A 144,179-nucleotide genomic window follows, 5' to 3' on the forward strand; every position below is an offset into this window, starting at 1 on the left:
TTCATGCTATTATAGTTGATATTTATTTTCTTTGTGCTTATATGTTTATTTCAGTTTTTCCATAATGGGCAAATATCATTTCAATAATTATAAGGGAAAAAGTATGTATTTTTAAAATCCATAATAGAAGAAAATCACACATCATTGGTTTATCCATCTTTTTTTATCATGATATCTTTTACCTGCACTCAATCTCCTTTATTATTGTTATTATTATTAATTATTACTATTTTTTGAGACAGAGTCCCACTCTGTTGCCCAGGCTGGAGTGCAGTGGTGTGACCTTGGCTCACTACAACCTCTGTCTCCCGGGTTCAAGTGATTCTCGTGCCTCAGCCACTCGAGTAGCTGGGATTACAGGTGCCCGCCACCACGCCCAGCTAATTTTTGTATTTTTAGTAGAGATGGGGTTTCACCATGTTGGCCAGGCTGGTCTCAAACTCCTGACCTCAGGTGATCCACCCGCCTCAGCCTCCAAAAGTGCTGGGATTACAGGCATAAGCCACTGCGCCTGGCCTTCTTTATTTTTTTTTTTACCCATCTCACCAGGGTATATAGTCCTGGAGGATGAGGACAATTGTTTCTATGTTCTGTACAGTTGCTTACACATTGTGAACATTTAATAAAGTAAAATTGCAATTGTACCTGGCATGTACTCACTTCAATAATTGTGTTGTGATGTTAGGGACAAAGTGGTGAAGTAAAACACTTACATCCAGGTAATTCAACAATGCTCAGACCTTCTGTCTTCCTCACCTCTCCTACCAAACTTCCCTTTCTCAGCAAGGTATTTCTCTCAGCTCAACACTTGATTTCATTTGTGCAGACTCAGCCTGTGGCTGGAGTGGACATGGGGTGGTGCCTGTGATTTTGGGTATAAACATCCTCTACTCTTTTCATTTTATTTATTTTTATTATTATAAAAACCTGAAGCTATACTATCCTGTGGTTTATCAGCAACAACCCTAGTTGTGTCCAGAGGTTGCAGTTATGGGCATCCCGAACCAGTAAGACCTGGGGCATCGCTCTTAGCAAAAGAAAACCACAAACAAGTCTACCTAGAACTGCTCTGTTCAATATGGTAGCCATTAGTCACATGTGGCTATTTAAATTTAAATTAAGTAAAATTTCTTAAAATTAAAAATTCAATTCCTTATTCACACTTGCCACATTTCAAGTGCTACATAGTCACACATGCATGGCAGTGGCTACTCTACTGGACAGCTCAGATATAAAACACATTCAGCATTATGGAAAATTCTACTGGGGCAGCACTGGTTTAGAAAAGCCTTTAAGCAGGCCAGGCATGGTGACTCACTTGAGGTTGGGAGATTCAGACCAGTCTGGGCAACATGGTGAAACTTTGTCTCTACAAAAAATACAAACACTAGCCAGGCGTGGTAGTGCATGCCTGTGATCTCAGCTACTTAGGAGGCTGAGGCATGAGAATTGCTTGAACCCGGGAAGTAGAGCTTGCAGAGAGCTGGGTTCATGTCACTGCACTCCAGCCTGGGCAACAGAGCGAGACTCTGTCTAAAAAAAAAAAAAAAAAAGAAAAAAAGCCCTTATGCTCCTCTTTTAATGGAAATTGAAACAAGGGAAGTCTGTTCTTAGGGGAGCCATGTTAGGCCATGTGCAGAGATTGTAAACATTCCTCTTCCTGGCAGGATGTAGGGAAATTCCTTCACTTTAAACTTTCTGTGTTCAATTGACTTTAGATTCTTAGGGGTCTTTATCAGAATTTGTTTTAGGAAGCAAGACAAGAACTTTTTTTTTTTTTAATCTTGTATCCGACTAAGTCAGGGAGGATTCTCTGCCAAGATCCTTTGCTATTTTCCATTTTTAATCCAGTCTGTTTGGAGATCCCAGGAGTTGATTTGCTGGATACACTTTCTGGGGCAAGAAGAGTCTGAGTATTTTCTCAAAACCCTTCCTACTAGTGACTACTCCAGAATGTCAATAAACTTGTGTCTTGTTTATTACATACCATTTTTTTATGTGTCAGATTGGCAAATATGAAAAAGCTGAATAGCCAATCCACTGAAGATGAAGTGGAAAGAATTTGAGTACTTGATGACCAAATTTTTCTGGGAAATGAACCAACAATGTAACTGCTTGACCCCCAGAATTCTTCTTATGTGAAAGGATACTTTTCATTATTGCTTAAGCCATTTTGAGTTGAGCGTTCAGTGGCTGGCATCGGGAAGCTTCAGGGCTGACGTACCATGCTCCTGCACTGTAACACGTACCTGGGGCAGCAGGTCCAGCCCAGTCAAGGGCTGCAGGGATGAAATGTCCAAACCACTGGCAGCTTTCCTGGAGCTTCTAGGAAAGGCATGATTATCCTCCTTCCAGCTTCCAGAGGACCAGGGTCCAGAGGCAATGGGATGGGTTTTGGCACTTAGGAACTGAAGAAGAGTGCTTGTTTTACATCAAGGGCTCAGCTTTTGACATCATTCATTTAGTTACTCATTATAAGTCTGTAGACAGTGGACAAGATATGGCAACAAACAAAGGTGTAGAATAAACAGAGCGCACCTTCTGGATCCCCTCCCTCCTACTCTCACCAATCCCCTTTTCAGGGCCAAACCCACTCTTCTTCCCAGGGCCTGATCGCTCTTTCTGTCTCTTTCACAGGAAGTAGAATTATACACCATCTGAGAGCCTGTATAGGGGCTGGATCAGGCCCAGTGTGGATCTTGAGAACGGAATATCTTCACCCAGTTTCCCCCAGTAGTCACATCTCACGTTATCAGAGTATCATGTCAAAATCAGCATTTTGTATGTGTATCACATATACAGATGTTTGTAACCACCACTATAATAAAGATTCAGAACTAATGAAAAATACAAAATGTGAATAAAAGAAATTAAAGAGGACATAAAAAATGGAAAGATATCCCATGCTCATGGATTTGAAAAATTACTATTATTAAAATGTCCTTATTACCAAAAGCAGTTTACAGATTCAATGTAATAATGTCGTATCATTTTGCACCTTTTTTTTTTTGAGATGAAGTCTCGCTGTGTCACCCAGGCTGGAGTGCAGTAGTGTGATCTCGGCTCACTGCATCCTCCGCTTCCTGGGTTCAAACAATTCTCCTGCCTCAGCCTGCTGAGTAGCTGGGATTACAGGCACACATCACCATGCCTGGCTAATTTTTGTACTATTATTATTTTTTAATTATACTTTAAATTCTAGGGTACATGTGTACAATGTGCAGGTTTGTTACATATGTATCCATGTGCCATGTTGATTTCCTGCACCCATTAACTCGTCATTTAGCATTAGGTATATCTCCTAATGCTGTCCCTCCCCCCTCCCCCAACCCCACAACAGTCCCCGGAGTGTGATGTTCCCCTTCCTGTGTCCATGAGTTCTCACTGTTCAATTCCCACCTATGAGTGAGAACATGCGGTGTTTGGTTTTTTGTCCTTGCGATAGTTTACTGAGAATGATGTTTTCCAGTTTCATCCATGTCCCTACAAAGGACATGAACTCATCATTTTTTTATGGCTGCATAGTATTCCATGGTGTATATGTGCCACATTTTCTTAATCCAGTCTATCGTTGTTGGACATTTGGGTTGGTTCTAAGTCTTTGCTATTGTGAATAGTGCTGCAATAAACATACGTGTGCATGTGTCTTTATAGCAGCATGATTTATAGTCCTTTGGGTATATACCCAGTAATGGGATGGTTGGGTCAAATGGTATTTCTAGTTCTAGATCCCTGAGGAATCGCCACACTGACTTCCACAATGGTTGAACTAGTTTACAGTCCCACCAACAGTGTAAAAGTGTTCCTATTTCTCCACATCCTCTCCAGCACCTGTTGTTTCCTGACTTTTTAATGATCGCCATTCTAACTGGTATGAGATGATATCTCATTGTGGTTTTGATTTGCATTTCTCTGATGACCAGTGATGATGACCACTTTTTCATGTGTTGGCTGCATAAATGTCTTCTTTTGAGAAGCATCTGTTCATATCCTTTGCCCACTTTCTGATGGGGCTGTTTGATTTTTTCTTGTAAATTTGTCTAAGTTCTTTTTAGATTCTAGATATTAGCCCTTTGTCAGATGGGTAGATTGCAAAAATTTTCTCCCATTCTGTAGGTTGCCTGTTCACTATGATGGTACTTTCTTTTGCCATGCAGAAGCTCTTTAGTTTAATTAGATCCCATTTGTCAATTTTGGCTTTTGTTGCCATTGCTTTTGGTGTTTTAGACATGAAGTCCTTGCGCATGCCCATGTCCCAAATGGTATTCCTAGGTTTTCTTCTAGGATTTTTATGGTTTTAGGTCTAACATTTAAGTCTTTAATCCATCTCGAATTAATTTTTGTATAAGGTGTAAGGAAGAGATCCAGTTTCAGCTTTCTATATATGGCTAGCCAGTTTTCCCAGCACCATTTATTAAATAGGGAATCCTTTCCCCATTTCTTGTTTTTGTCAGGTTTGTCAAAGATCAGATGGTTGTACATGTGTGGTATCATTTCTGAGGGCTCTGTTCTGTTCCATTGGTCCATATCTCTGTTTTGGTACCAGTACCATGCTGTTTTGATTACTGTAGCCTTGTAGTATAGTTTGAAGTCAGGTAATGTGATGCCTCCAGGTTTGTTCTTTTGGCTTAGGGTTGTCTTGGCAATGCGGGCTCTTTTTTTAGTTCCATATAAACTTTAAAGTAGTTTTTTCCAATTCTGTGAAGAAAGTCATTGATAGCTTGATGGGGATGGCATTGAATCTATAAATTAACTTGGGCAGTATCGCCATTTTCATGATATTGATTCTTCCTATCCATAAGCATGGAATGTTCTTCCATTTGTTTGTGTCCTCTTTTATTTCATTGAGCAGTGGTTTGTAGTTCTCCTTGAAGAGGTCCTTCACGTCCCTTGTAAGTTGGATTCCTAGGTATTTTATTCTCTTTGTAGCAATTGTGAATGGGAGTTCACTCATGATTTGGCTCTCTGTTTGTCTGTTACTGATGCATAGGAATGCTTGAGATTTTTGCACGTTGATTTTGTATCCTGAGTGCTGAATTTGCTTATCAGCTTAAGGGGACTTTGGACTGAGATGATGGGGTTTTCTAAATATATAATCGTGTCATCTGCAAGCAGGGACAATTTGACTTCCTCTTTTCCTAATCGAATATCCTTTATTTCTTTTTCTTGCCTGATTGCCCTGGCCAGAACTTCCAACACTATGTCAAATAGGAGTGGTGAGAGAGGGCATCCCTATCTTGTGCCAGTTTTCAAAGGGAATGCTTCCAGTTTTTGCCCATTCAGTATGATATTCTCTGTGGGTTTGTCATAAATAGCTCTGATTATTTTGAGATACGTTCCTTCAATACCTAGTTTATTGAGAGTTTTTAGCATGAAGGTTGTTGAATTTTGTGAAAGGCCTTTTCTGCATCTATTGAGATAATCATGTGGTTTTTGTCTTTGGTTCTGTTTATGTGATGGATTATGTTTATTGATTTGCATATATTGAACCAGCCTTGCATCTCAGGGATGAAGCCAACTTGATCTTGGTAGATAAGCTTTTTGATGTGCTGCTGGATTTGGTTTGCCTGTATTTTATTGAGGATTTTTCGCATTGATGTTCATCAGAGATATTTGTCTAACATTCTCTTTTTTTGTTGTGTCTCTGCCAGGCTTTGGTATCAGGATGATGCTGGCCTCATAAAATGAGTTAGGGAGGATTCCCTCTTTTTCTATTGATTGGAATAGTTTCAGAAGGAATGGTTCCAGCTCCTCTTCGTACCTGTGGTAGAATTCGGCTGTGACTCCATCTGGTCCTGGACTTTTTTTCGTTTGTAGGCTATTAATTATTGCCTCAATTTCAGAGCCTGTTACTGGTCCATTCAGGGATTCAACTTCTTCCTGGTTTAGTCTTGGGAGGGTGTATGTGTCCAGGAATTTATTCATTTCTTCTAGATTTTCTAGTTTATTTGTGTAGAGGTGTTTATAGTATTCTCTGATGGTAGTTTGTATTTCTGTGGGCTCGGTGGTGATATCCCCTTTATCATTTTTTACTGCGTCTATTTGATTCTTCTCTCTTTTCTTCATTAGTCTTGTTAGCGGTTTATCCATTTTGTTGATCTTTTAAAAAAACCAGCTCCTGGATTCATCGATTTTTTAAAGGGTTTTTTGTGTCTCTATCTCCTTCAGTTCTGCTCTGATCTTAGTTATTTCTTGCCTTCTGCTAGCTTTTGAATTTGTTTGCTCTTGCTTCTCTAGTTCTTTTAATTGTGATGTTAGGGTGTTGGTTTTGGATCTTTTCTGCTTTCTCTTGTGGGCATTTAGTGCTATAAATTTCCCTCTACACACTGCTTTAAATGTGTCCCAGAGACTCTAGTACATTGTGTCTTTGTTCTCATTGGTTTAAAAAAATCTTTATTTCTGCCTTCATTTCGTTATGTACCCAGTAGTCATTCAGGAGCAGGTTGTTCAGTTTCCATGTAGTTGTGCAGTTTTGAGTGAGTTTCTTATTCCTGAGTTCTAATTTGATTGCACTGTGGTCTGAGAGACAGTTTGTTGTGATTTCTGTTATTTTACATTTGCTGAGGAGTGCTTTTCTTCCAACTATGTGGTCAATTTTGGAATAAGTGCTATGTGGTGCTGAGAAGAATGAATATTCTGTTGATTTGAGGTGGAGAGTTCTGTAGATGTGTATTAGGTCAGCTTGGTGCAGAGCTGAGTTCAAGTCCTGGATAGCCTTGTTAACCTTCTGTCTTGTTGGTCTGTCTAATATTGAGAGTGGGGTGTTAAACTCTCCCATTATTATTGTGTGGGAGTCTAAGTCTCTTTTAAGTCTCTAAGGACTTGCTTTATGAATCTGGGTGCTCCTGTATTGGGTGCATATATATTTAGGATAGTTAGCTCTTCTTGTTGAATTGATCCCTTTACCATTATGTAAAGGCCTTCTTTATCTTTTTTGATCTTTGTTGGTTTAAAGTCAGTTTTATCAGAGACTAGGGTTGCAACCCCTGCTTTTTTTTGCTTTCCATTTGCTTGGTAGATCTTCCTCCATCCCTTTATTTTGAGCCTATGTGTGTCTCTGCATGTGAGATGGGTTTCCTGAATACAGCACACTGATGGGTCTTGACTCTTTATCCAATTTGCCAGTCTGTGTCTTTTAATTGGGGCATTTAGCCCATTTACATTTAATGCTAATATTGCTATGTGTGAATTTGATCCTGTCATTATGATGTTAGCTGGTTATTTTGCCCATTTGTTGATGCTGTTTCTTCATAGCATTGATGGTCTTTACAATTTGGCATGTTCTTGCATTGGCTGGTACCGGTTGTTCCTTTCCATATTTAGAGCTTCCTTCAGGAGCTCTTGTAAGGCAGGCTTGGTGGTAAAAAAATCTCTCAGCATTTGCTTGTCTGTAAAGGATTTTATTTCTCCTTCACTTATGAAGCTTAGTTTGGCTGGATATCAAATTCTGGGTTGAAAATTCCTTTCTTTAAGAATGTTGAATATTGGCCCCCACTCTCTTCTGGCTTGTAGAGTTTCTGATGAGAGATCTGTTGTTAGTCTGATGGGCTTCCCTTTCTGGGTAACCTGACCTTTCTCTGTGGCTGCCTTAACATTTTTTCCTTCATTTCAACCTTGGTGAATGTGACAATTATGTGTCTTGGGGTTGCTCTTCTTGAGGGGTATCTTTGTGGTGTTCTCTGTATTTCCTAAATTTGAATGTTGGCCTGCCTTGCTAGGTTGGGGAAGTTCTCCTGGATAATACCCTGAAGAGTGTTTTCCAGCTTGGTTCCATTCTCCCTGTCACTTTCAGGTACAGCAGTCAAATGTAGATTTGGTCTTTCCCATAGTCCCATATTTCTTGGAGGCTTTGTTCATTTCTTTTTACTCTTTTTTCTCTAAACTTCTCTTCTTGCTTCATTTCGTGAATTTGATCTTCAATCACTGATACACTTTCTTCCACTTGATTGAATCAGCTGCTGAAGCTCGTGCATGCGTCACATAGTTCTCCTGCCATGGTTTTCAGCTCCATCAGGTCATTTAAGGTCTTCTTTACTCTGTTTATTCTAGTTAGCCATTCATATAATCTTTTTTCAAGGGTTTTAGCTTCCTTGTGATGGGTTCAAACATCCTCCTTTAGCTTGGAGAAGTTTGTTATTATTGACCTTCTGAAGCCTACTTCTGTCAACTCATCAAAGTCATTCTCCATCCAGCTTTGTTCCGTTGCTGGTGAGGAGCTGCCATCCTTTGGAGAAGAGGCACTCTGGTTTTTAGAGTTTTCAGCTCTGGTTCCTCCCCATCTTTGTGGTTTTATCTACCTTTGGTCTTTGATAATGTTGACCTACAGATGGGGTTTTGGTGTGGATGTCCTTTTTGTTGACGTTGATGCTATTCCTTTCTGTTTGTTAGTTTTCCTTCTAACAGTCAGGTACCTCAGCTGCCAGTCTGTTGGAGTTTGCTAGAGGTCCACTCCAGGCCCTGTTTCCTGGGTTTCACCAGTGGAGGCTGCAGAGCAGCAAATATTGCAGAGCAGCAAATATTGCTGCCTGATCCTTCCTCTGGAAGCTTCATCCCAGAGAGGCACCCACCTATTTGAGGTGTCAGTCAGCCCCTACTGGGAGGTATCTCCCAGTTAGGCTACATAGAGGTCTGGGACCCACTTGAGGAGGCATTCTGTCCATTCTCAGAGCTCAAACACCGTGCTGGGAGAACCACTGCTTTCTTCAGAGCTGAGACAAGGACGTTTAAGTCTGCAGAAGTTTCTGCTGCCTTTTGTTCAGCTATGCACTGCCCCCAGAGGTGGAGTCTACAAAGGCAGGCAGTCCTCACTGAGCTGTGGTGGGCTGCACCCAGTTCGAGCTTACTAGCTGCTTTTTTTTTTTTTTTTTACCTACTCAAGCCTCAGCAGTGGCAGACGCCCTTCCCTTAGCCAGGCTGCTGCCTGTAGCTCAATCTCGGACTGCTGTGCCAGCAGTGAGCAAATCTCCATGGGTGTGGGACCCACTGAGCCAGGCATGAGATATAATCTCCTGGTGTGGCATTTGCTAAGACCATTGGAAAAGTGCAGTATTTGGGTGGCGGTGTCTCAATTTTCCATCTGTAGTGTGTCATGGCTTCCCTTATCTAGGAAAGGGAATCCCCCCAACCCCTTGTGCTTCCCATTGAGGTGATGCCCCACCCTGCTTCGGCTTGCCCTCCATGGGCTGCACCCACTGTCCAACCAGTCCCAATGAGATGAACCAGGTACCTCAGTTGGAAATGCAGAAATCACCCGTCTTCTGCATCGATCATGCTGGGAGCTGCAGACCAGAGCTCTTCCTATTCGGCCATCTTGGAACCGAGAGATTCTCTAAAGTGCTGATTTTTGTATTTTTAATAGAGACAGGGTTTCACCATGTTGGTTAGGCTGGTCTCAAACTCCTGACCTCACGATCCACCTGCCTTGGCCTCCCGAAGTGTTGGGATTACAGCAGTGAGCCACTGTGCCCAGTCATAATTTTTGTACTTTTAGTACAGACAGGGTTTCACCATGTTGGCCAGGCTGGTCTCAAACTCCTGACCTCAAGTGGTCTGCCTACCTTGGCCTCCCAAAGTGCTGAGATTACAGGTGTGAGCCACCCTGCCTTGCCTGTGTGTGTTCTTTGGATTCAAACACACTGCTCCTCTAGAGTGTATGAGTATGACTGAGAAAACATTTATTTCAAAAAGATTAAAATAAGACGCCACACTAGAATATAAAAAGAACTCTTACAATCAATAATAAAAAAGACAAATACCCAATTATAAATGGGCAAAGGACCAAAGGACCAAAATAGACATTTCTCCAAAGAAGATATACAAATTTCCAACAATCACATGAGAAGATGCTAAATATCATTAGTCTTCAGGGAAATGCGAATCAAAATCACAATGAGATACCATTTCGCACCTGCTAGGATGGCTACATCAAATTGACATATAACAAATGTTGATCAGACATAAAGATAGGAGCAATAGACACTGGGGACTCCAAAAAGAGGGAGGTGGGGCAAGGGCTGAGAAACTTCCTATTGGGTACTATGTTCACTATCTGGGTGATGGGATCAATAGAAACCCTAACCCCAGTATCACACAATATACCCTTGTAACAAACCAACATGTGTACCCCCAATCTAAAATAAAAAAATTTAAAAATGAAATAAAAGGATTAACTGTGGGGGGAGGGGGGAACAACAAGTGTTGGTGAGGATGAGAGAAATTGGGACCTTCCTGCCTTGCTGGTGGGAATATAAAATGGTACAGCCACTTTAGAAAATAGTCTGGCAGTTCCTCCAAAGGTTAAACACAGAGTTACGATATGACCAGCAATTCCACTCCTAGCTACATACCCAAGAGAAATGGAATACATGTCCACAGAAATGTTCATAGCAGCATTATTCGAAATGGCCAAAAATGTGGTACATCCATACAATGGAATATTATTTGGTGATGAAAAGAAGTGAGTACTGGTGTTACAACGTGGATAAACCTTGGAAACATTATGCTTAAGTAAAAAAAGCCAGTCAGAAAAAAACATGTATTATATGATTCAATTTGTATGAAATGTCCAGAACAGGCAAATCTATAGAGTCATAAAGTAGATTAGTGGTTGCCTAGGACTAAAAAGAAGAGGGCGGGCATGGGAGAGAGACTGCCTAAGGGGCATGGCATTTCTTTTCTGGGTGATGAAAATGTTCTAAAATTCCTTGTGATGATGGTTGCACAGCTCTGTGAGTATATAAAAACCACTAGATTGTCCACTTTAAATGGGTGAATTGTATGGTATGAGAATTACATATCAATAAAGCTGTTTTATAGAATAAATAAACAAACTCCCAAACAGAGCCAGCAGCCAGCCTTCTTCCTGTTTCCATGCAGGGATCTCGCTCCTGTTTGCCCTTAATGTATCCTCCTGTTGACACCCAGCCAGCAAACTCATGTTTGCTCTGTGGTGACATCCCCAGGATGCACCAGGCCCTGGGCCTGACATTGTTCTGCAGTCCTTGCCAACTAGGTCAGTGTCCAGGAAGGCAAACAGCATATTTCAGAGGGTGACAACATAAGGGCATGAGAAGCAGCCAGAGAGAGCCCCCCACCAGGCTCCCTTGGCCAAGACACTGGGGACCTGTCCTCTGGTTGAAACCTCCTATTCCTGCCTCCTCGACCCCCACCCCCAGATGAAGGTGGATGCTACTGTGTGGGGCTGGAAATATAAAAGCACTTCCCCAGGGAAGTGATGGGCTCTGGGGAGCCACTATGGTGGGAAGGAATATAAGAAACCCTTAACCTCAGAGAGGTTAAGCAACTTGCCTAAAGTTACTCTGCATTAAAGCTTTGAGTCACTTGCATGGCTAGAAGTTCTTGAGCTGGATTCTATCCTTTAAAAAAGATTAAAAATAGCATATACATCCCATGGTAGGGAACTGGTTAAATTAATTATGCTCCAGTCATACAGTGGAATAGTATGCTGATGCCAAAAATAGTTTGGCATGCTTTAAGTACTGATATGGAATTGTCACCAAGATGTGTTTTTAAGTGAAAAAAAGCAAGATGCAGAACAATGTGTATAGTATCCTACTATTTGTCTAAAAGGAGGCAAAAGATACATATAAAGTCATCATCCCTCCGTATTCACAGGGCATTAGTTCCAGGACCCCTGCAGATACCAGTATCTGAAGATACTCAAGTCCCTTATATAAAATGGCATAGTATTTGCACATCCTACTGTATACTTTAAATCATCTCTAGATTACTTATGATATTTTTATTTGTATTATCTTTTACTATTTTTCTTTTTATTTGTATTATTTATTTATTTGTATTTATATTTATTTTTTACTATTGTACTGCTATTTTTATTGTTTTTTTTCAATATGTTTTGATCTGCAATTGAGTGAATCCATGAACACAGAACCTGCAGATGCAGAGGCTGTGGATACAGAGGGCCAACTGTATTTGTAATTGCTTGTGTCCAAATAAAGTATCTCTGAAAGGACACATAAGAAATTAGTGACATTGGCCAGGCACAGTGGCTGGTCCCAGCACTTTGGGAGGCTGAAGTGGGTGGATCACCTGAGGTCAGGAGTTTGAGACCAGCCCGGCCAACATGGTGAAAGATTGTCTCTAGTAAAAATACAAAAAATTAGCTGGGTACGGTGGTGGGCACCTGTAATCCCAGCTACTCAGGAGGCTGAGGTGGCAGAATACCTTGAACTTGGGAGGTGCAGGTTGCAGTGAGCTGACCTTGCAGCCTGAGCAATAGAGCAAAACTCTGTCTAAAAAAAAAAAAAAAACGAATCACAGCTCCAATCAAGGAAGCAAAATTTTTCCAGAAGCTCCCAGAATTCTTCAGCTTATATTTCACTGGCCAACTATGTTATGTAACACTCTCAGCTGCAAGAATGTCTTGGAGAGAAAGTAATTTTCCCTCAGACTTTATGGTAGAGGGGGTGAGCGTGGTGGCATGTCTGTGGTCCCAGCTACTCAGGAGGCTGAGGTGGGAAGATCACTTTAGCCCAAGAGGTCAACACAGCAGTAAGCTGTCATTGCATTGCTGCACTCCAGACTGGGCAACAGAGCAAGAGCCTGTCTCAAAAAAAAAAAAAAAAAAAGAAAAGAAAAATAATGAATAAATGAATGTCTATCCCCAAACCTCAAGTTAAGAGCCCTGCTTCCTAGGATGATTAAAAATTGAATCCTTTAATATTTGTCAAATGCTGTGCTAATCCTATCAGAAATTACTGGTGAGATTTGAGGAGGGGGATCGGTAAGGAGCATCCCTTTTCCTCAGTGTGAGTTCTAAACTATTGAGACATAAAGGAGTAAAATAGGTATGGATTGCAGTATCACCCTCATTGCTGATAAAGGCCCAGATTGAGGGTGTGGCTTAGATGAACCAGGCAACAACCAACATCCTAATGTCATACCCAGAATTAGACCCACCTGCCTGGTCATAGGCAGGACTCAGACATGCGGACCTCACTGCAGGGCTGGCTGCATGACAGCTGTGCTCGCCAGCTGCCGATGGGAGGCCCCAGCCAAGGGAAAGCAGGAGGCAGGCAGAGCCAGGCTTACACTGCCCTCTGCAGCTCACAATCACCTCCTCCTTCCAGGAGAGGCTTGCGGGAAGGGGAGAGAGGCCAGGAGGCTGTAACACTAACGGGAAGAAACATATGGGAAAGGAGTCTTTTCCCAAATCCCCAAATTATCAAGATTGTACTCTTTCTCTTTCTTCATATTAAAGGAGATCATGCCAGCCACATTTCAGGGCCTGGTGCTCAAAAACAGTAGGTGCTTAATACAAATCAGCCTCCTTTCCTCCTCTTCTCCATTCAAATTCTTTCTTAACCAGGGTAGGAAGAGATTAGGCTTCCCTTCCTCTTTAACGTACTGAGACTTCATTTCTCAATTTCTCTTCATTGCTCAATTTCTCTTCCTGTGTTGCAATTCCCCAAGCATGTGACTTTCATCCGGCAACCCTAGCCTTGTGATATTGTGGAGCTATGCCTCATGCATCACGTTCCTGCACCACGAAGTCAAATTGCACTTCACAGACCCAGCTGCCCCTGCTCTGTGGAGGGTCTCCTCTCCCTCCCACCTGTAGGACTCATCCATCTTCCTTATGTTCCACTTCCAACAGGTGGAGGACATTTATCTTCTTTTTGAAGCCACCAGGCATTTGAACTCCTTTCTCATGTTTGGGGGACTCCCACTTTATGGTTTGATCGGGAGGAGGTCTTCACCTTCTACTAGAGAAACGGGAATGTTCTGTTTCCCCTTTCTCAGCCTCCCTTTTGCAACTACAGCCAGGGCATGTGACCGGGGCTGGCCAACCAGAGGGGCCTGTGCCAGACCTTGGGGGAGCCTGGGTGGGTCTGAGGGAGGCCAGGACTCCCGAGAATGTCCACTGTGGATGGTGGGCAGTGCAGCACATCTGAATTCCTGGCACAGCAGGGGCCGCTGAGCTGGCTGGGGACACATCCAGGCTTCTTGGCACATAGGGTTTGGGTTCCATCGGGGGTGTTGTCCCTGACTGTGCAGCTTTAAACCTAGTTTTAGGGTCTTGTGGTGGTTCTGTGAGCTGCCTCTTTACCTTCTGATACATTTTCTTCTCCATTCAGGCAGTCGCTGTCTATAGTTTGTAGCTAGAAAAAATGACAGTGAGGCAGTAATTGAGTCCCTGACTTGGTCTTCCAAGCCTGACGTTCCCATCGGTTCTCCCTTGAAGTAAGAGAGTACTTCAAGAGTGCACAGGCCGCATCTCAGGAAGGACATGGGCGCACTCACCTTGTCCTGCAGCCTCTCTTCCCGTTGGTGGTGGGGAAGGCGGTGCTGTGGACAGTGACTGACTCAGAATAGGAAACAGGCATATTGGTCTTCATTTTGTCAAAATCAACCCAGTGACCTCAGGCAAGTCACTTCACCTCTCGAGATTTTCTCACATGTCAAATGGCCTGGGTGGAGATGCCAGACCAAAAGATGCCCCAATTTTAATACCGTTTCTGTTCTTGAAGCTGGAGTCTCATTTTACTACTTCAGCTTCATGGAGTGCTTTTGTTTGTTTTTCCTGTAATTACTTATGGTAACCATAGTTCAAGCAACAAAGCTTGATGGACTATTACTTTTACTGCACCTGCCAGTCCTGGTTTCCAGCCCCAGACTCAGCTATGTCCCAGGTTTAAAAGTCCAAGAACCAGGAGTTTGCAAGAGAGGGATCACAATAATGTGCATTTGAACTATACCTGGGGACTGGGGGTTAGGAATTCTGTCTTGATACCACTTATGAAAGGTGTCCCTTTTACTTATGGCAGGTGGGTGGTTTATGGAACAAGCCCATTCAATCTCTTTGGGGCTTGAATCCTGGCTCTGAGTGGCTTTGAGTGGCCTTGAGTGAGTGACCTCATTCAGGTTCCCACATGCCGTTTAATACTCTAACTCATGCGGTAGGGCTGACTTAACCTTCCCAAGAAGTTGTGAGTTTCTCAGGTGCAGGGGCCATGACTTAAGTACATTTCATATCCCCCCCATCTTTACTCCTCTCTCACCTTGACATACGCGTATACCTGTTTAGGGGTAGAAAATCTCTGTAAGACCCACCCAAGAAACTGACAACAGTGAGTGCCTCAGGGAAGACTGAAACCAGGAGGAGGGACTTAGTCTTCACTTTACATTCTTGAATATATTGCCATGAACACAATAGTATTTTAAAAACTGCCCAATAAAGAAATAAGAAAATTCACATCTCTATTTTTATTTCATTTTGTGGAGGTAGAATCCTGGATTTATCCAACCCCTTATTTAGGGGCATCCTGATTTCTCCATCTTGCTAGGGGAAGTTGGCTCACCTCTCATTAACCTGGGAAGGCTTCCCAGAGCAGGTGACTTTTGACAGATGAGTAGGAGTCAGATGAGGCAGGGTAGGACATGAGGAGAAAGTGTTCCAAGCAGGGGCAACATCATGAATGAAGGTGGGAGGTGTGAGAGTGTGGCCCTTGTGAGGAAATGCAAGGAGGGTAGGGGTGGGGTGGGTGGAGATGAGGCTGGAGGAACCCACAGGTCATTTCGGGCTCTTGCAGTGTGCTAGGCACTTGAATCTTGGACTCAATCCCAGGCATAACGTGGAGCCATTGAAATAATCTGGGGCTGGTGAGTGAGAGAAATCAGCTGTACAAATCAGCAGCATTGTTCCGGGGAAAGCGAGACTTGACCAGCACTTCAGCTGTATCAGTTACCAAATACGTGTTTACTCATAAAGAGGCCTGGTTTCTTACTACTACCTCCCATTCCAGCCTGCTGCAGGCTCCAGATGGGAAATACCTATAGAGCTATGGGAGCAGAGGACTCTCCTAACTCTGTGAGAGGCCTCAAGAGTGTAATGGAGAAAGCCTTCCCAGGCTAAAAACTCAGACTCAGAGCTCCCCAGACAGGCAAAGGTAGGAGAGGGCCTTCCAGGCAGAGCGAACTGCAGGAGGAAGCTCGGGGCGCATGTGCAGGAAATAAGGCTTGACAGGTGGGAAGGGGCCAGGCGCTAGTGAAGTTTGTTTGTTTTTTCACATTTTCTATCACTTTCTATGAGGTTGGTATGTATGTATGTATGTATGTATTTATTTATTGAGATGGAATTTTGCTCTTGTTGTCCAGGCTGGAGTGCAATGGCACGGTCTTGGTTCACTGCAAACTCCGCCTCCCAGGTTCAACTGATTCTCCTGCCTCAGCCTCCTGAGTAGCTGGGATTACAGGCATGTGCCACCACGTCTGGCTAATTTTTGTATTTTTAGTAGAGATGGGGTTTCACCATGTTGGTCAGGCTGGTCTCGAACTCCTGGCCTTAAGTGACGCAGCCACCTTGGCCCCTCAAAGTGCTGGGATTACAGGCTTGAGCCACTGTGCCCGGCTGAGGTTGGTTTTTACTGAGCTATTTTATAAATCATCTGGCGCACTTCAGAAGTTGATTTCAGGGCATCCCCAGACCAACCCAATCAGAACTTTGGGAAATGTGGCTTTAGTCTAGACAAAGAGTTCTCTAATGTAGTTGCTGGCAAAAGCATTATGCAGGGGCCCCAACCACACTGCAGAGCCACAGTCCATCCAGCAAGTGAGGGAACTGCCTGACAAAGGGGACGGTCCCTGAGTCAGTCTAACCTGGCGGTTTGGTGGGGCTAGGAATGAAGGCGGACCAGTTCTTCCTGTGAGGGGCAAACAAAAACTGGAAAAACTGCAAGACAGACTTATCCAAGTTCTGGGCGTGGCTAAGGCTGCACCGTCTCAGTCTTTGGCCATTCCTGAAGCCCTCTTAGCAGGGTCCTCTGTCCTTGCCAAGAAGCTAGAAAGAATTAGAAGACAGATGAGTCAGAACGGAAGGTCACGAGGTTTCTGCGCTTCCAGGGGTGCTCACCCATCCATCAGGGCTTCCCCTACTGCTCTTCCCCTTTCTCACCCCCAACCAGGATTTCTTTCCGCTTATAAATGAGAACTGCCCCCACTCCCCAGCCCCCACTCTGCAGTCAGTCGGAGGATGCATGCAAGAAGCTGTTGGAGCTTGAGGGAAGGGAGGAGGGACGGAGATGCCCCTGATGCTGGTGTCTTCATTCTCTGAGCTGGATAGGGACTAACCACGGGGCAGCCTGCTACCAGCAACACTGGTTTTTCTTTTCTTTTTTTTTGAGACGGGGTCTCACTGTTGCCCAGGCTGGGGTGCAGTGGTGCTATCTTGGCTCACTGCAACCTCTGCCTCCCAGGTTCAAGCAATTCTCCTGCCTCAGCCCCCCTTGGTAGCTGGGATTATACGCACACACCACCACTCCCAGCTCATTTTTTTTTTTGTATTTTTAGTAGAGATGGAGTTTCACCACGTTGGCCAGGCTGATTTCCGACTCCTGACCTCAGGTGTTTCACCCATCTCGGCATCCAAAAGTGTTGGATTACAGGAGTGAGCCACCACTCCCAGCTCAGCAGCACTGATTTTGCAGGGCAAAGCATCATTTGTCTTGAGTCAGTCCTATGGCCTACATAAAATGTGGCCCCCTCTGGATTCGCGGCGGACCCTAGCACTGGAGAAGGCATGCAAACACTGATGATGTGCAGTGCTGGCTCTCAGATGGTAACATCGGGCGCCTCCCCATCCCACTTCATTTACTCAGCAAACATTGATTTGAGCCACTGCCATTCTGGGCCTGGGGCGCAGAGGAAGAAAGGCACGACCTCAGACCGTGAGTGTTCTCTGAGAAGCAGACAGAGGCAACGCTGCTGTGAGAAGCAGAGAGACAGCTGAGACCATCCTGAGGACAGCAAAGAGGGCACTAACCTGGAAGATGGGCGGCAAAGATGTCTGAACTGAGTCTTTTTTTTTTTTTTTTTGAGACAGAGTCTCGCTCTGTGGCCCAGGCTGGAGTGCAGTGGTGCAGTCTCGGCTCACTGCAAGCTCCGCCTCCCGGGTTCACGCTATTCTCCTGCCTCAGCCTCTCTGAGCAGCTGGGACTACAGGCGCCCGCCACCACGCCCGGCTAATTTTTTTGTATTTTTAGTAGAGACGGGGTTTCACCGTCGTCTCGATCTCCTGACCTCGTGATCCGCCCGCCTCGGCCTCCCAAAGTGCTGGGATTACAAGCGTGAGCCACCGCGCCCGGCCTGAACTGAGTCTTGAAAAGCCAGCCAAGCTGCTCACCCCAAAAGAAAGTTTATTCTGGCTGAACAAACCAGCCAGAGGGAAGAGACTTCAGGGATTTCAGGGCTAAAATGGAACTGTTTACAGTTTCCCTTCCGCAGAGACCCTCACACTTGCCCCCCACCCAACCCCTGGACTCTCACAGTACCTCCTGAGGGAGAATGAGCAGAAAAGGCCCCAAGGGGAGGTATTGCTGGAAGCTGGGCAGAGGGAAAAAGCTGCTCAGTCTTCTGATGAAAAGGGGAGTGGGGAGGGGAGCTGGGCTCATTCCTGGCTGTTGAACTGTTCTCTGCCAGAGCTAGGCCCTGTGGCACAGTTAACTCTACAGTGAGTCCTGAGGGCTTGGAGGGAGCTTTCCCTCAAATCTCGGCATCCAGACCACTTCTGCTCTGCCCACCAGCCCCGCTAATCCTGGCAGCCACTCATTCATTCACTGGTTTGTTGAATTAATAGTGAGGGAGCACCTTCTCCTAGATGCTAAAGATACAGCCATGGACAAAACAAAGACCCCACAGGTCTTTATTCTAGTGGGGGAAGCAGACAGAGAATGATCAAATGAGGAAGGGAGGAAGACAGACAAGAAAGGAAAAGGGCGAAGAGGTGGACCCGTTCATGTGGGAGGGAGAAGCTCAGTAATAGTGGGCATGGGGCAGAAGTCTGAAGGAAGGGCAGGAGGCGGGAGGCAGGGGAGAGGAATCCCAGGGGGAGAAAGCAGCACCTGCAAAGGTCCTGAGGCAGGCCTGTCCGCAGAGCCCCGAGGGTGGGCCGAGCAGGAACTCGCTGTGCACGGACACTCAGAGGGGTTTAAGAGGGCGAGCTTTGAGCTCATGCATGCCTGGGGCCCACTGTTCCCTAGCAGCCTGCATTTAGGCAGATTGCTTCATTTCCCTAAGGCTCAGCATCCCTGTCTGTAAAATGGGAAGAATGGTGTTACTGTACCATGGCTTTCTATATACTTTTTCTAAATAAATGGCAGCTATTATCAGGATTATTATAAATGCAATGGATACATGTTCAATAGTTAGTATTAGCACTTTCCCAAAGGGGATTTCCAACAAGATAAGACACTAGATTTTTTGTTTTGGTTTTATAAAAATATCTTAAATTACATTGACAGTAACACATGTTGGGAGCAGGGTGTGTGGGCATCAAGTGTCAGCAATCACAAATCACACTCACGCCTTCCCCCACTCCTCACAGTTGGGGCTTGCCCCCATTACTCCAGAGCTGCCTTATAGGCACCAAAAGCAAGGTCTGGAGGAGCCAGGAGCTGGGCTAGGTCTGAGCAAGACGGTGTCAGAGCCAGAATTAGGCTGCAGTCATCTTTAGAAGGAAGCAGAAAGTTTCTCTTTGAATTGACACTTCCTCCCATTTTCTTTCCATTTGAATAAGCAGAAACCTTAAGAGTTGAAGCCTTTTTCAGAAAGTTTGGAGCTATGGTCAGTGTAAGGAGACAGCCATCTCCCTTTTAATCTTTGGTTTTGAACGTGAGTGATTGGGAGGTCCGTTGATGACTGGCCTGGATCTTCAGAAGGGTCTCAAGGATGTGAGCAGGTTGTAGCAATCCTGCTCTGGCCCCCACCCTGCTGGACAGCCCAGGGTGGGCGATGGGTGCCACAGCTGATCTGGAATGTTCTGCTCATTTGCCCCCCTGCCAGCCCTTCTCCAACCTTCAAGGGAGCCATCCCACCTGGCCCATGCCTCCTGCCACCCAGCTCACACCCCTCATCATCAGAGTGCAGCACGACCCAGCTCTCTCTCCTGCAAGACGCACGTAGGCCTCCCTGCCCTGCTTGGCCCACTGTTCCCAGCTCTCTCAGAGCCCAGTCCATCCTACTGTGGGTTAGCGGTGGTGGGAGAGATCAGTGCAGACCTGTCCTAGAGGAGCCTGCCAGAGCAGGGGAAGAAGTAATGACAATGAGTAAACCCTGTGCTAATTTTCTTTTTCTTTTCTTTCTTTCTTTCTTTTTTTTTTTGAGACAGTCTCATTTTTTTGCTCAGGCTGGAGTGCAGTGGTGCAATCTCAGCTCACTGCAACCTCGACCTCCCTGGGCTCCAAAGATCCTCCCATCTGAGCCTCCCAAGTAGCTGGGACTACAGGTGTGTGCCACCACATTGAGCTAATTTTTTTATTGTTTGTAGAGACGGGGTTTTGCCATGTTGTCCAGGCTGGTCTTGAACTCCTGGGCTCAAGTGATTCACCAGCCTCAGCCTCCCAAAGTGCTGAAATTACAGGCATAAGCCACCCTCACCTGGCCTGAGTGCTGAAAAACAGAAAAGCCTCGGAGGCCAAAGGTGAAGCACTGGATGGAAGTTGACCTCCAAGCAGGGAGCAGGCAACCCAGCAGCAGCCTAGGCTCCATATGGGGTTGAGAGAGGGGAAAGGCCACCGACAGTCCCTGCTCCATGGGGAAGGCAGCCTCTGACTGTGGCTGACGGGCTGGCAGTCGGATAAGGATTGGCTGGCAGGAATGGGCATCCAGCTGCCTCTGCTGCTTCTGTGAACTGGGAATGATGGTGCCAGTTAGGTCTGCATGGCCATCAATAGGCCAGGTGGCCGGGCCGGGGTCTGTCAGCTCCAGTGGCTGAAACACACAACAGAATCATCAAACCTAGACTGAGATAGTCATGAAAGAGATTTAGAAAAAGACATAGTGATTTTGTTCCGCGTTTCCTTTTTCTAAAAACACTCTTCTCTAATAAAATGTATGACAGCAATAGCTCTCACTTATTGCTCATTTAATGTGTGGCGAGTATTTTCCTAAACTCTCTATATATGTGTATTAGCTCATTTAATCCCCACACAAATCTTATGGGGTTTTACCACTGTCTTCACTATATAGATAAGGAAACGGGGGAGTTTATCTCCAGGAAAGTTAAGAAACTTTACCAAATAACTTGACCAAGGTTTAAATGGAGATCTTACCCAGAGTCAACTTTAGCCTCCAGACTGTCTCTACTACATTTTCTTTAAACAGCTCTTTGTGACGGGCTTGACCTTGCTACAGGGTCTTCCTGTGATTCCCAATTCTTTGGATTCAATCCACATATAAATCAGTCCTCCTGTTTCTGCCTAAATAAACCAATGCTTATAATATTTAAATATTTTTTAGGAGTCTGTATCTCTGCAATGGTATATTTCCCCAATAATTTTTCCGATGAAACCCAGAAGAGAGAGAAAAAGAGAAATATTGATTGAAACCCATATTGTGATGATAATTTTGCTGGATAAATATGTTTCTTTTTTTTTTAAGACAGAGTCTCGCTCTGTCATGCAGGCTGGTGCAGTGGTGTGATCATGAATATTTTTCAAAATGTTAAATCACTAGCTAGAGTTTAGAAATCCTTTGTCATAAAGAGAAAGTTTTGACAGAATGGAATTTGCCATAGCATCCATACTTGCTTACATTTACCAAAGGTTAAACTGTTCCCACGTATCACCTTCTGCTGGGCAATTTACCTTTGCTCACTGGGCAGTGGCCAGTGGAGAAATGGTTTACATTTGAGAAAGAGGCCTAAAGCACACAGTGCATCCCTACTTTAATTTTTCAAGACAAATGCCTGCCCAACCTTAAAAAATCAGGTAAATAACACAGAGAGTAGGGACTACCATAAAACTATTCACACAGCTAACTGGGATTAAAGTAGCCCTCAGAGCTTTTAGTGACATCTCCTGACCTCTGCTGGACACATTTGGGATTGCATAGCTCCCAGGTCCTTGAAAGTAACCAGCAAAGTAAGAATCTTAAAGTTTACAGAATGCCTCATCTAAATCTCTCATTTCAGAGATGAAGAAAATAAGATTCAATGGGCTTATGTGATCTACCCAAGAGTACACAGCTACTTATGAAGTGGCATTTTCAGGACCAGTACCTAGAAATGATTTATTGCCCAGTAAACCACATATGCAAATGTTGATTAACTTCATTGGAATGAATAAATACTCTTTGGATTATCTTTACAGTACCATCATTTTTAGAAATAAGAACAGCTGACATGGACAAAGTGGTAACCAAGAGTCAAAATTAGAATTACTTGAGCAAGGTCATAGTTACCTTTATATCCCATATCCCATATCCGCTGATCCCATAACTCCGTCATTATCTTCAGTGACTGATGTGTCCGTAGAGTAACAAAGAAGAGAGTCAGATAATTCGTTTTCACAAAAGCTTTTTTTTTAGTTGTAAATATTTATTCCTGATTGTAGTTTGTTAAAATGAGCTTGCCTTCCTAAAGGAAACTTCAACTGGCCATAGGAAACAAGACTCCCCAGGGTTAAAAGGACCATCCCTTTCAAGGACTAACTCTATCAGTGTCCTGCAAAGACACATGGAACCCAAGGGAGGCACCCAGCCGTCTCTGATGCTTCTTCAGCTGGGAGTTTTGGGTCTCCCTATTGAGGCTGTATCTAGAAGAGAAAGCTGAAAGACCACTGAAATATGTAGTCAAATTATTCTACACTTTAATATCTCCAAATGCATAGTCTTAATGAAAGCAGTAGAGTATTATATTTGAAAGAACATAAGCTTTGCAGCCATGCAGTTAGTGTCTGCTTACTATCTGTGTGAGCTTAGGTAAATGACTTAATCTCTCTGAGCTTCAGTGTCCCCAACAATAAAACAGGAATCATAAATGATACTTTTCCAGAAAGTTGTTTGAGAATACATGAGACTGTGTGTGTGAAAATCCTAAGCAAAGTACCTGGTGCTACAGGCCAAAGGGAGGGACAATGTTTGATTTCTTCATGGAATTAAATATACACCAGATTTTTTTTTTTTTGATACTGGGTCTCATTCTGTTGCCCAAGCTGGAGTGCAGTGGTGCAATAACAGCTTACTGCAGCCTCGAAGTGATCCTCCCACCTCAGCCTCCTGAGTAGCTGGAACTATATATAGGCACATGCCACCATGCCTAGCTAATTTTTTTCTTTTAATTTCTTGTAGAGACAGAATATTGCTATGTTGCTTAGCTGATCTTGAACTCCTGATCTCAAGTGATCCTCTTGCTGCCTCCTGCCTCAGCCTCCCAAAGCACTGGGATTATAGGTGTGTGAGCCACCACACCAGGCCTATGGCAGATTTTTTTTTTTAATTTCAGACTGGGTTTTACTCTGTTGCCCAGGCTGGAGTGCAGTGGAGCGATCTTGGCTCACTGCGTCCTCGACCTCCCAGACTCGAGCAGTCCTCCCATCTCAGCCCTCCAAGTAGCTGGGACAACAGGCACCACCACACCTGGCTATTTTTTTGTATTTTTTGTAGAGATGGGTTTCACCATTTTGCCCAGGTTGGTCTCAAAGTCCTGGGCTCAAGTGATCCACCCACCTCAGCTTCTCAAAGTGCTAGGATTACAGATGTGAGCCACTGTGCCTAGTCTAAAGTGTCTCTTTAAGGCACTTGTGAATAGAGTCTTGTCCATTTTAGATTATTTTATTGGGTCTTTGAGATATAGAATTGAGTATTTCTCCATGACAAATGTATAAATCAGCACTTTTTTTGTGAGAAAAAGTGTGTCTGGCCGGGGCACAGTGGCTCATGCCTGTAATCCCAGCACTTTGGGAGGCTGAGGTGGATGGATCGCTTTAGCCCAGGAGTTTGAGACCAGCCTCGGCAACATGGCAAAACCCCACCTCTACTAAAAATACAAAAATTAGCCAGCCTCATACACAGTCTCAAAGTTAATTAATTAATTAAAAAATAAAAAATTTTAAAAAGAGACACTTTAAATGGTTTAAAACATCCCCACTCCAGATTTTGTTGTTGTTGTTTGCTTTTTGTAGTTTTGCTGTGCCTTCCCCATGATAAAAAGTGCTCTTAAAACTTGGCAGCTGGCTGGGTGCAGTGGCTCACGCCTGTAATCCCAGCATTTTGGTAAGCTGGGTGGGGCAGATCACCTGAGGTCAGGACTTTGAGACCAGCCTGGCCAACATGGTGAAACTCTGTCTCTACTAAAAATACAAAAATTAGCCGGGCATGGTGGTGGGTGCCTGTTTTATCACGGGACATTTTGTATATCCCTACAGGCTTTAATGGGCTCTGAAATGTCCCTTCATAGATTCTACAAAACGAGTGCTATCAACCTGCTGAATTAAAATAAATGTTTAACTCTGTGAAGTGAATTCACACATCACAAAGCATTTTCACAGATTGCTTGTTTTATTTTTCTTTCGAGGGATATTCGGTTTTCTACTTTAGGCCTCAATGGGTTCTGAAATGTCAATTCAGTGATTCTACATAAATAGGATTTCCAAGTGCTGAATCAAAATAAAGGTTTAACTGTGTGAGTTGAATCCAAACATCGCAAAGCATATTCACAGATAGCTTGTTTCTAGTTTTTATCGTGGGATATTCGGTTTTTTACTATAGGCCTAAATGGGTTTCATAAGGTCCCTTTGTAGATTCTACAAAAATAGTATTTCCAACCTGTTTAATCACAAGAAGATCAAACTCTGTGAGATGAATCTACACATGGCAAAGCATTTTCAAAGATAGCTTGTTTCTAGTTTTTATCCTCGAATATTTGATTTTTCACTATAGGAAAAATAGCCTCAATTGACTCAGTAATGTCCCTTTATAGATTCAACAAAAAGAGTTTTCTAAAGCAGCTGAATAAAAACTAAGGTTTAAATCTGTGAGATGAATCCACATGTCACAAGGCATTTGCCCAGAAAGCTTGTTACTAGTTTTTATAGTGGGATATTCAGTTTTTCATTGTAGGCTTCAATAGGTGCCAAAATGTCCCTTTGTAAATTCTACAAAAAGAGTGTTTCCAACCTTCTGAATCAAAACAAATGTTTAAGCATGTGAGATGTATCCACACATTGCCAGACATTTTCAAATATAGCACGTTTCTAGTTTTTATCTCAAAATATTTGTTGTTTAACTATAGGCCTCAGTGAGCTTCGAAATGTCTCTTCACAGGTTGTGCAAAAAGAATATTGCCAAACTGCTGAATCAAAACAAAGGTTTAACTCTGTGAGACAAATACACACATTGCAAAACATTTTTACAAATAACCTGCTACTAGTTTTAATCACTGGATAATTGGTTTTTCACTATAGGCCTCAATGGAGTCCAAAATGTCCCTTTGTAGATTCCACAAATAGAGTTGCTCCAACCAACTGATGAAAGAAACAGTTCCACCTACTGCAGAAACAGTGCCACCTACTGTGCCTTTAGGGGAAGGTCGGGAATTGCCACCGCCGCCTCAGCCTTATGAATTTCTTGAACGGGAGCCTGAGACACGGCTTGCCACTCCAGTTGTTGCATGCCCCGCCATTATGGCAAAGGGAAGCTTCAGGCTCGCCCAACAGCCAGTTAGGGTGAGGGAATGATCCAGGCTTGTTCACCTGTTAATTACAGTAGAGGAATGCTGTGAGCCAGGACAAATACAAATTATGGTGCAGGGACAATCCAGGCATCCATTCACCAGGAAGAAGAAATGGGGGATTTGGATGCTTGGCAGTTTCCAGTAATTATTTCTCCATCTGAAAAGCCCAGAGAACATGCTCAAACATGCTGGGAGCCATTTTCTTTTAAATCATTAAAAGACTTAAAGCAAGCAATTGGACAACATGGGCCAAATTCTCCTTATGTTCATTCCTTGTTACATCCCTTTCTCTCTGTGGCTTATAACCAGTGTTTAATACCTAGGGGTTGGGAGTCATTAGCCCAATCCACCCTGCCCTTCTCTCAATTTCTCCAATTTGAAACCTGGTGGATGGATGAAACAACAAATCAGGCACATAGAAATGCTCAAGTCCAACCTCCCATTAATATCACATGTGATCTATGTGATCTTGCTTGGAATCAGACAGGCATGGGGTACACTAAATCAACAGATGGTAATGGGTTATGAGGCTATTGATCAGCTCAGAACTATATGCTTAAGAGCCTGGGAAAGAAATGCACGATCCTGGTACTACTTATCCCTCTTTTAACTCAGTTCGACAGGGTCCAAGGGAGACTTATCCAGGTTTTATCACCCATTTTCAAGACGTGGCTCAAAAGGCTATTTCGGATTCTCATGCCAGAAAAGTGATCATTCAGCTGCTTGCTTATGAAAATGCTAATACACAATGTCAGGCAGCAATTAGACCTATTTGTATAGTCATTATTCCAGGAAACAAATTTGAGGATCTGGTCGACACAGGAGCAGATGTGTTGATCATAGCTCTTTATCGACGGCCAAAAAACTGGGCCAAACAAAAGGCCCCAGTGGGTCTTGTTGGGGTCGAAGGTTTGCTTGTATCTCACCAGGAGAGAATCAGCTTCCTGTCTGGGTACCCGCAAGACATCTTAAGCTGTGCCATGAGCCGGAATCCAAGGAAGAGGAAAAGACCTGGGAACGTCCCTGCATCCCCACTTCGTCAGATGGCTCAGATGAACATCTCTGTTGAGCAGATGGAAACAGTAAAACTCTCCAAGAAACTCCACCGACCTGGGAGCAGATGAAGAGACTAGCTCACATTGCAGAAGAGAATCTGAGGTCTCAGAACAAGCTGCTGACCACCAGTAATCCAATGGTAGCTATGATGGCGGTAATCTCCCTGGTGGTGAGTCTCCCCATAGCTGAGCAGATAAAAATTACACTTATTGGGCCTACATCCCATTCCCACCACTGATTAGGCCTGTTACATAGTTAGACACCCCGGTGGAGGTTTATATTAATGATAGTGTCTGGATGCCTGGACCAACAGGCAACCAAGGTGCTACTCATGCAGAGGAGGAAGGAATGTTAATGAATGTTTCCATTGGTTATTACTTTCCTCCCATCAGCCTGGGGCTGGCAGTACGATGTTTAAATTATGATAAACAAAGGTGGATGTTTTATGTCCCTGCACATAATGGGTCAAAAGGCTCTATTCATACAATCAGTGGAAGAACATTTCAATCTTTGGACACTATTAAATACCTGAGTATGGCTATGTTATGACACATCACCAGATTAATAAATTTAAACCTAATAAGAAGCTGTACCCTAGGCAGGCCACTGAATAGTCTGAAAAGCTAGAGGTGCTAACCTGGGAAGATTGTATTGCAAACAGCACTGCTGTACTGCAAAATAATTCCTATGGAATCGTCATTGATTAGGCCCCTAGGGGACGCTTTGCAGTAAATTGTACCAGACAGTGTGAAGATTGTAGAGAGACTCCTTTTGCAAATGACTACCCAGATAATGTACCAAAATTATATAGAAGAATTGAAACAAATTACCCTATTGAGTGGAAAGAGAATGGTATGGCTCCTCCAAGCCCAAAAATGATTGATCCAATTATAAGTCCAGAACATCCAGAATTGTGGAAAGTAGTGATGGCTCAGACCCCAATTTGGATTTGGAAAGGAGAATATAAGACAGAACCATAGTAAAAAGCTTCAATTTGTTGTAACCATGACCTCTAATCAGACAGTCCCATTGCAGAGTTGTGTTAAGCCTCCTTTTATCTTGGCAGTGGAAAAAATTAATATCCTACCTGACTCTCAAACCATATTATGCCTCAACTGTCATCTTTTTACCTGCATTAATGCTACCTCTAATAAAGATAAGAGTATTTTACTGGTTAGGGCCCGAGAAGAAGTCTGGATACCTGTTTCCCTCAATAGACTTTGGAGGCCTCTCCCTCCATACATATTATCACTGAAGTACTAAAAGGACTACTTAATAGATCAAAGAGATTCATATTACTTTAATAGCTGTGATCATGTGCCTTATAGCTGTCACAACTACTGCTGCTGGTGTTGCTTCGCACTCTTCTATTCAAACTGCGGACTTTGTGGATAGTTGGCAGAAAAATTCCTTCTAAGCTTTGGAATTCCCAAAGCCAAATAGATCAAAAATTGGCAAATCAAATTAATGATCTCTGTCAAACAGTAATTTGGATGGGAGATTGGATTATGAGCTTGGAGCATAGAATTCAAATGCAATGTGATTGGAATACTTCTGATTTTTGTATTACTGCTAGCTCTTATAATGCCACTGAACACCATTGGAGATGATTAGATATCACCTACAAGAAAAAGAAGATAATTTAACATTAGATGTTGCTAAACTGAAAAAGCAAGTTTTTGAGGCATCTCAGGCTCATCTCACCCTGTTGCCTGGAGCTGATATTCTTCCTGGAGCCACTGAAGGCCTTTCTAATACCAATCCTTTAAAGTGGGTTAAAACCATAGGTGGATCAACAATTGCAAATTTTATTTTGGTTTGTGTCTGTTTATGTTGTTTGTTTTTAGTCTACAGATGCAGACAGCGCCTTGGGAGAGGCACCATGAACAAGCCATGATAGCAATGGCGGTTATTAACCAAAAAAAAAAAGACAAAAAAGGGGGACGTGTGGGAAAGAGAGTTTTTGTGGTGCCAGTTGAGTTGGTCTCCCCTGTGTGAGACAGCCATGGGGAGCCATGGGCGACCTCTGAGGAGAAAAGTGTCCTTATTGCCTTCATGTCTTTATGCCCTGAGAGCATAACTGCTCAGTGGCATTCCACAGGTTGCTCAGGGAGATAACACTCCCTTGAAGCAGTGGAGTATAATCAAACATCTTGGCTCCTCCTGAAACCTGCTCCCGCCTATTTCAGTCCCGATAAGTTAAAGATGCTAAGTAATTTAGATACACACATTTGCTCAAAGAAATAAACAGAAACCGTCACTGCTATACATCTTATTGAGTGACTCACGAGTTCTCCTTCACTGATTAATCCTTTTCCTCATCCCTTCCTCCCCCTCCCTTCTGCCCTAAGAACAAAGAGCTTGTAAACCAATAAATTGGGCAGAGCTCTGGGCTGTGAGCTCTGGGCTGTGAGCAAGCCTCTGACATTCTGGTCCCCTGGACCCACCTTTTAAATGCTTATTCTGTCTCTTTCTAACTCCTTTGTCTCTGCCAGACTTGGGCTACCTGGTGGGTGGTGTAGGGCTGGATTCCCCAACACTAGTTTTCATCATGGGATGTGAGGTTTTTCAATCTAGCCCTCAATGGGCTCCAAAATGTCACTTTGTAGATTCTAGAAAAGGGTTATTTCCCACGTGCTAAATCAAAACAGAGGTTTAACTTTGTAAGATGAATCCACACATTGCCAAGATTTTCATAGATAGCTTGTTTCTAATTTTTATCGCAGGGTATTAGGTTTTTCAGTATAGGCTTAAATAGGCTTTGAAATGTTTTTTGTAGATTCTACAAGTATGTTCAAAACCTGCTGAATCAAAGCAAAAGTTTAACTCTGTGAAATGAATAAGCACATTGCAAAGCATTTTCACAGATAGCTTGTTTCTAGTTTTCATTGCCAGGTATTCAGTTTTTCACTACAGACCTCAATAGACTTTGAAATATCACTTTGCAGTTTCTACAAAAAGAGTGTTTTCACCTGGCTGAATCAAAATAAAGGTTTAACTCTGTGAGATGAATGCATACATTGCAAAGCATTTTCACAGGTAGCTTGTCTGTAGTTTTTATTGCAGGATATATGTTTTTTCACTATAGGCCTCAAAGGGTGAAGAAAAATCACTTTGTAGATTCTAAAAAGAGTGTTTTCAACCCATCCTTACAGATTTTACTAAAATATTGTATTCAACCTTCTTAATCAAAACAAATGTTTGAATCTATGAGTCAAATCCACGTATCATAAAGCATTTTCACAGATAGATTGTTTCTAGTTTTTATCGCTGGATATTTGGTTTTTCACTATAGGCCTAAATGGGCACCAAAGTGTCTCTACTTAGATTCTATAAGAACAGTGTTTCCTACCTACTGAATCAAAACAAAAGTTTAACTCTCTGAATGGAATCCAAACATTGCAAAGCACGTTTACAGACAGCTGGTTTCTAGTATTTATTGCGTGATGTTGGGGTTTTTTACCATAGGCCTTTGTGGGCTCTGAAATGTCCCTTCATAGATTCTACAAAAAGATTGTTTCCAACCTGCTGAATCCAAACAAAGGTGTAACTCTGTAAAATAAATCCAAACATCACAAAGCATTTTCACATATACCTTGTTTCTAGTTTTAATCGTGGCATATTCGGTCTTTCTCTATAGGCCTCAGCGGTATCCAAAATGTTCCTTCATAGATTTTACAAAAACAGTGTTTCCAGCCTAGTGAGTCAATACAAAGGTTTACCTCTGTGAGATGAATCCTCACATCTCAAAGCATTTTCACAGATAGCTTGTTTCTAGTTTTTATCACGGGATATTTTATTTCTCAGTATAGGTCTCAATGAGCTTAGAATTGTTGCTTCATAGATTCTACAAAAGAGTGATTTTAACCTACTGAATCAAAACAAAGTTTTAACTATGGACAATGAATGAACACATTGCAAATAATTTTCACAGATAGCTTGTTTCTAGCTTTTATTATGGTATATTCAGTTTTTCACTATTGGCCTCAATGGGCTCTGAAATATTTCTTTGTAGATTCTACAAAGAGAATGTTTCCAACCAGCTGAATCAAAACAATGTTTTAACTCTGTGAGATAAATCTATACATCACAAATCATTTTAAAGATAGATATTTTATTGTTTACATCATGAAATCTTCACTTTTTTGCCATAGGCTTCCATATGTGTGAAATGTCCCTTTCTGTATTCTACAAAAAAGTTTTCCAAACCTGATGAATAAATACAAAGACTAATTTGTGAGATGAATCCATACATTGTAAAGCATTCCACTGATAGCTCTTTTTAAATTTTTATCCGGGGTAGTCAGTTTTTCATTATAGGCCTCAATTTGCTCAGAAATGTACCCCAGTAGATTGTAGAAAAAGAGTGATTCCAAGCTGCTGAATAACAAGAAAGGTTAAACTCTGTGAGATAAATTCACACATCACAAAGCATTTTTAGATTCTTTGTAGTTTTTATTGCAGGACATTTGGTTTTTAACCATAGGCCTTAGTGTGCTCTGAAATGTCCCCTGGTAGATTGTACAAAAAAAGTGTATCCAACCTGCTGAAAGAAAACAAAGGTATAACTCTGTGATGTAAATGTACACATCACAAAGCATTTTCACAGATAGCTTGCTCCTAATTTTTATCACGGGATACTTGGTTTTTCACTATAGGCCTCAATGGGCTCTGAAATGTTGCTTTGTGGATTCTACAAAAAGTGTGTTTCCAACCTGCAGAATCAAAACAATGGTTTAACTCTTTGAGATAAATCCACACATTGCAAAACATTTTTATGATAGTTTGTTTTTAGTTTTTATCATGGGATATTCAGTTTTTTACTATAGGACTGAATGGGCTCAAAAATGTTCCTTCTTAGATTCCACTAAAAAATTGTTTCCAACCTGCTGTATAAAAAAAGGTTTAGTTCTGTGAGATGAATCCACACATCACAAAACATTTTCACAGATAGCTTGTTTCCAGTTTTTATCATGGGATATTTGGCTTTTCACTATAAGCCTTAATGGGCTCCAAAGTGTCCCTTGTAGATCCTTTGAAGAGAGGGTTTCCAACCTGCTGAATCAAAACAAACATTTAACTCATTGAGATGAATTCACAGATTGCAAAGCCTTTGCATAGCTAGATTGTTTGTAGTTTTATCATGGGATATTTGATTTTTCACTATAGGCCTCAATGGGCACCAAATTGTCACCACGTAGATTGTAAACAATAAGCATCTCCAACCTGCTGAATAAAAACCAATATATAACTATGTGATATGCATGCATATATCACAAAGTGTATTTACAGATAGCCTGTTTTTAGTTTTAATCACAGGACATTTTGTTTTTCACTACAGGCCCTAATGGGCTCACAAGAGACCCCTTTTAGATTACACTAAATACATGTTTCTAACCTGCTGTATAGTTACAAATACTTAATTCTGTGAAAGAAATCCACATATCACAAAGCTTTTTCACAAACAGCTTTTTTCTAGTTTGTATCATGGGATATTCGGTTTTTCACTACAGTCCTCAAAGGGCTATGAAATGTTCCTTTGTAGATTCTACAAAAAGAGTCTTCCAACCTGCTGAATAAAAAAAGTTTTAACTCTGTGAAATGGGTCCACCCATTTCAAGGCATTTTTGCAGATAGTTTGTGTCTAGTTTTTATCTTGGGATATTCAGTTTTCACCACAGGCCTCAATGGGCTACAAAATGTTCCCTTGTAGATTCTACCAATTAACTGTCTACAACCAGCTGAATCAAGACAAAGGTTTAACTCTGTGAGATGAACCCACACATTGCAAAGCATTTTAACAGATAGCTTGTTTCTGTTTTTTTCTTTTTTTTTTTCCACAGGTTTTTCAATTTTTCACTAGAGGTTTCAATGGGCTCCAAAATATTCCCTCATAAACTGTATAAAAAGAGTGTTTCCAGCCTGCTGAATGAAAACAAAGATTTACGTCTGTGAGATGAATCCACACATTGCAAAGCATTTTCACCGAGAGCTTGTTTCTAGTTTTTATAGCAGGATATTTGATTTTTTCAATACTGGTCTCAATGGGCTTTGAAATGTCCCTTTATAGATTCTACAAAAGTTTTTTCCAACATACTGAATTAAAACAAATGTTTAACACTGTGAAATAAATTCTCACATCACAAAGCATTTTTACAGATAGTTTGTATCTAGATTTTATCACGAAATTTTGAATTTTTCATTATAATCCTCAAAAGGCTCAGAATTGTCCCATCTTAGATTATACTAAAAGAGTGTTTCTAACCTGCTAAATAGAAACAAAGGTTTAACTCTGTGAAATGTATCCTCACACTGCAAATTTATTTCACAGATAGCTTGCTTCTAATTTTTATCATGGGATATTTAGTTTTTCACTATAGGTCTCCATGGGTTCCAAAATGTCCCTTTGTACATGCTACAAAAAGAGTGTTTTCAACCTACCCGAATCAAAAGAAAGTTTAAACTCTGTGAGATGAAACCACACATTGCAAAGCATTTCAACATATATCTTCTTTATTTTCTATTGTGGGATATTCTGCTTTTCACTATAGGCCTCCATGGGCTATGAAATGTCCCTTCATAGATTCTACCAAAAAAGTGTTTCTAACTTGCTGAATCAAAACAAAGATTTATCTTTGTGAGATAAACCCACACATTGCAAAGCATCTTTACAGATAGAATTTTTCTCATTTTTGTCACCAAATGTTAAATTTCATACTGTAGGCTTCAATTTTCTCCAAAATTTCCCCCTGTGGATCCTATAAAGCGAGGATTTCCAACCTGCTGAATCAAAACAAAGGTTTAACTCTGTGTGAAGAATCCACACATTGTAAAGCATTTTCACAGATAGCTTGCTTCTAGTTTTTATGTCAGGGTATTCTGTTTCTCACTATAGGCATCAATGGGCTCTGAAATTTTCCTTCACAGATTCTACAAAAAGAGTGTTTCCAATATACTGAATCTAGACAAAGGATTAACTTCATGAGATGAATCCACACATAGCAAAGCATTTTCAACCATGTCTTGTTTCTAGTTTTTACTGCGGGATATTTGTTTTTTTACTATAGGCCTCAATGGGCTTTGAATTGTTCCTCTGTAGATACTACAAACAAACAGCTTCCAACCTGCTGAAGCAAAACAAAGGTTTAAGTCTGCGAGATGAATCCACATATCGCAAAACATTTTTACAGATAGTTTTTTTCTAGTTTTTACCACAGGATATTTGTTTTTCACTACAGGCCTCAATGGGCTTTGAATTGTCCCTCTGTAGATACTACAAACAAAGAGCTTCCAACATGCTGAAGTGAAACAAAGGTTTAAGTCTGCGAGATGAATCCACAAATTGCAAAACATTTTTAAAGATAGCTTGTTTCTAGTTTTTTTTTTTTCTTTTTTCATTTTTTATTTTTATTTTTTATTATACTTTAGGTTTTAGGGTACATGTGCACAATGTGCAGGTTTGTTACATATGTATCCATGTGCCACGTTGATTTCCTGCACCCATTAACTCATCATTTAGCATTAGGTATATCTCCTAATGCTGTCCCTACCCCCTCCCCCAACCCCACAACAGTCCCCGGAGTGTGATGTTCCCCTTCCTGTGTCCATGAGTTCTCATTGTTCAATTTCCACCTATGAGTGACAACATGCGGCATTTGGTTTCTTGTCCTTGCGATAGTTTACTGAGAATGATGTTTTCCAGTTTCATCCATGTCCCTACAAAGGATATGAACTCATCCTTTTTTATGGCTGCATAGTATTCCATGGTGTATATGTGCCACATTTTCTTAATCCAGTCTATCGTTGTTGGACATTTGGGTTGTTTCTAGTTTTTATTGTGGGATATTTGGTTATTCACTATAGACTACAATCCTCTATGAAATGTCCCCTTGTAGTTTCTACAAGAGTGTTTTCAACCAGCTGAGTCAAAACAAAGATTTAATTCTGTAACATGAAATGACTCATCATAAAGCATTTTCACAGATAGCTTGTTTCTAATTTTATCACAGGATTTCGGTTTTTTACTGCAGGCATCAATGGGCTTCGAAATGTTCCTTCGTAGACTCTACAAAAAGAGTGATTTTCACCTGCTGAATCAAAACAAAGGTTTAACTCTGTGAGATGAATCTACACATCACCAAGCATATTTACAGATATATATGTTTAGTTTTTATCATAGAATACTTGTTTTTTTATTATAGTTCTCAATTTGCCCTGAAATTTCCCTAAACATATTATAGAATCAGACTGTCGCCAACCTGATGGTGAATCAAAACAAAGGTTTAACTCTGGAAGATAAATACACACAACACAAAGCATTTTCACAGATAGCTTGTTTCTAGTTTTTATCACAGGATATTCAGGGTTTCACTGTACTCATCTATGGCATTTGAAATATCACTTTGTATATCTTACAAAAAAAGCATTTCCAACCTTCTGAAACAAAACAAAGGTTGAACTCTGTGAGATGAATCCATATATCTCAAAGCATTTTTACATATAGATTGTTTTTAGTTTTTATTACAAAATATTCTGTTTTTCACTATACTTCTCAATAGGCTCCAAAATGTCCCTTTGTAGATTCTACAAAAAAAGTGTCTGCAACCTGTTGATTCAAGACAAAGGTTTAACCCTGTGAGATGAATCTACACATTGCAAATCACATTCACAGATAGATTGTTTTTAGTTTTCATCATGAAATATTTGGTTTTTCACTTTAAGCCTCGACGGGATCTGAAATGTCTATTTTGTATATTCTATTTTGTATATTTTGTATATTTCATTCTTCTGAATGAAAATAAAGGTTTAACTTTATTAATTTTATTAACCACACATCACAAAACATTTTCACTAATAGTTGCTAGTTTATATTACGGGATATTTGGTTTTTCACCAGAGGCCTCAATGGGCTCGAAATGTCACTTCATAGATTTTACAAAAAAAGTTTCCAATTTGCGTATAAAAACAGCAGTTTAATTCTGTGAGATGAATCCACACATTGCAAAACATTTTCACAGTTAGAGCATTTCTAGTTTTTATCACAGGATACTCTGTTTTTCATTAGAGGCCTCAATGGGCTTTGAAATATCCCTACATAGATTCTACAAAAAGAGTGTTTCTAGCCTGCTGAACCAAAACAAAACTTTTGTTCTGAGAGATCATTCCACACATTGCAAGACACTTTTACTGGTAAGTTGTTTCCAGTTTTTATCACAGGATATTGTTTTTTAGTATAGTCCTCAATGGGCTCTGAAATGTTCCTTTGGAGATTCTACAAAAGGAGTTTGTCCAATCTACTGAATGAAAAGAAAAGTTTAACTGTGAGATGAATCCACACATTGCAAAGCATTTTCACTGATATCTTATTTCTAGTTTTTATCACAGGATAATCCATTTTTGACTATAAGCCTCAATGGGCTTCAACACGTCTCTTCATAGATTCTACAAAATGAGTGCCTCAAACCTGCTTAATCAAAGCAAAGTTTTAATTCTGTGAGATGAGTCCACACATCCTAAAAATATAGCTTGTTTCTAAGTTTCATCAAAGGATACTTTTTTTTAAAATATAGGCTTCAATTGGCTCTGAAGTGTGCCTTCGTAAATTCTACAAAAAGAGTGTTTCCAACCTGCTGAATCAAAACAAAGGTTCAACTCTGTGAGATGAATCCACACATCACAAAGCTTTTTCACAGATAGCTTGTTTCTAGTGTTCATCATGGGATATTCAGTTTTTCCCTATAGGCCTCAAGGACTCCAAATTGTCAATTAGTAAATTCTACAAAAAGAGTGTTTCCACCTTTCTGAATCAAAACAAGGGTTTAACTCTGAGATGAATCCACACATCACAAAGTGTTTTCACAAATAGCTTGTTTTAGTTTTCATCATGAGTTATTCAGTTTTTCAATATACTCCTCCATGGGCTCTGAAATGACCCTTCATAGTTTCTACAAAAATAGTTTTTCCAACTGAGTGAATCAAAACAAAGGTATAACTCTGTGAGAGAAATCCACATATCACAAAGTATTTTCTCTGACAGCTTGTTTCTAGTTTTTTTCTGAGGGGTATTCTGTTTTTCACAATAGGCTTCAATGGGCTCTGAAATGTCCCTTCATAGATTCTATAAAAAAAAAAAAAAGGTTCCAACCTGCTGAATTAAAACAAAGTTTTAATTTTAAGACAAATCCACACATCACAAAGCATTTTTACATATAGACTGTTTCTAGTTTTTATCGTGAGATATTGGTTTTTTATTAAATGCAACATGGGCTCTGGATTGTCCCTTCATAGATTCTACAGAGTTTCCAACCTTTTGTAAGATGAATCTACACATCGCAATAATTTTTACAGATACCTTGTTTCTAGTTTTTATGGCAGTATATTCGGTTTTTCGCTATAGGCCTCAATTTTTTCTGAAATGTCCTAGCCATCATCTTAAACAAAGAGTGTTTCCAACCTGCTGAATCTAAAGAAATGATTAAGTCTATGAGATGAAATCACGCATTGCATAGCATTTTCAGAGATAGTTTCCTTATAATTTTTATCATGAGATATTCTGTTTTTCACTATAAGCCTCATAGGGCTTTGAAATATCTTTTCATCAATTGTACAAAAAGAGAGTTTTCTAACCTGCTAATTCAAAAGAAAGTTTTGGCATTGTGAGATAAATCCACAAATTGCAAAGCATTTTAATGGATAAATTGTTCTTGCTTTTATCACAGGATATTCGGTTTTTCAGTATAGGCCTCAGTAGACTAAGAAATGTCTTCTCGTATATTGTACAAAAAGAGCATCTCCAACCTGCTGAATCAAAACTAACATTCAACTCTCTGAGATTAATCCACACATCACAAAGCATTTTGACAGATATCTAGTTTCTAGCTTTTATCGCCAGATATTCTGTTTTTCACTATAGGCATCAATGGGCTCTGAAATATCCCCTTGTAGATTTTCAAAAATAGTGTTTCCAGCCTACTGAGTCAAAACAAAGGTTAAAGTTTGTGAGATGAAACCACACATTGCAAAACATTTTTATGGATAGCTTGTTCTAGTTTTTATCACAGCATATTTTATTTTTCACTATAGGCCTCAATGAGCTTTAAAATGTCCCTTCGTAGATTGTACAAAAAGAGAATTTCCAACCTCCTCAATCAAAAGAAAGGTTTAACTCTGTGAGATGAATCCACACATTGCAAAACATTTTTACACACACTTTGTTTTTAGTTTTTATCATAGGCCATTACGTTTTTTAGTATTGGCCTCTAAGAGGGCTCCAAAATTTCCCTTTGTAGATACTACAAAAAGTGTGTTTCCAACCTTCTGAATCAAAACATGATTTTAACTCTGTGAGATGAATCCACACATCTCCACGCATTTTCATGGATATTTTGTTTTCAGTTTTTTCTGAGCTATTCGGTTTTTCACTAGGTTTCTCAAAGGACTCAGAAATTTCTTCTTTTAGATTCTAGTAAAAGAGTGTTCCAACCTGCTGTATATAAACATAGGTTTAACTCTGTGAGATAAATCCACACATCACAAATATTTTCACAGATAACTTGTTTCTAGTTATTATCACAAATATTCTGTTTTTCACTATAGGCCTTAATGGGCTTTGAAATGTCCCCTCATTAATTATTCAATAAGCGTTTTTCCAACCTGTGGTATATAAAAAGAGTTTTAACTCGGTGAGATATATCCAAATATTGCAAAAACTAATTTCCAGATAGCTTGTTTGTAGATTTTATCATGGCATATTGGTTTTTTACTGTAGACATCACTGGGCTCAGAAATGTTCCTTCATTGATTGTATAAAAAATCTGTTTCTAAGCTTTTGAATCAAAACAAAGGTTTAACTCTGTGTGATGAATACACACATCACAGATTATTTTCACGCATAGCTTGTTTTTAGTTTTTGGCAAGGGATATTCATTTTTTTATTGCAGGCCTCAATGAGCTCTGAAATGTCCCCTGGTAGATTCTACACAAAAAGTGATTCCAAGCTGCTGAATCAGAAGAAATTTTAACTTTGTGAGATGAAATCACACAAAGCAACACATTTTCAGAGATAGCTTCTTTATAGATTTTATTGGAAAATATTGAGTTTTTCAGTGTTGGCCTCAATGGGCTCTGAAATGTCCTATCATAGAGTCTGCAAAGTTAGGGATTCCAGCCTACTGAATCAAAACAAAGGTTTAACTCTGTGACAGGAATCCACATATCGCAAAGAATTTTCACAGATTGCTTGTTTCTAGTTTTTATCATGGGATATTCGGCTTTTCAATATAAGCCTCAAATGGTTCCGAAATGGACCTTCTGAGATTCTCCAAAGAGACTGTTTTCAGTCTCCTGAATAAAAATAAAGGTTTAACTCTGTGAGATGAATCCACACATCTCAAAGCACTTTCACAGATAGCTTGATTATAGTTTTTATGAGACAACATTTGTTTTTTCACCATAGGACTCAATGGCCTTCAAAATATCCCTTGTTAGATTCTACAAAAAGTGTTTCCAACCTCCTGAATTAAAACTAAGGTTTAACTCTATGAGATGAATCCACACATCACAACGCATTTTCACAGATAGCTTGTTTCTATTTTTTATCATGAGATACCTTGTTTTTCACTATAGACCTCAATGGGCTTTGTAGTGACCCTTTGTAGATTCTACAAAAAGAGTGTTTCCAATCTGCTGAATTGAAATAAAGGTTTAATTATGTGAGATGAATCCACATAACGCAAAGCATATTAACACGTGGTTTGTTTCTAGTTTTTCTCACGGGATATTCTGTTTTTCACTATTGGTCTCAATGGTCTCTGAAATGTCCCTTTGTTCATTCTACAAAAAGAGTGTTTCCAACCTGCTTGATCAAAACAAAAGTTTAATTCTGTGAGATAAATCCACACATTGCAAAGAATTTTCAGAGATAAATTTTTTATTGTTTTTATAGTGAAATAATCATTTTTTTACTACAGGCTTCCATGGGTGTGAAATGTCCCTTTGTATATTCTACAAAAAAAAAATTTCCCAACCTGCTGAATAAATACAAAGTTTAACTTTGTGAGATGAATCCACACATCTCAAAGCATTTTAACAGGTAATTTGTTTTCAGTTCCTATCAGGGATATTCAATTTTTCACTATAGGCCTCAAAGGACTCAGAAATTTCTTCTTTTAGGTCCTACTAAAAGAGTTTTTCCAACCTGCTGTATATAAACATAGGTTTAACTCTTTGAGATAAATCCACACATCATAAACATTTTCACAGATTGCTTGTTTCTAGTTTTTATTGAGAATTACTTGGTTTTTCACTATAGGCCTCAATGGGCTCTGAAATGTCCCCTCATAGATTATACAATAAGAGTGTTTCCAACCGGCTGAATAAAAAAAAAAGTTTAACTTTGTGAGATAAATCCGAATATTGCAAAGCTAATTCACAGATAGATGTTTCTAGATTTTATCACAGCATGTTGGTTTTTCACTATAGGCCTCAATGGGCTCAAAAATGTTCCTTCACTGATTCTACAAAAAAAGTGTTTCCAACCTGTGAATCAACACAAAGATTTAAATTTGTGTGATGGTCACACATCACAAAGTATTTTCACAGATCGCTTGTTTCTAGTTTTTATCAAGGAAAATTTATTTATTTGTTGCAGGCCTCAGGGCTGCAAAATATCCCCTCATAGATACTACAAGAAAACTGTTTCCAAGATGCTGAACCAGAAGAAAAGTTTAACTCTGTGGGATAAAATTACACATCACAAAGCATTTTCAGAGATAGCTTCTTTATAGTTTTTATCATGGAATATTCATTTTTTCAGTATTGGCCTCAATGGGCTTCAAAATGTCTCCTCATAGATTCTGCAAATAGAGTTTTTCCAACCTGGTAAATCAAAACATGCATTTAACTCTGTGAAATGTGTCCACACATCCCAAAGCATTTCACAGATAGCTTGTTTGTACTTTTCATCAAAGGATATTTGCTTTTTTCATATACTTCTCCATGAGTTCTGAAACGTCCTTCATAGATTCTACAAAAAGAGTGTTTTCAACCGGCTAAGTAAAAACAAATGTTAACCTCTGTGAGTTGAATCCACACACTGCAAAGCATTTTCATAGATAGCTTGTTTCTAGTCTTTATTGTGAGATATTCAGTTTTTCACTGTAGGCCTCATTGGGCTTTGAAATATTCCTTTGTAAGTTCTACAAAAAGAGTGTTTCCAATTTGCTGAATCAAAACAAAGGTTTAACTCTGTGAGATGAATCTGCACATTGAAAGCATTTTCACAGGTAGCTTTTTTCTATTTTACATTACAGGATATTCAGTGTTTCACTTTACTCATCCATGGGCTCCAAAACTTTTCTTCATAGATTCTACAAAAATAGTTTTTTAATCTACTCAATCAAAGTAAATGTTTAATTCTGAGGTGAATCCACCCATCACAAAGCATTTTCACAGATAGTTTGTTTCTAGTTTTTATCAGGGGATATTCAGTTTTTCACTGTAGGCCTCAATGGGATGGGAAATGTTGCTTCTTAGATTCTATGAAGAGTGATTCCAGCCTGCTGAATCAATACAAAGGTTTAACTTTGTGAGATAAATACACACATCGCAAAGCATTTTTACAGATAGCTTCTTTCTAGTTTTTAATCACAGGATATTGAGTTTTTTTACTCTTGGCATCAATGGGCTCTGAAATGTCCCTTCGTAGATTGTACAAAAAGAGTGTTTCCAACCTGCTAAATCAACACAAAGGTTTAACTCAGTGAGATGAATCCACACATTGCAAAGCATTCTCACAGATAGCTTGCTTCTAGTTTTTATCGTGGGATATTTGGTTTTTCACAATAGACCTCAATTGGCTCCTAAATATCTCCTCGTAGATTCTACAAAAAGAGTGTTTCCAACCTGCTGAATCAAGACAAAGGATTAAAACTGTGAGATGAATATACACATTTCAAAGAATTTCTACTGATAGCTTGTTTCTAGTTTTTTTTTGTTGGGATATTCAGTTTTTCACTGTGGGCCTCAATGGCCTCTAAAATGTACTCATGTAGATGGTACAAAAAGACTCTTTACAAGGTGCTGAATCAAAACAAAGGTTTAACGCTATAAGATGAATCCAAACAGCAAAAAGCATTTTAACAGATAGCTTGTGTCTAGTTTTTATCGTGGGATATTCAGTTTTTCACTATAGGCCTTAGTGAGCTTTGACTTTTTTTTGTTGATCTTGCAAAAGGTAGGTTTCCAACCCTATGAATCAGAAGAAAGGTTTAACACTGTGAGATGGATCCACACATAGCAAAGCATTTTTGAAGATAGATTTTTTTATTGTTTCTATTGTGAAATATTCAGTTTTTTACCATAGGCATCAATGGGTGTGAAATGTCCCTTCGTATATTATATAAAACAAGAGTTCATAATCTACTGAATAAATACAAAGGGTAAACTCTGTGAGATGAATTCTCACATTGCAAAGCATTTTCACAGGTAGCTTGTTTCTAGTTTTTATTGCAGGATATTCAGGTTTTCACTATAGGCCTCAAAGGGCTTCGAAATTTCCCTTCATAGATTCTACAACAATAGTGTTTCCAACCTGCTGAATCAAAACAAAGGTTTAATTCTGTAAAATGTATCCACACTTCACAAAGCATTTTCACTGATAGCTTGTTTCCAGATTTTATCATGGGATAAAGTTTTTCACATAGGCTTCAGTTATCGTAAAAATGTCCCCTTGTAGATTCTAGAGAAAGAATATTTCAACCTGCTAAACCACAAGAAAAGTTTAATTCTGTGTGATGAAATCCCACATCACAAAGCATTTTCAGACAGCTTGTTTGTAGTTTTTATTGCTGAACATTCGTTTTTTTTCACTATAGGCCTCAATGGGCTCCGAAATATACCTTTGTAGATTGTACAAAAAAAGTGTATCCAACCTGAAGAATCAAAACAAAGGTTTAACTCTGTGAGATAAATCCAAATATCACAAAGGATTTTCACAGATAGCTTTCTTCTAGTTTTTATTGTGGGATATTTGGTTTTTCACTATAGGCCTCAACGGGCTCCAAAATGCTTTTTTGTAGATCCTACAAAGAAGTCTTTCCAACCTGCTAAATTGGAAGAAAGGTTTAACTCTGTGAGATGAATCCATACATCACAAAGCATTTTCACAGAAAGTTTGCTTGTAGTTTTAATGCAAAACATTCGATGTTTCACTATAGAACTCAAAGGGCTCCAAAATGACCCTTTGTAGGTTCTACAAAAAGAGTGTTTTCAAACTGCTGAAATAAAATGGATGTTTAAGCCTACGACATAAATCCACACATCACAAAGTATTTTCACAGAAAACTTGTTTGTAGTTTTTATTGTGGGATATTCCGTTTTTCAGCATAGGCCTCAATGGGCTTCAAAATGTCTTGTCTTAGATTCTACAAAAAACGTGTTTCAAACCTACTGAATCCAAATAAAGTTTTTACTCTGTGAGATGAATCCACACATTGCAAAGCATTTTCACAAATAGATTGTTTAGTTTTTATCACAGGATAATGGATTTTTCCCTTTAAGCCTCAAAGGGCTTTGAAAAGGCACTTCGTAGATTCTACAGTAAAAGTGTTTTCAACTTGTTCAATGAAAACAAAGGTTTAACTCTATGAGATGAATCCACACATCACAAAGCATTTTCACTGATAGCTTGTTTCTACTCTCTATCAAGGGATATTCAGTTTTTTCACTATAGCCCTCAATGGGCTCTGAAATATCCTTTCATAGATTGTACAAAAAGAGTGTTTTCAACCTGCAAAATAAAAAAAAAGTTTAAATGTGTAAGATGAATCCACACATCTCAAAGCATTTTCACTGGTAGCTTTTTTCTCGTTTATAACGTGGAATATTCGGTTTTTTATAATAGCTCCCAATGTTCTCTGAAATTTTTTTTGCAGATTCTACAAAAAGGGTGTTTGCATTTTATTGAATCAAAAGAAAGGCTTAACTTTGTAAGATGAATCCACACAATGCAAAGCATATTCACAGATAGCATGCTTTTAGTTTTTGTTGCAAGATAGTCAGTTTTTCACTATAGGCCTCAATGGGTTCCGAAATGTTGATTTGTAGATTCGACAAAAGGAGTGTTTCCAACCTGCTTAATCAAAATAAAGGTTTATCTCTCTGAGATGAATCTACACATTGTAAAGCATTTTCACAGATAGCTTGCTTCTAGTTTATATCGTGGGATATTTGGTTTTTTTTTTACTATAGGCTTCCATGGGCTCCGAAATGTCCCCTCTTAGGGTCTACAAAAAGAGTGTTTCCAAATGGCTGAATTAAAACAAAGATTTAACTGTGTGACATTATTTCACACATCACAAAGCATTTTCACTGATAATTTGTTTGTAGTTTTTATCGCAGGATATTCGATTTTTCATTCTAGGCCTCAATGTGCTTTGATATGTCCCTTAGATTCTACTAAAAACGTGTTTCCAACCTGCAGAATCAAAACAAAAGTTTAACTCTGTGAGATAAATCCACACATCACAAAGCCTTTTGACAGCCAGCTTGCATTAAGTTTTTATTGTGTGATATTCCATTTTTCTCTGTAGGCATCAATGGGCTTTGAAATTTCCCTTCATAGATTCTACAAAAAAAATTCTTTTCAAACTGCTGAATCAAAACAAAGATTTAACTTTGTGATATAAATCCAGACATCACAAAGCATTTCTCTGAATCTGTGTTTGTAGTTTTTATCACAGGAGAATTGGTTTTACACTGTAGGCCTCAATTTGCTCTGAAATGTTCCCCCATAGATTCTAGAAAAAGAGTGTTTCCTACCTGCTGAATCACAAGGAAAGTTTAACTCTGTGAGATGAAATCACACATCAGAAAGCATTTTCAGACATAGCTTCTTTGTTGTTTTTATCACCAGATATTCAGTTTTTCAATATAGGCTTCAATGGATTTAGAAATGTCCCCTCATAGATTGCATGAAGAGTGTATCCAACCTTCTGAGCAAAAACAAAGGTTTAGCTCTGTGAAATAAATTCACACGTCACGAAACATTTACATCATATTCACCAACAAGGAAACTCTTGTTCTCCCCCTTCTATCAGAGGTCTGCATGATTCATGTAGGATGGGAAGCAGGCAGCCATGTCTGGCTTTCTCCTGGTAATCTATGCTCTGTTTCATTTCATCTGCGTGTCCTTTTTCATTGTGCAGGGGGTCTTTCATTGTTCTGTCAACGAATGGGACTGCCTCTTGCCATGCCTCATCCCTTTTGGCTACCAGGGATTTCAGGGAGCAAAAGGAACTTCAGGGAGGCTGACTGAACTCCAGGTTGTAAGTAGTGGTCTCATCATGGGGGCTGGGGTTGTTTGCACTTTGCAGGAAAATCTTGGGTCTTCTGGCAGGAATCCTTGAAAGGGGCTTGGACTCCAGCATAGGCCCTCCCCTTCTCCCAGGCAAGCCTTGAGTTTACTTTGCTTTCATGGGGGATCCACATTGCTCCTCCACAGCACTCATGGACACCTTTTTGAGGCTTGCAATCACCCCAGATGTCCTGTAAGACACTCTCTCAACATCATCTGCCCCCGTGGGATGGCAGGTTTATCTGTGAGACCTCTGCTCTACTTAGGACTTGCCTTTATCCTGGTTCCTGCTTTTCCCAGAGAGCCGTGCTGAGAAGCAGGAGCCCCTGGGAGGCCCAGGATAAAGGGAAGCAGTGAGCTCAAGGGCCTAGCCATCCTTTGCTCACACCTGCCTCTGGGGATTCACGTATGATTCCTTCACCCAGAGTTCGGTCAACAACTCACAAGACATCATTTTCATCCCCATGGGACCTGATTCCTGCACATTGCTTCTTTTGGAAATGGAGTCAAAGGAGCAGTTTCCAGTGCCCACGTCACAGTCTCAAAACGCCTCTTGCTCCAGCAGGACCCGACAATGGAGATGGCCCAAGGAGGCCCTATGATCGAGACTTTTAGGGTCCCGTAGTGGTTGTCGCAGGCAGACCTTTTCCCGAGATGAGCATGGCTCTGCCTGTACCATTTTCCCCTGCTTAGGCAGGCTGACAGATCTGAGAGTCCACCACCGGAACCTGCCTCGCGAATGTGCGTGCACCATTTTCAGGGCACCAGGCTAGAGTGGTGAGCCACGGCTCGCGTCACAGTAAATGCGACCGTTGCCTGGTGACAAGTCCCGTTTGATTCTCACCTGTCTTATCTGGCAGAGCCACGGGATAGTCCCATGATCCTAGGAGAGGGCAGGGGTGAGCCAGCCTGAAGAAACGGCAAGCAGAGCCCCAGAAATAAACTGCAAAATCCCTAATGATCCCAAAGTATCTGCAGGATGCATCAGGCCTGCCTAGACAGTGCAGGGGTGAGTATTTATGAAACTTGCCCCCCTGTGATTTCTAGGTACAGCCCTCCTGGGTTCCCCAGGGCTGCTGTCTCCCAGGAGGGACTTCCTGCAGAACCACACAGCATCAGAAGCAGCTGGGCTGTGTGTTTCTGTGGGAGCGTTTCGAGTGTTGGATGTATGTGTGTGTGTGTGTGGCTGTGTGTGTGTATGTGTTTGTGTGAGCGTGTAAGTGGTGTCAGCAGAAAGGAATGTGGCTAACACACTGCAGCATTTATTTTTTCGAGTCACGCCACCTTCCGGTGCGCCCATCTGTGTGGCTCTGCTTGGGCTGTGGGGCCCTGTGTTCTTTGTTTTTCCGTGGTTCCTGAATCCGTGGTAAATTGGGAGGCAGGCTGAGTCCCAACGGGGTCCAAATCACCTCCTCCTGCAAAGGAGACACTCTTCCCTAAAGAAGAGGAGCACACTGCACCCAAGAACCCACACCTCCCAGGGCCTCATTGTCCTGTGGCCAACCGAGGGCCAGATCCTAGCAGTACCGTCCGCAGGTCCCCCTGAATCCACCTCAAATTCGGTTCCTGGTTGAGCTCCACAAGGTGACGTGGGCACTCCTCCATCGACTTGGGATTTTATACTACGATGGAGAGTGTGAGCAGCAATAAGGTCAGATGGGGTGAGGATACAATCTGGTGAGGTGTGGATGGGATCCTGCACCTTAACCTGCAAAAAAGGTGCAGACGACACAGATGACACAGCAGGTGCTTCCAACTCCATCCCTGCATTCCCTTCATTGCGCAAGCAATCCACAGCATGGCCCAGTGCCCGAGTGGGGGGACTCCAACCTGCAGGCAACAGTTGGATTGCAAACTGGGCCCATTCTGGCCAGCTCCCTATTTAGGCTTTCATTCCCGGAGCCACATGGGAATGGGATGAATTGATGCTGGGTGGAATGTGGCCTCCACACTGTCCTCTTGTTTTCCTGACTTCCCTGTTCCTCCAGGGCCTAGGGTTTCCTGGGTCTGGCTCAAAGTCTTCCACAGTAAGTGTTTCCCAGTTCAGAGGACGACACTCATGGGAATCCACTGCAAATATTATCACATATTAATGACTGGGCAGCTGTGATACTTTTGGAAGAGTAAATTCCAGTTTTATTCTCCAGCAAGGAAACTCTTCTTCTCCGACTTCCATCAGAGGGCTGCATAATTCCTGTAGGATGAGAAGCAGGAAGCCACGTCTGACTTTTGCCTGGTAACCTAAGCTCTGTTCCATTTCATTTGCATGTCCTTTCTCATTGTGGAAAGGGTCTTTCATTGAGCTGTTGCCGGGTGAAACTACCTCTTGCCACGGATCCCATGGCTGCGAGGGATTTCAGGGAACAAAAAAGACCTCAGGTAGGCTGTCCTCAATCCAGGTTTTGGTTAGTGGCCTCATTGTCGGGGCTGAGGCTGTTTGCACTTCGCAGGAGGCTTTTGGGTCCTCTGAGAGGAATCCTTGAATGTTACTTGGACTCCAGCACAAGTCCACTTGGATTCAGAGTGCAATTCCAGCATGGGGGATGCGGAGCACAGGAATCAGAGTCCAGTACCAGCTTTGGGGAGAGAGAGCACCGGAATCATAGTCCAGTTCCAGCTTTCGGGAGGGGGAGCAGCGGAATCAGAGTCCAGTTCCAGCTTTGGGGAGGGGGAGCACCGCAATCAGAGTCCAGTTCCAGCTTTTGGGAGGGGGAGAACCGGAATCAGAGTCCAGTTCCAGCTTTGGGAAGGGAGAGCACCGGAATCACAGTTGAGTTCCAGCTTTCGAAAGAAGCACCAGAATCAGTGTCTAGTTCCAGCTTTCAGGAGGGGGAGCACCGGAATCAGAGTCCAGTTCCAGCTTTGAGGAGGGGAAGCACCGGAATCAGAGTCCAGATCCAGATTTGGGGAGGTGGAGCACCGGAATGGGGGTCCAGTTGCAGCTTTGGGGAGGGGGATCACTGGTATCAGAGTCCAGTTCCAGTTTTGTGTAGAGAAAGCTCCGGAATCAGAGTCCAGTTCCAGCTTTGGGGGAGGGGAGCACCGGAATCAGAGACCAGTTGCCCCTTTGGGGTGGGGGAGCACCGGAATGAGAGTTCATTTCCAGCTTTGGGGAGGTGGAGCACCGAAATCAGAGTCCACTTCCAGCTTTGGGAATCAGAGTCCAGTTCCAGCTTTGGGGGTGTAGCAAAGGAATCAGAGTCCAGTTCCAGGTTTGGGAATCAGAGTCCACTTCCAGCTTTGGGGGGAGCACCAGAATCAGAGTCCAGTTCCAGCTTTGGGGAGGGGTAGCACCGTAATCAGAGTCCAGTTTCAGATTTGGGAAACAGAGTCCAGTTCCACCTTTGAGGAGGGGGAGCACCAGAATCGAATTCCAGTTCCTGCTTTGAAGAGTGGGAGCACCGGAATCAGAGTCCAGTTGCAGGTTTGAGGAGGGAGTTCACCGGAATTGGATTCCAGTTCCAGCTTTGGGGAGGGGGAGCACCGTAATCAGTGTCCAGATCCAGCTTTGTGGATGGGGAGCACCGGAATCAGAGTCCAGTTCCAGCTTTGGGATTCAGAGTCTTGTTCCAACTTTGGTGGGGGAGCACCGGAATCAGAGTCCAGTTCAAGCTTTTGGGAGGGGGAGCACCATATTCAGAGTCCAGTTGCGGCTTTGTGGAGGAGGAGCACCGGATCAGTGTCCAGTTCCAGGATTGGGGAAGGGGAGAACAGGAATCTGATTCCAGTTTCAGATTTGGGGAGGGGCAGCACCATAATCAGAGCCTAGTTCCACCTTTTTGGAGGGGGAGCACTGGAATCAGAGTCCAGTTCCAGCTTTGGGGATGCGGAGCACTGTAATTGGAGTCCAGGTCCAGCTTTCAAGAGGGTGAGCACCGATATCAGAGTCCAGTACCAGCTTTGGTGAGGGGAGGCACTAGAATCAGAGTCCTGTTTCAGCGTTGAGAATCAGAGTCAAGTACCAGCTTTGGGGAGGGGGAGCACCGAAATGAGAGTGCAGTTGCAGCTTTGGGGAGGGAGAGCACCAGAATGAGAGTCTAGTTCTAGCTATGGTTAGGGAAAGCACTGGAATCAGACTCCAGTTCCAGCTTTGGAGGGGTAGCACCGGAAACAGAGTCCAATTCTCATTTTGGGGAGGGGGAGCTCAGGAATGAGAGTCCATTTCCAGCTTTGGGAATCAGAGTCTAATTCCAGCTTTGGGGAGGGGGAGCACAAGAATCAGAGTCCAGTTCCAGCTTTGGGGAGGGGGAGCCCCGAAATCAGAGTCCATTTACAGCTTTGAGGAGGGGTAGCACCGGAATCAGTGTCCAGTTGCAGGTTTGAGGAGGGAGTGCACTGGAATCGGATTCCAGTTCCAGCTTTGGGGAGGGGGAGCACCGTAATCAGTGTCCAGATCCAGCTTTGTGGAGGGGGAGCACCGGAATCAGAGTCCAGTTCCAGCTTTTGGGAGGGGGAGCACCGTAATCAGAGTCCAGTTGCGGCTTTGGGGAGGGGGAGCACAGGATCAACGTCCAGTTCCAGGATTGGGGAGGGGTGAACGGGAATCGGATTCCAGATCCAGATTTGGGGAGGGGGAGCACCGTAATCAGAGCCTAGTTCCACCTTTTTGGAGGGGGAGGACTGGAATCAGAGTCCAGTTCCAGGTTTGGGGATGTGGAACAAGGGAATCAGAGTCCAGTTCCAGCTTTTAAGAGGGTGAGCACCGATATCAGAGTCCAGTACCAGCTTTGGTGAGGGGAGCACCAGAATCAGAGTCCAGTTTCAGCGTTGAGAATCAGAGTCCAGTTCCAGCTTTGGGGAGGGGGAGCACAGGAATCAGAGTCCCGTTCCAGCTTTGGGAAACAGACTCCAATTCCAGCTTTGGGGATGGGGAGCACAGGAATCACAGTCTATTTCCAGCTTTGTTGAGGGGGAGCATCGGAATCAGAGTCCTGTTCCAGCTTTGGGGTGGGGTGCACCTGAATCAGAGTCCAGTTCCAGCTTTGAGGACGGTGAGCACCGGAATCAGAGTCCCGTTCCAGTTTTGGGGAGAGAGAACACCGGAATTAGAGTCCAGCTCCAGCTTTGGAGAGGGGGAGCACCAGAATCGGAGTCCAGTTCAAGCTTTGAGAAACAGAGTCCAATTCCAGCTTTGGGGATGGGGAGCACCGGAATCAGAGTCCAGTTCCAGCTTTGAGAAACAGAGTCCAATTCCAGCTTTGGGGACGGGGAGCACCGGAATCACAGCCCAGTTCCAGCTTTGTTGAGGGGAAGCATCGGAATCAGAGTCCAGTTCCAGCTTTGGGGAGCGTGAGCTCCGGAATCAGAGTCCAGTTCCAGCTTAGGGGAGAGGGAGCACCAGAATCACAGTCCAGTTCCAGTTTTGTTGAGGGGAAGCATCGGAATCAGAGTCCAGTTCCAGCTTGGGGAGAAGGAGGACCGGAATCAGAGTCCAGTTCCAGCTTTGGAGAGAGGGACCACCGGAATCTGACTGCAGTTTCAGCTTTGGGGAGGGGGAACAACAGAATCAGAGTCCGTTTCCAGCTTTGGGGAGGGGGAGCACCAGAATCAGAGTCCAGTTCCAGTTTTGGGGAGAGGGAACACCAGAATCAGAGTCCAGTTCCAACTTTCCGGAGGGGGAGCACCGGAATCAGAGTCCAGGTCCAGCTTTGGGTAGGTGGAGCATGGGAATGAAAGTCCAGTTTTAGCTTTGGGGAGGGGGAGCACTGGAATAGGAGTCCAGTTCCAGCTTTGGGGAGGGGGAGCACTGGAATCAGAGTCCAGTTCTAGCTTTGGGGAGGGGGACCACAGGAATCAGAGTCCAATTCCAGCTTTGGGGAGCGGGAGCACGAGAATCAAAGACCAGTTCCAGCTTTGGGGAGGGGGAGCACCAGAATCAGAGTCCGGTTCCAGCTTTGGGAATCAGAGTCCAATTTCAGCTTTCTGAGGTGAGCACCGGAATCATAGTTCAGTTCCAGATTTCGGGAGGGGGAACACCAGAATCACAGTCCAGTTTCAGCTTTGGGAAAGGGGAGCACCAGAATCAGAGTCCAGTTCCAGCTTTGGGGAGGGGCAGCACCGGAATCATAGTCCAGTTCCAGATTTGGGGAGGGGGAGCACCAGAATCACAGTCCAGTTTCAGCTTTGGGAAGGGGGAGCACAGGAATCAGAGTCCAGTTCCAGCTTTTGGAATCAGAGTCTAATTCCAGGTTTCGGGAGGGGGAGCACCGGAATCAGAGTCCAGTTGTAGCTTTTGGGAGGGGGATCACAGGAATCAGTGTTCTGTTCCAGCTTTGAGGATGTGCTGCAGTGGAACCAGACTCCTGTTCCAGCTATGGGGAGGGGGAGGACCACAATCAGAATCCAGTTCCAGCTTTGGGAATCAGAGTCCAGTTCCAGCTTTTGGAGGGGGAGCACCGGAATCAGAGTCCAGTTCCAGTTTTGGGGATGGAGAGCACCTGAATCAGAGTCCATTTCTGGTTTTAGGGAGGGGGAGCACCGGAATCAGAGTCCAGTTGCAGCTTTGAGGAGGGTGAGCACCGGAATCGGATTCCAGTTCCAGCTTTGGGGATGGGGAGCACCGAAATCAGAGTCTAGATCTAGCTTTGGAGAGAGGGAGCACTGGAATCAGAGTCCGGTTCCAGCTTTTTGGACGGGAGCACCGGAATCAGAGTCCAGTTCCAGCTTTGAGATTCAGAGTCCTGTTCCAGCTTTTGGAGCGGGAGCACTGGAATCAGAGTCCAGTTCCAGCTTTGGGAAGCAGGAGCACCGGAATCAGAGTCCACGTCCTGCTTTGAGGAGGGGGATCACCGGAATCAGAGTCCAGTTCCAGCTTTGGGAAGGGTGAGCACCAGAATCAGAATCCATTTCCAGCTTTGAGGACGCGGAGCCCCGGAATCAGAGCCCCATACCAGGTTTGGGGAGGGAGAGCACCCGAATCAGAGTCCAGTTCCAGCTTTGTGGAGAGGGAGAACCAGAATGACATATTTTTACTCATTAAAAAGGAAGATCAGAATCTAATTTTATGCACTGCTCCAACATATTAATAATTAAAATTAGGAGGTAAATGTGGTCAAAGCTATAGAAAGACTTGAGATGTCATTTATATTGATTACTGTATAGCACTCTACAAACAGAAATTGTTAAATAATAGTTTATATAAATATTTTGTAGCATTTCAAATATTTTAGTGCCTGAAGTTTCTCCTCTTACATAGTTCAGGTTATCAATCTGAAGACTTACTCCACTAGTTAATATGTTTTCGGTCTCATTGGAGTATTATATAAAAGAAATTTTCAGTTAAATGTGTTCCTTTTACATAAATCATTACAAATTAGTGAGTATTTAATTACATTTTCATGTTCTTGTAATGTCTTTAGAAGATTTTCATATTATTACCTATCAATGTATGTATGCTTTGTCAAAGAAAAATCAAACATATATATCATTGAAATTGAAAATTTTTAAAAGTACTTATTAATTCTATTGAAAATCCACATCCATTGGAACAACTACAATATCATATTCTGAACATGTAAATATATATCCTATATCTATTTTATATATAAGCATATATGATTAAAAATATACTTAAGAACGTTTAAACCTAGTATTATAAAGTAAAAATTAGTTAACTTCTGATGATTATTTGTTAATTAAGAAATAATTATTTTAATTTGGGTGATTTTAAATAAAAATATTAAATTACACGACTAAATGTTCTTTATAAAATGTTTATGATTTTTACATTGGTTTTATCACTTTATTCCACTATTTTATTTTGAGATGACTTGTCTTTTTGAAAACACTGTATTCATCTTAATTAAATTAAATTCCATTTGTAAAAAAATTAACATACAATTTGCTCTATTATACAGTGTGGTTATAAACCGAGTCAATATCTCAAGATTTGATCCCCATTATCGTCATCGGTGGCCCTATTTGTTTTATAAATGTATTGTCTTTTCCCATGCCTGTCACATCTCTATTGCTCATTCAGTTTTCTCTTTGTCCCTTACAGGGAGCATTGCCTATCTCTAGATGAAGCAAAAGTTGCGTCTTAAAAAACCACAATAACCTGCTCAATCTTTCTCACACAGAGAAATGTTTGTTAAGTAATTAAAGTGTAGATGATGATACAAAGAGCTTGATTAAATTAGATGCCAAAGTACCCTTGTGATTCACAATATGAATGGTATTTAATTTCTTTGAAATCAACAATTGTTGAGTGACATTCATTAATGCCAATATTTCAGAAGTTGTTCTAGTTAGTGAAATGTATACAACATGCAAAAGATTCAGAATTCTGAAGGGCAACATTATTCTATAATTAAGAATTAAGAATTAATTCACATTAATTATTGGCGAGAAATAATTATTAAGAATTAATGACAGAAAATGTTTTTATTTTTTATTTAGAAAATTATTTTGTGCATGAGCATTACTGCAAGTTTTGCAAGAAACATAAATTTAAAGAAACAATTATGTGCACAAGATTAATAACATCTTGATATTTCCACGATTACAGTTTTATTTGGTAAATCTTTAAACGCACATCATCTAAAGATAATAAATGAATCTTGGAAATCTTGTAGGTAAGGGTAAATATTAGGATGCATCCAATTACATTTACACACACATACATGCACACACACTCTCTAATACACGTGTATATATATATATATATATATATATATATATGAATTTACTAATTGATTTTAACTAATATTTATAAGAGCCAGTAGGATTGATACATATTGTTGAACCTGAAAAATACTTATTATGTACCTGTTTAAAATACACAAAGAAATAAATAGTAATTAAACTAGGCATTTGAAACTCTACTAAAATATAAGCTGTGAACATTTTGTGATCATTACAAATTCTTACACTGAATAAATATTTTTATTTTTATAATATTAAACTAATATGTTTGATACATATGTACATTTTTTATAATTTATTATTTTATTTTTGTCATACAGACTCATGTCATGCATAATAACATTTAGTCAAAGATGGATTACATATACAAAAGTGGTCCCATGAGATTATAATACATATTTTTACATACTTTTCTATGTTTAAATATGTTTAGATACATAAACTCTTACCACTGTGTTCTTATTGCCTGCAGTATTCAGTACAGTAATGTAGTACACAGGTTTGTAGCCTAGGAGAGGGAGGCTATACCGTATAACCTAGACGTGGTAGGCTGTACAATCTAGGTGTTTGTAATATTCTCTCTGATGTTTGCAAAATGATGAAATTGCCTATGGATGCATCTCTTAGAACATATCCCTATCATTCAGTGATGTGTGACTGTACTAAAATGCTCAATCTAAGTTTCAATGCCCTCCATAAAATTGTTGTACTGTGAAATACAAATCTCTCACCCATGGCCTGAATATGTTTGCAAACTAAGCATATCATGGGAAGGAGAATGTGCTGGCATCGCTGGGATGATTTTCTCACACTACATGAATAATATCTCCAGACTTCGTGAATATGAGCCACTTGCATAGAGTGAAAGTAGGCATCTCTTTGCTGGGAAATTTATCAAATGGGAGTATGAATTGTTTTTAAAAGATACTTGTTTGTTTGTAGCCGGTAGGCCTACAGTGGCTCATGGCAATGGTTGAGGTTGCTAAGATTTGGTGGAAGGAGGCAAAATGAAATGGCCACTTATATGGTGTATGGATCACTTGTTTCTGTTGAGTTAGAGATTCAGCTGGCTATTTCTCCCAATGTTAGTTATTTGGAGAAAAAATCATGATGGTAACTTCGGGGTAAAAAATACAATATTTGATGAAAGCAAATTTATTGAGGGTTAGATAAACTGCAAGATACTTTAGGCTGCAAAGTCAACACGAGACTTCTGGCCCAAGTTGTGCAGAGTTAGGGTCCAGCTGCAAGGTTCAAAGGAAGAGGCCATATAAGACTATTCTCACTTCTGGCACCAACTGCCAGTTCAGGGTTTCCCCAGAACACCCTCAGTTTCAAGCATTTACTAGAAAGACTCACAGAACTCATTGAATGCTATTGTACTCATGGTTTATAATAGAGAAAGGGTAGAAATGAGGACCAATCAAAGGAAGAGACATATCATATAAGGTGGAATCTAGGAGGATTTTGAATGTTAAGTTTCCATTGTCTTCAGGATATATTACCTGTCATTGTTGTACAGCAATAAACATGGAGTACTACCAACCTGGGGAGCTCACCTGATGCTAAAAAGACACTATTTAGAAAATGAAAAGACACATGAAAGGATGAGATAAGATGACCTTCCACAGTAAGGCACTGGAAAAAATAGCAAACTAAACCTAAAGCAAGCAGAAGGAAGAAAATAAAAATTAGAGAAATTAATAATTTATAATATTAATAATATTTGTTAGTATTGAATAATTGATATTAATTCTTGACTAACTTTTTTTAAAAAGAGAACTATTCACTTCCCAATTTATTCTGTGGAGCCAGTGTTACCTTGAAACTAAAATTAGTCGAAATAGCATAGAAAAATAAAACTACTGTAAGTATAAATGTAAAATTCCTTAAAAAATACTAACAAAACAAATCTAGAAACATACAAAAGAATTATACACTATGACACAGTGAAATTTATACTAGTAATCCCAGGTTGGTTTAACAGCCCCAAATCCATTAAGGTAATACATCTTATCCATAGAATAAGAAACAAGAATTACATGATCATCTCAATAGATTCAGAAAAGACTAAGAAAATCCAAATGCTTTAATGATTAAAAATAAAAATAAAAATAAAAACTCAATGAAACAGGAATAGAAGAGAACTTTGTACAACAGATACATGGCACCTGTGAAAAGCCAACAGCAAACATTCAACTTAATGGTGAAAGAAAGGATACTTTCCCGCTATGGTCAGAGATAAGAATAGGACATATAGTTTTATCTCTTCTAGTCAACATTGTACTAAAGATTTTATGCAGGGCAAATCAGGAAGTAAAGAAATAAGAGTCACCCATATTGAACAGGAAGAAAAAGAACTCTATTTGCAAATAACATATTCTGGTATATAGAATTTTTTTTTTTTTTTTTGAGACGGAGTCTCGCTCTGTCGCCCAGGCTGGAGTGCAGTGGCGCGATCTCGGCTCACTGCAAGCTCCGCCTCCCGGGTTCACGCCACTCACCTGCCTCAGCCTCTCCGAGTAGCTGGGACTACAGGCGCCCGCCACCATGCCCAGCTAATTTTTTTTTTTTTTTGTATTTTTAGTAGAGACGGGGTTTAACCGTGGTCTCGATCTCCTGACCTCGTGGTCTGCCTGCCTCGGCCTCCCAAAGTGCTGGAATTACAAGCGTGAGCCACCGTGCCTGGCCGTATATAGAAAATTTTAAGGAATCTACTGAACGATAGAACTAGTAAATTATTTCAGCAATATTACAACATACAAGATAAATATACAAAAATCAGTTGCACACATCTACAATGAAAACCCCAAAATGAAATTAAGAAAACACTTCAACTTATAATAGCATCAAAAAAAGAGATAAATAATTAATTTGGAAAATGTGATACAATATTTTACTCTGAAAATTAAAAATTATTGTTTAAAGAAGATCTAAATAATTAGCAAACATCTTACAGCCATGAATTGGAAGATTTAATATTGTAGTACTTCATAATTTGAACTACAGATTTGAGGAAATCCCTGCAAGTATCCCAACAGACTTCTGTCTAGAAATTGACAAGCTGATTCTAAAATACACATGGAACTGTAAGGGACTCCTAATAGCCAAAATAATCTTGAAAAAAGAAAACATATTAGGATAATTCACACCCCCGTGCTCCAAACCTTACTGCAAAGCATCAATAATGAAGACAACATGATACTGATGAAGGAAAAATATATAGACTGATGGAAGAGAACTGAGAGTCCATATATAAAACTATGTATCTACAGTCAGTGGATTCTTACAGTGGTGCCATGTGCAATTCAACGAGGAAGAGACAGTCTTTGAATAAACTTTGGGTCAACTACCTGCATGTGGATCACCACTTGCAAAATAATAAATTCAAACACTTACCCCAAAGCATACAAAAATATTAACTCGAATGAATTAAAGACATATATGTAAGAGCTAGGATGAAGCATATGGGAAAATCTTCAGGATTTTGGATCAAGCAAAGAAATAGCTATAACACCAAAAACATGAGCAACAAAATAAAAATTAGATATCTAAAATTTCTTTTTAAAAATTATTATTATTATTATACTTTAAGTTTTAGGGTACATGTGCACAATGTGCAGGTTTGTTACATATGTATCCATGTGCAATGTTGGTGTGCTGCACCCATTAACTCGTCATTTAGCATTAGGTGTATCTCCTAATGCTGTCCCTCCCCCCTCTCCCTACCCCACAACAGTCCCTGGAGTGTGATGTTTCCCTTCCTGTGTCCATGTGTTCTCATCGTTCAATTCCCACCTATGAGTGAGAACATGCGGTGTTTGGTTTTTTGTCCTTGCGATAGTTTACTGAGAATGATGGTTTCCAGTTTCATCCATGTCCCTACAAAGGACATGAACTCATCATTTTTTGTGGCTGCATAGTATTCCATGGTGTATATGTGCCACATTTTCTTAATCCAGTCTGTCGTTGTTGTATATTTGGGTTGGTTCCAAGTCTTTGCTATTGTGAATAGTGCCACAATAAACATACGTGTGCATGTGTCTTTATAACAGCATGATTTATAGTCCTTTGGGTATATACCCAGTAATGGGATGGCTGGGTCAAATGGTATTTCTAGTTCTAGATCCCTGAGGAATCGCCACACTCACTTCCACAATGGTTGAACTGGTTTACAGTCCCACCAACAGTGTAAAAGTGTTCCTATTTCTCCACATCCTCTCCAGCACCTGTTGTTTCCTGACTTTTTATTGATGGCCATTCTAACTGGTGTGAGATAGTATCTCATTGTGGTTTTGATTTGCATTTCTCTGATGGCCAGTGATGATGACCATTTTTTCATGTGATTTTTGGCTGCATAAATGTCTTCTTTTGAGAAGTGTCTGTTCATGTCCTTGGCCCACTTTTTGATGGGGTTGTTTGTTTTTTTCTTGTAAATTTGTTTGAGTTCATCGTAGATTCTGGATATTAGCCCTTTGTCAGATGAGTAGGTTGCAAAAATTTTCTCCCATTCTGTAGGTTGCCTGTTCACTCTGATGGTAGTTGCTTTTGCTGTGCAGAAGCTTTTTAGTTTAATTCGATCCCATTTGTCAATTTTGGCTTTTGTTGCCATTGCTTTTGGTGTTTTAGACATGAAGTCCTTGCCCATGCCTATGTCGTGAATGGTATTGCCTAGGTTTTCTTCTAGGGTTTTTATGGTTTTAGGTCAAACATGTAAGTCTTTAATCCATCTTGAATTAATTTTTGTCTAAGGTGTAAGGAAGGGATCCAGTTTCAGCTTTCTACATATGGCTAGCCAGTTTTCCCAGCACCATTTATTAAATAGGGAATCCTTTTCCCATTGCTTCTTTTTGTCAGGTTTGTCAAAGATCAGATAGTTGTAGATATGCGGCATTATTTCTGAGGGCTCTGTTCTGATCCATTGATGTATGTCTCTGTTGTGGTACCAGTACCATGCTGTTTTGGTTACTGTAGCCTTGTAGTATAGTTTGAAGTCAGGTAGCGTGATGCCTCCAGCTTTGTTCTTTTGGCTTAGGATTGACCTGGTGATGAAGGCTCCTTTTTGGTTCCATATGAACTTTAAAGTAGTTTTTTCCAATTCTGTGAAGAAAGTCATTGGTAGCTTGATGGGGATGGCATTGAATCTATAAACTACCTTGGGCAGTATGGCCATTTTCACAATATTGATTCTTCCAACCCATGAGCATGGAATGTTCTTCCATTTCTTTGTATCCTCTTTTATTTCATTGAGCAGTGGTTTGTAGTTCTCCTTGAAGAGGTCCTTCGCAACTCTTGTGAATTGGATTCCTAGGTATTTGATTCTCTTTGAAGCAATTGTGAATGGGAGTTCACTCATGATTCGGCTCTCTGTTTGTCTGTGATTGGTGTACAAGAATGCTTGTGATTTTTGTACATTGATTTCGTATCCTGAGACTTTGTTGAAGTTGCTTATCAGCTTAAGGAGATTTTGGGCTGAGACAATGGGGTTTTCTAGATATACAATCATATCACCTGCAAACAGAGACAATTTGACTTCCTCTTTTCCTAATTGAATATCCTTTATTTCCTTCTCCTGCCTGATTGCCCTGGCCAGAACTTCCAGGACTATGTTGAATAGGAGTGGTGAGAGAGGGCATCCCTGTCTTGTGCCAATTTTCAAAGGGAATGCTTCCAGTTTTTGCCCATTCAGTATGATATTGGCTGTGGGCTTGTCATAGATAGCTCTTATTATTTTGAGATATGTCCCATCGATACCTAATTTATTGAGAGCTTTTAGCATGAAGGTTGTTGAATTTTGTCAAAGGCCTTTTCTGCATCTATTGAGATAATCATGTGGTTTTTGTCTTTGGTTCTGTTTATATGCTGGATTACATTTATTGATTTGTGTCTGTTGAACCAGCCTTGCATCCCAGCGATGAAGCCCACGTGATCACGGTGGATAAGCTTTTTGATGTGCTGCTGGATTTGGTTTGCCAGTATTTTATTGAGGATTTTTGCATCAATGTTCATCAAGGATATTGGTCTGAAATTCTCTTTTTTGGTTGTGTCTCTGCCAGGCTTTGGTATCAGGATGATGCTGGCCTCATAAAATGTGTTAGGGAGGATTCCATCTTTTTCTATCGATTGGAATAGTTTCAGAAGGAATGGTACCAGTTCTTCCTTGTACCTCTGGTAGAATTCAGCTGTGAATCCATCAGGTCCTGGACTCTTTTTGGTTGGTAAGCTATTGATTATTGCAACAATTTCAGAGCCTGTTATTGGTCTATTCAGAGATTCAACTTCTTCCTGGTTTAGTCTTGGGAGGGTGTATTTGTCGAGGAATTTATCCATTTCTTCTAGATTTTCTAGTTTATTTATGTAGAGGTGTTTGTCGTATTCTCTGATGGTAGATTGTATTTCTGTGGGATCGGTGGTGATATCCCCTTTTTCATTTTGTATTGCATCTATTTGATTCTTCTCTCTTTTCTTCTTTATTAGTCTTGCTAGCAGTCTATCCATTTTGTTGATCTTTTCAAAAAACCAGCTCCTGGATTCATTAATTTTTTGAAGGGTTTTTTGTGTCTCTATTTCCTTCAGTTCTGCTCTGATTTTAGTTATTTCTTGCCTTCTGCTAGCTTTTGAATGTGTTTGCTCTTGCTTTTCTAGTTCTTGTAATTGTGATGTTAGGGTGTCAATTTTGGATCTTTCCTGCTTTCTCTTGTGGGCATTTAGTGCTATAAATTTCCCTCTACACACTGCTTTGAATGTGTCCCAGAGATTCTGGTATGTTGTGTCTTTGTTCTCATTGGTTTCAAAGAACATCTTTATTTCTGCCTTCATTTCGTTATGTACCCAGTAGTCATTCAGGAGCAGATTGTTCAGTTTCCATGTAGTTGAGCGGTTTTGAGTGAGTTTCTTAATCCTGAGTTCTAGTTTGATTGCACTGTGGTCTGAGAGACAGTTTGTTATAATTTCTGTTCCTTTACATTTGCTGAGGAGAGCTTTACTTCCAACTATGTGGTCAATTTTGGAATAGATGTGGTGTGGTGCTGAAGAAAATGTATATTCTGTTGATTTGGGGTGGAGAGTTCTGTAGATGTCTATTAGGTCTGCTTGGTGCAGAGCTGAGTTCAATTCCTGGGTATCCTTGTTAAGTTTCTGTCTCATTGATCTGTCTAATGTTGACAGTGGGGTGTTAAAATCTCCCATTATTATTGTGTGGGAGTTTAAGTCCCTTTGTAGGTCACTCAGGCCTTGCTTTATGAATCTGGGTGCTCCTGTGTTGGGTGCATATATATTTAGGATAGTTAGCTCTTCTTGTTGAATTGATCCCTTTACCATTAGGTAATGACCTTCTTTGTCTCTTTTGATCTTTGTTGGTTTAAAGTCTATTTTATCAGAGACTATGATTGCAATCCCTGTCTTTTTTTGTTTTCCATTTGCTTGGTAGATCTTCCTCCATCCCTTTATTTTGAGTCTATGTGTGTCTCTGCATGTGAAGTGAATACAGCACACTGATGGGTCTTGACTCCTTATCCAATTTGCCAGTCTGTGTCTTTTAATTGGAGCATTTAGCCCATTTACATTTAAAGTTAATATTGTTATGTGTGAATTTGATCCTGTCATTATGATGTTAGTTGGTTATTTTGCGCGTTAGTTGATGCAGTTTCTTCCTAGCCTCGATGGTCTTTACAATTTGGCATGTTTCTGCAGTGGCTGGTACCGGTTGTTCCTTTCCATGTTTAGTGCTTCCTTCAGGAGCTCTTTTAGGGCAGGCCTGGTGGTGACAAAATCACTCAGCATTTGCTTGTCTGTAAAGGATTTTATTTCTTCTTCACTTATGAAGCTTAGTTTGGCTGGATATGAGATCCTGGGTTGAAAATTCTTTTCTTTAAGAATGTTGAATATCGGCCCCCACTCTCTTCTGGCTTGTTGAGTTTCTGCTGAGAGATCAGCTGTTAGTCTGGTGGGCTTCCCTTTGTGGGTAACCTGACCTTTCTCTCTGGCCATCCTTAACATTTTTTCCTTCATTTCAACTTTGGTGAATCTGACAATTATGTGTCTTGGAGTTGCTCTTCTCGAGGAGTATCTTTGTGGCATTCTCTGTATTTCCTGAATCTGAATGTTGGCCTGCCTCTTTGTTCATTTCTTTTTATTCTTTTTTCTCTAAACTTCCCTTCTCACTTCATTTCATTCATTTCACCTTCCATCACTGATACTCTTTCTTCCAGTTGATCGCATCAGCTACCGAGGCTTCTGCAATCTTCACATAGTTCTCGAAACTTGGCTTTCAGCTCCATCAGCTCTTTTAAGCCCTTCTCTGCATTAGTTATCTTAGTTAAACATTTATCTATCTTTTTTCAAAGTTTTTAACTTCTTTGCCATTGGTTTGAATTTCCTCCCATAGCTCGGAGTAGTTTGATTTTCTGAAGCCTTCTTCTCTCAACTCGTCAAAGTCATTCTCCGTCCAGCTTTGTTCTGTTGCTGGTGAGGAACTGCGTTCCTTTGGAGGAGGAGTGGTGCTCTGCTTTTTAGAGTTTCCAGTTTTTCTGCTCTGTTTTCTCCCCATCTTTGTAGGTTTTTCTACTTTTGGTCTTTGATGATGGTGATGTACAGATTGGTTTTTGGTGTGGGTGTCCTTTCTGTTTGTTAGTTTTCCTTCTAACAGAGAGGACCCTCAGCTGCAGGTCCGTTGGAGTTTGCTAGAGGTCCACTTCAGACCCTGTTTGCCTGGGTTTCAACAGCGGTGGCTGCAGAACAGTGGATTTTCGTGAGGCTGCAAATTCAGCTGTCTCATCCTTCCTCTGGAAGTTCTGTCTCAGAGGAGTACCTGGCCGAGTGAGGTGTCAGTCTGTCCCTACTGGGGGGTGCCTCCCAGTTAGGCTGCTCTGGGGTCAGGGACCCACTTTAGGAGGCAGTCTACCCGTTCTCACATCTCCAGCTGCATGCTGGGGGAACCACTACTCTCTTCAAAGCTGTCAGACAGGGACATTTAAGTCTGCAGAGGTTCCTGCTGTCTTTTTGTTTGTCTATGCCCTGCACCCAGACGTTTAGCCTACAGAGGCAGGCAGGCCCCCTTGAGCTGTGGTGGGCTCCACCAGTTCGAGCTTCCTGGCTGCTTTGGTTACCTAAGCAAGCCTGGGCAATGGCGGGTGCCCCTCCCCCAGCCTCGCTGCTGCCTTGCAGTTTGATTTCAGCTTGCTGTGCCAGCAATCAGTGAGACTCCATGGGCATAGCACCCTCCGAGTCAGGTGCGGGATACAATCTCCTGGTGTGCTGTTTTCCAAGCCCGTTGGAGCAGCGCAATATTATGGTGGGAGTGACCTGATTTTCCAGGTGCCGTCTGTTACCCTTTTCTTTGACTAGGAAAGGGAATTCCCTGACCCCTTGCTCTTGCCTAGTGAGGCAATGCCTCACCCTGCTTCAGCTTGTGCACGGTGCTGCACTGCACCAACTGTCCTGAACCCACTGTTTGGCATGCCCTAGTGAGATGCACCCGGTACCTCAGATGGAAATGCAGAAATCAGCCATCTTCTGCATTGCGCACGCTGGGAGCTGTAGATCAGAGCTGTTCCTATTCTGCCATCTTGGCTATACCCCAGATATTTAAAATTTCTTAAAAATTAAAGACATTGGTGTTTCAAAGGATGACCAAGCAAGTCAAAAGACAGCTCAAAAATTGTGAGAAGATATTCGAATAACACGTATCTATATGTCTGTATATATCTGTATCTTGAATATAGAAAAATTGTTTTAACTCAGTAACAAATATCCCAACTCAAAACTGATAAATGATAGGAATAGATATGTTTCCCAAGAAGATACATAAATGGTCAATAATCCCGTAAAAAGATACTCAATAGCATTACTCATCAGACATCTAAAAATCAAAACCACAGTTAGATACTCAATGGCTAGAACTGGCCACTTTCGAAAATAGTTTGATAGCTTCTAAATATATTAAACGTAGAATTGTCATATGACCTAGAAGTTTATTCCTAGGTATACCCCCAGATTTTTGGAAAGAGCTGTTCAAACACAAATTCTACACAAGTATTTTTAGCAGCAGTATTTAAAATAGCCAAAGGATGAACACAACTCAAATGTCAATAAAAATATTATTGGATAAACAAAATGTTATATCCATGAAATTGAATGTTATACAGGTATAAAAAGAAATAAAGTAGCAATACATATATGAACCTTGATAACATTATGCCAACTGAAAGAAGCCAGGCACAAAAGGCCACCTATTATAGGATTGTATTTACATGAAAATAGAACAGGAAAATCTATAGAGACAGAAAACAGATTTGTGTTGCTTAGGATTGAGTAGGGGATGGGTGCATAGGAGGTTAACAGCTAAAGAAGGTGGGGTTTCTTTTTGAAGTGATGAAAATGCTCTAAAATTCATTGTGATGATGGCTCCACTTATCTGTGCATATACTAAAAGCCATTGATTTGTATACATTAATGTGTGCACTCTACGCTATGTAAATTTTAACCCAATAAATCCTTTCAAAAATACACAGAAGAGTAAGGGGTTTTGGAGTGTTGCAGCTGGGAGGCAGTTTGAAATACTGAATAGGTCTCATTGAGAATGTGAGGTTTGAGTAAAGAATTGAGGAAGTTGAATGAGCTGATCAATGGATATATGGAGGGCTATCTTTCCAAGCCAAGAAATTAACTAGAGTCTTGGTCATAAGGCAGCAGCATATTGGCATGTCCAGAGGACAATGAGGTGGCCAGAACCACTGGTAAGATCAAAGGTGAAGATATGAAAGAATTTTGGCAGTTAACATGGGGCAGATCATGATGGGCTTGCAGACCATTGTAAGAATTGCGGCTTTTAGTGTAAATGAAATTGGGAGACAAATCGTTATCCCATTATCAATATTTTAATAAATTGGATCCATGAGCCAAATCCAATAAGATTAAATTAATTAGTAGTAATATGCAAATTTGTATTAAAATTACAAGAATTACTTGCACATTTCAGAACAGGAGAGTCATGATTGTTCATCAGCAATAATAAACATTATTAATTTTAATTGTGATCAGCTAATTGAGATTAATTGCAATACATCATGCTTTATAATGTGACTGTGAAAAGGAAAATATGATTGTAATCTTATACTACATCTATCAATGTTTTTGATTCATAAGACTATAGAGTAATCCCCTAGTTTTCAAAGCCAACTTATGAGGCAGTGACATCTTATGCAAGTTTGCTGCTTTCTGCCACAGTGGTCCTTGGTCAGCTGGCACAAATTGTTTTACAAACACCACTAGGTCTACAAAAAGTCTGGATCGCAATGAACAGACACATTTTCATCCCTTCAGAAATACCTATCAATTACTTCCAATACAGAATGAAAAATTGACAAAGGAAATACGTTGATTGTAAAAATGCCAGTTAGCTTGCATCTACGTGAAAGAAAAATGCCATTTTTATTACATTAGGTCATTGTTTTACATGAGTTTTGGTATAGCACAATGTTGAACCAAGGGCAAAGAGAGATGAATTAATTAAGTCTTAAGGTATTAAGAATTTAAAAGAAAAGGAAGGTCGTCTTTGAAGGTTAGTGACATAGCATTCATCTTCTGTTGTCACTTTTTCCGTCGTTCCCTGTATGCCTGATGGACAGCTTTCAGTCAAGTTCAGAGAACAGCATGCAAAGATTAGCTACCAATTAATCTTTATGAAGTGAGCTTAATTTCTAGCCAGATTGAGCTTACGTTTCAGCAGGAAGCATTTTTGGGAAATATTTATGTTAGAGTTTGCCCTTCTTGACAAGGTGAGACACAAATGTCTACTTTATAGGCATGAATTAAGATGGGAAGATATTTGGGGGAAACATTTACTCGAATGCTAAATAGTAAAGGTACACAAAGGGCAAATTATACTAGATTTCTTTCCCACTTGTTTTCTGTGTCTCATGCAATTCACCTTGATTCCCTTCAGTTTCTGTTTAATGTAGAAAGTGGCATTTTCATTATTTTAAGCTTCTAGCACAATGAAAGAATTTCTCTTTTTCATGAACCGGATCATAAATGAAAGGTAGGAAGAGTGTCCTATATCATATTTATTGTTCAACAAAACACTGCTCCACGGCTTAAATTCAGTTTAAAACAGAGAATTTATTGAACATCTAACACATACATAAAAGGCAGTAAAGACAAATGAGAAGAGGGCAGGATATTGAAGTATACAGACTTTAATGCAGAGTTTTGTATCTTAGTAAGTTACTCCACCTTACAGAGGCTCAATTTCCCCTGATTTAGGAAGGCGATGCTAATGGGTATTGCATAGGTGTAAGTCTAAAAATTTTATATTTAAGATAACCCCACAAGCCTGCTATAAGGTAGAAAATAAATAGATGTAACATTAATAAGTAGTTTATTACATTTGTATGCTACCTGCAAACTAGAGGAAGCAAGAAACACAGCCACTATGCTTGATTAGCATTATATTCTAATTTGGAATATAAATCGAAAAGAGAAAAATAGAAAGCTATGCATAAACACATGCATTAAAATGAATTTTATGTTGACTCTTTCATGAAAATGTTCCTAAGGTGTTTTATTTTTTTATTGTGGTAAAATACACGTAACATAAAATTTACTCTGTTAACCATTTTAAGTGTACAGTTCAGCGGTACTAAATATAGTCATAGCATTGTGCAGCCATCCCTACCATCCATCTCCATAACCCGTTTCATCTTGTAAAACTGAAACTCTATACCCATTAAACAATACTTCCCCATTTCTTCCTCCCCCCAGCTTCTGGCAACCATCATTGTACTATCTCTATGATTCTGTCCACTTGAAATCCCTTATACAAATGGAATTATACTGTATTTGTCCTTCACCGACTAACTTATTTCACTTGGCATAATATCCTCAAGTTTCATCCAAGTTGCAACATATATCAGAATATTTCCCTCCTGTTTAAGGCTGAATAATATTCCCTTGTATGTATATATCGTATTTTGCTTATCCATTCATCTGTTGTTGGACACTGCAATTGCTTCTACGTTTTAGCTATTGCCAATAATGCTGCTGCAAACATGGATGTGCAAATATTTTTTCAAGACTCTGCTTTCAATTCTTTTGCTATCCTGAGATGTGGTACTGCTGGATCACACGGCAATGCCATTTAGATTTTTTGAGGAACTACCATACTCTTTTCCACAGCAAACAGCGTTTGGCATTCCCTCCAATACTGCAAAAGGAATCCCCACATCCTTGCCTGTGGACTTTATTCACAAGTCCCGTGGCTCTCTCTACATCCCAGCCACCATGTGTTATTTCCTGTTTATATATATGACATCAAAGGTGCAGGAAGTAATGAACTAAATTGGAAGGATAAACATGTAGAAAAATAGAGGTAAATACTGACAACATAAAACCATAAGAATAATAATTTTGGATGATCTATCTATTATATACCTATTTATCTAACATCTATCTTTTCCTCCATCTGTAATTAAAATATATTACAGTTAGAGAACAGAGAAGAAAGTAGGAATACATGAATTTAAAGTTTCAATTATTCTTAGATTGTCTCACAGCATCATTATATGAAAGAAAATGTATAGGTCAATATCTGTTAACTATAAATGTAACATTCTTAAAGCATTCAAATACATTAATTACAGCGTGAATAATATATTACAATCCATTCAAGTTTATTTTATTCCAGGAACAGAAAAATACAAATTTCATTTGCAATTAAAAAAACAGAAATCGATACATATGATTGATGTATATACACATTTGATGTATTTTTAAATATACATTTTTTAAAAATAGAAATTTTTCTAGGACAAATGCTTATCATAAAATATCACTGAAAATAGTGTTATTAGCTAATACCTTCCTAATAACTGTGGTAATACATAAGAAACCAAAATTAAAATTTCAGATAAACTTTAGAAACTAAAAATTTTAAAAATATTATTCTGTTCTCCATATGTTCATATTTAGTCATATTATTTCTTGTTTTCATTCTTCTTCAGTGTTGCTCTACCTAATTATACAATTCCAATTTTTGATTTCTGTTCTTGTTACTCAAAATTGTATACATTTTCTCATGCTCTTAATTTAGTTATGCTAATTTTGTGTACTCTTGGAATTTTCACATTTGTGTTCACTCTCTTTTGAGTTCCCATATTATCAAATAAGCTTTTTTCCCTCTTTCTGATTTGAAGTTTCATCTTCTCATAATTATTTTGTCCACTCAGTTTCTTTTCCTTCTCAGTTAAGTGCCTCTCGTCTGGCTTCTTTTCATTTCTAAGGTTTCCTTTCATCTTAAGCCAGTCTTTTATTTATATTTTGATTCTGTTTTGTGGAGGACATGCTTCCCTGAATTTTATGGAAGAGGCTAAAAGGTTTGTTCAAGTTTTTACGTGATACATTGGATTAAATTATCTAATGTACACACTCATAATTTAAGTCTAGGGGTGACTGTCTACTCTTGATTTTGTATAGTATTATTTTTCTTAACATCCAAGTCCATCTTCATCTATTTGTATATGATCAATAAAAATATATTTGTCCAGAACCTTGCTTTGGTGGAGTTACTTCTTTCTAAGTAGTAGAGGTAGCAGTTGAGACAGGAGCTGGGCTCTGGGTCAGTTTATAGGGCTGGGCGACATTCCTCCTTTTGGTCTGTGTGAGTGAATGAATGCAGTTCTTGCTGTCTCGCTCCTCTCCTTAACACACTGAGCCATTGCAGCAGATAAGAAGGAATAATCTTGATCTGCCATTCAGGTGGAAGGCATGTTGTCTCCAACCACACCCATAGGTTGTACTCACACCCGGCCAGAAGGTATCCTGTCAATGATATGCAGATGTATCTATCTATCTCTACATCTACTTTGGTTTATGCTCTCTGGTTTCCCGTAAATTCTCTCCTTAAAGTGAATATCAAAAGAGAGCTTGGTGATGGCAGTGTTATAAAATCCTCAAAATGCAGCACCCACACCCAGAGGAATTTGTAGATTCTGGGATCCTAAGTCAGATACCAAACTATATAAAAGGGGAATTGGTCGTTGAGGATTGCTAGGCTCTTTGTTGAGCATATTTGCTCTTTTCATGACTTTGAAATTATTTTAAATATCTAACCTTTTTCTCAGTGTGCTGCAAGATGATTTGATTTTAATGCATAAGCACTAATTCTCCCCTAAGATTTGTACAACATATTTGCTCTGACAAGCCATAGCCAGCAACTCACTTCACAGCAATTTATAGCATTTCCACGATAAGTTGAATTATTTTTTACTAGACTCTCTTTGCCTTAATAAAAATATGAAGAAGCAACATACTTGTTCTAATTAGGTTCAAAAGTTGGCAATCTCTCTTCTGGAAAGAATAATAAAACTTTTCAGCGGCCTAATATGCATCTATAGACACACACACACACACACACACACACGCAAGCACTATTCATAATATTTAAAGCACATTCTGTTCTATGACTTCATTTGTCTAGCACAAAACAAAACGATCTCAGTATATGTCAAGTACCAATTTTTTTGTATGGCCAACTATAGATATTTTATTTTTTAAAGATTAGAGTGTTCCTGAAGCTGTTTATATTTCTTTGTCAATGAACTAAACATTGGCAGATATGTAGGGTTTTCCACATAAGACCATTATTAACATCAAAATAGAAAGCTAGTGGTAGAAATAATGATTGGGAACACAGAATCTCTACTCAACATTCTAGTTCTGCCATACCATAACTTTTTGATCTCAGGAAATATCTCTCCATGCTGTCATCTCTATGTATAGTTCTGTCATTTTTCAATAAGAGCTTGTTGCTTGATTCTGAAGTACTAGTTACTATAACCATTGTTTTGAGCTTCATGTAAATCAAGAACACATGGACTCCACTTGCAAAACATTGAAAATGTAGTTAGGGATTGGGGGCATAAAGCAGCATTTTAAAATGTGTAAAGACAATGAGTAAGCAATAAAGTGTCCAATTTTTTAGGGGAAAGATGCATACATTAGGAAAAGGCAGGATTAGTTAACAGAGAATTTGAATGATAACTGGCCAATTGATGTCTTTTAAAATTGCAAGTAATACAAATGAAGTTTGCTTTTTTTAAGAGAAAAGGAGTTATTTAGAATGGGTCAACCCATGGGGAAGCAATGTAGTTAGAGACAATGCCCAAAACCATGTGAGCAAATGCTCTATAGAGCGCACCCCTGCAATGCTGCCATTGTGAGGCCAAGTCTCTCCTTGTCTTGGTACTGAACCCTCCATTCTGCCTCCATCATTGCCACTGCAGCTGGCCACAAAATGATCCCTCAACCACCACTTCCCAGGAACAAAGAAAGAATTCTGTCCTTCCGTGCTCTCAGATCAATTTCCAACATCAGGCGAGCCTTTGATGGGCACTATCCAGTTCCCATATCCATGAAATAGATGCAGTAAAAACATAGAAATTGCCTATGTGTTTCCCAATAAGACACATATGGAAGCCTTTTTTCCCACCACAGGAAGGGGTTTGCACGACGGGTGTTCAAAGGAACAATATTCCTTGTAAACCATACTTTGCCCATATGAGGAAAAGAAATAAGAATTATATAGTAAATAGACATGGAAACTCATCCAGGGTTGGCTGATGAGAAGCTGGTTAGCAAGTGGGTCTGCCTTCAGTTAGGACAAGGTCTAGGCTTCCCACGGGTTCTCTCCACAGCAGGAGGGATGCAAACTTCCCTTTCCTCCCCTGCACCTACCCTCAAATGGCCCAGAGGTCTTCAGGTGCTAGAATTTCTCAATTAATGCTGCACAAAATAACAGACAGCCTTGACTGTCACAGTCTGTTCTCATGAAGCTAGTCTCTGCTCACTGCATAAAACAGGAGAGTAAGAACAAGCCTGTTTAACGCTACACTAGCTCAAACATGTTTCTGTCTGTAGGATGCCAAGAACCTGGGAACCTGTGCATCTGCTGCTTTCCCTTCTCGGATTCTAGCCCAGACAAAAGATGCAAGGGGCATTTCTTCAGAGGCCTTGAGCTTCACTACACAATGACCCAGGCTCTACATGCACCCTCTTTATATATTTCTACCTTGAAAAAAAATTTTATATGATATTAATAATATATATTTTTATATAATAAACACATATGCTTATTTTATATATAGATATACATATACATAGATAAAGATCTCTAGTCAGCCTTTTTTAAGGCTGGGCTGATTGCGGTGCCTCAAAAGTATAATCCCAGCGCTTTGGGAGGCCAAGGTGGCCAGATCTCTTGAGTCCAGGAGTTGGAGATCAGCCAGGGCAACATGGTGAAACCCCATCTTTACAAAAATTAGCTAGTATGGTGTCATGCACCTGCAGTCCCTGCTACCCAGGAGGCTGAGGTGGGAGAATCGCTTGAGCACAGTATGTGAAGGCTTCAGTGAGCTCTGATCACATGACTGCCTCCATCTTGGGTGACAAAGTGAGACCCTCTCTCAAAAAAAAATAAAAATAAAAATAAGAAGGCCACCACCATACTCACAGATATGTGTGTCAGGTATATTTGCAGCTATCTTTCTTATATTCTATTTGGTAAAAAAAAAAAAAATTGCAAAGAACTCTTTTCATTCTAGATTTTTGTATTAATTAGACATTTGAAGTTTATAGCAGAAGAGCTATAATCATGTTTGGTATGTGTACTCTATAGACCAGATAGTGCAAACAGATATCAATGCTTTTTAAAAGTATATAAGGTTATTGGAAATATTTTAAACTACCTATAGGTATATATGTATGTAATTGAACTATCAAATGCAAGTAAGATTATTTCCTTAGTGTGTGAAATCCACTCAATTTATTAAAATAGTTTCTAATAACTATTACAATAATATTTCTTAATTAGCTAACATAAGAGGAGTTTTAAGACATTTATTTATATGTAGTTACTAGATTCAAACTCAGTTCCACTATTTTCAGAAATCATACTCTGAGACAAGTCCTTTTTTGATCTAACTATGTTTCTGCCTATATTAAAAGACAGATATGTCAATTTTGCTAATCATGCTGTTCCAAACCTCTACATCCTGATTATTTTTCTGTTTGTTCTACCAGTCATTCAGAGACTTACTTATATTCAAATTTCTCTCTAGGTTTACAATTTGTGTATGTCTTCTTGTGGTTTTGCCTATTTTTGCTGTATATAATTTAAGACATTTTATTGACATATATCATACATGGAGAAAAGTACAATGATTAAATATGGACAGCTTGATTAATGAAACACATTTATTTGCTTATAACCATATATGAAAATAGAACATTACTAAAAATAGTGATACTTCTCCTGCCCTTTTCCAAACACTAACCCTCATCCTCAATAGTAACAGATTTTTTTTATCATAGAGTAATTTGGTCTATTTTCAATTTTTTATTAAATAAATCAGAGCATATACTCTAAGTCTGTGTTTATTTCATTGTTGTTATTTTGCTTATAGTATTTATCTGCTAATGGACATGGTAGATTAAAGACGGCTACATACACATTTTTTAATTAATAGATTTTTTGAGCACTTTGTGGCTCATGCCTCTAATCCCATCACCTTGGGAGGCTGAGGTGCATGAATCATGAGGTCAGGAGATCAAGACCATCCTGGCCAACGTGGTAAAACCCCTTCTCTACTAAAATATAAAAAATTAGCTGGTCATGGTGGCATGCTCCTGTAATCCCAATTACGGGGAGGCTGAGGCAGGGGAATTGCTTGAACGTGGGGGGTAGTTGTTGCAGTGAGTAGAGATCACGCCACTGCACTCCAGCTTGGGTGACAGAGCAAGACTCTGTCTCAAAAAAAAAAAAAAAAAAAAATGAGGAAATACTACACGAAAAAGCAGAATTAAAGCAAGTGAGTATATATTTAAAAATGCAAAAGCTCACTTTTTCAGAAGAATATTAAAATATTAAATCTAACAAATATCTAGTCTACCTAGGTAGACTGACGGAGAAAAATACAGAAAATGCACAAAAAACCAATTACCTGGAATGCAAAGGATAGAAAACTTCAGCACTTGTAGATTTTAAATAAGCAATGACTTTGAGTTCAACCATGATGGGGTGTATTGAAAAGAATCTCTCAGAAAAAAAGAAAAGGAAAACGGTTATAAAGCTATGTACAAAATATTAAGCACTACTGAAGTCTTCCAATTCTACCAGTTATGGAGTTATTGGTCTTGGACTAACTCTCCTGAAAAGAAACAAAACAAAGCAAAACAAAAACAACCCCTAAAAACCTGGATAAAATAGCCTAACGTGGGCACTGGCAATGCAACCAAGCAGGTAGGACGTGGGTGCTACATTCTCTTTGTCAGAATACGAAGCATTCATACACTCTTCTCACCCTCACTCTCACCTTTTAATCTTAGATCTACTATTAAATGTATTCAACATTACTATCAATCCTTTGGTCCAAATTTCTTCACTCACATTTTGCTTGATGCACTTGGATAGACTGTTCAAGAAAGTGTGAGTAGTGAATTCCTCAAACTCTTGCATATTTAAAATTACATTTTTGAACCTTGATGCTGGAAGTGTAGCTTGGGTAACGGGTGGGCTTTAAGCCAATTTTGGCATGCAAGGGGTTGAGTTTATTAGGCATCAGCACCTCTGAAAATCGTGGGGATGCAGGCTTAATTTCAACACTATTCTAAATACTTGAAAGGTATTATATAATTCTTTAATAAACTCCTGTGTCTACAAATGGTTCAGATTAACTCAATATCCATGATTAAACATCTATAAAATCAAGGCACTGTTATTTACTGGAGACTTGCTGGCTATTCTATGAGAGGAGGTATTGTTATTGTAATCTCATCCTCTCATAAAAGCGTATCATATTACTCATAACCAGCCCTTCATAATCTATTCCTATTTTGGTATTTTAAAATACGGTATCTTTGAAACCTTTGAATTCAAAGAGGGAATCTGAATAGTTTTAAAAATGTCAGTGAAATGCCATTTCTTCATGCTTCGACAACTAAAAATTGACTAAAGTGCTTCTCTTCAAACTTTCTGGAACATTTTTTATCCAAATTCTAAGAACAATCACAACAGGTTTTAACCACAAATGTGAGAATATTCTAAATGTTAGGGTGGAAAATTATTTTAAATAATTTTATAGTAATTTTGTTCATCATGGTGACAGTGTGCTAAATGTTTTTAAGTCAAATATTACTGTAGACATTTAAGTCAAGATTCTAAGAAGCTGTTCTAAAGTCCAAAAATTAGGTTCATATACAATGATATTATATATATATCTTCGCATATAAAATTAATGTATGTGAGCCATGTTTCAAATAGTTGAGAAATTATTATATCAAAGATTCTTGATTATATAAAATGCCAATTACTTATAGGCACACATGCTTTAAATAATTGCAAAGGCAGTTGTTGTTGATTCTACTCTTGCTACTGGCATTTATATGGACATAATATTATGGTCTGAAGAATATTTAGGCAAATTTATCCCTCATATGATCAGAAGAACAATGCAAGATAGTTTATATCTGAAAGGAAAAACATCTTTATACAGTTCTGAAAGCCTAAATCATTAACAACTTGGATAATAATTAGCATAAAAATATACAAACATGCCCTCTTCCTAGCAGTAAGTACACACTGACAACAGAATCAAAGCATGTGGCTATGTGCATGTTTCTATTTCAAGACGCAGAGCACTCTATTCGTCTTCTCTGCCCTTTCTAGATGGCACAATTCCTCATGAATCTAAGTGCAGTCATAGGGTGGATTACGGTGACCTGCCATTTGTATATGACTGATCTCTATTTTGGAAGTAATTAAAGTAAAAATATATTTGTAAAAGATAATTTCAAATTTCAGTGCAAACTAGCATGGTTTCACCCTTTTTCTTTGTAACATTTTTTTCTAAGGTTGGAAAAGTAAGGTAGGCTTTAGTACGATTTTTAATCATAAGTTTTCAAAGTGAGATGCAAAATGGTGGCGCCAACATATTTCAAGTCTGCTACATTTTGAATATACATATTGGAGAAAAGATCTTCTCATCATCTTTCTCTTACAGGAAAGGAAATAACATGTACAGCTGACCCTTAAGCAACACGTAGGTTGGGGTGCTGGGACCCTTGCACAATAGAAAATGCACTATAACTTTGATTCCCCCAAAACTTAACTACTAATAGCCTACTGTAAGCCTTACAGATAACACAAGCAGTCAATTAACACATACTTAATATGTTACATGTCTTACATACTGCATTCTTAACAAGCATGCCAGAGAAAATAAAAAGAAAATCATAAGGAAAATATATTTACTAGTTATTAAATGGAAGTAGATGATCAAACAGGTCTACATCCTCATCCTTTTCATGGGCAGGGTGTGGAGAAGGATGTAGAATTGTTGGTTTTGCTAAGTGGACCTGCAAAGTTCAAAACCCTGTGGTGCAAAGGCCAACTGCATACCCATTGAATAGCAATTTATTTTAAGAAATTAACCTCACTAAAATACTCTTAGAAGGATGCCAAGAAAAAAATGAATAAATATTTTTGGTTTATCTATTTCATCATTTCATTTCATTTCATTTCCTCATTTCATTTCATTTCATCCTTTCATTTCATCATTTCATTTCATCATTTCATTTCATCATTTCATTTCATCATTTCATCTCATCATTTCATCTCAACATTTCATTTTATTTCATCATTTCACTTCATCTCATCATTTCATCATTTCGTCTCATGATTTCTTTTCATCTCATCATTTCATTTCATCTTTTCATCTCGTCACTTCATTTCATCATTTCATCTTTTCATCTGATTTCATTTCATCATTTCATCAATTCATCATTTCATTTCATTTACTTCATCATTTTATCATTTCATTTCATCATTTCCTTTCATCATTTCATCATTCACTTCATCATTTCGTTTCATCATTTCATATCATTTCATCATTTAATTTCATCATTTCCTCATTTCATTTTATTTCCTCATTTCAACATTTCATTTCCTTTCAACCTTTCATCATTTACCATTTCATCTCATCATTTAATCCTTTTATCTCATTATTTCATTTCATCATTTCATCTCATGATTTCATTTCATCTCATCATTACATTTCATCTCTTCATTTCATCATTTCATTTCATCTTTTCATCTCATCATTTCATTTCATTTCATCATTTCATTTCATCATTTCAATTCTTCATTTCATCATTTCATTTCATCATTTCATCTCATCATTGCATTTCATCATTTCATTTCATTATTTCATCATTTCATTTCATCATTTCATCTCAACATTTCATTTCATTTCATCATTTCACTTCAACTCGTAATTGCATCATTTTCTCTCATGATTTCATTTCATCTCATCATTTCATTTCATGTCATTTCATCTTTTCATTTCGTTATTTCATTTCATTTCATCTTTTCATCTCATTTCATCATTTCACTTAATCAATTCATCATTTCATTTAATTTATTTCATCATTTCTCTTCATTTCACCATTTCATTTCATCATTTCATATCATTTCATCTTTTCATTTCATCATTTCATATCATTTCATCTTTTCATTTCATCATTTCATTTCATCATTTCACTTCATCATTTCATTTCATCCTTTCATCATTTCATCTCATTTCATCCTTTCATTTCATTATTTCATCTCATAATTTCATTTCATCATTTCATTTCATTTCATCATTTCACTTCATCTCATCATTTTGTCATTTCATCTCATAATTTCATCTCATCATTTCATTTCATCTCATCATTTCATTTCATCTTTTCATCTCGTCATTTCATTTCATCATTTCATCTTTTCATCTCGCCATTTCTTTTCATCTTTTCATTTAATCAATTCATCATTTTGTCATTTCATTTCATTATTCCATCATTTCATCATTTGACTTCATTTCATTTCATTTCATCATTTCATATCATTTCTTCATTTCATCATTTCATTTTTTCAATTCATTTCATTTTATTTCATTTTATCATTTCATATCATTTCTTCATTTCATCATTTCATTTCATTTCATTATTTCACTTCATCATTTCATTTCCTCATTTCATTTCACCATTTCATTTCATCGTTCCATTTCATCATTCCATTTCATCATTTCATTTCATTTCATCATCATTTCATTTAATCTCATCATTTCATGCTTTCATTTCATTATTTCATCATTTCATCTCATGATTTCATCCATCATTTCTTTTCATCATTTCACTTCTCATCATTTCATCATTTCATCTCATGATTTCATTTCATCTCATCATTCCATCTCATTATTTCATTTCATGTCATCAATTCATCTTTTCATCTCGTCATTTCATTTTTTCATTTCATTTCATCTTTTCATCTTGTCATTCATTTCATTTCATCATTTCATTTCATCAATTCACATTTCATTCCATTTATTTCATCATTTCACTTCATCATTTCATTCCAACATTTCACGTCAATTATTCATTTCATTTCACCATTTCATCATTCCATTTCATCATTTCATTTCATCATTTCATCTCATCATTTCATTTCATCATTTCACTTCATCTCATCATTTCATCGTTTCATCTCATGATTTCATTTCATCACATCATTTCATTTCGTCTCATGATTTCATTTCATCTTTTCATTTCGTTATTTCATTTAATCATTTCATTTTATCTTTTCGTCCAGTCAGTTCATTTCATTTCATCAATTCATTTCATCAATTCGTCATTTCATCATTTCATTTCATTATTTCATAATATCTCTTCATTTCATCATTTCATATCATTTCTTCATTTCATCATTTCATCTTTTCATTTCATTTCATCATTTCATTTCATTTCCTCATTTCACTTCGTCATTTCATTTCATGATTTCATTTCATTTAATCATTTCATTTAATCATTTCATTTCATCATTCCATTTCATCATTTCATCATTTAATTTCATCATTTCATTTCATCTCATCATTTCATTTCATCATTCCATTTCATTTCATCATTTCATTTCATTTCACCATTTCATTTCATCTCATCATTTCATTTCATCATTTCATTTCATTTCATCACTTCATTTCTTCATTTCATCAATTCATTTCATCATTTAATTTCATTTCGTCATTTCATTTAATTTCGTCATTTAATTTCATTTCAGTGACACATGTATTTAAGCGCTAATGTGATGCCCTGGAGACACCCTATTTCCCTTTGTAAAACACCTCCTTCAACAAAAGGCAACCTCTCATGGCTGGCTAAGTCTACAGGGATACCAGCCTCTCTTCAACCACCCAATTTTATTTGGAACCTCAAACAGCACCTCAGTTTCATAAAAACCTAAAACATAAACACAACACTTGGTTGTAATTGAGCCAACAGTTTCTTGTCTCTTTCTCTAATCAAGGCTTAAGGCTGTGTCTCCCCAACTACGTTCAGTGGAAGAAAAGATTCCCTGGACAAAAAAGTTTGAGAACTGTTGTTGCAGGACTTTTCAGAACCTTAAAACACAAATCCTCATCCGCAGGGATCTTCAGGAGGGAGATGGCTGATGCAGCACAACTTTCTTTCACAGGAGCATCTCGCAGAATACAGTATGAGATACAGAAAGGCTGCACTGAGTCTTTTTAAGGGCCCGGGCCTTGGTGGGGGTAGGGTAGGAGCTCTCCAGATAGCATCTAATGAGTAGGAACATGCGGGTTGCTTTTTATTTTCCTTATTGGCAAAACTGTGCGTGCACCATGAATGAAGCTGGTCTCCCTTATCCATATCAAAACTAAATCCAAATTAATTGGCTAAATTGGGACTCAACACCTCCAGGAGCCACGTTGAAGAAAGCCCCACCACACTTTAAAGTAGCTTACTTCATCATATTTGCGGAAAGCAAAACGCTTATGACCAGTATGCTGCTAATACAAGTCTACAGATAAGGCTGTATGAAAAATTATTTTTCCCAATCATAGCTGGCACAGTCCACATTTTTGCATTACACTTCCCCCCCTTTTTAAATTTTAAACACAGGTCTTTCTCTCTTCTTTGTTTAAATTTTAATTTAAGTATACAAGAGGGATTCTCAGTACGTTGCCCAGCCTGGTCTTGAACTCCTGAGCTCAAGCGACACATCCGTTTCCGCCTCCCAAAGTGCTGGGATTACAGGCCTGAGACACTGTGCCCGGCCTTAAACACAAATCTTAATTCATTCTTACAATTATCCTGAGGTTAGAAAAATGGAAGGGGAAGAAAAATGGCAAGCAGGTAGGCTGACTTCAGCTTCATTATTTGGAAGGACAGTTTGCTTGGTTGAAACACACTACTGCCCACAAAGGCCAAGACAACAGAAAAATTCAGACTTATATAAATAGATTTTATATGTGACAGCAGTTTGAATGGAGACTTTTTCAATGCAAATGACAAACAGCGTTGTTGAGAATAAATGACAATGAATTTTTTTATCTCAACAACTGCCCTGAGAGTACGTCTCTACATCTCTAACTGCATTCTGGAATCAGGGAGAAAGCCAAAACGGACGACAAGACACTAGACCAGCCGTGTCCAACCCTTTGACTACAAGGACTTTTCCGCCTATCTGTGGTGGTGAGTATCATGAAAATTATGCAGAAACCTTTTTTTTTTTTTTAAGCTCATCAGCTATCGTTAGCATTAGTGTATTTTATGTGTGGCCCAGGAGCATTCTTCTTCCAATGTGGCCCTGAGAAGCCAAAAGACTGGACAGCTGTGTACTAGGTCAAAAGACTACTCCTTCTGGAAGCAATTGTAAAGAATTTCTGACATTGTCTTGACATGAAAACCAATGGATAGTGGGACAGAATGCAAAATCTTCAAGAATTTTTCTTGTTGGTTTTTTTTTTTTTTTGAGTCAAGGTCTTGCTCTGTGGCCCAGGCTGGAGTACATTGGTGAGATCACAGCTCAGTGCAGGCTCAAGTGCTCCTCCCGCCTCAGCCACAGTAGCAGCTGGGACTACAGATGCGCACAACCACCCCTGGCTAATATTTTATTTTTTGTAGAGATGGGGTCTCACTATATTGTCCAGGTTGGTCTCAAACTCCTTGACTCAAGGGATCCAGGACAGGATAACAGGTGTGAGCCACCACACCTGGCCATGTGCATGAACTTTTAAGACAAACACAAGGCCCCACAAAAGTTAAGGTTTTCCCACCTAATTTCCAGGGGATCTTTTGGTGCAGGGATGAGAAACCCTTAAAAGTACACAGACAACTCCAAAGATTCAAGACAGTTCATTCGGGCTGGGCCAGCCCACTGGGCAGACTGACCTTCAAGAAAGGCCCACCCGTGACATACACCAGATGGCTCTCCAAGAATCTCTCCAGTCCTCAGGGTCCCTAAGGTACTGGACAAAGCTAGGAGAGCAAACCCATTTGCTTCTTCCTGCAGGAAACCCCTTGAGGTCAAGACCCCACAATCAGATGAGGATGCAGTGGCTCACCCTCAGTCAACAGGCCACATTCAAGGTGGTACAATGTCTTAACCAAGGGTGTGGGCCTCCAGGTATGAATCCCACCTCAGTGCTCCTTTAATAACCACTCTTTGTTAATTCTCCTTAACAGGGGTTCCTGGCAAGTCAGTTCTCTCTCAGGCCTTCCGTTTCCTCACCTACAAGATGAGAGGGCTGGACCAGATGGAAATTCGGGGGGTAAGGGGATGATGGCGCGCAACCCACCCCGCCCAAGGGCCCCTGGAGCCTCCATCCAAGTTCCTACCACGCACCTGCCCCACAAATCATGCCCAAGGTGAGGGCTGGTCCCGGGTCCTCCAGCTGCCTCATCAGCGAGTGCAGGAGGTGGGGGAAGCCTCCAAGGGGGCGACGCGGGCTCAAGGATGCAACTGGGCCAGGAGTGAACTGGGGCCAGGAGGGAGGTGTCCTGGCCGCTCGTGGAACCCAGCCCGGGTCCCCGACCCCCTTACCTCCATGGTCTGTATCTCCTGCTGGCTGAGGTTGTTGGACACAGCGCACTTGGTGCGCAGCTCGAGCAGGGTGCCCATGGAGATGCCGACGAGCTTCTGGAGCTGCCCGCAGTACTGCAGCGCCCGGCTGGCCAGGGCCCCTGCGCCTCCCTCCGCGGATGCGGCATCACCGCCGCCACCGCCCTCCTTCTCTCCCATCGCCGTGGCGCGCAGCGCCGCTCTACGCAGGCAGCAGTGGCGGAGGCAGGGAGCCCGGGGCGCGGGCGCCTAGGGGAGGAACGGGGGAGCCGGGAGAGCTGGAGCAGGAGCGCCCCTCGGCGCTGCCCGAGCCAGGACGCCGGCAGAGTTGGCAGCGGAGTCTGCCGCTCCCGCCCTCAGAGCCGCGGCGGCGGGGGGCAAAAAGCCGGGAAAAGCGGCGGCGGCGGGGGACAAAAAGCAGCGGCGGTGGGGGACAAAAAGCCGCGGCGGCGGGGGGCAAAAAGCCGGGAAAAGCGGCGGCCGCGGGGGCAGGGGGCAAAAAGGCGCGAAAAGCGGCGGGGGCCGGGACAAAAAACCGCCGCGGCGGGGGGCAAAAAGCCAGGAAAGGCCGCGGCGGCTGGGGGCAAAAGCCGGGAAAAGCGGCGGCGGCGGGGAGCAAAAATCCGCGGCGAGGGGCAGCAAAAAGCCACGAAAAGGGGCGGCGGCGGGGGCAAAAAGGGGCGGCGGCGGGGTGCAAAAAGCCGGGGACGCGGGGGCAAAGAGCCGTAGAGGCGGGGGAAAAAAGCTGTGGCGGCAAAAACCCGCGGCGGCGGCGGGGGCAAAAAGCCACGGTGACGGTGATATTTGGTTTTACTTGCTTTTTGTTAGGAAAAGAATGCTTCAGCTCTTAATTTAAAATTATGTTTCTCCCTCCTAGGATGAGTAAACTTAGAATTCTTAGCATTCTCTGACATATCCAAGTTTTTGTTAATATGAATTTGGGGAAAAAGCATACTTAATTAGCTAAGACTTCTTATTCTAGGCTTGACCCTGTGTTGGACATCTTTTGAATTTGTAGTTGCATAGGCTGCTCTCTGGCACTGGTTAGTGATCTGGAAGCTATATTAACATTAGGGGAGGTCGTGTATGAGCATTAGAGGTATCCTTGCAAGGAAAGACTTGTCTTATCTCAATACGTCTTTTTTCTTTGCACACAAGAAAGTCAATGTTTGAGGCTTCTAAAATCTTCCTGTTTCCAAGTTGCAGAGTACCATTGATTCCTAAACAAAGATCTAATTTTTGATTCAGAGACGTGGCAAGGTGGAGAATCACCATTATAATTTAACAATCTTCAAGATAAAATTCTCTCTCTGATATTTAGATTTTGCCCAATTATTAGGATACTTGGGTGTTTCGTTAAGAATGGAAGACTCTAGTCTCTTGAGCAGAGACTATAAAGGCCTCAGATGATCATTTATAACTTTATGCTCTTTTCTTTAACATCTTCAACACATTTGGAAGCAGCCAATATTCCCCAGAGTTGTTGTGTTTTTTAAACCAAATGCATGGTTCAGTGGTGGAAAACTGGGCTGATCCAAAGTGTATTCAGTAAACACTTCACTTCAGGTGACCTGTTTCATATTAAATAATCTCTAGATCCTGTCTTCAAAACTAACTAGATGGGATAACCTACCCTAGATTTTCACCTTTTAGGGTCTGTTAGCTGCAGTCACTTTTGAGAAAATGATTGCAATGAAAGGATAGGGTTGTAGATGGGGAAAATGTTTTGACTAATTTAAGCATAGTGGTATTTAACATGAGAATTTAAGTTAGACACATTTGAAAGTTATAATGGAGTCTCTTGGCTGAGCTTTAAAAAAAATAGCGTTTAGGCTAAAAAGGGAACGGCTACCTCTCCTAAAATCAGAAAGCTGTTACAGTAATTCTCCATTCTCTAGAATTATCAGGAAGCACCTTTGTGATGATTTAATTTTGCTCTTGGGAGTGTGAGCCTGTGTAGTCGTGGAACCATCAATTAGAATGATGGCTTTCTGATCGCAAAGTCATTCGTTCTGAAAACAATATTTTTCATAAATTTCATAAGTGAGAAATTTTGATCTTGCCTTTCCCAAGTAACTCTCTTAATAAGAGGCATCAGCATGCTTCAGTGACAGCTGTCACCTTCCAGTGCTGAGAATCATCTTTGAGTTCTCCATTTCCCTCCCTACACTCCAGTTTAGCTGCAGTTCTCTTGGCCAGTCCTATGAAATACATCCAAGGCCTAATGACTTCTCACCACTAATACCACTCATACTAACAGCATTCTCACCTAAGTCACTACCTTCTTTCTCTGGATTACAGTAGCCTCCCAACTTATTTGCTTACGTAACCTATTTATTCTACACAGTGCACCAGATACACCCCTTTGAAATGCAAACACAATCATGTTATTCTCTTGTGAAATTATCTCATATATTCCTATCGCATTTAAAATTAATTCAAAATAATCCCATGATTATCAAAACCCTACATGCTCTTCCACAGCATGGTTTGGTTCCAAGATGTCTCTTCAACTTTTTTTTCACTGTACTGAAATGGTGACTAAGAGTCATATATTTGTTTTTGCTCAAAAAGTCTTGACTTGTAAATTTTCCAGTTTCTCCTTTACCCACAGGTAACTCTTTCCTCATAAGGCTAATTGCTTGCTTCCTTGAGCAAGCAATCTGCTCAAAGATACCCTTCATTTTCTACCTGATATTAATAATTTTAATCATTCATTATTCCTTTACTATGCTCTATAGTGTATACAATTTCTGTTCTTTGTCATGTTATTAACTAAATTATTTATTTGTTTCAGGAATGTATTCTATAAATATTGTACACATAAAACTTATGTTATTTTTATTACTGTATGCTCAGCTGCCCAATAACAGTTTGAAGATTAACATATTTGTTAAATGGACAAATACATTCTTTCACAAATATTAGTTTAATACTTTTATATTAAACTCCCCATATACTTAAAATATGAATTAGAAAATTCAGAATCAACATTCCATTGGAAAAAACTAAACAATTTGTTATAAAACATCCTTAAAAGCATCAGAAAGTTAATACAGCAATGAAGAATTACGGGATCAAATTAAGAATGGTATGGAAGCCTGTTTGTGAGGCTTATGTTTGGGTTATCTCTTTACTTAGAGTGACTATAAATCTCCAAAGAGAACTAAAGGGAGAAATAACCATATCTACTAACATGGTAAGGGTATTTAAACATCTTTTAGTTATTGAGAAAATTGCAAGAAAAGAAAAAAGAGAAAGGGAGAAAGAGAAACAGAGCGATAGGGATAATGAAGGAGAGAAAGAAGAAGAGAAAGGAAGAGGAAGAAAAGTAAAAAGAAGGAGGAGGGGGAGGGAGGAAGAAAGAAAGGTGAAAAGAAAGAATGGTAAAGTTTTTAACAACATAATTTATCCTTCTAGAATATGAATGTTGGTCTATTTGATGATGTCCCATAGATTCCTTAGTCTCTGCTCATTTTTTATTTGTTATTCTTTCTGTTTCTCAGAGTCAATATTTTCCATTTTCTTATCTTCAAGCTCATTACTTCTTCTGTGTGTGCAAATATACTCTTAAATCCCTCTGGTGATTTTTTAATTTTTATCATTGTAGATTTCAACTCCAGAATTTCTGTTATCTCTTTGTTGATTTTCCTACTTTTTCATATTTTTTTCTGATTCCTTTATCTCTTTGTTTACGTTTTTCTTTCGACATTTGAGTATAATTAAGAGAGTTGTTTTAAAGTCTTTGTGTAGTAAGTTTGATGTCTGGGTTTCCTTAGAGATATTTTCTGTCAATTTAGTTTGTTCCTTTGAATGAGCCATACTTTCCTATTCTTTGTATGCCTTGTAACTTTTTTTGAAAACTGGATATTATAATAATTATAATTACTATGTGGTTACTCTGTAAATCAGGCCCCCCCTACAAAAACACTAATGTTTTGTGGTTTTAAATTTTATTTACTTATTATATCGCTAAGGTTTTTTTTTACAGTGAAATTTTCCAAGGTGGTTTACAAAACTGTTTGCTTTATAAGGTGTCGTCACTGAAGTCTTTTTGTTTCCTTAACAAATGTTAAGCTAATGTTTGGACAGTGATTTTCTTGTATGTCAGGAACTAAGAAAATAGGCAAATACAACAGAAACAAAAAGAAAAACAAGTAATCATTATCCAGCAAAATATGTCTCTAGGCCATGCACACTGGCTTTGTGCTGGGTTCTTTAAAGCCGGCACAAAGTCTGAGTACACTCTTGCACTGAGTGAAGTTCAAGTTCACTCTTACACAGAGCTTGCACTGAGTGGAGGGATCAGCCAAAGTAAAAGTGTAGGGTCTTCTTATGACATTTGTCAGCATGTGGCTTAACCTATGCATATATGTGACTTTCTAGACTCTCCCATGTACGTGAATGATTTTGGATGTCTTAGTTTTCCAAATACTCTTCTCCAACTTTTCTTCCTGTGCTGATGGTGATCTACTATATGTGTAAACTCTAGTTTTTTCCCTAAGCATCTGTACTTTGTTAGGTCTCCTTGCAGAGTTTCTTAATAATGTCCATTCCTTATCTGCTCTGTATTCTAGCAACACAGAAAAAAAAAGCCTCTCATTAGTCGTTTAGGTGTCCCGCAGACCAGTCAGAACAGACACATAATAATTTGCGGGTAAGATCTCTTGTTCCTTTGGACCATGGACCAGGGTTCCTCACTGGGAACATGGGCTTCTGACACTTCAACACTGCCAATTTGCTGGGGCAAAGGCAAGTTAAAAAATGTCATAAAGTTTTCAAGTTGTCTTTCTCTTGAGTCTGCTTTCACTTGGTTGTTGTAATCTTTTGACCATTTTCCAGAGTTTTGGCAAAATGTATTCTGACAGTTTCTCTTAGTTGTGTGATATTTCTGTGGGGAAATGAAAGATTGCAGCTGTCTCCACTGCCATTTTGCTGATGCTCCTCTTTTGTCAATTTTTGCCTCATGTTATTATGCTTTGTTATTAGTTCATGTATTAGTTTTCTAGGGCTGCCATAACCAAGTAACACAAACTGAGTGCCTTGAACAACATAAATTTATAGTCTTATAGTCCTGGAAGCTAAAAGTCTGAGATTGAGGTGTCAGCAGGGATAGTCCCTTCAAGGGGTATGAGAGAAAGCCTGTTCTGTGCCTTGTTTCTAGCTTCTGGTGGTTTAGTGGCAGTCTTTGGCATTCCTTAGCTAATCTCTGCCCTCATCATCACATGGTACTCTCCCTGTTTGTATGTCTCCCTCTACTCAAATTTCTTCTTTTTTTTTTTTTTTTTTTTTTTTTTTTTTTTTTTTTTAATTATACTTTAGGGTTTTAGGGTACATGTGCACAATGTGCAGGTTTGTTACATATGTATCCATGTGCCATGTTGATTTCCTGCACCCATTAACTCATCATTTAGCATTAGGTGTATCTCCTAATGCTGTCCCTCCCCCTCCCCCACCCCACAACAGTCCCCGGAGCGTGATGTTCCCCTTCCTGTGTCCATGAGTTCTCATTGTTCAATTCCCACCTATGAGTGAGAACATGCGGTGTTTGGTTTTTTGTCCTTGCGATAGTTTACTGAGAATGATGGTTTCCAGTTTCATCCATGTCCCTACAAAGGACACGAACTCATCATTTTTTATGGCTGCATAGTATTCCATGGTGTATATGTGCCACATTTTCTTAATCCAGTCTATCGTTGTTGGACATTTGGGTTGGTTCCAACTCTTTGCTATTGTGAATAGTGCCGCAATAAACATACGTGTGCATGTGTCTTTATAGCAGCATGATTTATAGTCCTTTGGGTATATACCCAGTAATGGGATGGCTGGGTCAAATGGTATTTCTAGTTCTAGATCCCTGAGGAATCGCCACACTGACTTCCACAATGGTTGAACTAGTTTACAGTCCCACCAACAGTGTAAAAGTGTTCCTATTTCTCCACATCCTCTCCAGCACCTGTTGTTTCCTGATTTTTTAATGATGGCCATTCTAACTGGTGTGAGATGGTATCTAAATTTCTTCTTTTTATAAGGACATCAGTCATATTGAATTAAGGCTCATCTGATTTTATCTTAACTTGATCATCTGCAAATAACCTATTTCCTAATGAGGTCATATTCAGTGGTTAGGATTTCAGCATCTATATAGAGGAAACAATTTAGCTCATATCTGTGCATGCATGATTGTAATAGCTATGTCTTCCTAAAGCATTGACCCCCTTATTACTACAATATAAATTTTTAAAATCCTATTCACATTTTTAATAGTCTATATTGTGTGTTATGAGTATAATGAGTTCAGTGTTCTTATGATTGCTCTTTGCATGATATTTTTTGTCATCTTTTTACTTTCAATCCATTTGTATCCTTGCATCTCAGCGTATATTGGGATCTCTTGTTTTAATCCAGTCTGACAATCTCTGCCTCTTGATTGGATTTTAATCTGCTCACATTTAATATTATAATTGGTATAATTCTATTCATGTCTGCCATTTAACCGTTTGTTTTGTATATTTCTCAAATATTTTTCTTTATTGAATTATTTGCAACGAATGAATATTTTCTAAAATAGGGAACTTTAGATTACTAATGAATTATTTTACTATATATTTTTGAGAATTTTTTTTTTTTTTTGAGACGGAGTCTCACTCTGTCGCCCAGGCTGGAGTGCAGTGGCGCAATCTCGGCTCACTGCAAGCTCCGCCTCCCAGGTTCACGTCATTCTTCTGCCTCAGCCTCTCCGAGTAGCTGGGACTACAGGCACCGGCCACCACGCCCGGCTAATTTTTTGTATTTTTAGTAGAGACGGGGTTTCACTGTGTTAGCTAGGATGGTCTCAATCTCCTGGCCTCGTAATATGCCCGCCTCGGCCTTCCAAAGTGCTGAGATTACAGGCTCAAGCCATCGTGCCCTGCCATTATACACATATTATTTTATAGACAATTTATGATAAAGAGAAAACATGCATTTCTACTGTCTTTTATAATGTCAACATTACCTATACCAGTGCTTTTTTAAAAATGTGGATTCAAATGACTGTCTTGTGTAACTTGCTTTTAGTCTTAGGAATTTATTTTAGTGTTTTTTTTTTTTTTTTTTTTTTGTATGGTAGGTCTGCCAGCAACAACTTCAGTTAATATTTCTGTTTATCTCGGTAAGTCTTTGTGTTATCTTAATTTTTGTAAAATAATTGCTGGATAAGGAATTGGTGGCTGACAGTTTTTTTTTCCTTTGCATCTTTTGAATATATTTTTCTACTGCCTCTTGCCTTCCATTGTTTCTGCTAAGTCAGCTGTTAATCTTACAAAACATAGGTGTTCAAAAAATAAACATGTGCATGAATATTTATAGCAGTAATATTCATACAGTCATAAAGTGGAAACAATCCACATGCTTGTTGACTCATAAATGGACACCCAATTTTCAGCTATAACAAAGAATGAAGTACTTATATATGGTGTAATATGGGTGAAATTTGAAGGCAAATATTACTTGATTTTATTCACATGAAACATCAGGAATTGGCAAATCCTTTGGGATATAAATCGGATTAGTGGACGTTAGGGATCAGGAAAGCAGAATAGGGTGTAACAACTTTATGCATAATGAATTTTTAGAAGGGACATGATGAAATCGTCCTGGAACATTGTGAATATACTAAAAGCAACTGCATTGTGTGCTTTAAAATGGTTAAGTTATTAATTTTATATTATGTGATTTTTACCTTAAAAAACAAGAAAGAAAATAGCCTTACTCTATACATAATAAACTCAAGATGTGTTACAAATTTATACGTGGAATCCAAAATACTATAATATTTAAGGAATAGCTAAGTAGAATAACACTGAAATTTAACAAAATGAAATATTAAAAAGAGAAAAGCACAGTAACTAAAAAGGGAAATATAGTTAATATTTTTCCCTCCATTAAACATGCCATTAACTAAGTAAAAAATCAAGCTGCAATATGTAAACTACATTTTCTAAAACCATAAAGAAAATAAGAAATGAAAAGGGATTTGGGAAAAAAATCCAAAGGTACAGTCAACTACACAAAAATACTTAGTCTCATTAATCATTATGAAAATGCAAATTGTAACTGAAATAAGACAAAACTACAATTCAAAGAGAAAGCCTAAAATTTCAACCCCAAAAATATTCTGGGTTTTGGAGAGCTGGGATGGAATAGGGCTCCTAACCTTACAACAATGAAAGAAACAAACTAACTTCAAAGCCATGACTTTATTTTTATAGCAACCAGGTTGTCAAGAACTGAGTCAAAATGTGAGGGAAAACAAGCACCTGCAAGGAGAAAGAGGACAGATGCACTTACATAGGACAGATGCAAATAGACACCACTATGACAAGTAAAGCTGGAATAATCGATAAATTCCTAAAGACAAAGTGGGGCTGGTCAGATTGGGAGACAGCTGACAGCTGCAGAAGTTGGGAAAGATCCATGACCTTGAAAACTTTTTCCCCACAAACCCACTATGATCTCTCAAGCAATTGGTAAGGTATCCAAGAGAGTCTGTATACGATACAGATCAGGGAGAGCAGAACACTTGGGAGGTGACCAGGTCTTGGGGGCCGAGCCCTTATGAATACGATTAGTGCCTTTATAAAAGAAGCTCAATGGAGTCCTTGTGTGCCTTCCACTATGTGAGGACATAGAAAGAAGGCACCATCTATGAACCATGAAATGGGCTCTCATCAACACTGAACTTGTGAGCATCTTGACCAGAGATCTTACAGCCCCAAGAAGTGTGAAAAAAGAAATATCTGTCGTTTTTTAGTCACCCAGTTTATGTTATTTTGTTATAAGAGTCCAAATAGACCACGATATTCCACTTAATATGTAGGGGAAGGCAACACAAACTGCCACACTTAGAATACTCCTGATGCTGGAAGTATGAAAACAGGAAAAACAAAACAAACCTGCCCTTGAAGGTGAAGGAGGAATATCATTGAGCTCAGCAACACAGCCAGGAAAAGAACAGAAGTGGGAGAAGGCTACATTCCTGAGACCCTGAGAAAAAGCACCTGCATAAGTCTGAGATGAAATTACCCACCCTAGTTATAATTGAAATCCCATAAAAAAGAGAGGAAAAAACAATGGGGCAAAAGAAATATTTTTCAAAATAACTGCCAAAAATATTCTAAAAGAAGTGACAGAAAATCAAACTTCAGATATAGGAAACTCAGAGAATGTCAAATAGAACAAACGTAAATAAGAATTCCATCTTGAAAAATCTTTAAAAAATCAACTCTAAATTTCATATCTTGCTCCAAATATATAGAGATATAAATAGGTTATAATCAAGATAGGGAGAAAGCCATATCATGGAAACACTAAAATAAAGCTGTGGAAAGACTACATTGATACTAGACGCAACAGAGTTCAGAACAAGAAAAAGTATCAGAGATGAGAGATAATATATAACATAATAATCAATTCTCAAGACGATGTAAACATCCTACTAGTTAGGGTATGCAGCTAACGACAGAACTTCCAAATACATGAGGTAAAACATGAAAGAAATCAAAGGTGAACTAGAAAAATCCAAAATTATATTTGCAGACTTCAACACTTTTGTCTTAGTAATGGACAGACTAGGCACAACCTCAGTAATCATATGGAAGATAAGAACAACAATATCACCAACAAGACATCCAATCTTCAATGGCAGATACTCTTTCCTTTCAAGTGAAAAAAAAAAACAATATGGCCTATTCTCTAATAAACCCAGAATTTCTAATATTTGCGGTCTTCCTTCCTTCTTTCCATCTTCCTTTCTCTTCCCTTCCCTTGCCTTCTTCCTTCCTATCTTCTTTTCCTCTTTGTTTTCTTTTCTTTCTTTTTTCTCCTTTCTTCTTTCTTTGCTTCCTTCTTTCTTTCCTCTTATTCTTCCTTCCCTCCTCCCTCCCTTTCTTTCTCCCTCCCTTCTTTTCTTCCTTCTTTTCTCTTATTCTTTCTTTCTCACTTTCTTGGTTTCTTTCCTTTTATTCTCCCTTCCCTCCTCCCTCCTTTTCTTCCTTCCTCCCTCCCTTCCTTTTCTCATTTTTCCTTCCTTCCTTCCTTACTTCTTTCCTTCTCCTCTTTATTTTCTTTGTTTCTTTGCCTTCCTCCCTTTTACCATTCTCTCTTCCTCCTTTCCTCCCTCCATTCCTCCTTCCTTTCTATTCTTTCTTTCCTTCTTCTTTCTTTCTTTCTTTCTCTTTCTTTCTCTCTCTTGTGTTCTTGCTTTCTTTCTTCTCCCTTCCTGCCTTTCTCTCTTCCTCCCTCACTCCCTTCCTTCCTTCTCTCATTTCCTCCTTCTTTCTTTCTTTCCTTCCTCCCTTCCTTCTTTCCTTCCGTTTTCTTTCTTTCTTTTCTTTTCTTTCTCTGTACTGCAATTCATATTATTTAAAAAAATTAAGAGTGGGAGGGAAAAAAATAAAGAACACTTTAATCTGCAGGTAAATAGATTATGTCTGCTGGAGACAAAATAATGGCCTCCCAAAAATGTTCATGTCCTAATTCCCAGAGTCTTACATACGAATATGTCAGGTTGCATGGTAGTGGGAAATTACATTTCAAATGAAATTATGGTTGCAATAAAATGACGGAGAGATTATCTTAAATGGCTGGGATCAATGAAATCACAAGCTTCCTTATAAGTGAAAGAAGAAGGCAGAAGAAAGGCAACCATGGAGGTGGTGTCGTGAGAAATTAACATCACTGACTTTTAAGATACAAGAATGAGGACCCAGCGCGGTGGCTCACGCCTAATCGCAGCACTTTGGGAGGCCGGGGTGGGTGGATCACGAGGTCAGGAGTTCAAGACCATTCTGGCTAACATGGTGAAACCCCATCCCTACTAAAAACACAAAAACTCTACTGGGCATGGTGGCACGTGCCTGTAGTCCAAGCTACTCAGGAAGCTGAGGTAGGCGAATAGCTTGAACCCGGGAGGCAGAGGTTGCAGTGAGCTGAGATCATGCCACTGCACTCCAGCCTGGGTAACAGAAGGAGACTCCATCTCAAAAAAAAAAAAAAAATATAAAAGAATGAGGTCATGTTCCAAGGAATAAAGGTGGCATCTGGATGCTGAAAAATATCAAGTACATAGATTGTGCCACATAGCCCTCAGAAAGACTACAGCCCTGCCCAAAACTTGATGTTAGCACTGTGAGTCTATTTAAGGCTTCTGAACTCCAGAACTGTAGGATTAACAGTCACTTTATTGTAAGATATGAAGTTTGTGGTAATTGGTTACAGCAGCAAGAGGAAGTTTATATAGTAATTGTATCATGAAAGTGAGAACCATAGTTTACAACTGCTTTTAATACTGCACTTGGATATTTGAAATCATGTACATGGAAATGATCTCTATGTGTGTGAGGGAGGATAGCAAATTGATGCCAAAATAATGCAAATGCAAATCTTACACTCATTTATATGTAGGTTTAATTTAATCCTTGAACTTAAAATGAAATTAAAGGATTATTATATTTTGATGAAATTAGACTAAAATGAACAATAACAAAATAAGATCTTACTTATATTCTTTATGTGGTCAATAAAGAAGTGATAGTGGAAAAAAACAAGGACAAATGAAGGTGATGATTTAGGAAGTTGGAAAGATAGCTTAAACTACAAAATGGTATATAACTAGTGAACACTTAGAAACATTGATTGACGAACTTCAGCTTTTGGCTTGGGGAGAGCATAAAATGAGAGCAGATGAGGTTTGCAAATTTGTAATCTCCTTGTGGAAAAACAGGGGAAAAGACATCTCAGCATAATAAGATTAATCTACTAAAGAGTCAAGACTTGATCCATTTGTCCTTGTAATTTGAAAGCTAATCAAATACTGATTTGATGTACTGTGTTAACAACCATTGCTGATTATCATCGCATACCTGGCATTCTCTTTTATCTGATATCTAAAATATTTGGTAATTCCTGGACTTTCTCTTTTCAAACCCAGTACGGTTTACTTTCAATCTTAGAAGAGTTGTCTTTGAGAAATTCTTCCCTCTACTTCGTCTGTGAATGGGAATAGCATGGTTACCTATACACTGTCGCCTCAGAGAACACTTGTTAAATTAAAGCCAAAGTTTAAAGCAACAGCTTTAACTCACTGGTTTTACTAATTTTTTCCTCCCCAATAGCCACAACGATATTGATATCCTCACACCTTTTAACATAAAGCTTGGTGTTGTCTATTTTTCAGGTGCTGTCATCTATATGATCTCAGTACTTTAAAAATCAGCTTCCAGCCCATATGGTGACTCATGCTTGTAATACCAGCAGTTGAAGAGGCTGAAATGACAGGATTCTTTGAGCCCAGGAGTCCAAGAGCAACCTGGGCAATATAGCAAGACACAGTCTCTACCAAAAGTTAAAAAAAAAAAGGTGGGCATGGTGATGTGCACCTGTTGTCCTAGCTATTTCAGAGGCCAAGGTGGAAGGATTGCTTGAGCTTGGGAGGTTGAGGCTGCAGTGAGCAGTGATTGCACCACTGCACTCCAGCTTGGGCAACAAAGCAAGACCCTATCTCAAAAAACATATATAATAAAAATAAAAATCACCTCTCATTGATTTCTACATAAATATGAACAGGCGACGTCCATATAGACATAAATAATAATATATCTGACAATGGGTCCATATGATCTTCAAAATGTAAAATACCTATCTGTGTAATTGACTGGTTAGTCTCATTAATGAATAGAGATTCAATTCTACTTCCTTGTTCTAGATAAATTATACAATCTAGCTTTTCATTTCACTTATTTACTGATAACAACAGGAAGAATGACAAGATATCTATTTTGGAAAATTACTCTGGTAGGAGTAAAGATGAAACAATGATAGAATTGCATGGAAAACTAGAAAAAAGTATGGTCTTCTGATATTCTATCACATCATATACTAAAGGCCTCATAAAACTCAGATATTTTATCTAAAAAGTGTTATTTTCATCTTAGGAATGATCAAAGCATGACACTAGAATTGTAGTACAATGAGTCTCACAAGCACATGTGATAAAAGGGAGGAGGAAAACATCATTACTGATATTTTAAATGTATGTATAAACAAGAACCTCAACTTGATATGATGCAGATTGAAGGAAATCACCCATAATTCCATATTAAGAAGGCCTGTGATATTTTATGGGAAAATAAATAGAGAAAATGCTAACAGAAACCCTACTAAGCATTAAGCTTTATGGAGCAAAGACAAATCCAGTGGTGAAAGATACACACTCGAGTTCTGTTTGTTGTCTTGGAACAATACGGTTTAGAGGTGACTGGTGGGTGAGGAGAACATATGCGAGTTCACCAAACAGAAAAGCTGAATGAGGCAATGCCTCTTCCTGACCATATCTCTTACTCAGATAACTATATAATTTATTGCCCAGTAAAGCGTATATTTAAAAATCATATTAAAAGTCATGCAATGAAGTTGTCCAGGGAAATCACGACTTAACAGTCTCACTCTGACAATAATGAATAGCAGGGTTCCCTCAAGATAGACTAGGACATGACCCCACACTGGCAGTTAGTAGTACCAGAAAACAACCCATGGAAAATCTTTACCTTATGCTTGAGGTAGGGACCAGGCTAAAGTGAAAGCCAGACATAAAATTCCATCTAAAATATATCAACAATTGATGAAAATATGTGGTGTACAGGCACAGAATGTCTTTACTGGATTGTTGAAATAGTAAGATAAATTCAAATTTTTACATTGTTTTATTTTCCTCCAGTTAGGGCTTGAGTTTTGTCTCTGGACAGTGGCTGTCAATTGGAGACTTGCCTTTCTGGGGTTCTGGGCAGGGGGTTGTGGATGCTTAACATGTGCCTTTCACAGGAGATTTCCTTACTCCTGCAGTGGCCAGGTGTGCATCCCACGACCAGGCCTCCCTCTCACAGAACATCTGCTGAGACTAGGAGAAGCCTGGTGGCTGTTGCCCGACCTGTGTCCTGTGTATTTCTGACAAGAGCCACTCTCAGAGACCCTGGCCAGGAGGAGAGTTAGGTTCCAGTATAGGTCAGATCAGACACATGGAGGCCACAGGATGAAACATGGGAAGTCACAGAAGTAGTTTTATTACTCACAGATCCAGAGAGAAGAGGGTAGCTGAGAAGAGGGTTTAGCTATGTCCCCAGCCAAATCTCATCTTGAATTCCCACATGTAGTGGGAGGGAACAGGTGGGAGGTAATTGAGTCACGGGGGAGGTCTTTCCCATGCTATTCTTCTGATAGTGAATAAGTCTCACAAGATCTGATGGTTTTATAAAGGGGAGTTTCCCTGCACAAGCTCTCTTGTCTTGTCTGCTGCCATGTGAGACGTGCCTTTCAGCTTCTGCCATGATTGTGAGGCCTACCCAGCCATGTGGATCTGTGCGTCTATTAAACCTCTTTCTTCTGGAAATTACCCAGTCTTGGGCATGTCTTTACCGATGGTGTGAAAATCGACTAATACAGTAGCACACCTCATAGGGCTGAACACAATGGGGAAGATGAGTGGGGAGCAAGAGAGAGAAAAGGGGTCTGTGGGACTCCAGCCTTTACTGGGCCCAGAACATTACCCAAATAAGTTTTCCACGGGGCTCTAGCCGGTGGGCTGAGTGCCAGCAGGCACATTTCTTGGCTCCTGCTGCAACTGAGCAGGTCACTCTGGCGTGTGAGGGCTGTCCATGTGGGCTGTGAGGTCTGTGGGTTGAGTCAGGTAGGTTGTATTCAACGGTTCCATAGCGGGGAGTCACCAGGAGGAGGCAATTGTGTAGGCTCAATATCGGGGCAAGCCACACTGACGAACTGTGAGGGTTACAACTGGAAATTGTCAAGGGAATCTCAACCCAGTTACCATATGAGAGAGTTCAACTTACATTCAATGTGAATGCCATGGCAATATTAAAATGTAAGAATTCGCTCCTTTCGTGCTTGAGGTAAATAGGAGAAACCTAGAATTTATGTAAACAGTGAGAAGATTGGATGCGTTTTCCGTCACATATTTTGATACTAGCAGCATATTATATATGTAAATCCATCAGGCACTCAGAATTACATGCTTATGAAAATTTTTTGCACCATCAGACAAAAGACAAGGGTAGAAGATATTTTTAACCCTACAAACACTAGTAAATTAAAAACAGAAGGACCTACATGTCCTAATATATCTATGTTGTGAAAGGCTGCCCTGTGAAATCCAGGATTTCTTAAAACGTATTTTAAAAATCATAGGTTTCAATATTTTTTAGAAATCCATTTAAATTTTCTCTTGCTATTTTACAATGCCTATTTATTTATTTAGTGGTTCTGCCGATTTTGATGTACATCCTAAACTTTACATTTTCTTTAAAGTATGTTTTCTACAACTTTATGTAAAATGTTTCAGTTTCTTCACATTCTCTCCCTGTCCTTTTGTTTTGCTCTTATATGGTGGCCTTGAGTCTTTTCTCTGGCTTTTCAAACCTAGTAAGACTAAGACACTAAAGTAACTTTGCCCGTGGTTTGGTAATGCCTTCTAAAGCACATCCTAAGCTCTCGTGCATACAGGGGTCTCCTTTGAGCTCTATGCTTTTGAGATCCCATATACCTAAATTCCAGCACTCCAAATCAGTACTGCTCAGTTTTAGTTACTAAGTTTAAAAATGTCTTCTAATAGCAAGTTAGTTTAGTGCGCTCTTGCTTCTTTCTTTACTGCTGATATACATGTATATTCCTTTAAATGAATCTTGGAATTTAAAAAATTTAAATTATACTAATGAAACTGTATATTGTTGTGAATTGATAGGTGAATTTGGAAAGAATTTGTCTTAATAATATTAAATCCTTTTTATCCAGGAATCATATGTGCCTTTATATTTATTCCAGTCTGTATTTATGTCACTGAGTAAATATACACCTAATGCTAAATGACGAGTTAATGGGTGCAGGAAATCAACATGGCACATGGATACATATGTAACAAACCTGCACATTGTGCACATGTACCCTAAAACCCTAAAGTATAAAAAAAAAAAAAAAAAAAAGAAATGTAGATACATACAGCTGTAGTTATAGATAGATACAAATATAGATATAACATGTTAAATCTATATCCATCCCATATAACATATATACATGTTATATGTGTGTGTATATACATATGTTTGTGTTATTAAAGAGATCCCTTAAAATTTTTCTTTTATTTCCTATATAATTTTAGGTTGAGCTTGAATTTTCCTTGCATAAAAAAGCAAATATTTATACTAGTTTTAATACTGATGTTTAGACATTCTATCTTATTTTAGCATTGAATATTTTCACAATTATTATAAATAATATCTAGTATTAATAATGTAACTTAAAAATATTTAAAATTTGACCTTTGAATTATTTTATTGTTGAATTTAAATTCCTTTAAGTATGATAGTAAATTTCTATTTTCTGCTTTCTCTATGCATATGCAAATTAATCTATACACTTCTCTATCTCTATGTAGTAACATATGAAAATCAGGCCTCTCTTCTAATAGACACACACACGTTTGTATATAGAATATCAGACACTTTATAGCATTTAAAATCTTTAAAGGCATGCATATTACCTTTTAACAAATATATTTTAGCATGTACTGAGAATCACCTATTTATTTTTTATTTGGGCTAATCAGTATAATTATTAATTTTATTGGATTACCAAATTTGGTATCACACTTTCATCCCCAAGGTGGATATTTGTTTCATTTATTTTTGCTAATTTCTTGTCTTACTGTTTCAAATATTGTTGGATATTATTTTTATTTTCTTTGGCATTTTAGTATCAATATTTGTAAGTGATGTACTCTAGATATTTTTTCTTCAATATCTGGTGGGTTTTATAATTACTGCTATATTGGATTTGTAGGAGACATTGACAAAAATTATTCCTGTATGTTTTATAGCTGTATGAAGGAAACCAATATATTTTACCCCAAAATAGATTTCCTTGATATATTTCAAAATGGCTATTCAGAAGGGCTGGAAATGCAAACATAGCTGCAAAGCTGTCTTGGGGAGATTTGCATGGGTAGAGAATCTGCCCTGATGCAGCCAGGCTTTCTCTGAGGTCTGCCTCCTTGTCTGGATCTAGGAAAGTTTAACTGAGAGTCTGAGGTCTCCAAAGGTCTGAAAGAAACATTTTCTGTCTGTTCTTTCTGAGGATTGCTCCCAGTGAGGTTTCACCTACGTAATAAGTCCACTGTTGCTAGCCAGGGTCCTTTTCTCACATAACCTTTTTTTTTCCCTGTGATCCAAGACCCCATTCTTTCTGTAAACTTCATGTGGTAGATAAGCTTCTGCACCCATCGTGTGTCTGGGTCTTCATTCTAAGGGCTCCAGTGTACACACATTGCAGAAACCTGTATGCCTTTTCTTCTATTTATCTGCCTCCTATTAGTGATTTTCAGGGAAACTTCAGAAGGCAAAAGGGACATTCTCCTTTAGTCCATACTCAGACAAAATCCCCCAACATTTAACTGATTCCTGATACCTTAAAATCACCTTGAAAAATCCATACATTTATAACCTTTCCTTCCCTCTATGATTTCTGGTCAGCCTGGGTTTTGTTTTTTATTCCGTTTACTTCATCCTCGAAAAGATCTATTTTAGGTCTATTTATTCTCATTTATTGACATTGAGAAAAGAAAATAACTTTCATGTGAGAAATGCAAGTCCTTTTAAAGAAGCAGGCCCAGAGAGATATAAAAATGAGACAGCAGTTCTGTCCTGCTCCTCTTTGAGCTGTGTGTTCATCTAGGCTGCTTGCTATTGCCACAGTAGCTATAAATTAACCAATAATGCCACACCAGACACTATAATCCACACCCAATAATAGTGTAACAGTGTATAGACAGTCACTAATATATGTTATTTCCATAAGCCAATGAGAATTTCTGACAAATCTCTTTGCATCATCCCACTTCTTGTCCCTTTGTTGCCTTTAAGAAACTGCTTGTTGCAAATCTCCAAATGAAGTTCGTATCCAAGCATACTTGGGTCTGTTTCTTCCAGGCAGCTGTCCTCATTTTGGCTCAAGTAAACTCTTTGAATGACGTTTTCTGCTTCAGCCTCTTCCACATAGATTAACAACATGGATTTGTGTCACCATGTGCAGCAATTAAAATGTTTACACTTTTCCCCTCGAGGGCATTAATGTGTTTTCCTGAGCACTTGGAATAGCTACATAGTGTTTACTTTCTAGATTATGGTTTCTCAACTTTGGTGCTACTTACCTTTAGGACCAGAGGATTCTTTGTTGTGGGAGGCTGCCCTAGCAATGCTAGATGTTTCGTTTGACCTCTAAATTTCACACCTCCTCCAGTCTTGACATCCCCACAATAACCCCAGACATTGCCAAATGTCTCCTGGGGAAAACTCTCCTCCAGTTGACAGCCAAACTTCTTGAAATATTGGAATTGTCAACTGAGTTTTTATGTTATCCAAAACAAACATTTTTCTTTGTTTTTAAACATCTACTTCCATCTACTTATCTATTTATTTTTCTTTTATTTGTAACTTAATTCCATCAAGGAGAGAGAATGCATTTTCAGTTTTGCTAAATTTTGGAGGAATGTATCGATTTTTTATGACCTGATATATGGATGATATGTAGATATTACATGTTTATCAAATTATCAAATTTCAGGGCAATAATAAAATAAAAACTTATAATATTTATATTGTCACTGTATATTAGTTATTTTCTTTCTTCACTTACAGGAGTTTTTCAACCTGTAGGCTGTTTTTCAATTCTAGGTTATACAGTAGATTTTGAAATGTTATGTTTAAATATCTACTTCTCAAGCATTCATCTTTTCAAATGAATCAATCCCAAGCTCTTATAATGCACATCATTTAAGGGCAGATTAGTCAATATATGGTTCAGAAATAATTATGTAATATTTATAAGAAAATTAAAAATTTAGATCCTTAACTCAGTTAGCAATAATCCAAATTAAAACTTGATTTAATTACATAATTTAAAATGACATCAGAATACTAGTAAAAATGTGGATAAGTTTATATAATCCTTTTTAGCTGTAGGACTTTATTAGCATAAATTCAAATACAGGAACCAAAGTAAGATTGAGACCTATAGTAAAAGGTTAAAATATACACATTATAGGGGCATGATTAAACTAATGTAAAGCATAATAACATGGAGAAATATTGCAAAACATACATTTTACTGAATTAATTGTTTTTTCTTTTCTTTTTTTTTTTTTTTGACACAGAGTCTCGCTCTATCGTCCAGGCTGGAGTGCAGTGGTGCAGTCTCGGCTCACTGCATGCTGCGCCTCCCTGGTTCATGCCATTCTCCTGCCTCAGCCTCTCCGAGTAGCTGGGACTACAGGCGCCCGCCACCACGCCCGGCTAAGTTTTTGTATTTTTTATTAGAGACGGGGTTTCACCATTGTCTCGATCTCCTGACCCTGTGATCCTCCTGCCTCGGCCTCCCAACGTGCTGGGATTACCCGGCCTACTGAATTAATTGTTAATATTTAATCATTACGTGAGAACAAAGGTAAAGAGTAGCTACACACACACACACACACACACACACACACACACACACACAAGTGCAATATTGCCAAATAAACGTGTGATGTTCAGATACACTAGAAATCACACCTGTGTTTTCTCCACAGAAGAGTAAAGATTAAAAATCACAATAATATTTATTGTACATATGGAGGTAAAGATACTCAAAGTATTACCCTAAAATACATTTTTTCTTTTTGAGATGGAGTTTTGCTTTTATTGCCCAGGCTGGAGTGCAATGGCACAATCTTGGCTCACTGCAACCTCAGCCTCCCAGGGTCAAGGAATTCTCCGAGCTCAGCCTCCCAAGTAGCTGAGATTACAGGCATGCACCACTACACTCGGCTAATTTTTTGTATTTAGTAGAGACGGGGTTTCACCATGTTGGTCAGGCTGGCCTCGAACTCCTCACTTCAGGTGATCTACCCAGTTCAGACTCCCAAAGTGCTGGGATTACAGGCGTGCGCCTGGCCAACTTTTTGACTTATTTGAAAATGGCTACTTGGAAGACTGGAAATAGCTTCTTCTACAAGAATAGCTGAAAAGCTGTGTTTGTTGGGGAGATTTGCATTTGTAGAGAAAATCTGCATTGATATAGACAGGCTTTCCTGAGATACTCTCTTTCTGGGTTTAGGAAAGATTAACTAAGTCTGGCACGTTTAAATTTCTAAAAACCATTTCCTATCTATACTTCCCAAGAGGACGGCTTCTCCCTGGGAGGCTTCATCCATGTAATAAGACCACCTCTGCTGCCAGGCTCCTCTTTCTTCCTTGTCGTCACCTGTCTTCCGCAAAGCCTGATTTACCAACGTACAGCTCTGTGTTTTCTGTAACCTCAAGACAGCATAGACGTGTTAACTACCTTGCCTTTCCTGGAGTTTGTATATATATAGTATATATTTGTATATCTATTTATAATATACAAATATTTGTATATGTATATTTATATATATTATGTAAAGTCCAAGTGCATACTTGTGCACATAATTATATCTGTAAACCTTTTTTCCTGTTAATTTGTACATTATCAGTTTGTTTTATAGACTCAAATAAGTAAAGCTTCAAGGGAAAAATTTAAACTTTCCTATAGAGAAAAGACAAATATATATGTGACAAATAATATTTAGAGTGTAAGACGCTTTTTGAAGGTATATTTGCAATTTCTGTCAAAATATTTAAATATACATTTGTTACTTTAACTATAAAATTTCAAATAACTTAAGCTAAATACATAGTATATGCAGAAAATTTAGCAATATTTGTATGTAGCACGTTAGTGTGCATTACTGTAACCAACTGTCTAATATAAAGAACTAATTAGGGTAGCACCTACTTTTCAAATATCTCATTTTTTCACACACATATTAAATAAGACAAATAACGTTTAAACTTTATTTGTAAATTTGCAGAATAGTATTTTTCAGCAGATGGTTTATTTTAGCAAATTCCATCTTCACATTGTGCTATGCTTTTGTGAGTTCCAGCTGCTAACGGATAATATTTTACTGCTGAATCTATCATGTGTGATATAATTGCTGATTATATGCCTTAAAACACAAGCAATATAGTTATTTTCAACTTGGAGCAAATTAAAATCTTATCAGTATTTTAAAAATCTAGAGTTGTCTTCTTCTGGTTAATTATTTTAGACTTGTATTTTTCTCTTTATGTTTTTAGTGAGTTGTCTTACCAAGGAGAAGAACACAAGCTGATTATTCTTTTTTTTTCTCTCTTCCATCCACCTCACAGGTGTGTTAACAATTTCATTTCTCAGAAAATGTTCTTTCATGTCCATCTTACAAGATGAGACACCTTTTAACTCTTCAATTGAGATGTGATACCTGCAATGGAAAATATTCCAGCTTCATGAATATGGTGATACAAATACTTATCCGTCTAACCTCTTTCAGTGCCATATGTTTACTTTACTCAGTGAATTACTCAGATGACTGGTAATTTCTTCTGAAATCACAAATGAGAGGATCAGAGTTCTGGCTGTTTTTTGTACCTCATATGACTCCCAGTGCAGACAATTGTTTCTATGGAGCACAGACAGTTGAAAGGATTGACTTTCTGCCTAGAATAGTTTCTGCTGTGCTTCTTGTCCTTCTTGTGGAGATTTCAGATGATCTGAAATGCTTTTCTATCTTAAGAAAAAACTCAACAATTCTCCCACCTGAGAGGAATGTAAACTGTAGTAAGTTAGCAGAAGCAATCCGTAAAGTTTTTACATTGTTTGTTGTAAAATGCAGCGTTGGTGTCTCCATCACTAACATTTTCTGTCCCTCATTGCTCTTTCTTTGACTGCAATAGTATACCTCTAGGCAAATCTGTATTCCCGAGACAGAGTGCCTTTTTGATTAGCTATGAGTACACTCAATGGTAGGTTGAAATACTAGTTTTTATCTATGGCGAAATTGAATCATATCTGTGATTTTTTTTTTTAAAGGAAATTTAACGCTTGCTATGGTTTGAATGTTTGCCCCTTCCAAACCTCATGTTAAAATTTGATCCTAAATGTTGCAGGTGGGGCTAACTGGGAGGTGTTGGGTAGTGGGGTTGGACCTTCATGAATTGATAGTAACCTCCCTTAGGAATCTCAAGCTATCTTCCCTCCTCGGTGGCCTCAAGAATTAGTGTACCATTCTTTATTCAACTATAATTCCCCCACCCATCCTTTTTGAGATATTAATTACATGTATGTTACACTGCTGCATATTGTCTCACTTATCAGTGAGTTTCTGGCTTTCTTATTTTAGTTTACCCTTTGTCCTTTAGTTTGTAAAGCTTCTATTCTTTTTCTATAAATTTCCTGATGTTAGGGTAAATTCCATTACTTATTCTATCTCATGGAATTTTTATTTCAAATATTTATTTTTCATTTATACATGTCACATTTTTCATTTTATAACTTCGATTTTTCTCCTATGTTCAATTTTCATTTAAGTAATTTCACATATATATGTATTTATCTATATGTATTTGTAAAATATATTTACTTTAAGGGCCTTGAAAATTCCTTCTTCTCTGTCATTTATAAATGGCTTATTTTTATCCTGTTAATATATATCTTAATAATATATATCTTCTGGCTTCATTGCATGTCAGAGTTTTTTGGGGGGGTATTTTGATGTTATGCTATTGAATATCTAGATTTTATTGGCTACCTTTGAACAATGTTGTGGCACACAGTTCAGTAACCTCAGGATGTATATTTTTCTGTTGTTGTTTTAAATCTTCTCTTTAAACTTTGTTGAGTTAGTCTAGAGCCACCTGTAATTTGGAGCTAAATTAGCACTGTCCCTGGGGCATGAACCTCCAGTGGTCTTTACTGAATATCCTGGATGTACAGAGGGGATTCCCTTCTCTGGCTGGTCAGAGCTAACATGTCTTCCTGTCATGTGATGCCAGGGAAGTGTTCTTCTTCCAACTCCCTGGTAGAGTCCTTTGCTGAGCTCCTCAGAATTTCATCCTATGTACATTTGGCTTAGGGACTTGGGAGAAACCTTATGCTGATTCTTGGTTCCTTTTTCTGTAAACGTTCTCTTCTACTACACATTCCAGCTGCTTAACCTTTTTTGATTTTTATCTGGTTCCTCAATGCAATGACAATGTCTGCTCTTTCTGGGATTCGTCTCTACTGCTGTCACGGAGAACCTGGGAATAAAGCAGGACTCATCCTGGCTCCTTCTCTTGCAGAGCACAGTCCTGTGCTGCCTGATGTTCAGTACTTCAAAAAAATGTTTCATATATTTTGTCCAGTTTACTATTCTTTAACTCTAAAAGAGTAACTCCAGTCCCAGTTACAGCATCATGTTCTGTAACTCTACTCCTTGTTGCTTCATTCAGCCATTGTCTGGTATGATCGCCCCTTTCCCTTCTGTAATCAGGCCAAGAGCATAATATAATAGTAATAATAACTGCACAGCTTGCTTCCGTTGTGTAAAAAAATCGCTGAGACTTAACTGTGTCCAACTTTTTAAATGTGAATATAAGAACAGCTAAAGCTATATTTTGGTTAATATTTGCATTGCATGCTTTTCCATTATTTACTTTCAACATATGTGAAATATAAATATAAATTATAAAAACTTTAAGAGAGTCCATTTAAATAAATTGGTCTTATTATGTTTTAACTGGTTTATTACAACGTGCATTCTTGACTTCAGGGTCTAATATAATTGGTACATTTCTCTATTTGCAAAAAAATACTTGACGATATTTTAAAATTAATTTATCCAATTCACAACTTATATGCTTCTGCTATTGTATGGAAGATACATTTTAAACTTTATGAGATAGCATTCTGTTATATAGTCGATATCCAAATAAATTTCTCTCCATGTTTATTTCTTTCATTAAAAAAATCGTTCTTCTAACTGCAAACTTTCATCAGGGATCGTGGCTCTTCGATCTGAAGAGTAATCTTTAGTATTTCCTTTCCTGTGGGTCTGCTTGGGAGAAATTCTTTATTGTATCTTGGCTTGTGATGGATGTGTTCACCAAGTAGACAGTTCTAGGTCGGCATTTACTTTATTTCAGGACTCGAAAGATATCAATACCTCACTTGTTGGCTTTCATTGATTCATTCGAGAAGGTTGTTATCAGCCAACTCTTTCTCCTTATAGTTAGCTCAATTATTTTATCAAGTCCTCTTTACATTTTTGTTTTACTTTTCAGAAATCGTCCCATTATGTTTCTAGGTGTGTCCTCTGTGTGTGTTTTCCTTTGGTTTGCAAAGCCTCTTGAACCTGTGGTTTAATATTATTGGTGAATTTTGATAAAACCTCTAACATTGCCACTTAAAATGCTGTTCAGACCAGCTGTTTTCTCCTTTTTAGATTTCAACGTGTTAGATTATTACTGCATCCTTTAAATTTTTTAAATGACCTTTCTCTACTTTTTTTTAGTTGGTTAATCTGTATTAGTGTATATTTTGATTTTTTATTTTATTTTATTATTATACTTTAAGTTTTAGGATACATGTGCACAATGTGCAGGTTTGTAACATAAGTATTCATGTGCCGTGTTCGTGTGCTGCACCCATTAACTTGCCATTTGGAATTAGGTGTATCTCCTAATGCTGTCCCTCCCCTCTCCCCCCATCCCACAACAGTCCCCGAAGTGTGATGTTCCCCTTCCTGCGTCCATGTGTTCTCATTGTTCAATTCCCACCTATGAGTGAGAACATGTGGTGTTTGGTTTTATGTCCTTGTGATAGTTTACTGAGAATGATGGTTTCCAGTTTCATCCAAGTCCCTACAAAGGACATGAATTCATCATTTTATGGCTGCATAGCATTCCATGGTGTATATGTGCCACATTTTCTTAATCCAGTCTATTGTTGTTGGATATTTGGGTTGGTTCCAAGTCTTTGCTATTGTGAATAGTTCCACAGTAAAAATACGTGTGCATGTGTCTTTATAACAGATGATTTATACTCCTTTGGGTATATACCCAGTAATGGGATGGCTGGGTCAAATGCTATTTCTAGTTCTAGATCCCTGAGGAATCGCCACACTGACTTCCACAATGGTTTAACTAGTTTATAGTCCCACCAACAGTGTAAAAGTGTTCCAATTTCTCCACATCCTCTCCAGAACCTGTTGTTTCCTGACTTTTTAATGATGGCCATTCTAACTGGTGTGAGACGGTATCTCATTGTGGTTTTGATTTGCATTTCTCTGATGGCTAGTGATGATGAGCATTTTTTCATGTGTTTTCTGGCTGCATAAATGTCTTCTTTTGAGAAGCGTCTGTTCATGTCCTTCACCCACTTTTTGATAGGGTTGTTTTTTTTTTTTCTTGTCAATTTGTTTGAGTTCATTGTAGATTCTGGATATTAGCCCTTTGTCAGATGAGTAGGTTGTGAAAATTTTCTCCCATTTTGTAGGTTGCCTGTTCACTCTGATGGTAGTTTCTTTTGCTGTGCAGAAGCTCTTTAGTTTAATTAGACCCCATTTGTCAATTTTGGCTTTTGTTGCCATTGCTTTTAGTGTTTTAAACATGAAGTCCTTGCCCACGCCTATGTCCTGAATGGTATTGCCTAGGTTTTCCTCTAGGGTTTTTATGGTTTTAGGTCTAACATTTAAGTCTTTAATCCATCTTGAATTAATTTTTGTATAAGGTGTAAGGAAGGGATCCAGTTTCAACTTTCTACATATGGCTAGTCTGTTTTCCCAGCACTATTTATTAAATAGGGAATCCTTTCCCCATTGCTTGTTTTTGTCAGATTTGTCAAAGATCAGATAGTTGTAGTTACGCAGCATTATTTCTGAGGGCTCTGTTCTGTTCCACTGATCAATGTCTCTGTTTTGGTACCAGTACCATGCTCTTTTGGTTACTGTAGCCTTGTAGTATAGTTTGAAGTCAGGTAGCGTGATGTCTACAGCTTTGTTCTTTTGGCTTAGGATTGACTTGGCGATGCGGGCTCTTTTTTGGTTCCATATGAACTTTAAAGTAGTTTTTTTCCAATTCTGTGAAGAAAGTCATTGGTAGCTTGATGGGGATGGCATTGAATCTATAAATTACCTTGGGCATTATGGTCATTTTCACGATATTGATTCTTCCAACCCATGAGCAAGGAATGTTCTTCCATTTCTTTGTATCCTCCTTTATTTCATTGAGCAGTGGTTTGTAGTTCTCCTTGAAGAGGTCCTTCATGTCCCTTGTAAGTTGGATTCCTAGGTATTTTATTCTCTTTGAGGCAATTGTGAATCGGAGTTCACTCATGATTTGGCTCTCTCTTTGTCGTTACTGGTGTATAAGAACGCTTGTGATTTTTGTACGTTGATTTTGTATCCTGAGACTTTGCTGAAGTTGCTTATCAGCTTAAGGAGATTTTGGGCTGGGACAATGGGGTTTTCTAGATATAAAATAACGTCATCTGCAAACAGGGTCAATTTGACTTCCTCTTTTCCTAATTGAATACACTTTATTTCCTTCTCCTGCCTGATTGTTCTGACCAGAACTTCCAACACTGTGTTGAATAGGAGTGGTGAGAGAGGGCATCCCTGTCTTGTGCCAGTTTTCAGAGGGAATGCTTCCAGTTTTTGCCCATTTAGTATGATATTGGCTGTGGGTTTGTCATAGATAGCTCTTATTATTTTGAGATACATCTCATCCATACCTAATTTATTGAGAGTTTTTAGCTTGAAGGTTGTTGAATTTTGTCAAAGGCCTTTTCTGCATCTATTGAGATAATCATGTGGTTTTTGTCTTCGGTTCTGTTTATATGCTGGATTACATTTATTGATTTGCGTATGTTGAACCAGCCTTGCATCCCAGGGATGAAGCTCATTTGATCATGGTGGATAAGCTTTTTGATGTGCTGCTGGATTCGGTTTGCTTGTTTTATTGAGGATGTTTTCATCAATGTTCATCAAGGACATTGGTCTAAAATTCTCTTTTTTGGTTATGTCTCTGCCAGGCTTTGGTATCAGGATGATGCTGGCCTCATAAAATGAGTTAGGAAGGATTCCCTCTTTTTCTATTGATTGGAACATTTCAGAAGGAGTGGTACCAGTTCCTCCTTGTACCTCTGGTAGAATTTGGCTGTGAATCCATCTGGTCCTGGACTCTTTTTGGTTGGTAAGCTATTGATTATTGCCACAATTTCAGAGCCTGTGATTGGTCTATTCAGAGATTCAACTTCTTCCTGGTTTAGTCTTGGGAGGGTTTATATGTCGAGGAATTTATCCATTTCTTCTAGATTTTTTAGTTTATTTGCATAGAGGTTTTTGTAGTATTCGCTGATGGTATTTTGTATTTCTGTGAGATCACTGGTAATATCCCCTTTATCATTTTTTATTGCGTCTATTTGATTCTTCTCTCTTTTCTTCATTAGTCTTGCTAGTGGTCTACAAATTTGTTGATCTTTTCCAAAAACTAGCTCCTAGATTCATTAATTTTTTTAGGGTTTTTTGTGTCTCTATTTCCTTCAGTTCTGCTCTGATTTTAGTTATTTCTTGCCTTCTGCTAGCTTTTGAATGTGTTTTCTCTTGCTTCTCTTGTTCTTTTAATTGTGATGTTAGGGTGTCAATTTTAGATCTTTCCTGCTTTCTCTTGTGGGCATTTATTGCTATAAATTTCCCTCTACACACTGCTTTCACTGTGTCCAACAGATTCTGGTATGTTTTGTCCTTGTTCTCATTGGTATTAAAGAACATCTTTATTTCTGCCTTCATTTCGTTATGTACCCAGTAGTCATTCAGGAGCAGGTTGTTCACTTTCCATGTAATTGAGTGGTTTTGAGTGAGTTTCTTAATCCTGAGTTCTAATTTTATTGCACTGTGTTCTGAGAGACAGTTTGTTACAATTTCTGTTCTTTTCCATTGGCTGAGGAGTGCTTTCCTTCCAAACACGTGGTCAATTTTGGAACAGGTGTGGTGTGGTGCTGAAAAGAATGTATATTCTGTTGATTTGGGGTGGAGAGTTCTCTAGATGTCTATTAGGTCTGCTTGGTGCAGAGCTGCGTTCAATTCCTGGATATCCTTGTTAACGTTCTGTCTCCTTGATCTGCCTAATTTTGACAGTGGGGTGTTAAAGTCTACCACTATTATTGTGTGGGAGTCTAAGACTCTTTGTAGGTCTCTAAAGACTTGCTTTATGAATCTAGGTGCTCCTGTATTGGGTGCATATATATTTAAGATAGTTAGCTCTTCTTGTTCAATTGATCCCTTTACCATTATGTAATGGCCTTCTTTGTCTCTTTTCATCTTTGTTGGTTTAAAGTCTATTTTATCAGAGACTAGGATTGCAATCCTTTCCTTTTTTTGTTTTCCATTTGCTTGGTAGATCTTCCTCCATCCCTTCATTTTGAGCCTATGTGTTTCTCTGCACCTGAGATGGATTTCCGGAATACAGCACACTGATGGTTCTTGACTCTATCCAATTTGCCAGTCTGTGTCTTTTAATTGGAGCATTTAACCCATTTACATTTAAGGTTAATATTATTATGTGTGAATTTTGATCCTGTCATTATGAGGTTAGCTGGTTATTTTGCTTGTTAGTTGATGTGGTTTCTTCCTAGCCTCAAAGGTCTTTAAAATTCAGCATGTTTTTGCAGTGGCTGGTACCGGTTGTTCCTTTCCATGTTTAGTTCTTCCTTCAGGAGCTCTTTTAGGGCAGGCCTGGTGGTGATAAAATCTCTCAGCCTTTGCTTTTCTGTAAAGTATTTTATTTCTCCTTCACTTATGAAGTTTAGTTTGGCTAGATATGAAATTCTAGGTTGAAAATTCTTTTCTTTAAGAATGTTGAATATTGGCCCCCACTCTCTTCCAGCTTGTAGAGTTTCTGCCATGAGATCAGCTGTTAGTCTGATGGGTTTCCCTTTGTGGGTAACCCGACCTTTCTCTCTGACTGCCTTTAACATTTTTTCCTTCATTTCAACTTTGGTGAATCTGACAATTACGTGTCTTGCAGTTACTCTTCTGGAGAAGTATCTTTGTGGCATTCTCTGTATTTCCTGAATCTGAATGTTGGCCTGCCTTGCTAGATTGGGGAAGTTCTCCTGGATAATATCCTGCAGATTGTTTTCCAACTTGGTTCCATTCTCCCCGTCACTTTCAAGTACACAAATTAGATGTAGTTTTCATCTTTTCACATAGTCCCATATTTCTTGGAGGCTTTGTTGATTTCTTTTTGTTCTTTTTTCTGTAAACTTCTCTTCTCACATCGTTTCATTCATTCGAACTTCCATCACTGATACCCTTTCTTCTAGTTGATCAAATTGGCTACTGAGGCTTGTGCTTTCATCACGTAGTTCTCGTGCCGTGGTTTTCAGCTCCATCAGGTCCTTTAAGGATTTCTCTGCATTGGTTATTCTAGTTAGCCATTCATTTAATATTTTTTCAAAGTTTTAAAATTCTTTGCCATTGATTCAAACTTCCTCCTTTAACTCAGAGAAGTTTGGTCGTCTGAAGCCTTCTTCTCTCAACTCGTCCAAGTCATCCTCTGTGCAGCTTTGTTCCTTTGCTGGTGAGGAGCTGCGTTCCTTTGGAGGAGGAGAGGCACTCTGATTTGTCGAATTTTGAGTTTTTCTGCTCTGTTTTTTCCCCATCTTTGTGGTTTTATCTACCTTTGGTCTTTGATGATGGTGACGTACAGGTGGGGTTTTGGTGTTGATCTCCTTTCTGTTTTTTAGTTATCCTTGTAACAGTCAGGACCGTCAGCTGCCGATCTGTTGAATTTTGTTAGAGGTCCATTCCAGACCCTGTTTGCCTGGGTATAAGCAGTGGAATCTGCAGAACAGCGAATATTGATGAACAGCAAATGATGCTGCCTGATCATTCCTCTGGAAGTTTTGTCTCAGAGGAGTACCTGGCCATGTGAGGTGTCAGTCTGCCCCCACTGGGGGTGCCTCCCAGTTAATCTTCTTGGGGGTCAGGGACCCACTTGAGTAGGCAGTCTGTCCATTCTCTGATCTCAAGCTGTGTGCTGGGAGAGCTACTACACTTCAAAGCTGTCAGACAGGGACATTTAAGTCTGCAGAGGTTTCTGCTGCCTTTTGTTTGGCTATGCCCTGCCCCCAGAGGTGGAGTCTACAGAGGCAGGCAGGCCTCCTTGAGCTGCGGTGGGCTCCACCCAGTTTTAGCTTCCTGGCCACTTTGTTTACCTACTCAAGACTCAGCAATGGCAGGTGCCCCTCCCCGAGTCTCACTGCCACCTTGCAGTTTGATCTCAGACTGTTGTGTTAGCAGTGAGGGAGGCTCCATGGGCATAGGACCCTCCGAGCCAGGTGCGGGATATAATCTCTTGGTGTGCCATTGCTAAGACTGTCGGAAAAGCACAGTATTAGGCTGGAAGTGATCTGATTTTCCAGGTGCCATCTGTCCTTGACTAGGAAAGGGAATTCCCTGACCCCTTTCACTTCCCAGGTGGGGCGATGCCTTGCCATGCTTAGGCTCAGGCTCAGTGCACTGCACTGACTGTCCTTCACCCACTGTCCAACAATCCCTAGTGAGATGAACCCAGTACCTCAGTTGGAAATGCAGAAATCATTCATCTTCTGTGTCACTCATGCCAGGAGCTGTAGACTGGAGCTGTTCCTATTCGGCCATCTTGGCTCCATCGCATGGAACAATTTCTTATAAATCCCTTTTGCATGGGAGGGGTTTTAGGGGATAGGGGCTAAGCAGAATGGGAAGGTCTGCAAAGGGTCTTTCTGGAGGCTGAGACCTGGGAACCCAAACTCACCCCTTCCTGTCTTTAGCCCTTTCTCTGTGATGGCCATGCAGGCACCTTGTGCTCCACCTGCCTAGGGTGTGGGCCAAAACTGGGCTGTCAGAGATGCTGCCTGCAGTCCTCAGGGTGGCCCTATTGCTGGCTATTCAGACACCTGCCCATGGTCCACTGTGTGCCTGCCCTGTGCAGGGCATGGGACATGTGCCCAGGCACCAACCACAGCCTCTTCTAGTGACCCTCAGTGGATTTCTACAGGGTCTAGTGTGAGAAGGTCTCAGAAAATTCTTTAGGGCTGACTGCAGCAGGGCCCAGGATGGACACTGCTCCAATGTCCCATTTGGAAGAGGACTCTCCTGAATTATGGAGATCCAGTCTCTCCAGAGGGTTGTGATCCAGGCACAGGTACAGTGGCTGCACCATGCCATGATCATGCAGCAGGCCAATGATTGTGAGCCCCTTCTTCCAGTGCTTTTGTCCTAGGGTTGCCCCCATGGTAACTACAGTGTCTGACTTCCCATTTGAGGACCTAAGCCTTGCTGGTCAGGGGGCACCTGGACTCTGAGGCATGTGTCTTCCACTGTCATGTGGGCCTGGTCTCTGTGGCATTTGGGTTTTGGGGACTTTGGAGAGTGGGATGCAGACGACTTCATGACCAGTCTTTTGGCTTGGGTGCCAGAATGCCTGGGTGCTCAATACAGACAATCTCAGGAGGATGTGGCCTTCCTGTCTCCTAGCATCCTTTTCCCTTCTTGAGATGGGCCCAGCTGCCCTCTGAGCAGGTTCTTCACTCATTCCCCAGCCCCTCCAGCAGGGGCAGTGGGTCTTGCCCCCACTTCCTGGGCAGAGGCCTTGACTATGCCAATGCAACTGCCTGCTTCAGGTCCCTGGCTGGCCAACAAGATCTGTCAGGCCTTTTGCTGTTCCTTAGGGGCCTGGAGGCTGGGTAGGGTGGGGCTGAGGCCAGCCACCTTCTTGCTGTCTTTGGAGCTGAGATGGAACCCAAGATAGCTAAGTAGGAAGGGAAGAGCTGGTGGGTGCTCACGGCTTCATGGAGCCCTCTGGTATCCACATCTGCCCTAGCTCCTTCCTGCCTATGTACATTGGTACAGCTCGGCTTAAGCCGGTTTGGGTTGTAGTTTCTGTCATTTGCAATTCCAACAATTGTAGCAGACGTACCCTCTGAGCCTGAGCTTCCACCCTTCATGCCTTGGGGAGAGGCTTTTCCTTGATTGACAGCACCAATGGACAAGCCAAACCTCACCCAGGCCAACCCTCCCTGGAGTGGAAAATTCCTTCTGACACCAGCCTCCCCAGGGCGGTCCCCCAAGAAGGAGGCCAGCAAGTGCCTGAGTCCTGGGCTGTGCCTGAGCCCTGGTGATTCAGGTATTGAGTGGTTCTGTCTGGGGGCAGCTCTGGTCTTGCTGTGAGGCAATGTGGCCATGGCTAAGAGGTTCGGGGAGGCAGCCAGGGCTGAATCCTAGACAGATTGAACATTAGTCTGTAGCCCACTCACCACACAGCAGTGGCTCACTTAAACCTGGATGACAATAGCAGCTACCCGTCGGGGCCCAGGAAGACACTGCCCAGGTGTGGCCCTTCTCCTTCCCTGGGTAGAAGGTGTTGGGGATCTCTGTCCACAGAGGTCCTTGATTTTCATACCTGTGAGGTGAAGTTCCCAGCACAGGGGAATAGATCCCCTTCAGGGTCCACGTGGAGCCTGGGCCTTACATCCTCCTCGGAGCGGCCTGGGGCTGAGGGCTTTGAGAGCCAGTGGAGAAGAGTAATTAATACCCCAGGCCTAGGGAGAGGCAAAGCCTAAACAGGGTGCACTGGATGGCAAAATTCCATTCTATTTTGTGGCTTCAAGACTAGAATGGTTAGCTTGGCTGATGTTGTAGCCCATTCATCCTCTCCCTCAGCTCTGGCCCCACTGTCCATGGCCACAGGTTCAGTTTATGCAGCTCCTCCTGGGAAGTTCCCTGTCAGGATCTCATCCTTTAGGCACCTGGAAATCAAGGCCACCCACACAGACCCAGGGCCCCGGGCTCACTGGGCCCCAAGAGATTCAGAGCTATGGGGTATGGGACACATGTTCACAGGCAGCCAGACAGAAAAGGGGCTCGACGTGGCTGTGGATCTCCCGGGAGCTCAGACGTGTCGGGACACACGCATGCTGGGTGGGAACTGGAGTCTTGGGCTACTGGGCCTCCCGCCCCCAGGGTGCGAGCTCAGCACACAATTCATGGCTCTTGTCCACACAGGAGCACTGGCTCAGATTCCTCCCAATGGAGCAGCTGGAAAATCTCTCTCAGCAAGGTCCAAGGCAGGACCCCCAAAGAGCCTGCCTCCAGAAAGTGCTGAGAAATGAGGTCCAAGGACTCTGAGCCCTGACTGGCACTGCCAGAGGAAAGTCAAGGCCTGGCTAAGACCCCCATCCCCTCCCCTCAAGGGTGGGTATGGGACCCCTTCTCTCCTTGCTTCCGTTTCCTCATCTGTTGAGTGGCTGTGGGAGTAAATGGCTTTATCTACGTGGGCTGAGCTGTTTGGAGGCACTGAGCTCTTGCGATGTGGATGTTCTTGTTGAAGGAAGGGCTTTTACAAAGGCCACTGCTGCAGGGCCTTCAGCGTCCCCATACACCATCCTTCCAGAAAGATCAACTCTGGCCATATCTCAGCACCAGACACTCCAAAGAGCCTGTCCAGTAGAACCTAGAATCACACCCCCCACCCTGCATGACAAGCGACCCTCCTTGAGAAGACCTTGCTCAGTGTAGCAGAGGGGTCAGGATGCAGTGACTGGGGGAAGATGATGGCTGGGGCACCTCTGTTCAAGAAGGCGTCCTTAGTCCATCTGTAGCAGGGTTATATCACTGTCATGAGTGGACCCTGTGCAGAGCTGGCATGCCCAGCCCTCACAGGAACTTCCCCTAGCTATAGCGCACCTTGGCCAGCTTGCCTTAAGCAGGCACTCACCTGGAACACCTTGGGGGACCTCATGGGTGCTGGGATTAGGAGCCCACCTTGCAAGTGACCCCCAGCACCTGCCAAAGGATGAGGATGCTCTGGTGTAGAGGGAGGAGGGAGAAGGACGTGCCCGCAGGCTGGCCACAAATAATGCTCTTGGCAGGACACCCCCACACAGGGTAGCAATTCATCAGGCAATTGATAGGCCAGGTGTGGATATTTTTAGTCTGTGACCTGCCATTCACTGTTGTCTGAGTGTTAATGTCTAAATGTTTTACAAGTATCTTACCAGAAAGAATTACTCCCGAGAGGCAGCCATTTGTGGGAAGGTGTTAGAAAAATGTTGCTTTTCATCCCTTCATCCTTACCATGAACAGAGGGCCAGGCAAACTGGCTTCTGAAGCTTTGGTAGGATGTAGGCTGAGGAGGAACCTAGTGGACCCCCCAAACCTCCCTGCTGCAGGAGCTGCTTCCTTGCATGGAGGGCCCAGAGTAAGTAAGAAGCACGGACGCTAGAGCTTTTGGAACTCCTGCCGCAGTGGGTGCCAGATAGAAGGGCTCCGCTTCATCTCTCTTGGAGGGTGATCCAGCAGCAGCCAGGGCAGGGGTTGCTGCCTTTCCTCAAAATGTGCTGGAAACCCCCTTTAGGAATTGGCTAAAGGAGAGCTGTCTGTCCTGTCCCTGCTAGAGAAGGGCTGGCAATGCATGGGCTGACCAGATGGGGCCCCCAGAATCGTGGAGGCAGGAGTCAGCAGGACGAGAGGGGTTCCCTTAGCCTGTGCTTCTTCTAGATGGATGCTCCAGGCCAACCTGTATTCCAGCCAGCCCAGGGCACTCACTGCCTGGAGGACTAGGGTAGCAGCCTGGGGATGGAGCATTCTGCCCTCCATCCGAGGCACATGAGGAGTCTCTGAGGAGAGCTAGATGGGCCAGTGGGTCACCTCAACAACCCTCACCCAGCCGGGAGATCCAAGGCATGTCACCTGGAATGACTGGCTCTCCAAGGGCCAGCTGGCCATCCTATCCTGGAGGTGGTCAACAAAGCTTTGACCCTGGCCAGAAACGAAGATGCTGGCAGGGCCCTGGGCTGAGGATGGCAAGGACATATCACACTTACTTTGGCAGGACCCACACACAGAGACTCCTGGAGAGGCACAGGGCCTGTCACCAAGATGAACACTCTCTGGCGATTGTGTCCCTGGGGACTGGCTGTGTGGGTGGACTGTGGGAGCTGCCCCAATATGCCACCCAGAAAGTGGAAATGGCCTTGGAAAGCGGTAGCAGGGAAGCCCCTCCTCGGTGGCTTTTTCTCCACCTGCCTCCCTCTGCTCCTGGCAGCCCTGCCCCATCTCGATTTTCAACCCCACCTGTGTCTGCCTGGAGGGTGGCATGGCTAGCTTTAGTATTTCCTTCTGCAGCTCAGTGATGGGCTCCAGCAGCCCTCACCATGCCTCAGAACCTGAGACCCTTAGGGAAGGACAGGACATGCTGCAAACACAAACCCAGTGTGAGAAGGTCCTCGGGCCACAGAGGTCACAGGTAGGGGTCTACGGACTCCAATTCTGATTTCCTGACCAGGATTCAACCATCAGCATGCTCTTTAACCTTATTAAGTCTTGTTGTCCCCATCTGTGACATGGGGAAGGCACTCACCTCAGAGGTTTTGTGTAGCAACAAATGAATATGATTAAAGTGTCTTTCCTGGTGCTACACATAAAGCCAGGCGTGAGTCCTCGTGCAGCTGTCCCCCATGTCCAGGTCCCAGAGGGTAGCCTGGACCCTGACATTGGGCCGGGGCTCAACAATGCCTGGATGCCAGGCCCCCTGGAGATACTGGGACCCTGGCCTGGGCCAGGACACAAGGTGTTGCTGCGGCATTTGGAGATGTCCCCATGGGTGAGGACTGGGGCCTATGTGGCCCTGTGAAGGGGTGCACCCTAAGGTGGGGCTTGGGCACCCGGGCTGAGAGGGTACAGGATGGACGGGCCGGCAGGTGAGATCCAAGACCACTCTCCACCATGCTTCGAACAAACCCCTCACCCTCCATCTGCAGACTCAGCTCTGCATATTTAAGACACTAACGGTCCCTTACTTAAAAAAATGATATTTTGCTTGCACTCTCAAGACTCTTCATCCGACATCAGTAGGGAATCAAAAATCTCTTATTTGGAAACAGCACGTAGGGGAAGCAATGTTGACAATTTCTCATTGTTCCACAACCTACACATCCTCTGGGAATTATTATTTTAAAACGCAACATGTACTGTTAGTTTAAATCATCCCAACTGTGATAACACTCTTTAAATCCTCTGTAAACCTTCACATTTGAACCACTTGCAGATGAGAGTGAATCTATTAGGTGAGAGGAGAGTCAGCACTCAGTGGAGGTGAAATAAAATGAAGTAACAAAAACCTAGATTGTGGGCTAACACCTCCCACAATCCCCCTCAGAATGTGGCAGCTGAACAAGGAGACATGGCAGGCCCGGCCACGGTGCCCAGTGGGGCTTCCCTTCCTAGCTTTTAGGATACTGGACACTTGGGGCAAGTGTCCACCTGGGGCCTAGGGGTAAACCTAAGATGTGTGTCAAACCGTGGCCTAGTGGTCAACCTAAGACCTGTATTTCCCCTGGGACCTGAGGTCCACCTGAAGACTGGAGTTCACCTGTGGCCTACTGTCCACCTGGGGCCTGAGGTCACTAGGGGCAGAGGTATCCTTCTGGGGCCTGGTGCCCACTTATCCCTGATTTCTACCTGGATCCTGGGTATCCACCTGGAGCCATATACCATGAGCCTGGTTACCTTCCTGCGGCCTGGTGTCCATCTGGGGCCTGAGAGTCAACCCGGGGCCTAATGTACATCTGGAGTTCAGTGTTCACCCGGGGCCTGAGTTCTTGAGGAGCCTGGTCTTTATCCGGGGCCTGTATCTCTCTCAGTGTGTGTGTGTGTGTGTGTGTGTGTGTGTGTGTATGTGCACGTGTGTGTGTGTGTATGTGCATGTGTGTAATCTCACTTTCTATATAGTTTTGAAAAATAACTCTGGGTTTTTTTTTATCATTGTTCTTATGCAGTTAAGTTTCAAGTAAATGGACACATTGATTTGTTTGTCTTCTCATTTTTTCTTATCATTGTGCTTCATTTGCTTTATTATTTCTGTTCATCACCATTTGAAGAGTCAATCACAGGATACCAAAAATGACTTTATAAGGAACAGTGGTAAAGAAAAATTGACCAGAAAATATGAAAATCTGTAACATAAATATAATTAGAAGTATAACTTTGAAATTTTAATGTAAACAAATAGGGAAAATAGGTGGAAAATTAATTGTAATTAGTTCTTTAGTTAACTAGTGCAGAAATATTGAAAGGCAAAAGTAAAAAAGCTGAAAAAAGTATAAATAACATGGTCAATAAGCTTTATCTAAAAGTATACAAATGTACATTCAACAAAAAAATATAAATTTAGTCATGTTTTCAAATGTAGGTCATGAATTAGAGAACCAAGGAGTAATCAATGCATTCTAAATAATCAAAATCGTATTGTATTCCTCAAAGCCAGCACCAATTGGAGGTATATTTCTAACTTTAAGTATGTTTTTTAGAAAAAATTGAAAATGTAATAAAACAACTAAGTCATCCACCTGAAAACCTAGAAAAAGCATACAAGTAAACAAAAAGCATAGCAAATTTAAGAATATAAACTACTTAAAGAAATAATATGAGACAAAAATTAAAATAGGAAAATAATTTTTGATATTAGCAGCAACACTAATTAAGAACATAAGGTACATAAATGAAACACAGAATTTTGAAAAAGATATTACTAGAGATGTAACAGAGATTTAAAAAATTGGTCTTAAAATAGCAGGAAAAAATGCTTATCCCTGTTCTTTTCACAAATTCCTCCAAAGAAACAAACAAGAACAAATAGAAAATAGAAAAGCACAACAAACCAGACCTGTTGATTTCACGCTCTCCTATTAGGTTGGTGTAAAAGTTATTCTGGGTTTTGCCATTAAAAGTAACGTCAAAAACTGCAATTACTTTTGCACCAACCTAATAATCTTTTGCTTATGATTTGCCTTTTTCTGCATATGGGATTGCGGAGAGAACACACCAGCCATGACAATCCAAGTATTCAATTTGCATATGTGCATTATGACTGGCATGGGTTTGTGGGTGGTGGATGTACAGAGTGTTGGCATAATTTGCTATGTGGGGGATGCTCTTAGATATCCAGATAGAGTTACCAGGCAGTAGCCCATCACCTCTCTGAGTCTAGAGGTCTGAGAACAGGGTGGGTGGGAGAATATAGCGTGAATTCTGTGAGGAATTAGAGATATGGGGGTTACACCCTTGACCTACGTGTAGCCAGCAAGTCCTATTCAATGTGCTGAGTTTTAGAGAAAGGCTCAGACAAGGGACCAGAGCATGTGCAGGAGATTCCACAAGATTCCCAGGGTTCTGCTTGGGCCAGGGCCTTGCCCAGCACAGTCTTGAAAGGACAGAACTGGGGTCCTGCAGTCCACCTCTGTGGGCACCTGGAACTAGGACAGTCCCACTTACCCTAGTGTAGACAGGGGCTACAGGAAAATAAGCCTCCGTTTTGTCCTGTAAATAATGTGAGGTGCTTAGAGCATGAAACCACAGGGTTCCACATGCTCAGAAAGTGTCTGTTGACCTTGATTTTTTATGAATGATCCCATTTGTGCTGAGACACTTGGAAAAAGCTATTCACTCCTGGGGGTCCTTCAGAGCAGAGAGAGGCTTGGAGGTTTGGGTAAATGATTTGGGATAGGACAGAATGTGCCCAGGCACTGGACTCTGTGTCAAAAGTCCCAGAACAAGATCAAACTTCATTTGGAAGTTGGGGGAAATTGCTGCCCTGGCTGAGGTGAGGTTGCCTCGAGAGTGAACTGCGCACCCCAGGAGCTGGAGGCAAAGAGGGGACAAGAGAGGCTGCTGAGGTCCTTCTTACTGCCCTTGGAGCCTGCAGATCCTGCTCCTTTGCCTCCTGGGACCCTGGAGAGCCAGCAACTTGAGGACTCCTAAATGCAGTTTCCTGTTTTGTTCTGTGATGCTCCTGTTGAGGCTGCGGTGCTGATGCTGGCTGGGTGGGTGGAGGAGGACAGCCTCCTGTGTTCCTGGCACCCACTGAGCTTTGCTCATGCATCTGGAGCCAGGGGAGTCATGCTGAAGTCATGCATTTCCTGTTCTTGTGAATAATCTCCATATTATGAGGTGGCCAGAAGCAGGAAAGGGCATTTGACATCCTCCCATTTATTCACTCAGCGACTCTGCCCTTAGCATTAGTCCTATGTGCCAGGTGCCCTGGTGGGCCCAGCGTATGGCATTGAAAATGATCTCGTGGTCCTTGACCCATAGGGGCCAACAGTCTGAAGATAGGTATACATCAAGCCCCAAGTTGATACCTAGGTGCCTGGTGAACATCAGGCCGCAGATGGACACCCTGGAGAGAGGTAGACATCAGGTTCCAATGGAAACTCGGCCCAAGGTGGATACCTTGCCACAGCTGAGTAGCTAGTCCCAGGTGGATATCAGCCTCCAGGTTGACGTCAGTCCCCAAGAGGATATCTAGGCCCCAGGTGGATACCCACTGCATACTTGTAAGTTGTCAAGATTGCTTTTTTAAAGCAACACAGAGTTATCATAGAATATGAAAACTTTTAGTAGATTTTGAATATTCCTAAACTCCAGGAGAAATCATAATAAATATTTTTAAAATCAGCCTGTATATGAAATGAGTATTTTTAAATTTATCTTTCATGTTTAAGGATTTGGAATGAAATGTTACAAAAGCTCTCTGTGTTATTTGTAGAAAATGTAGACAATGAAAAAATCGGAGGGCAAAAATATCTATATTTTTTGGCTATGGGATAATCACTGCTATATCACATTCCTTCTAACCTTATTGTCATAGATTTTTTACAATTAATATTGATTTTATGCCACATAGTTCATTACATATGCAATGGAGTATTACTTGTTCATTAGTATATCAGAAAGAGTTTGACTGTATGTATATTTAAAAAGGCAAAAGAGAGAGATGAATTTACATAATTCATGTTTTTCCACTTAGCATTTTATCAATAAACATATGTGATTGAGTGCAGATGAATGAGATTTGGTTCTGCACTTACTTCGGATGGCCTCATGCCCTATGTGCTTATCATTAAATATGATTCTATTGTAAACCATTTGGATTTATTTTTAAATATGTCCTTAAAGGAACAAAAACATCTACCTTTGATGCAAAGCAAATAAACAACAAGAATGTGTTCTAATGCTAGAACAAAAGCAAACTGAGGATGATTGTAAAATTACATATATCAATAAGTCACTTTAGAGGCCACTTAATTTTTTTCCAAGGGAATGTTTGACTACATTTCACTTGCATCGTCTTCAATGATTTTATAATTTAAACCTCAAATTATAAATCTAGAATTTAGAAAGTATATTTCCTCACTGGATTACATTTTTGGAAGTATTATTTTATATGTGCACAAATATTACAAAGTGACTGTAGACACTTGAAAACTGTAATATCTTTTAAAGGCAATTTTCTACATTAAACTGGTGTAACAAAATTGGTACATTTTTTTCCAGTATATTTTGTATATATTACATATTTAACTTTTTTTATTCAGCAAATAATTTTTGAGTATCTACTAAGTACTAGGTTCTGCATTACTAAATGAATTTAAAGAGTGAAATAACAGACATGGTCTCAGACAATAAAAATTAACATTAGGTCTCCTATTTATATATTTTAAAATGGTAATTATGAAAATTTTTTGAGATTTTCAACTAGATAACATTATAATAGCACACTTGATGTTGTTAATGTTTGCCAGTGAGCAAAAAAGAAAATAAAAGGATGGTTTAATTTATTCAACATACACTTTAAAATTGCAGAAAATAGTCAAGTTTCTCTGCTTTGCAGTTGAATGTCTATGTGTTTTTCTCTGCAACTTGGCTTTTGTGGAGTGAGAAACAATTATTCTTCCAGCCCAATAAAGGCAGAAGAGTAACAATAAATCTAATATTTTAAATGCTTATCAAAATATAGTAAACATATTATTTCAGAATACTGAGATCAATAAGTTGACCTACAAAAAAAGCCAAACTGACAGTATTACTGAATAAGGAAAGGCCCAAACAGACAAAATACTTTTTATTTTGTAAACTCGGTATGACACAACTTACCCTAACTATAAAGACTCTAAATTACCAAGATGGGTGCTTATAATATGGAGAGTAAAAACAGTCATTTCACTTTTAGCTTTTTTATTTCTCTCAGAATAAAAAGTGTATAAGGAGTTTATAAAGAAGTTGATACTATAAGTTAATACTACAATGACAGCACTTTTCAAGAAAAGACTTTTTTCTCTCTTACAAATATCGTGTGAGCAGTATTTGTTTTCTCCAGAAATAATGAGGAAATAAAAACATGACTATGTGGGTAATTAGTGTAGTTTCTTAAAGAAATGAGTTAGGCAACAGGCTAATAATGTATACTTCACTGGGTTTTGAATGCCAACAATCATTCTTTATAAGGCACAGATATTTTTCTAAAGAACAAGTATGTGAACCTGAAAAGTAATCACCACTTGGTAGTGACAATATGGATAGGGTGAAGGGTGTCATCAAGAAGCAATGAAAAGATACATTTGCAGCTAAATTTGAAAACCATGATGTTTAGTACATATGGTAATAAAGAATATTTTCTCCTGTTTCAACATTATTTTAGAATTTAAGATAGAAGCTAAAATACCTAGGGATAATGATATGACTATCAAAAATTAAAGGACATTTTGAGTATTATAGGTTAAGAATGAGAACTTACTACCCAATGAACAGGGGATAATTCATTATGCTCCATATGCATTGAATTAAAAGATAGGCCCATTACCTGGATAATTTGAAAGTTTAATTTTATTTAAAAGTCTTATTTCATTCATCAAGCTAAAGGATTAACTCCCAGAAATATTCTAGGATTGCATATCCCCAACTCTGTAGGAAGTATAGAAAGAATGTTATAAGGGCCACCATCTAAACATTATTATGTAAATAATTTAGTACCATTCCATTTGCCTTTGTAGATTTAAAAATGTAAATGGCTTTCTCATATTACGAAACATCATTTTTCAAAACCCAGATAAACATAGTATATTGCAAGAGAATAATTATTTTCTTTATTAAATAAGAAATGCTGGATGCTAAGTCCAAAAGACATAAATTATTTTGTACTAATAACTACTAACATTTTATTCATTAAAATATAAAGGTCAAAGATTTTAAAATGATCTTTAAATGATTAATAACATGGTGATTCTTTTCCTCTTTCTGTAAACCTTTTTGAGTCTTAAAAATACTAAACTGTACAAGCAATATAAAATAGTATATAAACTTGGATTAAAATATTCAAATTTACTAGAATGTGGACATTGGAAAGAATGAAAATAAACAGAAGCATAAAGCAGCAGACATAAAATTAAGAAAGCAACTAAGAGTGTTTAAAGTACATATTCATCTGTAGTCTAATGTCTACCATAAACAGTGAGTCTTCTCAGTAAAACACAAATTGTTCATGAAGGGAAAAAGCATGTTGTATTACAGAATATTCAACATAATTTTTTTTAGTACTAACTTGTGCCTGGAATATTATTGGTTTTTCTATTATGAACTTATGCACTTGCTAATTTTTTTCATAAAAATTGTATTTACAACTCCATTCAAAAGCAGTTTTTGGTGGGTTTTTTTCTTTTTTCAAGACAGAGTTTTGCTCTTTCCACCTAGGCTGGAGTGCAATGGTGTGAACTTGGCTCACAGCAACCTAGCAACCTTCGCCTCCCAGGTTCAGCTGATTCTCTTGCCTCAGCCTCCCGAATGGTTAGGACTACAAGCGTGCACCACCATGCCTGGCTAATTTTGTGCTTTTACTAGAGACGTGGTTTTGCCATGATGACCAGGCTGGTCTTGAACTCCTGACCTGAGGTAATCCGTCCACCTTGGCCTCCCAAAGTGCTGTGATTACTGGCAAGAGCCACCATACCCGGCCTCAAAAGCAGTTTTTAAAAGCAAACACAATATAACACCAAAGTTGAAAAATCTATGCTCACCCAAGGATGCCAGGTTTAATAAATTATTTATAGAATACTGCATCAAAAATAAGACAATAACCCAAAATATACCATTAAAGATGTATCCACTCCTACAACTAGAGATACTTAATCTATCTGGTAGCAAATGATACTTCAATCAGTTTCAGCATGTCTGAAATCTGTAAGGACAAAAGTGATAAAACATGACCTTCATTCTTCATTAGACTCTTACAACACTTGAAGGAAAATAATTCCTGAAGCACAAAGAGGTAAAGAGGTGCAATCCTTCAAAAAGATATTCAGTGTTCAAAATCCAAGAGTGCAATATCAGCCTGGGTGCGGTGGCTTACGCCTGTAATCCCAGCACTTTGGGAGGCCATGGTGGGTGGATCACCTGAGGTCAGGAGTTCGAGACCAGCCTGGCCAACAGGGTGAAACCCTGACTCTACTAAAAATACAAAAATTAGCCAGGCATGGTGGTGTGCACCTGTAGTCCTAGCCACTTGGGGGGCTGAGACAGGAGAATCACTTGAACCTGGGAGGTGGAGGTTGCAGTGAACGGAGATCATGCCACCTCACTCCAGCGTCAGTAACAGAATGAGATTCCATCTCAAAAAAAAAAAAAAGAGTGTAATATCGGTACACACAGATAATATACTGAATGAAACAAATAGAATAATTTGAAGAGGTATCTTGATGAACAAGGGGTCATTAGACAGGTTGTTTTCATGTCTTTGAAGGAAATTGCAATGTGAGAAATTAGTACTTTGACTAAATTTAGTACTATACTAAAGGTACTATTTAGTACTATACTATTTAGTACTACACTAAAAGTTTATTGCCAACATGTATTGAGTTATTAACGTGTGTTAGGCAGAGTACCATATAATTTACACTTGTTATCTCATTTATTGTAGGTAAAACGTAATTTTGAACTCTGGGAGTATATATGAATTAGATGGAATAAAATTCTACTTAAAAGGCCGTCAGTAAATCGGTATCTAGGAACAGGGTGATACAGTGCCCAAGTTTTCTATTCTTACTAAATGTTGTGTTTCATTTTCAACGTTTTCTTGGATATTGCTCTTTTTTGGTCATTTTTTTTATTTTAGAAAACTAATAAATTGACTCTTCTTTGTACTGACTCTTGGGTTTTATAGAAGAAAAACTAATTAAATTCTGTACATTTACCTTTACCTCATTTTTTCTCTTTTAAATTTATTTTAATTGACATATAATAGATGTACATGTTATGGGGTACAGAGTGATATTTTGATATATTTATGCAATGTGTAAAGATCAAGTCACAGTCATTATCATATCCATTACCTATATCATGTATTATTTCTTTGCAGTGAGAATATTCAAATATTCTTTTATTTTAGTTATTTGAAAACAAAATAAGTTCCCGTTAACTACAGTCACCCAATAATGCTGTAGAGAACTAGAACTTCTTCCTTCTCTCCAGCTGTAATTTTGTACATATTAACCACATTTTTCTTATACTCTTCTTTCTCCTACTCTTTCCAGGACATGGTAACCTGAACTCTACCGTTATCTACTTCTATGAGATTAAAAATTTTAACTTCCATACATAAGTGAGAACATGTAGTTATGTGGTGTTTATGTTTCTATGCCAGGCTTATTTCACCTAACATAATGCCCTCCACTTGCATTCTTGTTGCCATAAATAACGGGATTTTGTTCTTTGTTATGACTAAATAATATTCCATTATATGTGTATATCACATTTCTTTATCCATTCATCTGTTGATGGACACTTATGTTGATTCCATATCCTGGCTATTGTGAATAGTGCTGTAATAAACATGGGGGTGCAGGTAACTCTTTGATATACTGATTTTCTTTCCTTTGGATATATACTGAAAACCATAGGATTAAATTGATAACAATAGAAGCGTATGGCAAAATTAAATATTCTTACATGACAAAAAAACCTCTCAACGATTTAGTATAGAAAATATATGCCTTAACACGGAAGGACATAAAGGACAAATCTACAGCTAAGATCATACTGAATGTGGAAAAGGTGAAAGATTTTACTGTGAACAAGAAAATGATTTTACTGGAACAAGAACAGGATGCCTATTTTCACCAATCATATTTCACATAGTGAAAGTCTTAGCCAGGACAATTAGGTTAGAGAAAGAAATAAAGGACATCTGAATTGGAAAGGAGACAGTCAAATTGTCCCCGTTTAAAGACAATGTGATCTTATACATGGAAAAAAATAAGACTCTACCAAAAGCTTCTTAGGGTGATAAATGAAATGAATAAAGTTGCAGGATATAAATCAACATACAAAAATCAGTAGTATTTCTATATATTGATAGTAAACTAGCTGAAACAAGAAATTAAGAAAGCAATTCCTTTTACAATAGTTACAAAAATGTACTTAGAAATAAATTTAACCAAGGAAGTAAAAGATTTCTACAACAAAAATGACAAATATTAATGAAAGAAATTAAAGAAAACACAAAAAAGGAAAGACATCCACGTTTATAGATTGAAATAGTATTCTTAAAATGACCCACTCTGCTATGCAATTTACAAATTTAGTACAATCACTAGCTTGTATTTTTAAAAGCACCTTTGCTGCATATTCTTAAGATACTCAATGGCAATGCCTGGATTTAAGTTTGAGGTGTTATTACATCTATTTTATATTGGGCACAATATAATGTTTGATCAGAGATAACAGTTTTGATTGGTCCTAGGTCATACAGTAATATATACATTGCGATTTATAGACAAGCTATCTTTTAATATTCAGGCATTTAGAAAGGTCATTTAGACAAAGTTATAAAAACTTGCCTTCTATTCTGCCTATATCACCTAAAAATCCTAAGAGGTAAATTTGATATTTTTTATTTGATACACAATTTATCAACACAATTAAAATCTAACAATTATCATCTGCAGAGTGTGAAAATCTCATCAGATTAAGGAACACAAAGTCATCCTTTTCATATTTCGGAAGTAAAACTGTTTTGGAAACTGTTATTTTTAGAAACAGTTAAAAACATTTTTTCGTTAGTTTTTCATGTAAAATTGTGACAACCAGCATGAAATAACTGTCATCACAGAAGCATGGTATATTCGATTCCAAAATATATTCTGTGTAAGTTTTAATATATTTATGCATTATTTATACTTAGATTGTAACCCATAATGTACAGATATTATTTTTCCTTCAACTCTTAAGAATATTCTTAAATAATAAAATTAAAATTAATGAATTATAATTTTTTTTTGGTTGGGGAAATGAATAGACACACACGTTACAGTGCATGACTTCACCTCATCATTTCATCTCATTTCATCATTTCATCTCATCATTTTATCTCATCATTTCATCTCATCCCATCTCATCTCATCATTTCATATGATCTCATCATTCATCTCATCATTTCATCAAATCTCATCTCATTTCCATTTAATTATTTCATTTCATTTCATTTCACTATTTCATTTCATCTAATTTCACTTCATTATTTCATTGTGTCATTTCATATCATCTCATTTCATCTCATATTTTTCATCTCATCATTTTTCATATCATTTTTCATCTCATCATTTCATCTCAATTCATTTCATCTCATCATTTCATCTCCACATCTCATCACTTCATCCTTTCATTTCGACATTTCATCTCATCTCATTTCATTATTTCATTTCATCTCATTTCATTATTTCACCTAATTTCATTATTTCATCTCATCTCACTTCATCTCATCTCATTTCATCTCATCATTTTTCATCTCATCATTTAATCTCATTTCATTTCATTTCATCTCATCATTTCATCTCACATCTCTTCATTTCATCATTTCATTTCAACATTTCATCATTTCATCTCATCTCATCTTTCAATTTCATTTCAATATCATTTCATTTCATCATTTCTTTTCATTTCATCTCATTTCATTATTTCATCTCATTTCATCTCATTTTTCATCTCATCATCTCATCATTTCATTTCATCATTTCGTCTCATTTCTTCTCATCATTTCATCTCATCATTTTATCTCATTTCATCTCATCTCATTTCAATTTCATTTCATTATTTCATTTCATTTATTTCATTTCATTTCACCTCATTTCATTTCACCTCATTTCATTTCATCTCATTTCATTTCATCTCATTTCATCTCATCTCATTTCATCTCATCATTTCTTCTCATCTCATCTCATCATTTCACCATTTCATCTCATTTCATCTCATCCTTTCATCTCATCATTTCATCTTATCATTTCATCTCATTTCATCTCATCATTTCTTCTCATCATTTCATCTCATCTCACCTCAGCATTTAATCATTTCATCTCAACATTCCTTCTTATTACATCTCATCATTTTATCTCATCATTTCATCTCAATTCAATTTCCTTTCATTATTTCATTTCATCTCACTTCATTTCATCTCATTCATTTCATCTCATTTCATTATATCTCATCATTTCCTCTCATCATTACATCTCATCTCATTTCATCTCATCATTGCATCTCATCATTTCATCTCATCATTTCATCTCATCTCATCATTTCCATTTCATTTCCATTTCATTATTTCATTTCATCATTTAATTTCATCATCTCATTTAATTTCACCTCATTTCATTATTTCATTTTTTCATTTCATTATGTCATTTCATTTCATCTCATTACATTTCGTCTAATTTCACTTCATGTCATTTCATATCATCATTTCATTTCATCGCATCATCTCTTTTCATCTCATCATTTCATCTCATCATCTTATCAACTCATTTCATCTCATCATTTCACAATTTCATCCCATTTCATCTCATATCTTCTCATCTCATTTCAATTTCATTTCATTTTTTCATTTCATTATTTCATCTCATTTCATTATTTCATCTCATCTCATTTCATCTCATCACATCTCATCATTTCATCATTTTATTTCATTATTTCATCTTATTTCATCTCATCATTTCATCTCATTTCAATTTTATTTCAATTTCATTTCATTTCATTATTTCATTTCATCTCATTATTTCATCTCATTATTTCATTATTTCATTTCATTTCGTCTCATTTCATCTCATTATTTCATTATTTCATTTCATTTCATCTCATTTCATCTCATCATTCATCTCATCATTTCGTATCATCATTTAATCTCACCATTTCATTTCATCTCGTCTCATGTCATCATTACACCTCATCATTTCATCATCATTTTATGTCATCATTTCATGTCATCATTTCATCACATCTCATCTCATGTCATTTCATCCCATCATTTCATCACTTCATCTCATCATTTCAACTCATTTCATCTCATCTCATCACTTCCATTTCATTTCCATTTCATTATTCCATTTCAGCATCTCATTTCATTATTTCATTTCACTATGTCATTTCATCTCATTACATTTCATCTCATTTCATCTCATCTCATTTCATCATTTCATCTTGTCATTTCATCTCATTATTTCATCTGATTTCATGTCATCATATCATGTCATCATTTCATCTCATTTCATCACATATCATCTCATCATTTAATCTCATTATTTAATCTCATTTCATCTCATCTCATTTCATCTCATCATTTCGTCTCATCTCATTATTTCCGTTTCATTTCCATTTCATTATTTCATCATTTCATTATTTCATTTCATCTCATTTCATTATGTCATTTCATTTCATCTCATTTCATTTCATCTCATCATTTCATCGCATTTCATCTCATCTCATTTCATTTCATCTCATCATTTCATCGCATTTCATCTCATCTCATTTCATCATTTCGTCTTATCTCATTTCAATTTCATCATTACATTTCATTATTTCATTTCATTTCATCTCATCATTTCATCTCATTTTTCATCTCATCATTTATCATCTCATTTCATCTCATTTCATCTCATCATTTCAACTCATCATCATCTCATCTCATTTCATCATTTCATCTCATCATTCACCTCATTTCATCTCATCATTTTAACTCATTATTTCATCTCACCTCATTTCAATTTCATTTCATTATTTCATGTCATTTCATTATTTCATTTCATTTCATCATTTCATCTCATCATTTCATCCATCATCTCATCATTTCATCTCATTTCATCTCATCTCATCTCCTTTCAATTTCTTTTCAATTTTGTCGTTTCGTCTCATCATTTCAACTCACCATTTCATCTCAAAACTTCATCTCATCTCATCTCATCATTTTGTCATTTCATCCCATCATTTCATCTCATATCAAGTCATCTGACCATTTCATCTAACTGAAATGATGTAATGGAATCATGAAATGAAATGAATAGGATGCCCTCACTGATGTTAAGTTTAAAAATTGTTTTTCATGTATTCATTTTTAAATTTATATGTATTTATATTTATATTTACTTATATTTCTTTTTACTTCTTTTTATTTATATTTTTACTTATTTCTTTATTTACAGACAAGGTCCTGTTCTGTGGCCTAGGCTGGAATGCAGTGGTGCATTCACAGTTCACTGCAGCCTCGAGCAAACCTGCCACCTCAGCCTCCCAGGTAGCTGGGACCCCAGGTGCGCACCACCACACCTGGTTAATATTTTATTATTTGTAGAGATGCAGGCTTGCTATGCTGCCCAGGCTGGTCTCAAACTCCTGGGCTCAAGCAATCCTCCTGCCTTGGCATCCCAAAATGCTGGGATTACAGACATGAGCCACAGTGCCCAACCTATTTATTTATTTAATAAAGACAAGGTCTCACTATGTTGCCCAGGCTGGTCTTCAACTCCTGGCCTCAAATGATTCTCCAAACTTGGCCTCTCAAAATGTTGGGATTACAGGTATGAGCCACCATGCCTGGCCTAAAAATAGTATTATATTTTTGCGTTATATAACTTTCAATTAGGTAATATGAATATTCTGTACAGGAAATATGCCCTTAATTACATAGGCATAAACATTTGTTACATTGAGAAAAATCTAATAGAGCTAAAAGTAAAACTTAATTTGAAAAGGTCATTAGATACTCATACATTCTTACGTTTACACATTCTTTCATATATTCATATATTCTTTTAACAGTATCAATGGTTTAGAGTTATGCATACAAAACCATGACCTATATGTAATACAACGAATAACAGGCTAATAACTAATAACTAATACAACTAATAATTACAATTCAAGGCATATTATATACAAAGCTTTAACTTCTCATCAGATTTTGTTTTTTTCGTTCTGTTTTGGCAGATACTATGAACACAACATTCAACTCACAGACACTAAGGAGCCCTTACTAAGCATAAAGTACTGTGAAAGGCCAGGGCTAGGACAGAACAGAGACAGGGCCAGGGGTACGACAGAAATGGGGCAGGGTCATGGCCAGAGAAAAACCAGGGGCAGGGTCACAGCCAGGGACACGACAGGACCAAGGCCAGGGCCAGAAGCAGGGCAGAACCAGGGCCAGGGCAGGGCCATGGCAGGGCCATGGCAGGATCAGGGCCAGCAGAAGGCCAGGGCAGGGCTAGGGTAGCACAGGGCCAAGGCAGTGCAGGGTCAGTGTAGAGCAAGGAACGGGCCAGGGTATGGCAGGGCAGGGACAGGGAAGTCCAGGGCCAGAGCCAGGTCCAGGACATGGACAGGGCAGGGCCAGAAACATGGCAGGACCAGAAAGGGAACAGGGCAAGGGCAAAGCCAGAGAAGGACCATGGAAAAAACATGGTCATGGAGGGTCCAGGGCAAGGGCAAGTCCACGGCAGAACCAGAGCCAGGGCAGGCCAAAGGCAGGGCCAGGGCAGGGCAAGGCCAGGGTAGGGCAAGGCCAGTGTAGGGTGAGGGTAGGGCCAGGGTGAGTTCAGGTCCAGGACAGGACTAAGATAGCACAGGGCCAAGGCAGGGCCAGGGCAGGGCCTGGGGATTGTCAGGGCCAGGGCCAGGGCCAAGGCTGGGCCAGGGACAGGGCCAGAGCAAGGGCATGGCCAGGGAGAAGGCAGAACCAGAGAGGATCCAGAGCAAGGGCAGGGCCAGGGCAGAACCAGGACCAGGACAAGGCAAAGCCAAGGCCAGGACAGGGCAAGACCAGGGTAGAAAAGACCAGGGTAGGGCCAGGCCAGGGTAGAAAAGACCAGGGTAGGGCCAGGCCAGGGTAGGAGAAGGCCATGGTAGGGCCAAGGCCAAGGCAGGGCAGGGCTAGGGTAGCACAGGGAATGGCCAAAAACAGGGCAGGGCCATAGCAGTGGCAGGACTAGCAACAGGGCCAGGGCAAGCGCTGGACCAGAGCATGGTGGAGACAATACAGGGCCAGGACAGAGTATGGCAAGGCAGGTCCAGGGCGATTTCATGGACTCGGTAGGCCTGGAGTCAGGCCAGGGCAGGGGAAGGGCAACGCCAGGGAGAAGGCAGGGCTGGGGCCAAGGCAGTGCCAGGGCAGGGCAGGACCAGTGCAGGGCCAATGCAGGGTAAGGGCAAGGCCAGGGCATGGAAGGACAGGGCACGACCAAGGAAGGGCCAGGAGAGGGCCAGGGCAAGGTCAGGGCCAGAACAAGGGTACGGCTGGGGCCAGGAATATGGTAAGACAAGGGCTGGGCCCAGGCTGGGACACGCAGGGCAGACCATGGCATGTGCAAGGCAGGGCCAGAGCCAGGCCATAGAGAGAGTAGGGCAAATGCCAAGGCAAGGCTAGGGTAGTGCCAGGGCTGAGGCAAGGTCAGGGAAGGTCCAGGGCTGAGTCAAGGCTATAACCAAGACAGGGCAAAGGCCGGGGCAGATCTAGAGCACAAGTAGGGCAGTCTAGGGCACAGCAATGGCAAGACCAGGCCATAGAAGGGCCAGCCCAGGATAGAACAGGGCACAGGCAGGGCAGGGCCAGGGCCACGGCTGGGGCAGGATAAGGACCAGGACCAGGGTAGAGGCCAGGGCAAGGGTATGGCCAGGACAGAGGTAGGGCCAGAGCCAGGGTCCGGGCAGGGCCAAGGCAGGTCCATTGCAGTGCCAGGGTTCAGACCAGGGCCAGAGCAGGGCTCGGGTAGGGCCAGGGCCAGGACCAGGAAAGGGCAATGTCAGGACAAGGGCCATGGCAGGACCAGCAATGGGGCTAGGGCCAGGACAGGGACAGGGACAGGGTCAGGGCTAGGCCCAGAATAGCATGCCAGGGTAGAGCCAGGCCAAATTAGGGCCAGGACAGGGTCAAGACCAGGGCTGGGCCAGGGTATGGCCTTAAGTAGCGAAGGGCCAGGGCCAGGGTCCATGCCAGCGCCAGAGCCAGTCCAGGGCAGAGGCAGGGCCATGGCCAGGTCTAGGACAAGGCTGGGGCAGGGCCAAGGTCTGGGTCAGGGTCAGCACAAGACCAGGACAGAGCCAGGGGAGGGACAGGGCCATGGCAGGACCAGGGTCAGGAGCAGGGCTCAATGCCGGGCCAAGGCCACAGATAGGACCAGGTCTGTGCTAGGGCCAGTGTGAGGGCCAAGGCGGGGTCAGGGCAGGGCCAAAGGGAGGGCAGGACCAGGACAGGGTGGAGCAGGCCCGGGGTAGCACAAGGTTAAGTCACGGCATGACGAACTAGGGCAGGTATATGGCTGGGGCCGGGACAGGGCCAGAGCCAGGGCAGGGCCAAGGCAGTGGCAGCTCCAGGGCAGGGCCAGGGTTAGGACCATGGACATGTCCATGACCAGTGCCAGGGCAAGGGCAGGGGCAGGGCCAGGGTCATCTAAGAACCAGGGACAAAGCCAGGCCCAGAGCAGGGCCAGGACAGGTACATGGCAGGGCTAGGGTCTGGGACAGGGCCATGGCAGGGCCAGGGCCAGGGCCACAACCAGGTCTGTGCTATGGCCAGGTCCAACACAGTGCCCAGATGAGGCTAGGGTGAAGGTCAAGATAGGGCGAGGGCAGGGTCAAAGCCAGGTTAGGGCCAAGGCAGGGCCATGGCAGGCAAGGCAGGGCCAGGAAGACATAGGGCCAAGACAGGGCAGGGCCAGACCAGTGCCAAGACCTGGGCAGGGCCAGGGAACAGCCAGGGCAGGGCCAGGGCCAGGGCCAGGGCCAGGGCCATGACCATGACCTGGGCAGGACCAGGTTCGGGGCAGGGGCAAAACAAGGGCAAGGACAGTGCAGGTTCTTGGCACAGCCAGGGTCCAGGACAGTGTCAGGGCAGGGCCAAGGCAGGGTCTGGGCCATGGTAAGACCAGCAACAGGGCTGGGGCTAGGCCAGTGACAGGACCAGAGTCAGGGCAAGGGATAAAGCAGTGCAAAGCAAGGGTAGGGCCAGGGCCAGGGTAGAACCAGGGCAAGGTCCCAAGCAGGGAAGGGCCAGGGCCAGGACAGGTCAGGGCAAGGCCATGACAGGGCCAGCGGCTGCATTAGGGCAAGGGCAGGGCCAGAGCAAGGTAAGGGTCAGGGCCAAGGCCAGGGTAGGGACAGGGCAAGAAATATGGCAGGACCAGGGGCAATGCCAAGGCCAGAGCTGGGCCAGGGCTGAGCCAGGGCTGAGTCAGGGCAGGGCAGGGCAGGCCACGGTATGGCCAGTGCAGGACAGGACAAGAGTCGGTCCACAGAGAGAGCAGGGCTGATGCCAAGAAAGAGACAAGCTAGTGCCAAGGCTGAGACAGTGTCAGAGCATGTCCAAGGCAGGGCCAGAGCCAGGGGCAGAACCGAGCCAAGGCACAGCCAAGGCAGGGTAGGGCGGGGAAATGGCACAGCCAGGTCAGTACTGGGACAGGGCAGAGCAGGGCAAGCCGATGGTAAGGGCAGGGGAGGGACAGGCCAAGGCAGAGCCACGTCATGCCAGGGCCAGGACACCTCCAAGTCCACTTCAATGCGAGGGCTATGGCAGGACAAAGACCAGGGCCAGGGTCAGGGCCAGGTCTGTGCTAGGGCCAGGTCCAGAGCAGGACCTAGCAAAGACTAGGGTGAGGGCCAAGGTAAGTCCAGGGCAAGGTCAAAGGCAGAGTAGGGCCAGGGCAGGGTGATGACACACCCAGAGCACAGCAGGGCACGGTGATGGCAAGACAAGGGGCAGACCACTGCCAGCTCAGGGCCAGAGAAGGGCCATGGAAGAGCCAGGAAAGGGTCTGGGTCAGGGCCAGGACCAAGGCAGAGCAGGGCCAGGGCGATGGCAGAGTCAGGGCAGGTCCTTCACAGGACCAGGTTCCAGGCCAGGGCCAGGGCAGCAGCAGGGGCAGGGCCTGGATAAGGGCAGGGCCAGGGATATGGCAGGACCAGGGCTAAGGCCAGGACCAGGCCATAATGAGGGCAGGGAAAAAGCTAAGGCAGGGTCAGGGCAGGTCCAGGGAGCGGTCAGCACCAAGCGCAGCCAAGGCACAACCAGCGAAGGGTAAGGCAGGGCAATGGCACCACTGGGCCATGACAAGGCAAGGTCAGTGCCAGGAGAGGGCAGAACAGGCAGGCCCATGGTGGGGCCAGGGCAGGGATGGGCCAAAGCAGGGCCAGGACATGTCCAAGGCCAGGTCAAGGCCAGAACAGGAGCAGGACCATGACCATTGGCAGGGCCAGTGCCATGACAGGACCAGGGTCAGGACAGGGGGCAGGGCCAGAGCCAGAGCCAGAGTAAAGGTCAGGCCAGCACAGGATCAGGGCAGAGCCAGTGCCAGGGCAAGACCAGGGCAGGGACAGGGTAGCACAGGGCCAAGACAGGGTCAGGATGGGACCAGAGCAGGACAGGGCCAAGATAGTCCAGGTAACAGTAGGGCAGGTACAGGCCAAGACAGGGCAGTACAGAGCCAGATCCATGGCAGGGGCAGGGCAAAGCCAGGCCCATTGCCAATGCACCAGCTCTCCCTACAGGGCTCCTACCACCTGGCCACTGCTGCAGCCCATCCATCACTGTAAGCATGAACTCCAATCCTGGCTACAGCCGCCTGCCCTTCTAGTGAAGCCGCTCTCCTACCGCTCCAGTGCACTGCAGTCTCTGTCACTGCCACCCACCTGCAACGAGGTGAGCTCTGGTTTCGCAGGGTCTAGGTGTCTCCTCCTCCTCCTGGCAAGGAGCAGCTGGGAGGGCAAAGCCAGAAAAGCCTAGAGGAAGATGTGAGAGGTGGAAGGGTTAGAGCCTCAACTTGTAATGCCGGCCACTAGGTGGCAAGGGCCAGTTTCAGCAAAGGCACTCACACCCACCCTCCAAAGTCCAGCCTCTCCTTTTGGCCCAAGCTGGCTAGGAACTGGGGTCTGGGGTGGGTGTGGAGACACCACAGCACCCAGCTCCCCACTCCACAGGAACCATTGGGCCCATCATGGCTGCACTCGTCGGGGAACAGGAGAAGCAAAAAAATTCAGACCCAGCCAGCCCTCCACACCCAGGTACCAATTCCTGTTCCAGACGCCTCCATGCACAGGGCCCTGTCCCCCATGGTGTCCCCAGGGCTGCCTGGCAGCCTCTGAGGCACAGATTCAGAGTGCACAGGACCAGGAACCATGGTGGGTGAGGGGGCTCTGCCATGCTCAGGATTCCCATGCAAACGCTGCATGCCTGCCGCACTCCAGTATGACCAAGAGTCCGTCGGCCTCTGGACTGTGGAGTCAGGGACAGGAGAACCACTCCTTCCTTGGATGCCAACTCTGCTGACCGCCGCCAGCAGTGCAGCCCCAGATAGCAACGAACTCGCCCCTCCTCCACGGCTAGTCCTGCCCTCAGTAGCGCCCCCCACCTCCATCCCCCAATGCTGCCAGTAGCATATACCCAATAGTGCCCTAACCTGTCCTCCTCCATGGGCATTGCAGACCCAGAAAGCGCCCATAAACCACCCTCCCTGCCGTGGGCAGTGCAGCCCTGTACAGTGCTATCAACCAGTACCCCTAATGCAGGCAAGGACACCCTGGATAGCGCCCCCAACCCACCCCACACTGCGAGAGGTGCAGCCCTGGATAGCCCCTCTCCTACCACTCTGGTCGTGCTGCAGTCTCTGTCACCGCCACCACCAACCACAGTGAGGCAAGCCAGTGGGCCGCAGCCTGTAGCACCCAGCAGCCAGGCACGGAGCAGCTCTCGCTGATGGCTGGCTCCTACCACTCCCACCATGCTGCTGTCTCCGTGGCTGTCTTCTTTGACTACAAAGGAATGAAAGTAGGTATCAATAAGAAGAGTAACTTTGGAAAGAATACAATCACAGGGAAGTTAAACACTACTCTCCTGAATAAATGACTAGCGGGTCAATGAAGATACTAAGACAAATTCAAAAATTTCATGAAACAAAGGGTAATGAAAACACAGTATACCAAAACTTTTATGCAGAAAGCAGGACAAAGGCAGAGATTTATAGCTATAAGAGTCTACCATCCAAACAGAAGAAAAAATTCAAATAAATAATACATCTTAAAGAACTAGTAAATTAAGAACAAACTAAACCGAAAATAAGAAAATAAATAAGATCGTAGCAGGAATAAAATGGAAATAAAAAACACACAAGATTAAACGAAAAGTTGGTTTTCTGGAAAGCTAAACAAAATTGAGAAACTTTTAACCAGGCTAACTAAGAAAATAAGAGACAAGATTCAAATAAATAAAATCAACAGATTAAAAAAGGAGACATTACAACTGATACTACAGAAATTCAAAGGATCATAACTGGCTATTATATGCCAATAAATTGGAAAGCCTAGTAGAAATTGGCAAATTCCTAGATGCATACAACCTACTTACGTTGAACAATGAAAACATCCAAGACCACAACAGACTGGTAACAAGTAATGAGATCGAAGCCATCAGAAAAAGTCTCCCGGTAAAGAAACGCCCAGCAACTGATGTCTTCACTGCTGATGGCTTCACACCAAACAATATAAAGACCTAGTACCAACCCTACTCAAACTATTTTGAAAAACAGGAGGGAATACATCCAAACTTATTCTATGAGACCATTATTACTGTGATACCAAAATCAGACAAAGGCATCAAAGAAGGAAACTACAGGCCAGTATCTAATATTGATGCAAAAATCCTGAACACAATACCAGTGAGTCAAATTCAGTAATACATTAAAAAGATAATTCATCATGATCAAGTGAGATGTATCCCTGGAATGCTGGGGTCACTCAACATACAATGTGATACATCACATCAACCAAATAAATGACAAAAGCAGTATGATAGTGTCGACTGAAACTGAAAAAGCATTTGATGAAATTCAGCATCCTTCATGCTATAAATCCTCAAAAAAACGGGTACAGAAGAAACACACCGCAACATAATAAAAACTACAGGAAAGACACCCACAGCTAGAATCAGATGGAATGGGGAAAAATGGAAAGCTTTTCCTCTAAGATCTCGAACATGATAAGGATGCCCACTGTCACCACTGTTGTTTAACGTAGTACTGGAAATCCCAGCTAAAGCAATCAGTGCAGCACCTGATATGGCCCCCAACCCACCCTGCCCCCTGCCACCAGCAGTGTAGCCCCCCGCAGTAGTGCACCCAAGACACCCAAACCACCCTGCCTCCCCGCACCATGGGCATTGCAGCACCCCAAGCACCCTTAACCTGAAACTGCCACCCCTTCGCAGCCACTCAGTGCAGCCCCGGAGAGCACACTTAGCCCACCTCACTGTTGCCAGCAATACAGTCTGGGATGGTGCCCCCAACCGGCTCCCCACCGAGGGCATTTCCATCAAGATGGAAATGTAAAAAATTTCTTCGAACTGGATAACACAACCTATCAAGACCTCTGGGATACAGCAAAGGCAGTGCTAAGAGGAAAGTTTGTAGCCCTAAACACCTATGTCAAAAAGTCTGAAAGAGCACAAACAGACAATCTAAGTTTGACAATAAGGCCATAGTTACCAAAACAGTATGGTACTGGTTTAAAAATAGGCACATAGACCAATGAAACAGAAGAGAGAACCCAGAAATTAACCTAAATACTCACAGCCAACTGATCTTCGACAAAGTAAACAAAAACATAAAGTGGGGAAAAGACACCCTTTTCAACACATGATGTTGGGATAATTGGCGAGCCACATGTAGGGGAATAAAACTGTATTCTCATCTCTCACCTTATAGAAAAATCTACTCAAGATGGATTAAGAACTTAAACCTAATTCCTGAACTATAAAAATTCTAGAAGATAACACTGGATAAACCCTTCTAGACATTGGCATAGGCAAGGATTTCATGACCAAGAACCCAAATGCAAATGCAATAAAAACAAAGATAAATAGCTGGGACTTAAATAAACTAAAGAGCTTTTGCACGGCAAAGGGAAGAGTCAGCAGAGTAAACAGACAACCCACAGAGTGGGTCCCCTGACCCTGACCCCTGACTCCTGACCCCTAACCCTTAACCCTAACCCCAACCCTCACCCTCACCCTAACGCAACCCTAACCTCTAATCCCTAACCCCTAACCTCTGTTAACCCCTAACTCTAAACGTTGACTCCTAACCCCTAACTCTGACCCCAACCCCTATCTCCAACCCCAAACACTAAACTTAACCCCTAACCCCTAACCCTAACGACAACCTTAACCCTAGGTTTGCTACTAAGTTTGTATTGACTATGTCAACGTTGATTATTATAATCGGTCTTAGGACTGCACGGCAGCGAGGGGATTGCGAATCTTATATTAATATTTTTGTATTGAGGCAGTGCATTAGCATTACAGGTGCTTGTTACATGAGCAATGGGGATGTCATATTTTGGGTGTCACGTCTGCATTACTAATGCTGCATTTGTCTTCCGCGGCTGCGGTGTGTATCTCGCATTGCGGCCGCCTCACAATGGCTGGGGAGAACCTCGGTGGGCAGGATTCAGAGGGGCTTTTGGTTTCCCGTTTTCCACACTGAACCCTTCTAACTGGTCTCTGACCCTGATTATTCAGGGCTGCAAACAGGAAGGATTTGACTCACCGTCAATGCGGCCCCGAGTTGTCCCAAAGCGAGGCAGTGTCCACAAGGTCTGTGCTGAGGAATGCTGCTCTGCCTTCGCGGTGTCTCCTGGGTCTGTGCTGAGCAGAACGCAGCTCCGCCCTCGCGGTGCCGCTGGCCCACCCGGGTCTGTGCTGAGCAGAACACTGGTCTGCCTTCGCTGTACCTCCGAAGTCTGTGCAGAGGGGAACTCAGCTCTGCCCTCGCGATGCTCTCCAGATCTCTACTAAGGAGAGCACAGCTCCGTCCTCGCAAAGGCAGAGCGCCGGCGCAGGCGCAGAGGGGCCGCACAGCGCTGGCGCAGGCGCAGGGGTCCCCCCCCGCCCCCCCCCCCCGGGCACGGCGCCGGCGCAGGCGCAGGCGCAGGCGCAGAGTTGGGGGGGTGGGGCCGCACGGCGCCGGCGCAGGCGCAGGCGCAGATTGGGGGGGCACCCCCGCACATCGCCGGCGCAGGCGCAGAGGGGGCGCAGAGCGCCGGCGCAGGCGCAGAGGGAGCGCAGAGCGAGCATCGCGAGGGTGGAGGTTAGTTCTCCCCTGCACACACTTCAGAGGTACAGTGAGGGCGGGCCAGTGTTCTCCTCAGCACAGACCCAGGCGCGGCACCGCGAGGGCGGAGCTGGGTTCTGCTCAGCACAGACCCGTGGGACACCGCGAAGGCAGAGCAGCGTTCTCCTCAGCACAGAGCTTGCGGACACTGCCTCGCTTTGGGACAACTCGGGGCCGCATCGACGGTGAGTCAAATCCTTCCTGTTTGCAGCCCTGAATAATCAGGGTCAGAGACCAGTTAGAAGGGTTCAGTGTGGAAAACGGGAAACCAAAAGCCCCTCTGAATCCTGCCCACCGAGGTTCTCCCCAGCCATTGTGAGGCGGCCGCAATGCGCGATATACACCGCAGCCGCGGAAGACAAATGCAGCATTAGTAATGCAGACGTGACACCCAAAATATGACATCCCCATTGCTCATGTAACAAGCACCTGTAATGCTAATGCACTGCCTCAATACAAAAATATTAATATAAGATTCGCAATCCCCTTGCTGCCCTGCAGTCCTAAGACAGCGCTCATAATAATCAACGTTGACATAGTCAATACAAACGTAGTAGCAAACGTAGGGTTAAGGTTGTTCATGGGGTTAGGGGTTAAGTTTAGTGTTTGGGGTTGGAGATAGGGGTTGGGGTCAGAGTTAGGGGTTAGGAGTCAACGTTTAGAGTTAGGGGTTAAGAGATGTTAGGAGTTAGGGGTTAGGGTTGCATTAGGGTGAGGGTGAGGGTTGGGGTTAGGGGTTAGGGTTGGGATTAGGTGTCAGGGGTCAGGGTCAGAGTCAGGGTCAGGGGTCCCACTCTGTGGGTTGTCTGTTTACTCTGCTGACTCTTCCCTTTGCCGTGCAAAAGCTCTTTAGTTTATTTAAGTCCCAGCTATTTATCTTTGTTTTTATTGCATTTGCATTTGGGTTCTTGGTCATGAAATCCTTGCCTATGCCAATGTCTAGAAGGGTTTATCCAGTGTTATCTTCTAGAATTTTTATAGTTCAGGAATTAGGTTTAAGTTCTTAATCCATCTTGAGTAGATTTTTCTATAAGGTGAGAGATGAGAATACAGTTTTATTCCCCTACATGTGGCTCGCCAATTATCCCAACATCATGTGTTGAAAAGGGTGTCTTTTCCCCACTTTATGTTTTTGTTTACTTTGTCGAAGATCAGTTGGCTGTGAGTATTTAGGTTAATTTCTGGGTTCTCTCTTCTGTTTCATTGGTCTATGTGCCTATTTTTAAACCAGTACCATACTGTTTTGGTAACTATGGCCTTATTGTCAAACTTAGATTGTCTGTTTGTGCTCTTTCAGACTTTTTGACATAGGTGTTTAGGGCTACAAACTTTCCTCTTAGCACTGCCTTTGCTGTATCCCAGAGGTCTTGATAGGTTGTGTTATCCAGTTCGAAGAAATTTTTTACATTTCCATCTTGATGGAAATGCCCTCGGTGGGGAGCCGGTTGGGGGCACCATCCCAGACTGTATTGCTGGCAACAGTGAGGTGGGCTAAGTGTGCTCTCCGGGGCTGCACTGAGTGGCTGCGAAGGGGTGGCAGTTTCAGGTTAAGGGTGCTTGGGGTGCTGCAATGCCCATGGTGCGGGGAGGCAGGGTGGTTTGGGTGTCTTGGGTGCACTACTGCGGGGGGCTACACTGCTGGTGGCAGGGGGCAGGGTGGGTTGGGGGCCATATCAGGTGCTGCACTGATTGCTTTAGCTGGGATTTCCAGTACTACGTTAAACAACAGTGGTGACAGTGGGCATCCTTATCATGTTCGAGATCTTAGAGGAAAAGCTTTCCATTTTTCCCCATTCCATCTGATTCTAGCTGTGGGTGTCTTTCCTGTAGTTTTTATTATGTTGCGGTGTGTTTCTTCTGTACCCGTTTTTTTGAGGATTTATAGCATGAAGGATGCTGAATTTCATCAAATGCTTTTTCAGTTTCAGTCGACACTATCATACTGCTTTTGTCATTTATTTGGTTGATGTGATGTATCACATTGTATGTTGAGTGACCCCAGCATTCCAGGGATACATCTCACTTGATCATGATGAATTATCTTTTTAATGTATTACTGAATTTGACTCACTGGTATTGTGTTCAGGATTTTTGCATCAATATTAGATACTGGCCTGTAGTTTCCTTCTTTGATGCCTTTGTCTGATTTTGGTATCACAGTAATAATGGTCTCATAGAATAAGTTTGGATGTATTCCCTCCTGTTTTTCAAAATAGTTTGAGTAGGGTTGGTACTAGGTCTTTATATTGTTTGGTGTGAAGCCATCAGCAGTGAAGACATCAGTTGCTGGGCGTTTCTTTACCGGGAGACTTTTTCTGATGGCTTCGATCTCATTACTTGTTACCAGTCTGTTGTGGTCTTGGATGTTTTCATTGTTCAACGTAAGTAGGTTGTATGCATCTAGGAATTTGCCAATTTCTACTAGGCTTTCCAATTTATTGGCATATAATAGCCAGTTATGATCCTTTGAATTTCTGTAGTATCAGTTGTAATGTCTCCTTTTTTAATCTGTTGATTTTATTTATTTGAATCTTGTCTCTTATTTTCTTAGTTAGCCTGGTTAAAAGTTTCTCAATTTTGTTTAGCTTTCCAGAAAACCAACTTTTCGTTTAATCTTGTGTGTTTTTTATTTCCATTTTATTCCTGCTACGATCTTATTTATTTTCTTATTTTCGGTTTAGTTTGTTCTTAATTTACTAGTTCTTTAAGATGTATTATTTATTTGAATTTTTTCTTCTGTTTGGATGGTAGACTCTTATAGCTATAAATCTCTGCCTTTGTCCTGCTTTCTGCATAAAAGTTTTGGTATACTGTGTTTTCATTACCCTTTGTTTCATGAAATTTTTGAATTTGTCTTAGTATCTTCATTGACCCGCTAGTCATTTATTCAGGAGAGTAGTGTTTAACTTCCCTGTGATTGTATTCTTTCCAAAGTTACTCTTCTTATTGATACCTACTTTCATTCCTTTGTAGTCAAAGAAGACAGCCACGGAGACAGCAGCATGGTGGGAGTGGTAGGAGCCAGCCATCAGCGAGAGCTGCTCCGTGCCTGGCTGCTGGGTGCTACAGGCTGCGGCCCACTGGCTTGCCTCACTGTGGTTGGTGGTGGCGGTGACAGAGACTGCAGCACGACCAGAGTGGTAGGAGAGGGGCTATCCAGGGCTGCACCTCTCGCAGTGTGGGGTGGGTTGGGGGCGCTATCCAGGGTGTCCTTGCCTGCATTAGGGGTACTGGTTGATAGCACTGTACAGGGCTGCACTGCCCACGGCAGGGAGGGTGGTTTATGGGCGCTTTCTGGGTCTGCAATGCCCATGGAGGAGGACAGGTTAGGGCACTATTGGGTATATGCTACTGGCAGCATTGGGGGATGGAGGTGGGGGGCGCTACTGAGGGCAGGACTAGCCGTGGAGGAGGGGCGAGTTCGTTGCTATCTGGGGCTGCACTGCTGGCGGCGGTCAGCAGAGTTGGCATCCAAGGAAGGAGTGGTTCTCCTGTCCCTGACTCCACAGTCCAGAGGCCGACGGACTCTTGGTCATACTGGAGTGCGGCAGGCATGCAGCGTTTGCATGGGAATCCTGAGCATGGCAGAGCCCCCTCACCCACCATGGTTCCTGGTCCTGTGCACTCTGAATCTGTGCCTCAGAGGCTGCCAGGCAGCCCTGGGGACACCATGGGGGACAGGGCCCTGTGCATGGAGGCGTCTGGAACAGGAATTGGTACCTGGGTGTGGAGGGCTGGCTGGGTCTGAATTTTTTTGCTTCTCCTGTTCCCCGACGAGTGCAGCCATGATGGGCCCAATGGTTCCTGTGGAGTGGGGAGCTGGGTGCTGTGGTGTCTCCACACCCACCCCAGACCCCAGTTCCTAGCCAGCTTGGGCCAAAAGGAGAGGCTGGACTTTGGAGGGTGGGTGTGAGTGCCTTTGCTGAAACTGGCCCTTGCCACCTAGTGGCCGGCATTACAAGTTGAGGCTCTAACCCTTCCACCTCTCACATCTTCCTCTAGGCTTTTCTGGCTTTGCCCTCCCAGCTGCTCCTTGCCAGGAGGAGGAGGAGACACCTAGACCCTGCGAAACCAGAGCTCACCTCGTTGCAGGTGGGTGGCAGTGACAGAGACTGCAGTGCACTGGAGCGGTAGGAGAGCGGCTTCACTAGAAGGGCAGGCGGCTGTAGCCAGGATTGGAGTTCATGCTTACAGTGATGGATGGGCTGCAGCAGTGGCCAGGTGGTAGGAGCCCTGTAGGGAGAGCTGGTGCATTGGCAATGGGCCTGGCTTTGCCCTGCCCCTGCCATGGATCTGGCTCTGTACTGCCCTGTCTTGGCCTGTACCTGCCCTACTGTTACCTGGACTATCTTGGCCCTGTCCTGCTCTGGTCCCATCCTGACCCTGTCTTGGCCCTGTGCTACCCTGTCCCTGCCCTGGTCTTGCCCTGGCACTGGCTCTGCCCTGATCCTGTGCTGGCC

At 40.8% G+C, this 144,179-nt stretch overlaps 2 protein-coding genes and 2 pseudogenes across 2 annotated transcripts; 2 read left to right on the top strand and 2 right to left on the bottom strand.

Moving 5' to 3' along the window:
* Positions 1-24,098: 24,098 nt before the first annotated feature.
* Positions 24,099-80,846, bottom strand: LOC134735317 (kinase suppressor of Ras 1-like). The gene is made up of 2 exons (XM_063629785.1): positions 80,464-80,846; positions 24,099-25,505 (listed from the first exon to the last, which is right to left on the bottom strand). The coding sequence occupies exons 1-2, from the start codon at positions 80,659-80,661 to the stop codon at positions 25,332-25,334; spliced, it is 372 nt and encodes a 123-aa protein (XP_063485855.1). The 5' UTR covers positions 80,662-80,846; the 3' UTR covers positions 24,099-25,331.
* On the top strand, positions 45,764-48,185 carry LOC134735375 (uncharacterized). Its single transcript, XM_063629866.1, has 3 exons — positions 45,764-45,903; positions 46,431-46,545; positions 47,184-48,185. Exons 2-3 carry the CDS (start codon positions 46,522-46,524, stop codon positions 48,183-48,185), a joined length of 1,026 nt encoding a protein of 341 aa, XP_063485936.1. The 5' UTR covers positions 45,764-45,903; positions 46,431-46,521.
* Positions 80,847-122,606: 41,760 nt separating the features above from the next.
* Positions 122,607-135,238, bottom strand: LOC134735387 (tyrosine-protein phosphatase non-receptor type 23-like; annotated as a pseudogene).
* An 8,609-nt stretch (positions 135,239-143,847) lies between these two features.
* The window catches only part of LOC134735386 (tyrosine-protein phosphatase non-receptor type 23-like), an 11,728-nt pseudogene continuing 11,396 nt past the window's right edge, over positions 143,848-144,179 (top strand).

This window comes from Symphalangus syndactylus, chromosome 20, assembly GCF_028878055.3.
Source record: "Symphalangus syndactylus isolate Jambi chromosome 20, NHGRI_mSymSyn1-v2.1_pri, whole genome shotgun sequence".
NCBI lineage: Eukaryota > Metazoa > Chordata > Mammalia > Primates > Hylobatidae > Symphalangus > Symphalangus syndactylus.

Excerpts from the sequence above, each read along its gene's own strand:
- LOC134735375 (XM_063629866.1), top strand. The coding sequence starts at position 46,522 with ATGGAGAGTGTGAGCAGCAATAAG. Across the intron at positions 46,546-47,183 it reads AGAGTGTGAGCAGCAATAAG|GGTCTTTCATTGAGCTGTTG; the intron begins GTCAGATGGGGT and ends CATTGTGGAAAG.
- LOC134735317 (XM_063629785.1), bottom strand. The coding sequence starts at position 80,661 with ATGGGAGAGAAGGAGGGCGGTGGCGGCGGTGATGCCGCATCCGCGGAG. Across the intron at positions 25,506-80,463 it reads AGGAGATACAGACCATGGAG|GTGAACAAGCCTGGATCATT; the intron begins GTAAGGGGGTCG and ends TGTAATTAACAG.